At 43.1% G+C, this 144,179-nt stretch overlaps 6 protein-coding genes across 14 annotated transcripts in view; 3 read left to right on the top strand and 3 right to left on the bottom strand.

Annotated features, from left to right (window-relative positions):
- The window catches only part of LOC117209099 (5-oxoprolinase), a 6,185-nt gene extending 5,961 nt beyond the window's left edge, over positions 1–224 (top strand). The window contains exon 21 of the mRNA XM_033450712.1: positions 1–224. This exon is cut by the window's left edge and continues 42 nt beyond it. Coding sequence (XP_033306603.1) covers positions 1–99 — 99 coding nt within the window. The 3' untranslated portion in view covers positions 100–224.
- Positions 225–1,545: 1,321 nt separating this feature from the next.
- LOC117209106 lies at positions 1,546–2,885 on the top strand. The gene is made up of 2 exons (XM_033450751.1): positions 1,546–1,992; positions 2,133–2,885. Exons 1-2 carry the CDS (start codon positions 1,762–1,764, stop codon positions 2,712–2,714), a joined length of 813 nt encoding a protein of 270 aa, XP_033306642.1. The 5' UTR covers positions 1,546–1,761; the 3' UTR covers positions 2,715–2,885.
- A 4,651-nt stretch (positions 2,886–7,536) lies between these two features.
- LOC117209118 (cytochrome b-c1 complex subunit 7-like) lies at positions 7,537–8,178 on the top strand. Its single transcript, XM_033450791.1, has 2 exons — positions 7,537–7,817; positions 7,983–8,178. Exons 1-2 carry the CDS (start codon positions 7,582–7,584, stop codon positions 8,176–8,178), a joined length of 432 nt encoding a protein of 143 aa, XP_033306682.1. The 5' UTR covers positions 7,537–7,581.
- Positions 8,179–38,320: 30,142 nt separating this feature from the next.
- On the bottom strand, positions 38,321–116,869 carry LOC117209154. Of its 5 annotated transcripts, XM_033450849.1 has the most exons (11): positions 116,465–116,869; positions 115,760–115,933; positions 114,480–114,943; positions 66,892–67,364; positions 66,167–66,401; positions 54,366–54,626; positions 52,761–52,918; positions 52,066–52,315; positions 49,803–49,918; positions 43,673–43,810; positions 40,973–41,986 (listed from the first exon to the last, which is right to left on the bottom strand). In XM_033450849.1, exons 3-11 carry the CDS (start codon positions 114,622–114,624, stop codon positions 40,973–40,975), a joined length of 2,790 nt encoding a protein of 929 aa, XP_033306740.1. In that variant the 5' UTR covers positions 114,625–114,943; positions 115,760–115,933; positions 116,465–116,869. The 5 variants fall into 5 exon arrangements, with proteins under 5 accessions (XP_033306763.1, XP_033306740.1, XP_033306732.1 ...); XM_033450872.1 differs by having other exon boundaries at positions 38,321–41,986; positions 115,760–116,869; XM_033450841.1 differs by lacking the exon at positions 115,760–115,933.
- Positions 116,870–120,822: 3,953 nt separating this feature from the next.
- LOC117209124 (nidogen) lies at positions 120,823–135,846 on the bottom strand. 5 transcript variants are annotated; one of them, XM_033450801.1, is made up of 21 exons: positions 135,505–135,846; positions 129,072–129,350; positions 128,736–128,941; positions 128,568–128,659; positions 128,313–128,459; positions 127,686–127,919; positions 126,862–127,387; positions 126,484–126,650; positions 126,203–126,334; positions 126,032–126,130; positions 125,486–125,659; positions 124,891–125,028; positions 124,376–124,501; positions 124,133–124,255; positions 123,524–123,867; positions 122,662–122,998; positions 122,325–122,553; positions 121,990–122,165; positions 121,772–121,880; positions 121,407–121,525; positions 120,823–121,238 (listed from the first exon to the last, which is right to left on the bottom strand). In XM_033450801.1, exons 1-21 carry the CDS (start codon positions 135,829–135,831, stop codon positions 121,111–121,113), a joined length of 4,212 nt encoding a protein of 1,403 aa, XP_033306692.1. In that variant the 5' UTR covers positions 135,832–135,846; the 3' UTR covers positions 120,823–121,110. The 5 variants fall into 5 exon arrangements, with proteins under 5 accessions (XP_033306692.1, XP_033306700.1, XP_033306707.1 ...); XM_033450809.1 differs by lacking the exon at positions 124,133–124,255; XM_033450816.1 differs by lacking the exon at positions 124,891–125,028.
- Positions 135,847–137,603: 1,757 nt separating this feature from the next.
- LOC117209182 (kinesin-like protein CG14535) lies at positions 137,604–144,176 on the bottom strand (the record flags this gene model as incomplete). The annotated part of the gene is made up of 6 exons (XM_033450883.1): positions 137,604–140,681; positions 140,774–141,043; positions 141,550–141,825; positions 141,999–142,454; positions 142,768–143,010; positions 143,552–144,176. Coding segments are annotated over 6 exons (2,061 nt in total), but the record flags the coding sequence as incomplete, so codon positions are not given.
- Positions 144,177–144,179: the final 3 nt, after the last annotated feature.

Raw genomic sequence — 144,179 nt, 5'->3', positions numbered from 1 at the left:
TCTCCCGGCGAAAAAATGCCATCGATGCAGAAAACATCTCAAGGATTCGTCGAACGTGGTAGCGTGTTCGAATATAGAAAAGCACAAGAATCTGTATAATGTATATTCACAACTGCACATACTCGTTAATGACAATAATTATTTTAATAATCGCACAATATTTTTATCCTTGTAATTATATCGACGAAAGACAATAAATGCAAAGCGAATGAATATTCGACGTCGATTTAATCGTCCACTCAATCGATTTTCGATCACCACCAATATGATAACGATAGAGCCGGCTGTAAGAGGGTAATCGAAGCGTTCAATTTATCGCTAAACGATTTATTCAGAAGTTTCTTAATAAATCGAAGCGAGGATTGAATCAAATTTACTGGACCTAGCATCGATTTGCCCGTACGGTTCATTTGGGAATGGCACACGATGGCTACCATTCCATTTCCGGTCGCAGTAATTGCTGACCGAAATATCGCGGCCTCTGTACACGTGCGCAGCTCGACACTTCCGATTGCACTTCCATTTGCACGGAAGGTTTCTTAGACACCCACACGATCTTCATCCAATATTCATGCATTTCCACCTAAGCTCTATTTCACGCAAGAAAAAGAGAGAAAATAGTATTGCAAGCAAATAGAATAATCGATTCTTTTCTCGCAACTATGAATAGAGCTCTCATTGATGTTCACCGCATAGCTCCGTGCGAAAAAAAGAAAGTCGAGAGCTCTTATTTCGCAGACTTCTGCTAGCTGTGAAGCTCCTTTGTGCATCCTTCTTTTCATCGCGAGACACGGACCAAGAAACGTCCACGATGTCGCATTAAAATGTAATACGACGCGCCGCGTGTTAAGGTTCGTTCACAATTAGCTCGTCTGAACGAACCGCTGATCTTAGACTTCGTACGTGACGATCCGTAAAGAAGCGAAACCGAAACCCGAATTTTCCTCGGTTTTGAGAAAGAACGCCAGCCGTATAAGGAAACGCTGATTGAAAGGGGAATATATTTTTCCCCTTTGTTCCGAAGCAACTGTTCTCCGAAGCTTTAATATCGTTCGAAATCACCGCTTTCAGTGATCGTTTCAGTTCATTTGGAGGAAGGCAGACACGCCGCGTTATGATCACGGAACGATAAAGTTTTCGTGAAAATGTTACGAATGCTGGAGTGCTCGCGTAAGGGGGAGCGGAAAAGTTGCATGAAAAACGACGATAGTTCGACAAAGTTTCGACCTCCCTTTTGCCAAAGTTATATCCTTCTGGTCGATACGCGCGCGTGCCTCGGCCAACTAGTAAAACTGACGCCCGATTTTCCGGTAAATCTGCTGTCTTTTAAAGAAAATACTGTCAAGATTCGTTTCAAAAATATTTTCAAAGCGATTTTACACATTTTTTTTTTTTTTTTGTATAGCTATCGATCATCGACCTGAAATTTATTCCCTTTTGAACAAACGTCCTCGAGATGTCTATCAATTTGCCAGACAAGTCGATCTATGTTTAACTTGATCCAAAATTCCAGCTATTCGTCAACATCTTTCTTTATTGGATTTTATATTCTTTCGTCATAGTCTTCGATAATAAAAATGACAGACTGTGTAAACGGTAATTAGGCGGTGTTCGTTCAGTTGCAATAATCTCGAAAAACGCCTTATGGTTTACGCAATAAGTCTCTCAAACACCTGTCAAATACTCTTATAAAGCAAGCCTCTCGACTAAAAACCGATTAAACAGCCAGTGAAAACAGTCGAAATTAACGCTTCTCTTACGATGAGGATACCTTCAATATTTTTCTTCCTCTTCGCGCTTCATTGCATTTGTCTGTTCTCGAGTGCCAACTGCAAGGAACAATTGATTCGAGATGAAAATTCCGGGCATCTGAATCCAAACCCGCAGAACTCGCTAGTCCACGGCCGAGTAATTACCTCGAGAAAGGAACCTGTGGCGAACAACGGAGCGTTTGACAAACTTCCGACATCTCGTTGGAAAAACTTTGGTCAGGTGGGTTCGAATGACAATGCGGGCTAATTACTCTGGTCATTTCATCGTTGTGTCTATTTGGAAGGTATTTTCCTCCCGGGAAAATTGCCATAATGGACGAAATAGATTTTAGAGGGAACTTTGTTCGAACTTCTTTGCAGAAGTCCAGCGATGAAATCACGTGGAAAAATCAGCGAGTTCGCAGTTGCCTGAAGAATAAAAACGCGACATCTAGTGACAAACTTCGCTTGACCATCTTTCCACAAGCAGATATCGGTCGTCTCGAAGAAAACGGGCAACTTTTCCCTCGAAAATTGAATCGGAGATCGGCGCAATCGGCACAGACGAAAAAAGAAAAACGAGACACTCGCGAATCCGGATTTCCCAGGCAAGCTTTCGATCTGAACGGCAAACTTAACCCCGATCCGCCTGCCTTTAGTTTCTTTGTTTTGTTTTCCAGTTGGGATGGCGGCAAGGATCAACACTCCGGTAAGCGACAAGCGGATGCTGAAACTTTCCAAGAGAAAGAAGAGAGGCGAGCGAAAAATCATGAAGCTCGTGTTGGCAGTCAACGTGCGTTTAATCTATCGGATTTATTGCCATTCAAAAATGGACACTTGGAGATGGTTGGTCTGCCGGGTCAACCTATTAGGAAGATTTTTGACTTTTTCTTTAACGCGATTAAGCAGAAACCAAAGGACGGTGGTGAGAATGAGAATCAACAGTTGCATATCATAGGTTGATATGGAAATTGTTCGAATACGGAAGAGACACGTTGAAGAATATAATGGAAAACGCAGAAACTGCGAAGGTTGGTATTCACAAAGCGGTGAGAGTCGGATCATCGTCTATAAACTTTGACGCAGGCAAACCATAAACTGTTATTCGTTGCATATATACGTATTGTTAGCTTAAGCAGTGGCTCGTTTGATTAAGGAATAAATAGATCGATGATTATAATCCTGCTTGGTTCCTTTTATACGCGTAAACTATGGAAGTGTAACGTCAATTCACATCAGCTACTTATAAATTATACTTATCTATAATAAGTATTAACTTATTATAAATAATCAGCCATGTCACTGCACCACGCCAGAAAAATTACTGAAAATTCTCAACGCGAGAACTGATTGTAATTTTAATAAATAAAAAAAAAAAAAAATCAGAGACCAGGCCACACACCGCGGGCAGGATGGCGCCCAGATGTCTGCACATCCTTGGCGCGTACCCTCAATAGTCCTAAGTACCCACCGGGGGTCTTGGAATTTTCTTAGTTAAAGTCCTTCAGACCAAGCGAGTATCTCTTCTTTTAGGTTTCCTTTTACGTTTATGATTTACTACTGGTTAACACGGAAAGTTAGTTTTTCCTCACGTCTGATATGTTCCTTTAGCAACTTTCTCACGAGGGCGGCTAAAACCCTTCCTGGTTCACCAACCGTCTTGTCATCCAATCGGAGACGGTGTCTACTGCCCTCACTTCCTTAACCAAAATTATCGTCAACAAATCCGATAGTCCCGTGTCCTTAGACACACCCACCCCTAGCTTTCCTCAGACACTGTATCGTCAGTAAAATTTCACTTATTTCGTATCCTTAGAATAGTCAACATATCTTTACCGGTCTCTACCCTTATAACAGTCGCGTACTTAAGGTATCATTGTAACTAAGTTTTATATAACGTGGTTCGAGTGAATTGTGATTTATGTTAATTCAGTGTGTGTTACATTGTGATTGCTGAATTCATAATAAAGTTTAATTAAAACAAAATTAATAGTTGTGTTACGACTCAGCTATTTTATTTCATCAACAAACCCTTAAGTTTACGTGACGATGGCTTCGGGGTTTTCAGTTATAGGGTAACACTGCTAGTGCCACGTAAACTCGAGGGTTGGATGATAAAATAAAATAGCTGAGTCGTAACAGCGTGCGTTGCTATTCGACCTCAACACGTGAAAGCAGAGAAGCTAAAGGGATGTTTTAACCAAAGATAAATACTATTCGGTTATTACACGACTGATCCGTCTTAAGATTTTTCGACAGATGAAAGAACGTCTTGAACATCTTAGAACGAACGAGTGTATGAATATCTAGCTCGAAGATAACGAGAAGGAGGCGTAAATTTGTTGTCGTTTATCACGTGTACTACGATTAATGATCAGAGAGGTAATGATTCGCGCGCGAATGCATATCGAACAATTAGTAATATATCGGCGAAATTTAAGGTAACGATCGTCGATTGGCACGTGTACCTTAATTAATCACGTTCCGATGCATAATGCATATTTGATGAGCAAATCCGTTTAGTATTAATATCCTGATTATCGATTCATTCGTAACATTGAATAATCAAATTAACCGACACGATATATCCTCGGGCGGCATGAATCGAATTAGATGGAAACAATTAATAACAAGATTTTACTTATTTTATTCAATTCGTCATTGACCTGTCAGCAAATTAGGAAAATCGAGCTCACGTCTTTGCGGTATTCGTTGATTTGGCTTCCTGTTTCTATCTCGCGTGTATCGCAAAACTCGCGAATTTTTTCACCACCTGCGAAGAGAAAGTTTCCATCGTTTTCACGAAAGATAACGAGAGATATCGATTCGGTCAACGGAAGGGAAATTTTTATAGAAAATTCCACCAACGAATACTTTATTTTCCTTCCGTTCTCTGTTTGCCTTTCCGTGCGGATTATTTTCCATGCATTGCCGACGCTTCAAATTTTATTTTTCCAGAGGTTGGTCATAACTATAACGCATCAACCCTATGAAAGACGAGTTCTACGATCACGGTGTTTCGCATAACTCGAACTTTCACCGATCGAGCAAGCAAAGCTTCGACAGGCGACAAATTTTACAGCGTAGAAAGCGAATCGCCGATATCTTTAAAACGTATTCGGAAATTGAAATCATCGCAAGGAACGGGGTCGTCTAATTTTTCGGACGATCGTTGATACTTTTACGCATGCTCCCATCTTTCGCTAGATCTGGAATCTCCGGGGAAGTATTCTTCCGAGTGGAAGAACACTTACCTTGGAATCACGCGGAGGCTGTCTAAACGTGACCGACTCCGACTCGAGTCTGTGATTTACTGGGAACCACAGCTGGATCTTCGACGATTCGTCTCGCCAAGGAAATGTAGCTCGCACGAGGCCAGCATTCAATAGTCGAACGTTCCAAATCTTCTTCCCGCCTGTTGAAATATTAACGAGTATCTGCTAGATTTCGTCCCTTGTTTGTGGCTCATTTGGCAAACAGCTTTTACTCCGCGTGTACCGATATCGCCAACATCCTGCTATTATTAATCACCACTAAACTTTTCCAGGAATGCGAGGAAAATCCTAACAAATCTGTACGAGATTTGGAGTGGCCGCCTGGTAATTACCGCGACGATTTATGCGAACTAGATGCGATCCTCGGGCAGGACGACCGTCAAGGGTCTACGCTACCCTAGTGCGGCCCCATCATAAACAGTGGGCCTGTTGTACAATCTAGGTACTTTAGGACTCCACGGAGAGAACCCATAAGGCACGAAACTTCTTTAGTTTATGCTGCATCTCAGGAAGACCGGACACGCGGCTTTCCCCAAGTGTAAGGTCACCTTCGCGACCCTTCACGAAGGCAGCCAGCCCATCCTTAAACATACGTCTTTACCCAATGATCAGTTAGGAACAGATTTGAGACACACCCACCACGAACCTTCCTCTACGACAGCAACATCACCAAGAGACACTCTTGCGCCAGTATTCTAAGAGTCAACACATAAGAGTATTCAGTCAGTGACCATTATATTTAACAGGATAGCCAGTGAATTAAAGACAGTTGTTTTCAGAGTATTAAGTGGAACTCAGTGAACTTAAAGACAGTTGTATTCAGAGTATTGAGTGGAATAAATAAGGTGAACTAAATCTCTTTACATTTATTATAATCCTCCACCTTGGACGCTAATAACGTTCAAGGCTCGCGATACCAACCGATCAGTTGTGCCTGACTGGTCGTTAGTTAGTTGTGTGTCGCAACAAAATCTAATATTCCAAGAGAAATAGTTTGCGAATGCCGCTTCCAACCGAGATCCGACGGGATTCTCATTGAGAACGCGTGTCGGATCCTCTAAAAGACGAATGAATTCCTTTCCGTTTGAAGTCCTGGCTGACACACGGGTCTGGACAGTTCTGAACACAGGGTAAATTGCGCGCGTGTTTCGGCTGACGTGTATGAATTGCACGAGTAAAGGAAAAATGGAGGACAAGTTGAAAGGATAACGCACGTGTATCCGGAATCGCGCGAAAAGCGCGATTTTATGGAAAGAAGGCGATCGTCGAACGGTTAGAACCGCCCAAAACGAACAGAAACGGAAACTTGTGCTACAAAACGCACGATAAAGGGATGGTCAACCCGGTGCCAGTGGCACGTTACCAACCGAGCCACTGATATAAATCTTATTTCTCCGTTTTGTGTAATGTTGGACTGTAAGTGTATGCGCACGAATCGGTCTCCCAGACGAAACGTATATGTATGCACAATGCACGTCCTCCACGCTACTTGTCTCGGTCCGATCTCTCGCATAAATCGTCCAGCCAACGTTTCCTCCGAATCCCGTGGAAAACTGTGCGAGAATAATTTCCTGGCTGTACGGTTTTTGCTCGGTTCGCGAGCATTCCACCGTCGTACTTTAATGTTTAACACTTTGTACACGGCTTGAAGTCGACTACGCCGGAGTGAGATATTGGCGATGTTATCCGGAACCGAGTCTCGGATTCTGACAAACGAGGCGTCTCGCGTTTACATAGACGTTAACATTTGGTTTCTAAAATATACCGTGGCGAGGATTTGAAAGTTTTAAGCGTTTCGAAAGATTAGGTGTTTTTCTATTTACGCGTATGTAAGACGCGTGTAGAGTATTGCGATGGAAGTTGTATTCAAATTTACGACTATATTTACGCTTGACCCGTTAAACGCAGTCTCCTTGCTTGCAGAAGGATTCAATTTCCTCGAAAAATTGAAAGAAAGTACAGCGTAATAGATAGATTATACCGGAAGCTGAATTTTAAACAAAGTCAAACTCTCGCGAGGTAATCGCGTGAGAAGTTGGCAAAAGTGGATCGTCGAACGGTACACGCTGCTCGTCTACCTAACGTTTCTCTCTGACGGGAACACCGACCTTCTTTAGCGTAGTTTGCTGTTTGCACAATATTAGAACGATTTCTGAGTAACAACGCAGGGCAAGGAAACGACGTAGAGTTTACGAGGATGAAACGGCAGAGTAACGCGTTTTCACGGAGCATTGTCCCGTAATGGTATGCGAAACTCTCGACAAGTTCGCCGAATTTGGTTCGCAAGCGGAGATTGCTCGCTTTAAAAGTCAACCACTTCGTCAAATCTTTCTTCAATTATGAGAATCCTTTTATGCGCAAGCACGACGGAATAGTCCAACTATTAGCGAGACAAAGCTCGTCGAAGATCAATGGAGAACTTATAATCGCGAAACTTCGATAAACGAGACTATTTCGCTCCGTTCGGCTGATAATCGACGATCGTCTTTCGAACGTCATATTACGTTTGTGGTTAGATTCGTTCTCGTTGTTCGTCGCTCGAAAGAATATCGACGATGTCGAAGATGTTTAAGATATTTAAACCATCCAGTGGTTTGATCAAGCGTTATCAAAGTCAGATTCAAAACAATCGCGACGCTTGGAGAACGAAGATTAAGAAACACGCGTTCTATTTGTCCGGATATCACAAATATGGGCTATATACCCACGATATATTTTACGACCAGGACCCTGTGATAAGAGAGGCATTACGTCGACTGCCAATACAAGTGTTAGACGGCAGAAATTTTAGGTATTCGCTGAAATATGTTTGCGTTTTATGTTAATCGTGCGCAGCTAGTTGACGAATTTCTATAGCGGCCTTTCCACCAGCCGAATATTCGACTCGCATATTTGCGAGGCCAGCGTGCCACGAAACTATGCGTAAATCTTCTATCCAGGATTATGGAATTTCTAGGCTCATACGTAGCTCTCAATTGGACTTTCTGAAAATACATTTGCCCAAGGAAAAATGGATCACGTACGAACAAGATATGGAGTATCGATATTTGGACCCGTACATAGAAGAAATCAAGGCGGAGAGAGACGAGATTTACCAGTTTGGTTGCACTAATTATTCTGACAACGACTGGCCTAGTTGCGAAGTAAAATAAGAGTATTATCTCTCGTTTGCTGTTTCTCAAATATACGCAGGAGATAAACGAGAAAGAACAGGCGAGGCGAAAGAACATCGACGTCGAAAAATTCATTTTCTGCCTTCTGTGAACAATTTGTATAATAATTATCGTAAATATTAAAAGTCGTGAGATCTGATGGAACGGTATTAATTTCGATACACTGGAAATCCAATTTTTCAGCACATCTCGAGGTTCTATCGTATTCGAACTATAACATTAAAAAGGAAAAAACCAGTTTCTCGTTCATCTTCGAGTCGCGTATCTTAATTTGCAACGCACACGCGTCCTAGAGGAAAGAAAGTTGGTCGGAACGATAAAAGTGGATGGCGTAGGTTCTTCATGATAACTTCCGTGTCTCGCAGCTCTAATTATGGACCACGCATTCAAGTGGTTATCCCGGCAAGGATGTTGCTCTAGAGATTTGAAAGTTGCTTCTTCGAGTGTATCACGCGTTGCGGCCGCCGGCTTCAAGTAGCCTCTTCAAACTCTACCCTGACCTAGGCAGGATTCATCGTCGGTTCGCTCGTATTCAAAACGCGCCGCATCGGCAACGCTTTTTGTGATTGCACGTTCGTTTTTACGAGCAGGTATTCCGCGTGCCACGACTTCGTTACGACCGGAATATTTCCGGCAAGGCAAGACCACTTAATTAACGCCAGATACGGTTCGTGATTTTTATGTCCATATATTCGTTTCGTGATTTTTATGTCCATGTATCGAGCATACGCGCTAGTTTCGCGATATTTAGCTGACGAATCTATTGCGAAATATCGGTAATCCTCTCTTTAAATACGCTTCTTTGCATATAGATCTCCCTCTCTGCTCTTTTGCCAAGAGCAAAAGTGGTTTTCTTTGCTGCAGTATTGCACCGTCGTATTACCGGCTTTAAAGGCTAAAGCATTTCGCAAAATCTTGAAAGGATCGCGCTTTTTCATTGAAAAGTATATAAAAGGATTTTCGAAACTCAAAGAACTCGGCATCATCGACGGTTGCCCCTTTAATCACGGTGACTCTTAATTAGAAAATTATATCCGCGTGTCGACAAAAGTTTCTCGAGGACACAGATGAGATGGTACGACGTCCTATTTGACGAGGATCTAGATAATACGATCACGAACTATGTCAAAAATTTGGCCACGTCCATCGGTACTAAGTAAGGCGTTTAATGTCCTGGCTGGAACAATTGCACTTTACAGAGTATAGAGTGTTAGGCGAATGGTTTCGCTTATTCAGTTGGAAACAAAGAGGCATGACATTAATTCCACTTCTGCTGGATAGTTAATACAAGCCATTCTCAACAAGTAGAACTTCGCCAGCGATCCTAATTCGATAACTCGGCAGTTATCGGTGTCGCGAACGCTTCTTGCGAACGAACATTGTTTCGATTCCATTTACCTCGTGTGCGTCGTGCTTTTATTCAGTTTACGAGCGGTGAAATGAAATTTCAAGCGAAATCGACCGCGACAAAAATCAGCGCGGTTACCGAGTGAATTTCGATTTCTCAATTACGTAGCGACGGGCTAATTTATCCGAGAATGTGCAAGTTTGTTTCCACGCAGCTAACGATGGTATACTCTGTGTCCATTTAATTGTTCGAACCTCGAAACAATGAACCGCCCGCGTGGCGACAAAGTTACATTCAATTTACAAGCCCGGCAGGGAAGCTTCGTCTGGTACAAGCGTAATTATGTTGCACCTAAAGGCAAGTAGAACTTCGATTTGAACGATGCGATCTTGTCCGATCGTTCTAGGCTTGTTTGCAAAGGTCGGAGCTATCATCAAAGTTTCGCCAACAAACTCCATCTTCTCACTAGAAACGCGAGCGAAACTGTACGAAGATATTCGCAGATTACGCAATCGATTAACGCGAAACGAGGCTTTGTTCGAGATTGCATAGTGGGATTTGCTCGATATCGGCGGATGCGAGCTAACAAGATATATTCTGTATGATCGAGCTTGCCACATTCCCGCTGTTCGAGCTAATTAAACATCATTTTGCTCGGAATGATAAATTAAATTTTACCTTTCTAGCACGTCGTTTTGTTTCGCGTACGCGTTTCTTCGCCGGCGTTTATCTTTTTACGAAATTGAAAAAAGTAGACGAAGACGTCGTGCCGGAAGGAAAACATATTTTTCCCGAGGTAAGAACCAGGATCTGATTAGCCTCTTGTCTCGTAGTACTCGGAGGAAGAAATCGCTCTCGGAAACTACGGAAGTTGCGCAACATGCGCGAAACACGAGCGAAGCGACGAGCGAAGAGGCATCTTAATTTTTCGCCGAGTCCATTCAGTTAAAATTTATCAATGATTTTTTCATTTTCTGCTAATAACTGCACATTCCGACGGCATAAATTTTATTATTGCGTTACTCTCCAGACGAATTATTATACAGCAGACGGTTTATTAAGGCGAAGAAGTTCTGCGATACCGTTTCAACCTGTGGCAATTTGCATACATCACATCGTCGAGTCGCTTCTTATTCCTTCAAATTCATCCGAACTTACAGTAGGTTAATTAAGGAGGAATTAACGAATGAATGCCGGTTAAAATTGCCCGGCAGAGTGATTACTCGCGGCGAAGGATAGCCAGGGGAAAAGTTAGAAATATCCGGCAGCTTTACTTTTTAATCACAGTTTATCCGTGTCGAGACCTTTTACTTATCCTGTTCGTGCAATTACGGTGTATCCATTTCGTATTGTTTCCACCGAAGAGAAATAGAATCTTCGGTGACGACGTACCGGAGCTTTTTATCGAAAGATTTCGAAACGTAACAACAAGGAAGAAAAATGAATCCACGTGGATAAATTCCCGTTTCCCTCGGCAAGGGGTGAATCGCAACCGAGAAATCGTATTTACTTTCCATGAAAGATGGAAAGAAAACATCGGGCGCGGTGATGATAGGCGTCCTAGCCATACTGTATGTTCAGTATTATATTTTTAATACGCTGCGATTTTCCGCGTCATGTAAATTCTAGCGACGATGACGTGATAATTCGTTTGTTTCATAAAAAGAAAAGGGCTTATTCGATTTACGGGCAGGCGGAACGAGCCTTTGCTCCGGCGTTTATCTGCGCGTTAGGGTGAACCGATTCCCCGCCGTATTTTATTCCGATAAATAGTTCTCGACGAATAGAGAGTTGGTCCGGCGCGTGCGAGGAGCTTGAATTGCCCAACAGGCTCGACAGTAGTTTAGAACAATAAAGACAATGCCATTGATTCGGGATTATTGAGCGCGAACGCAGATGCAAGTTCGACTAAACTCGGATATTAATTTAAATTATACGTCACGTCGTCGCGGATTAAAATTCGGGAACGATAGCCGAGAAATGTTGATAAAAAGTAGAAATTCTTAGGATCTTTTGGCGAATTTGGCCAATTTTTAATAGCTTCGTTTTTGTATCTCTATCTCTAACAAAAACATAGTAACTTTTTTATTGAGCTAACAATTTTTATAATTTGTTCTTATTAAACGGACCGATCAATATCTAAATGTTCAAGATTAACGAACACGTATGTAACAAATGTGGAACTGGTTTGAAACTCCCCCTCGGGGGTGAACAGCATTTGTGAAAACTGCATCGTAGGTGGAATGAATATATTTGCTTCTTAAATAACCGTATATTCTACATTTTCTGAAAGTTAATTGTAACTTTTTGCGTCTACATGGTTGTATGGATGTACTTTTATACAACTACAATCCTCGCTTGTAGCATTCTCATTTTCGTTATATAAGAAGGTTGCGAATAAAAGATTTATCTCCATTTATCCCTACGTTTATTTATTTCTCTATTCCCGGACATCTTCTCGTCCGCATATAGCAAAATTAATCGATGCATCAGCGAGACACGACGTACTTTGCATCCCTTACATCGAGAATGTATCTCCTGTGCCGCGTGAAGCTCTCTGTTTCGTCAAATTTCTTCAGCTTTTATTCTGCAAGACTAATTTCTCATGAAAAGTACGGCAGATCGCAGGAACGAATCGATCATCATGCATAAATTCATGCTGTTACTCGGAAGGACGATTTCCGCAGCCCTGTATACGAAGGTGTAAAGAATTTACTTGGGAATCTCGTTCGAATTGAATTATTAAAAAAGTATAGAATTTATTGGGGAAGTTTGGGAAGTTGATTTCAGGAGGTGGGCGAAGCTATCACGGTACTCGCGGAGTCGGGCACGTCTTGCTTTTATTAGTTCGTTAATTTAATTATCCGCAGCGAGAAAGCATTAAGCCAACACGCCACGTGAGGGCGTATAGCTTGATATAATTGAATTGTAAGCCACCTTTGCAATGCCTACGGGAATTCTACGATGAACGTGAACCAATCGATACGTATTATGCAAAGAGCACGGATGGAATTTAACGCGCGTGTATGTATAATTATTGTAACGTTTCCAGCTTAATTCGTACAATTATCGGCGAGATCGTTTAAAAATGGAGCCTGGTGCTCGACCAGAATAACAATTTATTCGATTCCCTTTCTCTCCACCGCGGAGAACGGAGTTTCTTTTATCTGCTATAATTATATCGACGATTCTCGCGACGAATCAGTAAGAAAAGCGATACACTGCAATGAGATTGCAGATAACGCGAGAACTTTCGTACCTCCTTCGACGTGGCTGTCTCTTGGAACGCTTCAAAATCTCTGGCTTGGACACGAAGCCGATAATTGGAGGGTCGATGGATAACGGAACGAGATGGTGCTCGCGGAGCTAGAAAATCGACGGTCTTATCGAAGTGTCGCGAACGTTTCAACAGACGGTCGTCAAAACGAGCCAGGAAGGAGGACCCGCACGATCGTAGAATCTCGGGTTTTAAAACGTGACATTTTTTTTCTTCTAACCGTAAAGAGGATCACGGTTGTGTAAATACGCGAGCTCGTGTATTTCGGATAGAACAGTAAATATTCGGAATGAAACATGCAGTTCACCGCAAAGTGCATTAAAACATGACCAAAAGAAGGAGGAATTTTATTAAAATTCGCGGACCGCCATGCGACTACGTAAATTGCACTTCTGTGAATTCACGCGAATCACGGGAACGCTTTAATTAAACTTAACTCCAATAAGAAGTTTCGCCCTTCCACTCGCTTGTAATATGCAATAATATGCAGTAATAAATCTTGGCCGTCGATGTTTTTTCTGCCAGATGCTTCGCGAAGAGGACGGTCTCGACGAAAAAGGATAAGTTGTCTCTCTATGCTCTTCTCCGCTCTTTGACAGAAATTAACCGTGCACACGATATGAAATTTACTTTCCAACGGAACATATTTGGCTTTTCTCGCGCGATAGAACAATTCCAGTGGATCTACCGTTAATTTCCATCCACTTCTTCCATTTCCATCGATACCACATGAACCTATTTCAGACGCTCTCAGCCATGAAAGCCTGTCAACGTATTCTGCCTTGTTCTTCACTTGTTCTACGCTTAAAGGTACTGTTCGATCCGATATGCGTGAAATGTGCCATCCACGTGGAACACTTAATACGAGCACTTCGCGAAAATTGTGCCTCTTGTTATATCGCGAACGCTTTCTGCCTAGAAAAATTATTCATCCCAGTGTTTCGTTCCGATGACTATACTCTTTTTTGTTTTCCTCCTAATATCGTCGTTGCGATTTATTGCTGTTCCGATATCAGCTAAATAGCCCGATATTTCACTGATCGTGCATACGCTTGAAATTGCAAGGGACCCAAGGTCACGGTATGTGGCAGCATGCCATAAGCAAGGGGATGCTGTAGTCTTTCCGGTTTGCTGGCAACTTGCTCGACTGCTTCATTTATCGATTTGACATTAAGAAACTTCTCTTATTTCGTGGAGTCTAGGGACATTCTGTTTGTACGCTTCAGCGAACGAAATGATATCTAGATTAGCGTTCACATATTGTTCAGTTTTCCTCTGGCAGAAAGAGTCGCTCAGGCAGAATATCGAAGGTAATATGCGTTATCGCAGATAAACGGCGTATTCAAAAATATTTTATCAGTAAATGGATATTAAATTCATTTATAATGTTTTATTTTGAACAAAACGTTCGGGATTATTTCTGATAAACGTGAATCGCGCGTTTGAAAAGTTCGTGCTTAAAATGTTTGCACACGGGACAGAAATATTAGAAAGAAAAGGGACAAAGAACGAAGATTATCCGATTTTTTTTTGTGCAATAAATAGCAGGACATGGACGAAAAATATCCAGCTTGTGCTGTTGTTAGTCAATGTGAAACCGCGCACGACTAAATTGTTCGTTAAATTTGCAGAGAAGGAACGCTTCGGTTTTTGGACATTTTTGCTCGTTCGGCAACAATCGATTCGTTTGGTCGGTCATACACGCATCACCAAGCGTTTTCGCTTTAATGTCGCGGAAATTGAATCGAAGTCCCGCTACCGTTCTTCTTAGTATCTCGATCGACGATACATAACGCTTTCTCGTTAGGGTCTTTGAAATTCCGTACAGCAACTTGCATTTGCATTTTTATACATATAAAATTAAACTCACGAAGATGTATTTTTAAAGCCAATAATAATCGTTCGATCGCACAGCGAAACTGCACTTCCTCCTCGATTACACGGAGGCAAGTTATCTTAAAACATTTTTAAACTCGTTGTTTCTCGCCTCCAGTTTAATTATTTCGCGATTCTGAATCTTTATTTACAATCTCCACTTCATGACCTGAATCACAAATTCCTTTGTTCGTTAGGAAACCGATTATTTTTCTTGATTTTCGTCGAGAATTCTACGTTGACCCTCATCAGCTGCAAATGTCCTTTTACAAGATCGGTATTCATCGCGACGATCTGAATATACATACTGGTTTTTCTATTAAACCACATTCATTTGTATACCGAGTGAGTCTTTCTTTGCGGAAATTCACGGTAGAACCCGCGCTAGTATCAGCAAGTTTGAATGCTACATTATGCATGCCTGGTATTTGTACACGCGGCCACCATTAAATAGTTCTCAAACAGTGGTTTCTGCACATTTCTTCCCTGTTGCCGTTCGCGCAAGACTCCGTTAATTTCCACTGTGCTCCAGTACTGTTCGTTTATTCAACGCAATTATTTACCTGGATGATTGTCATTTTCCAATTCATGCTCCGGAATATCAACGACTCTATCTTTAGATTTTTAGCATCGCCGTATCATAATTTTCAAATGGAGATTAAGAGGAACAACTAGGGCGAGTTCAATCGTTTCGACAAAGGAAGAGATAGATAGATAGATAAATAGATAGAGGAAGAGATAGATAGATAGAGCTTTTTTTTTTTTACAAAGGAATTTATTGAGTCCAGAAAATACAGATTCTAAGTACATTATTCACAATAAACATGAAGTTTTGTAATGGTATGTTAGGCAAAGGTACCGATACGCGGCGGTACGACGTAGCCATGCTGTATTATGTGTCGGTGCTTTACATTTTTCGTTGTATGATGCAGTTTTTGGGTTTAAGCCTCTGGGAAGCGGAGCTTTATAGATAGATAGAGTCGTGTATCGTACGTGATATTTCGTGGTTGATATATAAGATGACAAGTGGAAAAAACAAGTCGAAGACAAGTTGAAGAAACCGTTGGAACTCGAAGATTCCTCTACTGGCGTGTCGTCGGAGTCTACGACTTTTACTTCATTGTCTTTCCATTTTAATTTTCAGTCTTACTGCATTTTGCCATTCATTCTTCCTCCCTCATTGGCCATCGGATTTTCCATCTCGGGCAGGATATTAATATTCAGAATTCTTAGAATCTCGACCGAGAAAAGCTGAAACTTCACCGGCCAGTTTCATTCCTTACATCAGACTTTCTCCGTCTTCCGAATGAATCCTCGTAAACGAGTTTCCGGGATAATAAAATAAAATGCCTAATACGATGGTAGGATAATGGAGCGTTATAATCGCGAGAATCTGGCAGTTAGTGAAAATACACGATATCCAAAGGAGAGATATTTCTGAAAAGTTGGCCGATGAAAACTATCAAAGTGATGCTCCACTTGTCATATCCTGGCCCGTTTTCAGGCTGATTAAACGCGGATAGTGGATGCGTCGTTTACATCGCGTTGCGCGAATGCGAGATTGAAAGAGGTTGGAGTCGAGCAGACAGAAAGCTGAATAGGGGTGCGAAATAAAAAGAAGACGACTCCGGCAAAGAATGATAGAAATATGCATTCGCGTTCGATGAGCGAATATAAAACGATCGATACGATCAGCCTGAGACTCACGCTTCTTAAAAATTCTTCGGCCATAATTTCCTCAACTCGATGAATCAGCATTTATTCCGCTAAGAAGAGAACTATTCGCGTTCTCTGTGTTACACCGTTTCTGCCTCAATTTTGCTTTCCCCGTTTCGATGCGGTACGCGGAATGCTAAATGATCAAAGGATTAAATTGTTTCGAAGGGGTTAGTCGAGCATTCGTACGATTAAACTCGTAGATACTGCTCGTTTTTACATCAGCGCGCACACTTTACGCATTCCATAAATTACGATGAAAATTTCCTGTTTCTACTATATCTGAAAACTGTAATATCGAGGATGAAATATGAAAAATCATTCGGAAGATATTTTGAATCTCGTTGATAGTATTTCAGTTCTGCAAAATCGCGCGAGAGTGGGGAGGCTGATTTAAAAAACTCGTGAATTCTAGCGAGGAAGACCTGAATATCAAAGCTGACAACCTATTTTACGCTTTTCTTCGAACAAATCTACGGAAGCCGGGATAGGTCGTGGTCTTTTTTTCAGGCAATCGACCGGACGAGAATCTTGGACCGGGTGTAAAAGCTATCGAGAGGAAATAACGGGAAGGAAAGTGCAAAATGTGCGGTCAGAGAAGGAATGAGCTTCGAAAAGAAAGCTTGGTAAGTGGCCTGGTAGGTACACGACTTGCAGGTTAACCTTGATTTTACCTTTTCTTCTTCTTCTTCCTCTTCCTTCTGGCTATCCCTAATCTCGAGGAGTTCCTCTCGAACGAGAGAATCTCGTCGTAGAAATGGATGCCATCTGAAAAATCGAGAGAACATCCCTCGCTACCCTTCACGCATCGATTTTTCATTTCTTACCCCTCACACCGTCTCATCCGTTTCATTTGTTCGAAATATTTTAAAAAAGCGAACAAATTCAAAGCTCGTCTCGCGCTATCGCTGAAATTGAACGAAATCGTTGTAATATTCTTTTGGCTCTTCCAATCTTCAGAGATGCATTATTGAATCGAGAGGGTTCAACAGAGAATCGTTTACCTTCCAAGCAGATCAAACTCAAATTTAGTTCCTTCTCCTCTTCCGTTCAAGTTAAATTCGTTTAAACGAGGAACGAGTCGATTTGCACGGTGTAGAAGCAACGATCGAGTTGCATGTGATTGTTCAATACATTCACATCGAACGCTGAGCGCGACCGCTTTAAATCACAACGACGAAAAACTTCATCTTGAAAAACCGTCTTCCGTATCGATCACCGTTCCATTATATAATTGATGGTCCTAAATGCGACAGCAGTCGACTATTAAGTGGACGGATGTCTCAAGTTCGATTAATTAATTTTCTCGGGAATTTCATTATCGAGGTATTACTCCATGCTGTCTAGCCTCCCTTCTTGCCTGAGAAATTCCATCACGAGATGACCCTTTTTGCCAATCCTCGATAATCCTGCTTGCCGATAAAAAATATTTTCGTTGCGTGAACTTACGTCCCCTTCGTTTATTCTTTGTCTCTGTTTCAATAGAGATAAAAAGCAGCTATCCTTCGCGTTGGCTAGTTTCAAATCCAATCACCGCGGAAAGTATTCAATCAACAAAGCCAGATGTTTTTCCACGGAGAAAATAGCTAACCATGGACAACAATCTGGGATCTGGTCGAGTTCTCGTTCACACGAATTGCCAACAATCGACCTGATCGAAGTTGTTCGTATTTTAAGGGCAACCCTCAGACACGAATCACGATGACGATAGGGTAATTTGAAGAAATGTCGACAATCAGGGCTGAGCGACGAAAGACCGGCTGGTAGAGGGAAAGTAAATGACAGTTTTCGTTCTTGTCGCCATTACCATACATATTGCATCGCCATTGAGAATCACGCTTCCTCTGATCTAGATTTTCACACCTTTCGACAATACACACCGCGTACATGTGGCGTTTCTAACGACGAGCAGATATACCGAAGGATCGAATTAAACTGCCGGCTACGGAATCGCAGAACAGTGGACAGAACAGGTAACAGAATCGCAGCGAGACAATTCGAGATGAATCGATTGTTTATTTAAATGTTTCGAATGGCCTCTACGCTGTATTTGGTGCTCGTGTCGTTTATTACGGAGATAATTCTAATACGCCTACCTAGTCACACGGCCATGTTCTACTGCAAACTGGTCCGACCATAAAATTATCGTCCCTCCTAGTGTCGCGTTGAAGTCGGTGCTCCGAATTCTGAGCAACGCACATCATGTAACAATGATCGTAATTCTGCTAGATGGAATTCTACCTCTGTAACCAACAGGATGTGCTTACCGATAAATCTAATCTCGCTAAAATTCAAAGAATATCACTTGTAATATGTGTTTTTCGAAGCGTTATATTTCTCCACAAAATAAAAATTCCTCTTGATTGATACAAATTGATCGCAATATGCTTCAGCGACGCTCGAAGGAAACGTATATTCGTAAATTGCGAACAATACGTGTATCGTTATATTTGGTTTAATAATTCCTCATTTGACAATACCGCGCGAAGTGATACGATTTATAATATTCGTCGCCAAATTGCGAAATGTGAATTCCAGCAATTTAGATGTACGAGTTGACCACTCGTACCCTCTCGTTCGCGTTTTCAGCCATCCTGTACTTCTCTATCTACCAGACAACTTGTATCGCTAAACCCACTATCAAACTTTCCATATCGAAATTCTCGATTAGTATTAGAAACAAACAATGTATCCATATATCACAATTCTGATTTTTCCCAAGCTTTTTTCGAGTGAAAGACTAACAATTTTTTTCTGAAAACTATTTGTGGCGCACGCTCGTAGCGAAACAGTCGACAATATCGTACCTGCCGTATTCGATAAAGAACGTACGATACGTTTGTCGACTTTTATTAAATCCGATTTACGGAGATTCGCGTGTCAGCGACGAAGCCTCGACGCGCACGTCAAGCTTACGATTCGCGTCGATCGTTAAAAAAGAAAATTCCTTAAGCGTTACGAAGGAAAAGAGACAAACCTTTTGAGCGATTTTAGTCAGAGGGTGGGTTGTCTCGCTTGATCTTCGAGCGTCGGTGTGTCAACGGTAATTGGCCGTGCCACGTTATCAGCTGTTCCAGGAGCAGACGGCTTGGACCACGAATCGAAATACCGGGGCAGCTACGTAAAATACAGCGCAATCTGTTCACTGTCGATACGAATCCGCCGTGCTTACTGGTTGCACATGTCCCGCAGTGTATCTGCACGTAACAGGCTGAACGACCAGATTTGTCGGTAGGTTACTCTGACGAGGAAAATAAGCTGCACACAAGCTGCGAATTCGCCAATAGCGTCGGATTAATGGATCATTCTGAAACGAAATCTTCCAAAAATTAGTCCCCATCGAACGTGTATGCGCGTTACATAGCCCCAAAGGCGTCTTTCTAACAAAATAAAAAAAAAAAAAAGAAAAAAGAAGGAAGAAAGAGAAGAAAGCTTCAAATAGCAATTACATCGAGTTCCTTCTACGTTCGTGATTCTAACATACGAGGCTAGTTAACATGTGGCAATCTTTCTGCCGAGTTTACTTGTAGAGTGAATTAAACGAAGTTTGTTCTCGATTAATGGAAACATCAATCGTTGATAAATAGAAAGAGAAAGAGTGGCTCGTGACAACAAAGGATTTTCCAAACACCAGGAAAACAGCGAAGTGAATTTAGACGATCGAGATTTTGCATGAAATTGAAAGCAAACAAATATGGGTGTAAAAATCCGGTCACGGTAGACATCTAGCTGGGAAAAATGATAGCCGGGAAACACGGCGAGTCTCAGTTTAGCCTTGGAAGTTCCCCTGTATAGCTTGGCGTTTTTCCTCTGTGGATATTCCAGATTTTTCGTTTACGTCTTTCTTCCGATTGTTTGCAAAGCCATTGCACGCGATGCCAGCTTTTTTGTTCCGCACTGTTTGAATAGGCAAAGCTGTGTAGCGCAACATCATGATAAATTTTCAGATAAATGCATCGAAGCCCGGTGAAACGTTCGATCGTTTCAGAATAAACATTTCTCGTTTTACAATGTATGGGAAAAAGAACAAGAAACTATGGCAGGGGCATGCGAAATTGTCGAAGCAACCTGTCGGGGCTGGTATCGTCGCGTCGCTGCGGATTCAGTTCCATTGGGTTCTCGTATGGCAATTTGCATAAGAAACCTGAATACATTTGCTCGGTGAAATCGGGTGCAACGTTTCATAGGATACAACGGGCGTAATTATTCTCTTTTCGCCGTCGGCTTCTCAAGGTTCTTGTTTTACAAAGAAAAAAAAAAAAAAAAACGGACGATAAAAAAGACCACAGACGTTCCATTTTTCTACGCGAAAGTCTTATAATAAATCCTGGAAGATGTAACGCGAGGAAAAATCTAGTTAAGCTTTTTACCGTCTTTCCTTTAGCGACGCCTGCCACACCCGAGTACAAATGGCAGCGATATCTTGATGAAATTAAAAAAGTAACCTCGGCAATCGTGATTTCATTTTCGTCAAGAGAAGTCAGCCGAATTGTTCCTAACTATTATCTTATACATGTATAAATCATCGTTTATAAAGGTAATTTCTTCGAAGAGAGAAGCTGGTAATATCCGGTTCCTTCTTTAAAAGTTTAGGGGAAGTCCAATATGCACTGCTAACGAGAGTTAAAAGCAGTGAGAAAATAAGAGCATTTCAGAAAACGAGACCAGACTTTATCAGGCATTTGGCCACCCTTTCGCGATCACGTGGTAAAGTATTTCACTTCTTTCGAGCGGAGAATAAGAGAGGTACGAAAGTTCTTTTCATGAATGATATTTTGCGCGTGATGCGTATCGATAATGTAGTATGAGGAAAATGAAGGATCGTTCAGTAGCTTAGATTACAATCGTTCCACGCAAAATTTTTTAAATGAACAAAACGTGTACGAAACGCCTCTCCAAGGGTAAATGATAAACGATTCGTGTACGATCGAATAGTAATATATTCAGGAACGTATCAATTAGAAATATATCCTCGAAAATTTGCATCCCGCTAGGGACAGCCGATTTGTCGAGCATTGTACTTGCAAACTTAGCGCGGCAATCTCCAACTTTACAAGTCTCTATCTTGCACGTGTAAACTTAGCACAGTAATCTCTGTGGAGTCAACCTAAATAGAAAACGTTTCCTGAGGTTATGCACCTGTAAAAGCTACCTAAATTGTTACCGTGTGAGTTATTACTTCACACAGTTATCGTTAAAACTATTACACAAGATTCCATTCCATCTGTAAAATTCTAAAATTTCTATTCGATCCAATGAAACAAAATTCCAGTTGAACACTCTATCCCCTTTAGGTATTTCGATTTTCGATCTGTACCGAGTATTAGATATCGTACGAACGATTCGGTAACGTAACAACAATTTCCATTTCCGTATTAATAGTTCGCGAATTTCATCGTCGCAAACCCGTTAATCCGGTGATAAATTAATCCGGACAGCCAATGAATAGTTCATTATGTTTTATAACATTAGCTTCCGCGTGCTCATCATGATACCTATTCGATATTCCAGCACGGAAAAGCGTTTGGAGCAACGGCCGCTCATTGATCTTTCGAAAAGTTGTCCGGCCATTGCAACAGACAGAGTTCTCTGTGTGTTCTAAGGAAGAGAAATTGGCTCTGTATCCGCGTAAAATATTATCCTATCCGGTTAGTCAAAAACAAAGAATTTCCTGAAACGAGATCATAAATCTGGAGTCGGAAATGTAGACAGAGCCACTGCCGGGAATCTTGTGTCCAGAACTTTCGATCACATTATTTGCGGATGGAAGATCAATCGTGTTGATCGTGTCCGTGTATAATCCTCCTCTTCTATATCGCTTGAACGTATGTAAGTGCGTACCATTGGTATCTAGCGATACCGAACAAGTTGTGTGGTTTGTCGGTGTGGATGATTGGCGATCGATCCAATCGATACGAATCGAAAAGCCGTAGTATCGGGATAGAGGGAAAAGATTTGATTCGATCGTAATTTGTTGCTATGCCCAGCGAATGCAATGATGGTAAATGGGCGACGTTTTTCGGCTTTTCAACGGAACCATCGTGAAACGAATATTCGCAAACGATTGATTGACATCGACAAAATGGATGTTTAATCCGGATTCGAGAGTGTCGATTTTGCCTCTACAAAATTAATCTTCTTACACAGTGATTTATATTTATACTGGTGTATATACAGAGTTGAACTTGACAAATTCAAAATGGCTATTGTTTTTTCACTGAAACGTTAAAGGTTCGAGCAAATGTTTATAGGCGTTCCACGGTACATCATTTGTATCCTTTGATAATCCGATATAATAAATCACACTCTACTGGCACTCCTGTGGTTTAATTAATTTGTAACGAGTTTCCACAAGTTGAACGCCGATGAAGCTCGGATATTAATCATCGTTGAACTATTACCAAAGGTTTCCTCTTTCCCTTCGTTTTCATTTTCTTTCGAGTTAATCACCGGCACTTTCTACCCTACTTATTTAACTCGCTAAGATATACCACTCGCCCTAAAGGTGAAGCAGCGTAGTTCTTTTTAAAAGTCTTACCTTTCTCTCCCTTGATTTTCCAAGGCGAAAGTTAGTTTCCGATGAAAGAAGCGGAACTTTTAACTATGCAACAAACGATAAATCACCGACTGTGGAATATTACTTTAAGTTGCTTCAACGCTTTCTTCGATTGCCTTGAAATGTACTTCCAAGAAACCTCATATATTTAATGAAGAAAATCCACGAATATTTCGCGATCTTCTCGCGAGCCACCTTGAAATGCTCTTCTGAGGAACCAGTTCACGAGAGCAATATATCTAATGAGCGCATAAAAGAAGGATCGGACGAACGGAAAGCGCATTAAGCTTCTGGATAGGCCAAAGAATGCTGATCGATTTCTTCGAAGCACGCAATAAGACGATCTTTCGCGATCAAGATGCAGGCTGCGGCGGGTTAAGCCGGGATCTGAATTGTGTCATGCACACAGTATTTCGGTCCATACAATACGAAGTGCAGTCAGTAGCACGTACCGTTCTATGTACCTTGGGTATAGAGACCGATACATTGGAGAAAGATCTGGGCCGGCGATTCGATCTTAAACTCGAAGCCAGAGGCGTGAAACTCCTTACGGTTTTGTTGACTTCCACGTCATAGTACTTTTTGGATATTAAACCCTTGAGAGTGTTCTCCCTTGTAACAGATATTTAAACCATTCTGACTCTGTGCCAGGAAATTTTCTTACAGTTGCCACCGACTGATAAATATTAACAGGACCAAGACGACTACATCCGCAAAGGAAAGTACGCTGTCTTCTATATTTTTAAACGTTTCTTTATTTCGAGACGGATTGTTCGGTAGCAGATTATCCGTTTTCCGTTCGGATGGTCGATTCTTCTTTATCCTTTTGGACGAAGTTTGACAAAGAAAAACGTACGTTTAGACTTTGCTTGTAGAACACGAATAAATTTTGTTTCAAATTGTAAGTAGACTATATCGTGTTACTGTCATACGAGATATAAGAAGCGATCCTTCGAAGCGATTATATTTGCTGCACTCGAACAAGTCGTCTCGTAGCTCCGTGAATAAGATTTCTTAAGACCGCAGCAAGTCGAGTGGCAGACTTCGCCTCGGTGAACTTTGTCTCCCCTCGATTCCAGAAGTTTCATCAAGCAGTTCGATACGCTGGCTTCCGTCTGGGTTCGCGCGGTTATCAGTTTGTTAACCGACATACTGAAGTGTTCGACCGAGTCTCTCGGTGGCATCGAATCCTGGAGTAACGTTCCAAGTTTCTCAAGGAAACGGATTCCCCCGAAGGAAATCGAAACGTTTTCGCGTCCTTAGATAACGGAGTACCGATAGCGCGATGTTTTCTGTTTTTCCGCTTGTTTCAGCGTACAATCGAGCGTGCAAAGCACTTGTTGAATGGAAACGCGGAAACGAAGTTTTCAAAGCAGGAACGAGAAGGGTTCTCGACGATTCGTCGCTCGAAAAGTTTAATTGTGACTGTGATTCTTTCAAGCAATAGAGCGTGAGTGGATACCGGCAAAACACGCGTCACACAATCAACGCAAGCTGGGATAACGAGAACGGTTTGTACCTCGTTTGCTGTAAACTCGATGAGCTTACATTTTTCACGTCGACGTAACACGGTTATTTTTTTGCGGAACGTTAGTCGAAAATCGCGTATCATTGGATTTCCTCGTAATTTCCGTAGTACGTAGAGGCCGCTCTGTTGTAATTTGCTTAGAACCCAGGACTCGCGTGACAACCAGAGAAGATAAGAGGCCCGCGCGTGAACGATAATTAGCTGGGCGAATGAAAGGCGAAGGAGAGACGCTGCTTTTGGACTAGACTACTAACAAAGCGTTTTGATAGTAGGTCGTCGTTATTGCAGACGTGCGAAAGTCTGGGGTGGAAGATGGTTCGAGGAAACCATCCGTCGAATTAATTACGGTTAGTCGACGAACGAGGCGATAAGGCAACTTTGTGCAGAATGAGATGCTAGACGCGTCAAGATAGCGCCTCGGGGAAATCCTCGAAATCGATCTTCGAATTTTAATCGTCGTCCCTTGTTAAGGAGATTGCTTTGAATTTCGTCATTGTTGAATCTTTCGAGTAACTTTCCTCTCTCGTTACCAAAGTCTAAATTATCTCGAGTGGCAATCCTTTGGCATTTCTTCCCGACACAAATCCTCGATTCGTTTATCAAACGAATTAATCCTTTTCCTTCCTCTATTATATTCTGTACAAGAGAAATACTCTTTGCTCGCCGTGAACGACAATTACGTGCCGACAAACTATAAATCCATCCATCGATTTGGCTGTTTGTTCCTTTAATGTATTCTTCGTTCATTAGCTTACTCGAAATATCGAGCAAGCTTTGCCGCGAACAAAGTTAGTCGTTCCGATAGTTGGCCGCCAGTATTCGCAAACTATCATCCTTCATAGAAACCGGTAAAGCTCGGCATGAAGGTAATTACGTCGGGGAGTATTCACGAGCAGAGTGCAGGCGCGACGGAACGGCGAAAACATGCGAATAAAATTTTCTTTTTTTCTTCTACGAACTTCATTATCGAAGAAAGTACGAGAATTTTTCTTCCGATTCGTGCTTCCTCTTTTTACGCGGGCCAAGTCGTAATTCTTCGCGATTGTGTTTCCATTTTCTTGGGTTTACCTCGGTCGTTATCCCTGCGGCTAACGATACAATCCTGACACTTTAATAACATCCCCGCTGAACTTCGTATCCCGATACAAATACTACGACGTCTCCGGTATTATTTTTCTAACAATTCGCTTCTTTCCACCACCGTTCTCAATACACAGTTGCGTCTTCCGTCTCGATTCACCTTTCTGGCCGCGACTCTGCCCTTTACGTTTGTTACGACCACTCTCTCTTGTATCCCCTATCCCCGTCCCAGATGCACGCGTAAACAAAATTTACGTAAACTCGGCGTTAAACTCGCGACCAACTTCTCGCCACCTTCGCATCGGTAGGTTCGCGCGAATGATCCCGAGAGACGACAAAGCGGAACTATAGCGAGGGGAGTTTCGAGGCTGGTTCATCAGCTTGAAATACCGTCTCAAGGAAACCGGCAAGTTCGTACGAACTGATGTATTAATGCTGATTCGAGGAGCCTGCGCGCATTCGTAAATGCCTTGGCGAACTTCTTCGCGAACTAGTCTGCGATAGCTTCCTTCTTTTGAGATTCATGAAGCACCAAAATCTGTATAGCTCTCTCCGCGAAATCTTTCGTACACGTGTTTCTACCTTCCAGACAAGAGCACGAAATACCTTTGCCAGATAGAGGAAAATAGCGGTCATCGTAAATGTAATCCACATACCCCGTGGAATATCTCCGATAACTCGTAACATCCATCGATATTCGAAATTCTAATCTGACGAAGCTGACGCGCGATATTCCGTGACTGAGATCAAAGCGAATAGGTCGCGACTACGTCGTTACGCTTTCCTGTCTTCCCCCCTCTGTTCGATACTTTGTCGCCCTTAAAAATATTCTCGCGTCGAAATGGCCCGGCCAATTCGCGTTCTAGTCGTTTCCAAGTATTGTCGATCGTTCGCGGATTTATCAGCTTTCAACAGCGGGGCGAAGGTAACTGTTAGCTCGGAGAGAATGAGACGTAGAAAAGGTCCGAGAAAAGGGAGCAAAAAATCGGAATGGTGAAAGTGCTGGCAGACAGTACGCGATGGTGGAATAGAGACGAAGAGGAGGGCGTAATCTTCGTACCCGAGGGTGCGCTCGATTCAATGTCTGGATTTTGCCAATCCTCGCGACTTCTTCCTTTATCTGTGGTAAGAACGAGAGTGACGGAGATATCTGAGTCTGTGTGAATGTTGCAATGTGGATGCGCGGGCGAATATAGAAGGGTAAGCGAAAGCGGAGAGCGTATGTTTCAATGTGCGCGGCTACCGCATCACCTTGCTTCCCTTTGGCTTACCGGCTTTCCCGAGGGATGAAAGAGGTGCCACGGAATGAACCAGAGGGTTGCGCTCCCAGGGGAGTCGTCGGTAACGAGCGGGCTGCGGACAACTCGAATTCCGCTTCAGGTCACGCTCACACCGGCAAACGTTCTTCCATTCAAAACAGTTTTTGGTCCAGAAAATTAAAAACGCTATCCATCGAGACAGAGTGGTGTTTCATTGCTAATTGTTCGTGACGTTAACGAATTATCCTGCCCAACGTTAAGCGACGCGTCTAATAGCGAGAGACTTGATCCTATCTGATTCTGGTGAGCTCGTTAATTAAACCACTCACTTGCTGTTTGTTTTCTCGACCTTAACAAGCAACGACGGGATGAAGATGCGAGATACGAATTTTAAGCGAACACTCGTATTATACAAATTTTCAGACAATCAGAATTTCGATCGAAAAATTTCGCTTGCATACGATAATAATAATAATTCTGTATAATAGAAATCGCAGTGGATCTTTTATTTTTTAACGAGATCGAATGGAACGAAGAGCCGGTAGAATCAGAATGATCAAGGAAAGAAGGATGACTAATTCATACGCTAATTACGGGCTGGAAAATGGGAGTGGAAAACGGCACGACGTAAAGATCCTTAATGGCGTCAGACCATCCTAGGAGAAGGAGGAGAGGCTGTTGTATCGCCGCAGTAGCAATTACGATAAAGCTTGATTTTCTGCAGGATGTCGAGCAATACAGTTTGCGATTCACCTTCAGTGCTAACGTTAGTTAGTTACTGATTAAAGATTCGCAAAAAGTATTATCGAATCGTGCTGGCCTATTTCGATAGAAAAATGGAGGAAACGAGATAGAAAAATAGATAGAAAATGGATAGAAAAGAGGAAACGAGAACTTGCAAACTAAATAAGGTATAGAAGGATTACAGAGAATTTTTCTTCGCGAGATATAACTTCGGTGAATTATCTCGTCCAAAGCTGAGAATAATCTTTTTTATCGTTTCGTTGGTGACAGAATTCCATTTTTCTCTTTTTCCTTCGGCTATAAATAGCTAGCAGAAAGAAACGAATAGGTCGAAGGAAGTGTGAATAAGTAGGGGGCACATTGTTGCACGAATAATGGATGAAATAATAGTTGGCGTTTAACATTGTTAACGGGTAATCAGGGTACGGCCTCGACCAGAATTAGCCTTGAGTAGAACCCTTCTGTAACCGGCGTAAAAGTGTGATTAATTATTGCGCCTTCCGGGCGAACAATGGATTTCCTTTCGGTCATTATTATTTCTACGAGGCCGCAGAGAGAAGAAGCAGTGTGTTTCCTTTCTTTTTACCGACCTAAATTCATCGTGTTTGACCACGGAGTCATTAAACACCCAGCTCGATGTTTCTTTTTAATCACGAAGTAGAAACATTCGAACGGCGATGTGTCGATGCAATTGCTATCCATTGGCTGAGCATTGTCACATAGAGTCGATGTAATTTTATTTCAAATTACGCAGTACTGTCAAGTCAGCGACGTTCGATGTTTGGTTATTTATTTTTTTAATTGAATAGCTGCGAAATGAGTGCGTCTGCCATTAAAGAGAAAAAGTGAGGGGAAAAGGGCAGCAGAAACGATTGAACGTTCGCAGTTTATTAGTTTCCCGTACTACCACGGATGTTTCGCTTTTCGAAACGAAAATTCGACCGTTGCTATCCATTATATTCGCAAGCAATTTTTGTTCGTTTCCCCTTCCCGCGTATCGACGGATACACAATCCGGACAGTTAATGCTTTAACGAACGATTCATGTATATCACAGCCATTGTTTAAGACTGAAAGTTTTGTAAATACAAGCATACGTGGATCCATTTAAAAGAAACGCAGGTGTGTTGTATCCAATTTTTCGATAAAACTACGCCGTAAATAAAACGTAAGATAAATTTTCAGAAGCTGGTAGCATACGAAGCAATAGATGATTAACAAGGTGCGATTAACAAGGTCGATTGCGTTATTTTTTTCAAAGTCGTCACACGATCGTTCCATCTGTCATGGTATTACAGAATTAACGCTCGTTTCTTCTGCCTGATAAATAGCCGCCTGATAAACATTTCTCTGCATGATGAATTAATACGTTTTCTGTGTAAATGATACTAGTAATATGTATTGTTTGTTTTTCATCAATTCCAGCACGCTGAAGTCGTTCCACCCCTCACTCGACTCCATTTGTTGTTTGATTTCAACGGTTGGCATCGAAATTTCCTTCGAGTCAAGCGGAGAAACTCAGAATTGACCGTAATACGGGATATTACAATTTGAACAAGTCTCTAGAACAGGCGAGCAAACGATGCAACTCGGCACGTGGCGTCGTTTGTCGTAGCTGCGTGCTAGACATCCCGACCGCTTGGTCGCATAATAAGCGAGTGCATACAATACGATGTATCCCTTTGGGCATTCGCTGGCGTCGTCTAGAGGGTCCTATCTCCGTGCACCGGCAATTGGATAAGCGGTAAATGATAATCCTCGACATACTGAGCGAATTTCAACTTTCCGATTGTCACGAGCCCCAGATAATATCCAGGATCGTAATACGCTTGATACATGACTCCGTATAAAAAATTTTCAGCTCAGTTTTACATATTTCGAGTCGTTTAAAGCGATGATAATTGAAAAATCAACGATTGGAGACCGATGTTTCTTTCGTCATATTGTTATCATGTAGCTTGTGTTAAAAATCGCAAAGCAAATCGTACAAAGTGCACAGATTTAAAGGTCGGTAGATATTATAGAGAATTATACGTTGTGTAAGAGAAAGATCCAAGATATATTTGTATTCAGCTTTCTGACAAATTGCAAAGCGACCGTTGAAATATTTTTCTGCTTTTCGAGTACTCCGTTTGTTGATCCTACACGTAGCATCGCTCGCGTTTCAATAGTATCCGTCGCTAAAACGCTACGCAGCGCTCTATTTCCGGCTATGATTCTCTTACTTCCTGCACTGGCACCACGTCCCAACGATTTGATGCGATGTGTAATTAATAATTCACGGAAAGAGTGCGAAGCTTTCCCAATTAAACGTTTCGCTGCTGTCCTATGGTAATAGGCAATTAATCCACGAAAAGATGACGAATAATCATCTCGCAGTGAAACCAAATTTATGTCATTAACAATCATCATCGATAATTATAATTGAAATACGCGTTGAAATACACATATCATACGTGTTTATACAGGGTGGTTGGTAACTGGTGGTACAAGCGAAAAGGGTGATTCTACGCGAAAAAAGAAGTCGAAAATATAGGATACAAATTTTTCGTTTGAGTATTTCCTATATTTTCTATATTTTCGACTTCTTTTTTCGCGTAGAATCACCCCCTTTCCGCTTGAACCACCAGTTACCAACCACCCTGTATATGCATCGCTTTCTAATATATTTAAGATAAGTGTTTCGTATTTCTGTATTACGTATCTACTTCTAAGCGGAGCAATATAACGCAACTAAATTGCACTCGCACGTCTTAATTCCGAATTTACAGATAGTCATTTGTTGGACAGAGATTAATTGCCAGCCTTTGGTCGCCTTCGAGAGAATAAACCAAGTACTACGAATGTTAGACGATATAATTCGCTATATGTAACAAAATTCGATGCACATAGTGTTAGTAGTTAGTAGTTAACAGTTTCTAGAACCAACATTATCCAGTTCATACTCCGGCTGACTCGATTATCCGAGTTACAAAGAAGGCTACCTTCGCATTAATTAGCGTGATTCATTCGAGAGTAACAGCAAGAGACAGCAATTTACACCGTTGCTGGGAATCGTCCTTTAAGTACTCAAATGCTACCTCTCTTACGGATAGAAAGGGAAATAGAAGAGGAAAAAAGGGGAGCTTAACGAAAAGGTGCATCCTCGAACGCACTTGGAGTTCTTTTCATTGGCAGCCAAGAGAGATCGATCGTCTGCCACTTAAATTTCAAATCCTCTTCAAAGTGAACGAAGAAGCATTAAATACACTATGCTTTACGATAGCATAACGACGACAGAGGAGCCGTGATAGTGGCGATAAAAGCGAAATTTTCGCACGGTCGCGCTCTAAATCGCGAAAAGAGTCGACGAAGTATCAGTTCTTTCGAAATTTCTCGTCCTGTCTATGATACTTTCCATTAAGGTGACAACTTCGACGTAAGATGTGATAATAAAGTTTATTACTCCTGAACGTAATGGCCGAGCAGAGCGGAATAAACAGTTCTTTGGCAAGGGCAAGTAAAGAGATATATTGCACAATTTCAGCCAAGTATCTCGTTATACCGTAATTTGAGTCCAATATAGGCAATGCGACGCGATTCGTCGGATCCATCGGCCATCCGGCAGGGATTAAACTTTCGCTGCTTGATCCTTCCCGTAAACCTTAATTGAATATAGCCACGGAGTACTTAAGGCAATAGTCGGCCATCGATTGCACGTGAAACCAAGAAAACTCGGCTACCGAATGCGGACAACTTCCTGCGTAGTTTATTATTCGCGTTGAATAGCTACTGGGGCTAACTTCGAAACTTAACGCGGAACGCTTATAAAACTTAACTCGCCTATAATCCCGACCGCGTCGAATGCTAATGTAATCAAATTCCGCCATAGCTGTGCCTGGCTTGATTTGGAATCGTTTCACGGATCGCGTGCAAGTTACGAACGAGAGAATTCCGAGACATTTTACGTTCGACCAATGAAAACCTGTCTCTATACGCAATGTTATTATACGCAACATATACGTGCAAAATTCTGTTACCAGGCAGTGAAATGCTTATTTACAGAATGCTCGATTACAGTCGGTCTATTAACTACAACGATTAATTTAATAATTGTCCGATGGATGTGCGTAATTTCATGGCGATCTGACTGTAGGGAACGAGATTGAATTTGTCTCTGTATCTCCCAACACCGCGAAGTGATCTATGAAATTAATTGGAAATATTGCCAGGTTCTATCATTCGCGTGACCATCGCGTTCAATAAGTAAATTACCTTCGATTGCATTTTTAACCATTCGTTTCTTATATACGTATATCATATATATAGTAGAAAATGGTCTATGATTTCCAACTTGCAGAATTAAAAAGTATTCCAAAATAGGCTAGGTCATAGAAACGAGAGTATGTTACTTCGTGGCGTTACGCGTTGAAACGTGATCCAAGTCATCTTCGTGCCTAGGAATATCTCGTTGCGTCGGTAGATTGTTCCGCGGATTTTATAGATTTCATGACCGAAGTTAATTCGGAACGACGTCTGATACAGTAGCCACGGGACAGCGGAATTTATTCGGAAAACGTTGGCGTACCTACGTTAACGTATAAATAGCAGTGGCCGACGCACGTTTCTCCAGCGAGCCACGCGCAAAATTAACTTACTCGACCGTTTCGATTCAATGGCAAAAATGTTTCTAAGAGATCGTGAAATACTCGCAGTACATACCAGTTTCTCGGTCGTGTTCTTCAGTACGTTCTTCCATTTCTATGAAAAGTGAACAAGCGGAGGCATGATCGATATCGAAAATCGAGCAGTTTAATCAAGAGTAGAGCAACGATTTTACTTCGGAAAGAGGGAAAGGAGAAAAGAGAAAGGCTGCATAAGAGAGAAGTATACAGCGATAGGTTTTACGCGAATGAACAGATCCTTACGAAGTCGATTCCTTTACGATAATCCGCAAGAGAGCAACTCGATGAAAGAGGCGAGCGGATTTGTAGAGGAGGAAAGGTATTAACCGCGGCAGAACGAATTAGCCAGACGTTCTCCTTTACTTTCCGCTTACCCTCGGGTTAATTAAATTTCCATTGATCTGATCTTTCGTCCAACAAATATCACGCTGGCCAACCCGAATTTCCAAAATGCTCTGTATGAATCGCGAACTCCGAATTCATTATACCACCCTCCATCCCATTAGAACTTTATTTAATTCTACCGACTTTTTGATATTCATAATTCAAATCAAAAAGCGTACAACTTCCACAAACCGAGCCCCTTCGTAAATGGATATTATCTGCAAACTCATGACGCTGCAACCGCGTATATGGTGACTCATTTTAATCCCGCAAATGGAGAGTGTGTTAAATGGCAGAAAACAGAGTGTACGCAGTTAAAATTCGCGAAGCAACGCGAAAAAAATATAATCTTTTTAATGTTTACAAAAATGTTTCTATAAATTGAAATACAAGTTCCGGATATTTTTGACGGTACTTTTGCGCATCGGCCGATTTCATTTTGCAAAATTCTCCAATATTATCGAGAGGACGTGATTATTCCACTTCAATGAGTCCAACTTCTATGCAAACGATCATTCTGTATATATATTCTGTGTACTCTGTATAATGAAACACCTTGTATAATATGCGAAAATATGCCCTAGGCATGTCGGAAATGAAAATGAACGTTATTAGCGTCGATTAGAGAAACAGGATGGGGGATGAAGAAAAGAATAGAAAAAAGAAACGGCGAAGGCATAATCTCCGTGTTATGAGGTATTCATAGTCAGAATAAAGTTATACGAATTGATGCTGTTTCAAGGATATCAGACCGCGTATTTACATTTTTATTAAAAGTGACAGCAACCGATGGGCGGTCATAAATCGCCATCCCACCGATATTACGAGTCCCGTATGTTGCGGCGGATGCAGATGCGGAACGATGCAGATGCGAGAGGCTGATCCGCGGCCATCTCGCAGTACACGCGCGAAAGCCACGCTGTAAAGCTGAGACCTTATTCTTCCATTTTCCTTCTTGCTGTTTTTCCATCCTCGGCGATGTTTGCGCCGTTTTTCTACCACGCCACTCGCTCTCTTTCTCTTTTCCTAACACAGGAATGACGCTGTTTACACGGGCCGAGCCTCTCGCGGATACATCGATCTACCTTATCCGCGACAGATCAGCTGGAAAATTGAGGCTCCGATGACTTTATTTCCACCCTGATATCGAGGCTACCGAGCTTTCGACGTGCAGCCAGGAAACGGAAAAAGGCTAACGAAAAGCAGCTAATACAAGAGCAGATGGCTGGTCGATTTTAATTATCATTATTCGATAAGAAGTATCGATACGCCAGAGTTACAAGAAAGTTTCCATTACCGTTAAACGTATATTAATTGGGAAAGTTATTCGTCCTTTGGGAGGACAATTTATGTACTCCTGTATTCAAAGTATATCCAAAGTTTCAGCAGATTTTAATACGGATAATAGCTAATTAAATTATCAGCTAGAATTATTTACAACCCGAAGATGGAAGAATTAAGATCATATAAATACATTTGACAATTTTTATTTTTAATATCTCTTCACATATTTAATGAAACAACAAATGGATAGAGAAGAGAATGGATAAATGGTTATACATAAAGGGTTTGCACAGAACATTAGCCTTAAATCCGTAATCAACAATTTCATTAATACCTCGGAAAGCTGTGAACAAAAAATCGTGGTGGATGAGGAACACGTTAGCGTAACAACGGTAGATTATCTAAAAATAATTAGTTAATTAATTGGTATTTAGTATGCTTGTAAGAAGCTCAAACCAAACTCTTCTTTCGTTTCGCGCGTACTTGTTTAATCACAGGATTAAAAGATAAACCAAGTAAAAGGAATATTTAGAAGGGACAGTAAAACGTATTGTCCAATTTTCGTTAGTCCGCCAGGTGAAATAAGTAGGTCGATCACGCCTCCGAGGACAATGCCATTAAGGTATATTTATACCCCTACGAGACGGTAGGAAATATACTACCCTTCAAGGAATAATGGTTCACGAACCGTCTGCGACGAGGAGTGTAATTTTCCAATAGGCATTCTTGCCACTAGGAAGTCAGGGACGCGCTCTAAAAGTCCTTTTAGTGGTCGTATATCAATCCGCGCGAGATGTCGCGACGTCATGAAATTGTGATCTTCCAATGGATGTAAAATTCTTTCTTTTTTTTTCGTCCCCGCGGTAAGTGTCCTTTCGTGGCAAATTCTTTCTCGATCAACTTCCACCGTGGAGCAAACCCTTTGTCTTCTTTTATTTCCTACCTTCGAATAAATTTACCACCAAGCTGTTACCACGACCATTATGTCGTGAAATCTTTCTTCGGTGAAAACATTAATCTTCGAAAGTCGATGATCGTCGTTTTTGTTCCGCCAATACCTCGAAGAAAAAGACGTTCGTCTCGTGGTAGAACAGGGCGCGATGTGATACATTTTAAGAAGACACGATGGCTAGGATTTGTATCCTATCACCAAAATACCAGAGACACGGTACATGTCTACCGGAGAACTGAAAAGAGGCGGTCCTTTTTCACTCTTGAACAGCATGGTAAAAAGGAAAGGAATATTTATCTTACAGTGGCTTGGTAAAAACACAGATCTTTCCACTGATACAGAGAGAGAAGCGAATGCGTTCGATGCCTGTGTGCATGAGCTACTAGTAGGAACATTCACGACCTACAAACGTATATTTACCGCGACGTCTGCTACTCGAACAGCCTCACCCTCCTATATAAACCGGATTCCATGACCCCTTTCTTGTACTCCTCGCTCGGTGCTACATAGAAAAAGATCCTTCTTCCGGATGCTTTCGAAATGCTTATTTTACGGCGCGGCGTCATAAAGACGCGATCTTCCAATGAGCATAAAACTCTCGACTTCGATTCGCCGTAACCCACGGATGTCTCAATAAATAAAGATGGGGTGGAAACTAGAGGCTTGCTTTCCCATTGTATCGTTCCTTTCCGCCTTTCCTATCTTCGTTCTGTTGCGCACCCGACTTCCGACTTTGGAAGTATAATATGAGAATTCAACCACCTTTCAAAACAGGAGAGCGTCTCTATCATAGGTCGTTTTACGGAAATGTCGTTTTACGAACGAGGACTACTTTGTCATGTGAATGACATTATTATTTTTTTTATTTACTTATATCGATTTGGTGGGACGTGCGGTTTCTCTGAGAAAACGATTTCATTAGATTGTACAGGGAACACCTTGGCGAATGGCCAACGTATAATAGTTCTCGATAAATACTTGTCGCATCAAGAAACGGAAATGACTGACAATAAAAAAGGAAGACGGCGGGAGGTACGAAAATGGAATAAATGTGTCTGTCGCACTCGCTAGAAAGCTCTTTATCTCGTATATTTTTATTCGAAAAGGAAATTCCGTCAACTGAACCCTACTAGATATGTATCGAGACCGTCTCACGCCGCCAGAGATCCCTTGAAAATCTTTCGTAGAGAACTCGTCATTGGCTAAAGATTACACATTCAGCCGGATGTTCTTGGCTCTAGTAACAGGTTGATCTTCGTAATATCTCTAATCGGATTACTCAGATTTAAGTGACAGTGATGTCACGGATAAATTAAAAAATTTACCGTTCCAGTTCAATACGTTGGCTTTACGCATGACTATTTCTGCTTGCTGGGCAACCACCTGAATATTCCATGCGATATATCATGAAAATCGTTGAAAATTTCCAATCGTTTATGAGTAATAAATAATTTGACCGCCATATGCGAGTTTAATTACGTTTATTTGGATTATTTGGGAAATATATGCGGTTCATATTCAAAATTTAGATTATACCTGGTAGGTATTACATTGAAATAGAGTTGGGATTTGAAGATTAATGTTTGAACGGTCATTTTTATAGAAACGTGTTATTCAGAATATTATCAACATTTCTGTTTATTTGAAATCCAAATATTTAAGCAAGTTTTAGTGTTACGATATCTCGTTAATACATTTCTGATTAATCAATATTTCAAATAAACAGTTTAATATGTACATTTTGCTATATGAATACTAAATTCTGTTATACAAATGTGATGTAAGCACGGTGTAAATTAGTTATCGTAGTCTGCAAAATAACAGAGTTGAAGAGACAGTACAAGAGCACATAATAAAAGAATTATCACATAACTGGTAAAGACGTAAATTAAATGAATCTGGAAATTGAGATCAGAGAATATATTATGAATTCGAACAATTCACAACTGCATCATGACAGTGGTGTGAGCTAGGTAACTCATATCGTACGTTTAAATTAAATATAAAACTATTCAAAAGAGAATATGATAATGCTATATCATGAATTTCTATTTGCTACTTCCCTCAGGTATTGACCTAACTAAAATTTAACTAAAAAAAGAACAGGGACACGTTTAAAACTTAAGTTTTCAACTTTACTTAAATTTCTACTTTCTATAATTTTCAATGTTAAGTTTGCATTTTAATTAAATTAAATTCGATTAATTATTTAAAGCTGGAAAATTCAAAATGCAGCAAACGATAGTCATACTATCGGTAGAAAATTGTTCGCTTTTATCATACCACTGAACGCGAAAATATAACTTAGATAAAAAGCAAGAAATCTCCACAACAAGGATTGATAAAAAATTATGATGTAAGGGAAATCAACGTTGCATCGTTTCGTGCATTAACCTTTTCACTAGAGTTCCGTGGCACGAATCTGTGCTGTAAATTTCTTTGAAATATCGTTTGGTAAAGTGACAGAAGAATCACTGTGAAATATAACGCATCATTGTCATCGCGTGATCGCGGAGATCGACGGAACTACGGCGACCCGAGAGCGTACATAAATTACAAATTATGCGGAAGAGATAAAGATGACTGAGTATAGTACTACGTATGACCATATAGATTATTATACATAGATGTAGTACATAGCACATCGCGCGTGTACACATATTATATGAATATGTATGCTAGGATGCAACGTACCAACAGCGGCGGAGTCACATTTTGCCGCGATTTAACTCATCTGTCTTCATTATTCGCATTTTTTTTTAACTACCCTCGTCAAACGGCTGGGTTTCCGCTAAATGAGCAAAAGTCAAGGTCCTCTGGCCGTTTAACACGATACTTTTTAGCAGTACGCGGAAAGTCCACGCGGATATTAACTCTTTCCCTGCCTATTATCTCCTTTATGCAAAGTAAATTCAATTGGTTATGATAATTCCGACCGAGGAATTTGTTTAATTTAACCACGGGATGTATTTCTAAGTATATCAAGACGATATAGGACACCACGTAATATGTAAAAGGAGAGCTAGCTAATTATCGCGGTACGTAAATCTTGAGATGCGATCTGCAAATCATTTGAAGCTAATTAAGAGCTATGTATATGGAAGGAAGTGTTTAAGGACCGAAATGCCTCGGGCTACGAGAAAGTTAATAACGCCAAACGAGCAAACCGGAGAGCGAACGCTTTTGTTAAACTTTACACTCCTTAAGAAAAACCCTATTAAAACGTTAAATTTGATGCGAATAGGCGAGTGCTGCAAGATTAATTAAAGAAGCAAGACAGTCAAGCAATGCTTAGAGAATTTATTATTAGATAGAATATTGACTTACCTTTGTGAAAAATTCCCAGAATTTATTAAACGAAAATTACATTGAGGGGAACAAATGGAAGGGAAAGCAGTTGGTTAAAAAAAGAATTTATAAGGAAACGTATACGATTAGATCGAAAGTCTGGGCCATTTTAAAAGTACTATATTTATTATCTGTCTGACGTATCATTTGAACAGACATTTCGTGTGTCATTTATATACAAATGTGTACACTCTGTACATTCTGTCCTAAATGATAACGGGCAATACGTAATCTGTACAGAAGCGAGAATTGTTTGATTACTAATAATAAGTTAGGTTAGGTTCCTGACAGCTTTACAACGTATCTGCTTACAATGCTTACGGTTAACACGCATGTTGTTCACACTTTTCCTTCCATTTTTAGTTTCACTACTACTCTTTCTTTTTCCTCGCACGATCGTTTAACATTTAATTGACTAATTTAATCATTTACCTGGTTGCTAGATGATTGACGCACGCTGGTCTTGAAATTTCAATTGTTCACGAAATCTTGTATGTATTCCTGTCTTATTCAAACGATCGAACGAATAGCATACAACGAAAAGAAACGAATCAATTGCCAATAAAATGCGTGCGTACACGATCGCATTTTCTGAAAATGTCAAATATGTTATCGTACAAAGCAAAATTCCCCATAACGCGATTCTAGGGAAGTTTACAGAAACTTTACAGAAAATTGGCAAACAAACGTTCTCACTCACTCATCGAGACGAATTTATATGTATGTACGTTACAAACGTGACGATCGATCATTCTGATCGATAACTATCGACGATTCGAATCGGATATATTCGAAATGGAACACGTTATCGACTCATAAATGCATTCTTTCGATTCTTTTTTTCCGATCGAGTGCGGGTATAACATGCTCGATGCTCGATTATTAGTGGAAACACCGTGGAAAAATAGTTTGCCTATCGTAGTATCATAACCGTACGCTTAGATATTCGAATCGCGAAATCTATACCGCGTGTAAAAAAGGGTTAGGCTACGTTCGACTTGAATATCGTCGTTCATTAGGCGCGAGTGACATATTTTAATTACAAATCTACTTACTCGTTGGCCGAGGTAACTTCCCGTAATCATCTCGTAATATGTTGCGTCTCCCTTTAACGGGTTTTCTAACCACTTCACTTTGATTTTTATTGAACTGTGTAAACACTATGTGATCACTTTGAAGTTGTTCGATTAAAACTATAGTAATATGCATGCCAGTATCGTAGATGTTATATCGCCATTACGAAATGTGTCTCGGTCTCGATATGTTTGCATTCTGTGTGGCACGATTTTCTTCGCGAAAAAAACATCGTACTTACTCGACAAATACGAGTTTCGAATCACAAATTATATGTAGTCCGCAACGTGTCCTTCGCTTGCTGCTTCCAATGGTGCAATGCAACGAAGGAGAATGCAGTGGAAAGGATCGGAAGTATAGTAAGTTTTTTGCCTCAATTAACATTAATATACCACAAATATACGATATGACGAGAGACGTATGCCCTCGAAAAACATAATGCATACATTTCGCTAATGTGTTTTGGTTTCAACGCGATATAGTATTATTTACGACGAAAGGAACGTATCAATATAGCAACAGTGAAGATCGTGTAACGTTAACGAGAATTTGCGATCAACACAACGCGATCACTAAACAGCGTTTTTTTTTATCGAACATCGATTGATTGATCCGATTTAAGCGATAACAGAAAACAATTTTAAACTCGTATCGTATTATTAACAATAATAGAGCGTGGACCGTTTTCTCGCTTACAAAAATCTTTGGTCCGTGATCCAATCGATACAACATACGGAAGATAACTCCTCCCGAATTAAAAGTAAACCCTAGAATGGTATTGTAGCTCCGATCTCCAGATCCATCGACCTTTCGGTCATATCGATCGATCTGACGACACAACGGAGAGCGCTAAGAGACGATCGCGAGCCATCCAATGAACTCTGGGTGCCCACGGTCCTCCTCGATGGTCGAACGAACCTTCTGCTAGTTCTGTTAGGCCAGGTTCGATAGAAGGGCTCCTGACTGTAGTGTTTCAAGGCACTCCAGATGACCGAGGATCTTCGTGGCGGTAAATGGGAATGCGATGGGCAACCGCAGTGTTGCCACGCTAGGGTCGGTGTTTTGCAACGGAAAATGGGAGCTCTGAAGGCCTCAGGGGGTCTCAGGATCGGGAGATCGTTCAGTTTTAAAGCCAGCCTGGCTGACGATACTTTCGAAACCGGAACACCATCCATTGACTGCATCTCGTCGCGTCCAGTCGACTGTAGGATCGCAACATCACCGCGCAATGTCCTCGTATTTGTCTCTATAGACTCCGAAACGGAGGCATCGTTTAGATCTATTCCGCCGATTTCACCGATATTGCCCAGACGAGTCTCTGGTTCTTTTATTTTGCCGATTTCCACCGATCTCGGAAACGGAACGTCGTTTTGCTTTCCCGTACTAAGAGATCTCGGTGTTTCGGCAGTTCGTAGGACATCCTGCGTAGTCTTGTCCAGGGATAAATTAGAGTCGTCCGAAATTGCACGGTCTAATTGACCAGGCCGATCGATCGCGCCGGTATGCGTGGATCAGGAGGACGAATTCGCCTCTATCGTTGAACTTGTCGAAGCATCGTCGTCCAAGGAGCTCTGCGTAGCTACAGTGACTTTGTTACCATCGTTCCGACTAGGCAACTGAAGATCAGCGACTGTTTGACGGGGATGGCGTCTCTTGTACGGCTCCCAATCCCCAGGACCCCGGCGTCAGTGCGTTGCGATCACGTCCGGTGCGCTCTTTGTGCTCTCTATACTGAAAGGTCGCCTCTGATCTACCTCTATCACCGCCTCTGCTCTGTACCTAGCGTCAGATGTCGTTTGTTGCGAACACTTGGGCGTGCCGGAGTGTTGGGTGCTCGATGTATTACTAGATCCGTGTCCAGACCCATAGACAGAACTGCCGTATCTCTCTCCGGAACCAGTCGTTCCTTGCCTCAATAATTTCGGCGATTGGCGATAGACACTGTTTTCTCTGCTTGGCTTCGGGCTTTGAAACCTTTGATACGACGGGTAATCCGGATGTTCCGGGTAAGAAGAGCCTTGATGCAGAGGTAACGGATAACTAGATTCGTGAGTTGACCAGCCGGGCGGAGCTGGGATTGGGTTGTGTTTTGGACAAATACCCATACTGCCGTCCCGACCTCTTGATGCTGGACTACAACCAGAGCATTGAGAGCCTGGCTGTTGAGAACTGTGCTCGGAAGACTGCTGCATACTGTGCTGAGAAGACTGACCACTTTGGCGCGACTGTGTCGGACTTTGATGATGGTGGAGGTGATGATGACGGTGATGATGAAGATGATTGGTCCCGTTTTGAGAGCCCGGTCCACGAACGCCGAATGTCGTGAAACCCACGGGTATTATACTGTCCGAGATTCGAGGCTCGAAAAGGCTTTCTCGTGTTTGACAAGAATTGTCGCGCATTTCTGGTTCCTCGTTGTTTTCCTGTAGACGTTCCTGTGTTGCATTACTAACATTGTTACTTTGATGGATGTCATTCATGTCCCTCGTATTGTAAGCCATCTCCAATACGAGATCTTTCGTATAGTCCTGTGGTATTAGCGTAGTGGGCTGTAAAAGTTCTTTGCTGGGAATCACTTCCAGGCTCGGCGAGTCGCTTCCTCGGTCCCTGATGTCTGTTCTGGAAGACGAGATTGGACAGGGTGTTGTCTTTCGTCCGAGTTCGTCTAATCGATTTTCTCTGGATTGTCTAATGTGTTCCTGGACAAGACAAACGAATTCTTCCAATTAGTCGGTTAAATATCGCAGCGTAAATAGCGTATGCTAGTCAAAAGTTTCTAGTGACCATTCCTTGTTAATGGTATTTGTACTATTGAAATAGAGCAATCTTATTCAAATATTTTTGTCTCCTTAGTTGCAAAATAACCATTATTTATTCGATCAATAACAGGGGATTAACATATGTATTTTATGATACGCTATATTTCAATTGACAATACGAAACATTATCCATTTGATACCTTTCAATATCACATTCTCACACAATGTTGTTAATATTATTCTAGGTTTCAATTTCAAGGAGCTTTGTAAATGACACATCAGTTGTTAGCTTTGAATGAATATTATAGCGTGATACCGTATGCCACTTTTGATTCGCGGGATTAATATTACAAGAGATGGCCATTGATTTTAATTATTCAATGGTTTTTCATCCATTTTTTTTTTGTTTTTTTTGAATAAAATGAAGAGTCACTGTCTCGGTAACTCATATGTTGGATTAATATTACAAATAACGTACTTTCCATGATAGTGAAACGACCGATCAATAGTATCGGTTTACCACGAATATAAGCAATGCAGGTATCTCCCGTATAACACGGTACTCTTACAACGCAGATTCGATCTAACGTAGTTCGAGAATTGGCGAATTCTCCCTACAATACCGTATTCGAACAACATCGTTTCGCTCTATCACGGTTCGAGAATTGGGGAAATCTCAAACTGAAACTTAAAATATTAAAAAGTTGGAATATTTGTAAATTTGAACGTTTAAAAATTTGAATATCTGGTGATTTTAATATTAAAAATTTTTAATATATGAAAATTGTAATATTTGAAAATTTGGATGCATGTATTTAGTTTACTCGGTGAAATAAATGAAAAGGTCGGCTGCAAAATATTCGATAATTATAATTATGCAGAGTTGTATCACTAATGACTATAGTTTTACGGAACCTTGACAATTATCCATAAACAATTACCGTATTTTCAAGTTGATCGTTCGTTCAGAATTAGTTTTCATTTTCTCATTAATGTGTTGTTCCCCTGCATTTATAATTCGGCCTTTCAAACTCCAGTTTTCCATTCTTCGTGAATGGATGAAACGAACCGTGGACTCATTTCGTATTGTGCCGCATCAATCTTTTCCGAGTTGCGTGAATGTTAGACACGTGTGATCGTACGTGACAAGTTCAGGTCGTGAACCGAATCGAAATCCTGCTGTGTTCGAAATGTAATTGAAATTCTAGGAACGTGTAACAAGGCGAATCGTGTATAATGCACAAAGAACCTCCAGTCTTTCGTGATTTGTCGATACGTACATCTTGTATTGTCCACGATATTGTATGCGGCCTTTAAAATATAATGCATCTTCGAAGATTGGCAAACGTGTCACGTGCTTTGGATAAAAATAACAATTTTAAGTATAATCGGTTGTCGAAGCTAACGCTGAGAGGATTTTGACATAGAACACGAACAGCCTGAATATGTATCATGATCGTGATCGAAATATAAATAGCGAGAAATTCAAACGTACAAGCGTTAAGATCGTGCTGGAAGAATTCCATGCCAAACTGCTTTACATCAGTGAAGATATTTATATCCTTAATTATTTTCTAACAGATTGGCATGGTTACAGAGATGTACGATAAAAGGAATGTCACTTACCCGAATGATTCGATGATCCCGGACCAGTTTCCTCACGCAGTTGAAAACGAAGGCGAAACTCATGCCAAACATAATCAGCGAGAAAACGATGAGGATTATAACGATGTGCTGGGAGTCGATCAATCGAGATTTCTTCTTCTGTAAAGCAAAGATAAGGTAGGGAAGTTCTTGATAGATCGTAAACAATTTGGAACCCACGACGCTTCAAGTAATGCGAATTAGTTTACATTGAATAATTTGAAACTTACTTACATTAGGAAGTTATGGTTGACATTAATGGTTATGATTTCCAACAAAGATATTGAATTTCACCCGAAGCATATCATGAACTATATTCTTGATATGATATAATAATAATTGATTTCGAGAAGATTTCATAAAAAATATTGTTAACAAGAAACTATGTATCGTATCTGATCAATTATCTGTTCGAGTATACAGATATTTCATAGATCATGCATGCGCATTTTGTCGGTTGATTACTAAATACATACACATTGAGAATAGTTACCGTAATGCAATGCGGGATATTACGTGTAACATGATAAACCGAGTTTTGTCCTTTTCTTACCGTTTCTATATCTTGTTTCTCGCGTTTGCCATCAGCAAAGTCACGCTATTAGGTAGTCAAAATGTCGAATGACGTGACACGTCTTCTCGTACGTGTACAAATGAAAATTCGAGAATAATATTCTTTCATCGCGGGCTCGTGAAAATAAAGGTCCTATATCGCTGTACAGCGCCAAACACTACGATTTTCATTTTCTTCTCGTTTTCGCCTTATCTCTATCGCTGTATCTGTGTGTCATGCGAAGTTATAAATGGTGGGAATTTAGCCGATACGGCGAACATATTTCGCCAGAGGCTTAATTTTGAAATCCTCTCGTTTGGCCAAGAACTTCTACGAACGCGTATAAAAATGACCACTACGGTTTTACGATTACTAGGGTAGAATCGGTGTTCAAGTGGTATAATAGAGGATGAAATGTGCCTGATACGTATAAAAATAGCTTAGATTAGAATTAACGCAGTTCTGTTATTTTCGAGTTGAAAGGATAATGTGATGATCTTGTTTTCGTTGGTAATGCGTCCTGATTTTTTTCACGTCCAAGTGGATCGCTAAAGCGCGAGCATACGTGGCCGAGATAAGAATAATAAGAACAACGCTCATAATGATCACATTTTGTGAAAAGCCGGCGCCATTAACAAAATAGACGGAGTTATCGTGTTCCTGTTTTTCACGGAGATGCCTGTGGAGCATTTCTGAATGTCTACCGAATGAGATTTCTGAGCATTAGATCCTCTAACATTCCTCGGAGAAAGCTGGAACCAATGTTAGTGCAACCAAGTGGAGGGGGAGAGAAGAAGAGATGGCCAAGGGAGAACGAGAAATTCTAGTTGAGGGGTTGAAAATGCCTCTTTCTGCTTCCGTAAGCCCGAGAGGTTTATTGTTATGCTTATATGGCCGAGTACACTCCAACGGACGGTTTACGTGTTTGCAAAAGTCTGTGCAAAAATACATTTCGAACGGCTACTGCATTCGCGACAAGAGATACTTTTGATGCTTTCCTCCTCTATCGAACAGGGATTTATCCCGGCCTGCAAGCGAAACTCCAATATTTTCGATCGTATTGATATTTATTCGGCTTTACGCTACTGGACGTCATATCGAGTATAATGAAGAGTTTTTTGTAGGCAACGTTTTTTGCCATTCACACTGTTTTCTTCTTCTACTCTTGTTTTCTTCAATAGTCAAAATAACGATATTAAGATCATTGATTTATTGAAACTTTTATTTTCTCCCCATCGTGATTATTTCGCTTTAACTTAGGCTCTTCGCTTGTCTCCAAACTTTTCTTCGCTTTAAGATGATTTTGCTGTTTACTCGGATCTTTTTCATTTCTAATTATTCAAGCGGTACTCGCTTTACCGAATTTCCAAGTAAACGTCATCTTTCTCTGCGTTCACATGGTGGAAAGTATTTGCCTTCTGCAAAAAAGATGTTGTTTGCAGACTTGATCAACGCTGGTGATCTTCTATATCATTATCGGATAATCTTATAAAATCTAAAAGTCTTCCGCTGTGACACGCGCGAGATTATTTCTATCAGTTACGTAATTAATACTCGGCGACGTACGAGCGCATCCTCGTTGACAAAGGATCTTGCCAATCGCAACTTTATCCTACTGAATTTTTCTTAATGACAACTGAGAATCCTCGCGGAGTTATGCACAGGTTCATTTATTCCTTGACCCGGATCACTGTGGAGTCAGATTCACACCTTGCCGCGTTGAAATTAATGATAGTCCGGTGAGGATCCGCTTTTTTCGCTCGAGGAAAGAAATAATTAGTCGCGAGGTAAAAAACACTGAAGAACTTCTCATTAGCGAGGAAGTAACGAATATATGTTAAGGATTCTGTTATGTTCTCGATTACCGTGTTATGTTATCGCAAGGCTAGGGTTGGCATCACGGGAAGGAATAATAATTAAAGAACATTCTTGCGGCGGTAATTATTATAGAATATCTTGACACCCGGTGTCGCTGTGAAATCGATATCTTTAGAAGAAGAGCGACGATGGATATAAATGAAAGCGCGATCTGGTCGATCGAGGAACAATCAAATACGACTTATTTCATTTGAATCGTACGATTGAATTACGAAGATTGATACTTGAATGGAAGTTAATCGAGATTCCAATATCTATCGTCGAGCTATTCTTCTTAGCTCGGGACGATGATACATAATTTCATTGTTGTTCGAAACTTTTAGGTTTATGTAATCGTATGCATAGTTTAATAACGTTCAAGGAAACATTGCATCGGACGTTTCGACAGTTTCCCTATGGTATCTCTTTTTTTTCATAGAGTCTGCTTCCCATTAGTATTTACCAGCAAGCGCTAAACGAAGTAAGTGGTGTAGGGATGCACTTTCCATTAGAGGGAAATAAAATTGGATAGGATGGTTACCATCGTGTATTCGCCACGATTTCGTTGTGCATTCTATTCGTGCCGTCAATTTCGTGGCTGTTTTCCCATGCGAACGGGTCTACTATCGCGTCGTACAATCTCGCTGTGCTTTATTGCAGTCATGAGACACGACTAGGTATAGTAAAAGGGACAGATAGTAGAAGGCCTCGGGACAGAAATAAGGGAAGTAGCGAACAACAATCTCAGTGGTTCAAACTAGTTCGCAAACGCTGGTAATAATAATTTTATCGATTCTGTACTTGAGTCGGACACTAGACTCTTTAAATAATTTGCCGGTAATTACGGAATTACGGACGTTCCCTTTCGTACCTTCCTAAAGGTCCGAGTTTAATTTTCTACATTTATCGTGCTCCTTCGTGTCATGTCCAAGCGCAATTTCGATATCCTTTTATACGGGTCTGAAAAATATTATAGCTGGCCATTTGTCTCCGAGTTTCTGCTGTTTGAGTAATCCCAGTAAAAAATACCTCGGTCGTTCGTGTAATTCTCTGTATACCGTCAGAAAACATTAAACAAACTGCTCGAAAGAGAAACGGAGTTGGGATCATTTTTTACATTGCTCCGTCACGGTCTGGCTTGCTGTCAGGTGGCCGGAATACGAAGCCGAAGGAACATTGGAAAGGACACAGCCGTAATGTCGATTTCATACGACAGCCCAGATGAATTCATGTAGAACGTACACGCTGGAAACTTGATAGAGTTATCGATACGGTATAGAGAGGTTCTTGCGCGATACGATACACCGCATTCAGTGATCCGAGAATTCAATGTGCTTTCTCCTATTGTGGCAATCTTGCCAGCACGGAATGAGAAATAGTAGAACAAGCGGTGTGGTTATTCGATAGCTGGTTGTTGCCAGTGTTTTGAAAATCGTTAAATGCGTTTGGGCGATGGTGGTAGTGAACGAGTAAGAGAAAAGGTACGTCAAAAACGGCCGTTGCATTAAAAACATTTGCATCGCGGATGCGAGCCACATACCATCTAAAAAATGGGTAGCAGAATGGAGGCAGTATGTTTCACAGGTCTGGGAGAGCGAGAGTTGTTTATATCGTGGCTTTTCACGCTCGTCAAGTTTCCGGGAAAATAGAAATGGATTCCCGGGACGTTGTTCGTGCGCCACAGTGAAACAGGAGGAAAAGCTTTGTGTGCACCGCGTTCCCAATAAATCGCACGAGTACAAAGGAATCCAAGAACGACCATCTTTCAATGGGATAACCTTTTTAGCGTGGCTCGCCGCCCAGGGACAAGAAGTTCACGACCTTACGGATGAATATTACGGAACAAGTGACCTCAAAAGGAGTCACGTTTTTGCGGTTTAAGTGGGAGCTTCCTTTTTGCCTTACCTGTCGGAGAACCTGTCGGATCGGGACTCTATTTGCGGCTACTCCTTTTAATCTTAACTTTTCACTTGGAGGAAAAGAAGGGTTTCGTTTAAGGGGATAGTCCAACTACTCTGTTTTTCCGATTTGATCTTAACGAGCTACTCGATCGACGATTGTGTTTCTTCTACTATCCAAAGAAGACATAAAATCCGAGGTTTATTGGATGAACGTTGTTCGTTGGAAGCGATCGTTCCCGTTTCTTATGGAAATACGAATTGGAACGTTAATCAGATTATCGGACAGCAACGATCGGGAGGCGTCATGATTCATGAGACGATGTGCTAGCACACTCGAAACAAGGACGAATCGATGTCTCTTACGTACCGATTAAGGGTGCACTCGTAGCACATCGATCCTAGTTTGCCGAATAACGTCAAACAGAGACGCTCACGTAGAAACAAGCATGCGATCGAATGATAGCATATCGCTGCTATTATTTGCTGTTAGATTAATATCCATCGATTCATCGATGGCATCGTGGCATCGTTTCAAAGGTAGCATGTTCGGGTAATTTGTCAAAAGTGCATACAATTTCCGCCCCGAAATCGCAAGCGTTCTCCCTTGGAAAAGACCAACGATACGCAGCATTGGAGCATAGTGAAATTACGGCCTCAGTAGTGGACGCGAGTCGAAGGTCAGGAAAACGAAACGACTGTCTCAGCTTGGCAAATGCAGCTTTGAATAAATTAATTAACCGGCGAGAACCCGGACAGAGAGGCGGGAAATGGAAAGACGAAAGGATATTAAGTCTTTGTCGGAGTCGTATATACCGGATTCCCGGAGTTTATTACACTGCTCCGGCTAGCTTAATCGATAGTTCCCGAAATACTAGTCAACACGTGGAAATTTCCATAACTCTGTTCGGTTTAATTGCCTACGATTCCTTGTTGTTCTTTTTATGTTAATCAGGAAATGGCCAACGTTTCGCTGCACTTTATAGGCTTTTAACGGGGATACGATGGCCTTACTTCCTAGCGTGTGTGAGGTATTGACGTACGTACTCGATATGTGTGAGGCAGGGTCTTTAAACAGAAGTACTGAACTTTCGTCGAATAATGTAATCAACCTCCTGGAACAAACGGAAGCAGAGCAAAAGAGAGAAAAGCGATTATGTCTAGACAACGTGCCATTCTTGCGGCACAGTATATCATACATCTACAGTGAACCGGATAATGTGGCTATCCTTACAACGATCATCTCCAAATCTCTTTAAACCGTATTACATTGCTTATAGATTACGATAATTATCCGTTTGTTTTAATAGCGCTTTATATTGTACGTAAGGCCGAAGAATTTTCCTCGTGACAGCGCTCGAGTACTGCGAGCTCTCGCTGAAGTAGTCTGGCTTACAGTGACACAATAGAAATGCTTCCGAATGGGTCTACTAGTCACAACAGTTATAATGACGAAGAGATCTTATTAAAGTCCCATTTTACCGTCCTTTCGCTATGGTTCCCTAAAGTTGCTCGAGATCTTTGAAGTTCCCTATTTTACGTTGACATACATAAAACAAAACTGCAGTCAACTTTTCCACGATACTTGTTCGCTAGCTGATAACGCGGAAAGCGTTCACTGTGCTTGCATAAACGACGCCGTTTTGAGAAGACAAAGAGTACCAGGAGGTGAGACAGAAAGGATAACTCAGAACAAGGAATACAAAGTAGAAATGATCCAGATTTGGCTATCAGGAAATATTTAAGGGCTTCAGAAGGATTAGCATAGAAATTGTCCTCCCGAATATAAATTTCGCTCACTCACGTTGCAAGATTGATCTTCTTCGTCCCATCGGAAACGACAATTGATTCTCCCGTTGCACTGCAATTCAGCGGCGATGCATGTTGCATCCTCGCAATAAAACTCATTATCGAGGCAAGCTGCAACAAATTAACGAGAACATAACGTTGTTATATATTCTGATTAGATTTAAACTTCTCATAGAACAGTCGCGTTAAATGTAAAATTAGAAAGGTAATTGCTTGATTTTACTACTAACTCTTCCGCGATATTAAAGCAGCACGAACACGAGAGTGACTTTGTTAAATAGGGAAAAGAAAAATGCGAAGGAAAATAGAATCAAATTTTTAAGTATCAACGTCGGCGACTTGTTAATCTATTGTTCTTATAATCTCGCGTTTGTACTGCGAACGAAGAGCCGTACAAGAAAATTTTCATTTGAAATCTTATCGTACGAGAGATAGGGGAATAAGTGAATTTTGCTCGAGTCCGCGGGCAAGTCGCTCGTAAGATATTAGTTCTGCAAGTGTGGCAGGTGTAGAGAGGCTGAGATTCTTCTCGTGCCGAGATAGAACGGGAAATTTCGTACGTGTATCTCCACCGCAGCGGCTTACTCCATTTGCCATTCAGCCAAGTCTACCACCATTAATTTAGAAGTGGGATCCGTTCGCGAGCGATTATTCTCTGTGATATGAACTGGTTAAGACGATTATATATTTTTATCGATATCGCTGTAATCGTCAGTTCTGGGTGTTCGATTGGGCCCGAAATCGAACCAGTTCATCGCTTAAAAAAAAGGAGGCTTCCGGCACGCGATCGTTTTCTTTTGACTGTGAAATATCGTATGAGTAATAGAAGCAAAGGCATTGTCTCCATGATTCCACTTTTTCCGTGATGCGAACGAGGATATCCATCGTTCTATGGAATTTTAGCGATATTTTAGCGAAAATTTAATATTTTGTTCTCCGTAGCAAAATAATTATTCGAAGCATGCAGCAAGAGGAACAGGTCTGATCAATTGGAAGGAGTAGGTCGAACGTAAGACACGCGTAGGATGGTCATCCTGGAGTTTTAGTTGGTAGGAGTCCGACACTACTCTGCTGTTACGCGATTACTGCAGCAGCGGAGTGTCCATGAGGTTTTCTCCACGTACAAAAAAAAAAAAAAGTCGAACGTAAGAAACGTTTCATCGTTCTTATCGACTTCGTCAGAATCAAATCGCGACTTCGGTCGAGTAAGATCGATATTCGCGTCTCCCAATTTGCTACTTTCTACTGTGTATTATCGATATTTCGTCTACTATTAACGATTCCTCTTCCGTAATCAGCGTGTTACGTAAACTATCGGTAACAAGTCACTTCGGTTAATGGAATGTCCGCATTGTTAATATCTACCAATTTATGATCGTTGACAAACAGAGAAATTATAACCTTTCATTTTATAGATGATTAGTCGAGCAATCATCTAATTGCTCTTTCGTTTCTTCCCAGTATTTTTCATTGTTCGTATGTTCGTCATAAAACGCAGGCGAGGCGACGTTAATTCATAGATTTCCATTAGGCCAGTATCTGTCCATTTCCGAGTACGAATGCATTCCCGGCGTTAAATTTAATGAAACTTAACACCGAATTGCTTGCGTGCCGTGAACAAAGATCTTCGCGATATTCGCACGGCATTCGTTATAATAGAAATTAAACTTCCTAGTTCTTGACGGTCCGCGAGACACCAGTTACTAACGTGTGTTCTATTATCATACAACAAGTCGTTATAAAATGTAATTGGGTTATCTCCTTTCGTCTCTTAACAGATCGTTCGCGACATTTGATAAGTTTCTGTAATTTCCTGGTATTCGTGACACGCTATTTAATTAATAATCTTATCAAGCGAATAAATATTTATACACCTTATCGAAATAAACAGTTTTCATATGCTGTGCATAAAGCTTGAAAGCTTTACTCGTTGTCGTTCATTATATTTTAACGCAATGATAACTACGTTATCGTAAACACATATAAACATGCCCAGCTACATGTTAATTAACATTATTGGCTAATATCCTGCCCCGTAATGTCATGATTTGTTTGTAAAGTAAAATTTTCATTAGCTATTCGATACGAACATTTAATAAGAGCGCGATGGTATTTTGTCAGGTAGAATACGCAATTCCTCTAACGAATCTCAAACGGCAATTGTATTCGGTGAAGTAATATCGTGAATGATATTACGCGGAGATAAAAGCTGTCGCAGACAACGGTGAACAATTAATCGAGGATGTTTGTGAACTCACGTTTGTCTCCCGGATCTCTGTCTCTGAGCGCTGTCATGACGGCCTCGAAGCTGCTGTTCAGTGCTTTAGGCTCCGCGTAAAACCTGACAAAGGCGGTATTGGCCCCGATGAGGACGGTGTCGGCGATGCTGCCGCAGAAATTCTTCTCTCTGGAGGACATGTCAGTGCGTTCTTTGAATATGTCCACGAAGTTGGCGTCGCACTCGTTTGGTCGTTGCAGTTTGAAGGGATCCGAGAATACCAGCTGAATCTGAAAGTTGTACGTGTTCCTGTGATAAAGCTCAGTGAAGGGTCCTTTCCTTTTCCCTCTATCTCTGTTCTGATGACGATCGAGAAAACCCAAAAAATTTTCACCAATTACTCAGTATATTTTATGAGGCAAAGCGGCCATCGCAATTACCGGAATTTTTTTGCCAGACGTGATTTCGTTTGACCAAAAAAGAATGGGCGTCCAAATAGCGGTGAGACAGGGATCAAAGGTAGATTGATAGCAAAGGGACAAGTCACCAAGTATTTTGGAAGATTCAATTCAAAATATACGGTGCATCGCACGTTTGCCTTTTTGTTGTTGCGTACTTTTTTTCTCTTTTTAATGAACTAGTTTAAAGGATTATCGAGGCATTATCGACAGAGGGAAATTCGTGAAATATTAGCGAAATGGTGTTGACGTAAATTGACGAAATTGATGAAATTACCTTCCATCCTTCATTGACGGTGATGTTCCACATGCAATCCAAGGGGATGCCTTCCTTCTCAGCGACAATCTTCTTGTCCTGCACGTCATCGCTGCTAATAATTGCCTGCACGCCGTTCACGTATTTGACACACGGCTCCGGTTCTGGTGGCACTCCCGCTGTGAATCACACCTATTACAGTATTACGTTTTCCCCAGGCTCGTCGTCAGGTGTTTATTTGCCTCGACTAATTCGCCTGTACGTTTCATTTCTCGCGTATAATGCAACTCGCTCATTTACGAGCGCGAGCTTCGATGCCAATGTCGAGAGCCAATAGAAAACGTATTCACCACGAGCCAAACAGCGTTCGTGGGTCAGAAAGGGACAGAAAAGAAAAAAGAGCGGGAAACGTGGACCGTGGGAAACAACAAAAAATCTCCAGCCATTGTTCGAGAAATAATTGATTTCCCGTGCCGAATTGGCATTATAAAATTCGCGGCCGGAGGAACACAATGAACAAGAGGAAATGAATCAAACGCGCGAAAAGATTCATCCCCCCCCTCGGCTTCTGATTAATTTCCTTTCCCGTCGATGTTTGAATTTGACGTTATCATCGTAGCAGAGTTTTAATGTTTGTCCCTCATTAAGACTGATTCGCGGCGGCTTCGAAAGTCATGCGTTCTGGAGCGTATTAAGAGCAACCAAATACTCAAACGGCATTCATCGCTCCGGATCAGGGCAAATGCGCGGAAATAATGAGCTGTATGAGACGCGAATGAATATCGGAGCCGTATTTCTGGTAATCTGGCCTACTCGAGCAGAGCAAAACGGGAAGCTTTTGCGAGGGAGACTGCAACGCGTATAAGTACTTACGAAGTATTGAATTAACATTGCCGTAAAACTGATTTGTAAAACTACGTGAAAATGCAAAATTGCAGCACATGTATCGCTTTGTATGAACAATTTATTCTGAAATTTTCAACATGAAACTCGGCTCCAACTGTAACATTTTATGGATTACTGGAGCAGTACTCAAATATTGACAGTGTTTCGGTACAGTAACAGAAATTACGTTGAAATTATTTTCAGTCAGCTTCGAGCACTAGTTTTTCGGACGTAGAATTTATTACTAGTCAAGATAAAAAAAATTCTGCACAGAGGTCGTAGTTGGAGCGGGAAATCCGGTGGATTGGAAGCTTCCCAACGTTCGCCGATGTCGTCGAGGCTAATGTCCGACCGAGTATTCTAATCTGAGAACCGCCGGTCATCACTCGCGTTTGTTTTCAATGAATGGGCAACAATTTTTATCCTGACATACAGATATTTCGCTAGTTTCTCTCTTTCTGTATACGCGCGCGCTCCAACTTTAATAAAATTTATCAACGGGAAGCAACTAATCGATATTTTCCTGATGCAAAATATTACTATACACAGACCATGACTTATCGGCACGTGATGTACGCGTACCATGTTTGCAGAAGCTACGAAATAATTTGCAACCTGGAATTCCGTATCTCGCGAATAATCTCAACGGATTCTTGATTGGAATAGGTTCGTTTCTAATAAGAAAATCTTACTGTGACAACGTGACAGACTGGTAGATGGATCGAAATACTGTGGACTTACGATAGGTTGGTCTTGGTATCATACTCCAAACGGCCTTGAAGCCCTTGTCCTCGATGCTATCGTCACTGTGGAATCGCAGCCAGAGATATCTCGTCTTCGACGTGATCTCTGGGGGGAAATTCTTGCCACAGAAGTTACCGAGGAGATTGGAGTAGCCGTGCTGGCCGTCACGTACCTCGAGAAAATCGTAACGACAGTCTGCACTCCCCTCGAGTTTGAATTCGTCTCGAAAGTCGAGCTTCAACAGCATGCCTTCCTTAGCTGAAACGAGAGAAGGGTAACGTTCTCGTTAGAAACCGTGAAAACAGCGAATATAGAGACGTTTCTCCGAATTCAGTGATTTTTGTAATCATGAAAGAAACTGTTTATCGAAGAATGCGAAAGTAAGCTGTTTTATTTTTCTTGCACGGATTTAATTAACGTTACAAACCGGGTAAAGAGAAGAAGAGAATTAATCTAACAAGATACAGATATAAAAGTACAGGCAGAAAAGTGAGTACAGTGTATTCTGAGAGTAGTTTGATCTCATAGTCACTCGTCTGTATTTATCGATTGATCCAGAGAAAAGATCAATTAATATTCGCATAGCTGCATATTCTGATGATTTATTTATTCGGTATATTATTCCGATAAAACCAATAAATGTAAAATCGTTGTTAAATAATTCAACAGGGGAAGCAGGAGTGTTGTGTGAAGGACGTGTTCGTGTATTAAAATTAATTAATCGAACGAGCGACAGACAGTCTATTAACAATAAGTTATTTATAATTTTGGAAAGAAATAAAACGTCAACTAATCTTCTTTCTCACTCAAGTGTTGGAATGTTGAGTCTGTGGAGTGAATGGGACAGTTTAGCGAACGCGATACAAAACCTACGAATTTATGTTGTGATCTTTCAATAAATCGAACATATTTAGTGTGACATGGCGACCATATAACGCTCGCGTACTCAAGGTGGGGTCTAACCAGAAAGTCGCAGAGTTTTCAGTTTTAAAGGGTTTCTGAAGTGCTCGCAGAATCTGAAGATAAAACCATGTCATCTGTTCGCAGAATTATGTATGATAACCGATTTTGTTAATAATATTTCGGGATAATATTTTTAATTTGCTATTTACGGAAAACCGTCACCTAAATACAAAGCGATGTCACACACGCATTGTTTGGATTGTTATGCATGAGTTTGGCCGTTTGGTCGGCTTACACGAAGGAATGTTCTAACGTCGTTAACGTCGAAAGTCGACCTGGCAACCGGCCAGGTTATTCTTCGTATTCGTCGCGCAACTTTTTTGACTCGTCTTATACCGTAAAGTACCCGGTTTAACTTACAACGCGGTACTTTCTACGTGCTTTTTATCTACTGGCAAAAAGCAACTCATTTATCGCGACATAAATTCTTGGAAAGAATTGATCGTTAAAAGAAGCGGCCCATAAGATTCCGCCGACGAAGCTTTTCGTTTTCAAGAAGAAGGTTAGGAACTTCTGCTTCGTCGGATATGTTCTTTAATACCTGACAAGTTATCTGGCGAGCGTTAGAGTCGCGAACCTATCGTTCTCACGTTTTCCACGCAATAAATCGAAATCGATGTTCTTTTATGCGCGACAGAATCTCGGGCGTATGGTGACATCGTGAACGTGCGATTTGCAAAATCAGCCTGTCCGATCGCTTTCTTAGCATCGAACTGTGCTATTCGTATATAAATCCCAGTCGATCGCTGATGCGATCTGTAATGAAGTCGTTGGCATGCAAACGCGACTTTACTTTCCTCGCACGTACCAAGATTATCCAAGAATTATTTACCGCGAATCGATCGTTAGAATTCACTTGATCTTTCTAGCAACGCAACGAGGGGAATTCCGCGGTATTTGGCTGTAGGTTGTGTGCGTATAGTTCTCACGTTTCGTTTCACTTGCTGAATCGTAGAGAGATTGCTGCCGCTCTGTCGAACAATTAACGCGTTTCCAACTCTCTGGTTCCTCTTAGGTATAATTATTTCAAGCTAGCAAAGATTCCTTTGTCAAAATGAGATACGCACGAACGCACCTGGATATATGAAATCATCTCTAAATTCCAAATGGTTCGATGAACGCTTTGTACCATATAACACAGCGGAGATCGGACAAGCGGTGAACCAAAAGTCCATCGTGTGTAGGGAAAGGATAGTACTTGCGCGTTGTTTACGGTTCGCTCATAAATACTTGGTATTTGTGAATAAAATATCTCGTCCGTATCGCCATTTGTGCGCTGCGTAAAAATTTATACCCGTCCGATCGCGATATGAAGGAAATTATTGACTGAAAATCGTGGTATAAAAGCCGCGTATTTGTTTCTGAGCGATCGCTAAACGCCACTCGAAGAAATGGATCGTCTATTTTCGTGGCAATTAAAAGTACGTAAACGGTTTCCGTGAATAACGTACTCTGGGGATGTACGCGATAAATCGTATTGATGATCCGGATAAGGTACGATTTCGAAACGAGTATTATTAGTGGCTTTCTCGCTATACAACCGCATAGGAATGTCATGCTCACGACGAAGCTGTTATTTTCATTCGTGTATTTATGTTACGCTGTGAATGAAATTCTGGCTATCATCTGCGGCCAGCCCACGCGAACAGCGAACTCGTTTTCGTCCGAAGGACGAACGAATATTTTCTATATGAGACTTACCAACAGCAGGAAATCCATCGCGACACGACACATCTACCGTAAAAATCGCAGTTGACGATTGATTCCGAACCTACGACTGAGTGGAGAACGGTATCGTACGTGGCACTAAAATGTCACGACTTCGCCATCGAACAACGACCGTTCTTGGCTCTTTTTTGAATGGCGCTTCGAGCCCTCCATTGACGGAGCCGCGTTTCTTCGATGCGAAGAAAGAAGGAAACGATAAAAAGCGGGACAGAAAAGAAGGAAGGAATAAAGGTCTGCGTGGCGACTATTTTCTCGGAGGGGGAGGAAACTCTAAAGCGGTGGCAATCTCGCCCCAACTACTGTCCGCTTTCGCACGGAAATACCAGTATTCCAGTCGCGGTGCGATCGATCGAGTTTTTCAACAGATTCAAAGAGTCTTCTTCTCCTATTTTCACGCTTCATTATCTTTTGATTGTGTCACCTTCCGTCTGCTGCTTGTAATCATTGTGGAAATTAAGGGCCATTCTCAAAGGGTTTCGCAATTCTCCGCTATTGTACGACGTTCACGACTTATTTATCAACCCGCCTCTCGCGTTTCCTCTCCTCCAATTTCTTAGTCTTTTCAGAAGTAAGCATCACGGCGTTATGTACATAGTTACACCTGTAACGGTGTCACTGCGCATCGCAGTTCTGGATGCCACGAATTTCTATCGACCCAGTCTACCTAATCGCTGAGCGGCAAACGTACTGCGAAACCACGAATCTAGTAATTTCGAGCGAGAGGGTGCGATATCTGTCCCAAGTTTAAGCTTTCGCCGTCGTCGATATCTAACACCAACTTTCACGACGTCTCAGCCACCGTGAACATCGTTTACGTATGGAGTAAATGGCTTCCGTCATCGCAGAACTTACCTGAGCCGTGAAATCCAAGGTACACGCAAATATTCGACCATTCGCGATATTAGTGTATATCGTGGTTCTAGCCTGACATTCTACGAACTCGTCTGTCTTGGAATCCACTGCCATTTTCCTCTGACTATCAGGTTCCATACCTCCCGTCTTCCGTAACTACTAGCGTTCCCTTCCCAATAAACCAGTCGAATTTTCACCGGCGTTTCGTATTTTTCGTAGCTAGCGTACGAAGAAACCCCGCGAGTCACGAAGTCTGTACAAATTTTCGCACATTTTCCACCAGTATTCCCGGGAACTTAGAACGAAAGCTCGAGGATGATTTCTACGAGAACGTGATTAGAGTTTCATTCTGCGGCACGATCGTAGAAATATATCCGTAACTAATGGGCGTGGATTTTATCCATGATGTCAGATATCGAGAGGTATCGAGAAGGGTAAGAAGAAAGCCTTTCTTAGGTGTCTACCGCGAAAAAATATTGCAATCGTACGTGCTTAGCTTTCGTATACCTAAAATTTATTATTGATCTTTCGAGTAATTTCGGACGAATAATTTTAAAAGATATCGCTCTATTTAATGTGAATTATAACGTAGAATATATTAAGAGCCGAAAACGTATAATTACCTCCATTTGGAAATGTAAAAGTTCTCACAGAAAGATTAAAAAATTACTCGTCAAACAGATTTTTCTAGGGTAGAGTATAAATTTTATTCTGGTAATTTTAGTGAAAATTGTTCAAAAGTTTCTATAAAAAGAAGTGTAATGGACTTTTGAAGGTCTCAAGCCAATAGCCTGAATTCGTGGTCGCAATAATGATCAGCATCTCCACGGGTAGTTCATCGAATTTTCCATAGAGATTGGCAAGATAAGGAAGAGCGTTGCACGGTTCCTGAGAGTTGAATGACCTAGTCGGTCTGTTCCCGAAGCCCCGGTAAAATGGTGTAGTTTCCCTCCTTGTTCAAATCGGATATTTATTTCTTGCAACTGCACCGCCGATTAATATTTGCAAACTTTTCCCATGGTAAAACCATAGACAGAAATATATTCTGGCGCATGCAGGTATTTATGAAACGAAAGCAAACAAGACATTTTTAATTCGAAACATTGATATAAAGTATAACTGTTTTTTTTTCTTTTGCGAAAACAAAAGTAAAATGTGGAAATCCGATTTTATATACGCGTTGGATTTTGAACGTTACGTTTTCCGTTTTAGATTTCATGATTTCGTGAAAATTTTTTGTTCAAATTTCCGACTTTATGCTAAATCGAATAAGTACCGTGCGTACTGTAGCATCGTTTCCAAAGTAAATAAATAAATATGAAAAATATATACACAATATATACATATATAAATAAAATAACATAAAATTAATCTATATCTAAAAACAGAGTTCTCTTTATGCTTGAAGCCGGGACGATGTAAAAGCTTCTTTATTCGAGAGAAATGATGAATTTATAACGCGAAAGTAACGTCAATTCAATTCTTTGCTGGATAATTTTTTTTCAATTTTCAACTTGATTATTTCTTTGACGACCTATCGCACCTATTTCCACGCGAATAGAAATAGTTTGTATTCTTGAAGCGATGGAATTATATCGCCGGCCAGTGCAAACGACGTTTCACCGAATATTGAGCTAACAACCTAATGACAGATGTAAATAAATTTGCACTCGGTATTTCGCTTTCATTGCGCGGCAAACGAGCAAACTTTATTGCGATTTTATTTCACTTTTCCTTCGAATGGAATGGAATAAGAAGGGGAGAACGAGGTCTCCATGGAATCCAGTCCCGAGTTTACTTTCTGTTACGTTTAAATCTCTCGAAAATGTTTCGCGACCTCTACTGTAACCTGTCTGGAACTCATTTTTTCATGGTCGATGATTTATGATATCCTATTCAGATCCACCCACGGATTCGTGTAATATATCCATTTACTTTGAGGACGACCATTAAATCGGCAAAGGGTCGACGATAATAGATCGGTCTGCTGCGAAGGATTATTTCTATGGTATAACGACGAATATCGAGCGAAAAACAGTCGCGAAAAAGTGATCACCCGTCTTGTTTAACTGAGCGTAAAATGTCGACCGTTCGTTAAATTATATTTAGCTGAGAGTCGGTGGAAAGGCATCGTAAAAATTGGATCGTGATCATCCGATGTAAAAAGAAGGAAACATTTTTATGGTTTTCATTAACGCAGGAGAAACCAATGAATTGGATTCCGCGAAAAACCGCCGTTAGAGGGAAATGTAAAGGGGAGAGACACGACTATATTTTAGTCGGAGCCGCGGGAAGGCTAGCTATATTTTACACGGTATTAGGCGGCTTAAGGACGCTACGAGTTTGGGAAATAGAGCGAGCCGATTCTTTTACATTCGCATCAAGTCGTATCCCGTTGAGTGAGAACATTTAACGAGCACTCCCGACAAGGATGACCGAGAAGGGGCATGATCCATCCTGAAAAGCGAGCCATTTTCGGAGATACGTTGTTAAGAGCCGATGAAGGGGAGAGTTTGCCGAGACAGATCCTCAGGGATTTTATATACCAGCGCTCTTCTTTATCTACACTTTGGGACGCGCGTATTCCTCAACGTTCGATCGTGAATTAAATACAGTTTCTTCGACGATATAATTTGATGAAATTTTCCAGTGGCGCTTTTCTTTGGATTTTGTCCAATGTCTCTCCAAAGATATCGTCACGATCGTTTGGAGAAAGGTTGATTTGTAGCAAGGAATATCGGGAGAAAAATTAACGTATCGTAAAGCACAGATGAAACGACATTACGTTCGATTCGCTCGATGCGCGCAGGTTGAATTAAAACGATTTGTTTAGCGCTTCGAAGGCGATTTTCTTGCGCTTATTCGACATTACGATTGAAACGAACCGAGAACACGTCGTTTTGTCACAGGCTGATGTATAGACATCAGGATAGAATAGATGGGAATGCATCGATGCACTTCGTTGTACGCGCTTAAACGGTCGCTCGGCCGAGATTTCCGCTTTCGTAGTGATTCATTGCAGTTAGAGGTGCGTTCGACGATGCCACTCGTCATGGAACGCGGCTGTAGAGGACAATGGAGAACGAGCCAGCCGCAAGAAGGAATTAACCAGCACCAACTTTATCACAGCTAACTGCGCTGTCCTTGCTCCCCAATGAATTTACCGATTCGAACACGGACCGAAGTAATTTCAACGATCGAAATCGTTAAATCGCACGTAATCTCTGGCCGTTCCGTTGATTAAAAATGTCCGTGGAAAAATGTCTTGGTTCTTTATCATTTTATCGCCCATGGAAGTTGTGACTTGTTCGTTAGCGTGGAAACATATTATGTGTTATCTCTTCTTTCCTTTTCCACTGATAAATCACCTAACTTTCCTACAATCTGGTTTACTCTCGATTGATCTTTCTCAACATAAGTTAGGCCGTTCCTTCGACGGTGCAATTGGGGTGTAATCGGTAGCAGTTTCTTTGGTAAAGTTGATCGATGGGAACGCACATTGTGGGTGGTCTTTAGCGCCATTTTAGTTCAAGGACAAGCGCAGTGTCTTACCGCAATTAATGGCTTCCCTTGCACAGACTCTCGGCCTTAGAGTATTTCGATGTTCCACGAAACACGGAGACGGCAGAAGGGCGGTCGCCCTTGATTTACGTGGGGTCGCATTAAACGGTTCTTTGATGGCCCCTTACCTCCTGAGTGGTTGATAACTAGATTTGCTCGTCCACTTTGGAACTTAGCCACGACTTCCTCCTATCTCCGACGATTCTAGAAAGCCTTTTTCTCTCGGGCTCTAGGTTGCTACCTTTTTCCTTTCTTTTCGTTTTTTACCAGTTTCTACCCTTCGATGTCTCCCGCGGGTCATGTCCAAACATCGAAAGTATTAACCTTGCCGTCGAATAGCACGATCGCGTCTCTGACTCACACCATTTAGCACAATTCCGATCGCGTCCAACGTAAAAACTGGCAATAATGGTGAGATATAAGTGGTAAAGGAGACAAACGAACGTGCCTCGATGTTACACACGTGGTAGAGGGAAACTTTTTATCGCTAGTCTGTGTTCCGTAGCGTGAAACGCGAAACTTGGCAGAGGTAAGAAAGCCGTGGTACGCTCGTCGACGCGCTTTAAATTGCGCTTGCCTACACTGCTGCTAAATTGGTTGGTGGTTACAGGTAACGAGACAGGGAGAACGAACTGGTAACGAAGTATCAAGTAGCGGTGATGTCTGCGAAAAATGGAGTATGATCGAGTCTCGTGTCGTGATCGTGGTCGCGTTCGTTCAAGTGTCATTCGCAACTTTTCGCGTTTCGCCAGATTTCCGCTTTCTTTGGTTATCGTTCGCGAAACATGGTGTCCTCGTTATCCACTTTCGAAGGTCGATCTTCTTTACTCGACATTGGAAGTCGACCGACGCCCGTAAATGGGATCGATAAGCGGCGTCACATGTTCCTCGAGCTTAGAACCGGTTGTCCTTCGCATGGACGACTATGTCACGGATTACGCTAATAATTTATAAGCCGTATTATCGGTGAATTCCACCGATTTGGCGATGGCGACGATCGCCAAAGAGAGAGAGTTTGATTATTCGTTCGTAATTAGAAAAGAAGTTGTGTCGTTTGGTCAGGTTACCGCACGGTTCTTCAAGGGAGATCAAGCGTACCCGTTTAACGAACTGCTGTTCTTCGAGCCCCATTTCTTCGTTATTCCACAAAACGGAAGAGGTTCGATCGCGTTTCATCCGGCGAATGCTTATTCAGTCTCCAACCAACTGTGATCTCATTAACGTGCCTGAGTGGCTCCAACTGCTTAAAGGTGTCCCACATTTCATAATGATACCGATGTAACCGCGTTATCGTGTTCACGAGCGAGCAATTAAAAAGGTTTCATCCGTGCAATTAGGACCTTCTCCCGATGCCGGTTTCTCCGCAAGGGTTACTTGGCCCGTTTGCGTGAGCTCTTCGATCAGGAGCGTCAGCCAGAATAGAAAGAATTAAAAAGGAAGGCGAACGAGAGCCGTGTCCGCGTTATATAGCGGCGTCGATTCATTGACTCGATTATTGTTCTAATTTCCAGTGTTTCTTGGAACTTGCCGATGAACCAGCAAAATCCGTAGTTTACGACCGAGCGATTTTCTAGAACGAGAAAATGTTATCGTGGCAAATGCAATATCGCACAAGCACGACATACGAGCAATGTTCCACCGCGAATGTTTCGTTCTCGATCAGTTATTTTATTCGAACGAGATTCTCCAGATCTATTTTTTCCCCTTCTTTTTTGAATTCTTTTGAAAAATTGCAGAAATCCATTAAACTTATCGATACAGCGTCGCGGAAAAGAAGCAAATGGGAACGAACTGATCACGTTGACGGATTTATCGTGTCCTTTCAGTAATCGCACCATACATTTAGGTTGCATTAGCCTTTGCGGTCCGCGTGTTTTTCCAACATAGGATTCGTACGAATCTGAAGCTGCATCGCGAATGCATACGGAATACCAATTCCGATCTAAACTACCCGTTATCTGTGCTACATCGAGCACACAATCAAGTAGTCTTTGCGCTCGATCGTCCATCAATTCGCAATTGCAGTTGGACTCGAACGCGCGCGCACATAGATCTGCCCTCGCTTCGAGCGGTTCGTCTTTGAGCGTCGCGACAGTAGAGAGAAGTTCGAATTGTTCCAATTAAACTTTGATCGTGTCTGGCCTGTCGCCGGGACATACCGGCCGAAACGTGATTGAAACATTGACCTTTGTTTCGCTCGATGATCCTCCAAAAGTTTCGACGATTCGTCGTCGTGCGTCGAGAACTAGGCTTTCGTCGAGTTTAACGAGTTCACCTAGACACGTAAGAAATCATAGGAAGGAAACGAAGGCGGCAAACTAAGAACAGCACTTGAAATAACAACGATTGCGCTGTTGAGTTTTGAAACGATGGTAACTAAATGCGCCACGGTGCAACTTAATAGCACTGTTGTTGCGCAATTTATACAATTTCAAACGATTTAACGGAGAGTGAATTGCGTCAATTTACGCCGAAACTTCCTTAATCCCTGCCAGTTCCGTATTGATGTTTAGGATAATTGGATGTCGTAATTTACATAGGGTGCTTAATATGTCGTAATCACTTCGATCAATGTAATAGAGGTTGCGATGCATCAACATATTGGTCCCTTTAATGATGCTAGTTATAGTATGTTGTTCGTCACTAATCGGTTCGTGAGTGTAAATAACCAGAAAAATTGAATTCCACATTTACGAAAACGATCTTTGATGTTATTTTAGAAATAATTTCCTTCGCACATATCTATTCAAAAATCTTTCGATTAAATGATTTCAATCGTAAATAGCTCCTAACCATAGGATAATCGGTGTTTCCAAATCATCTAATCACATCGTGCTGCAAGGATCGTTTAAGCTAACGTTCTCGTATTGATTCTCGTTTCCTTCCAACATCAACGATATAATTTCGTTCGTACGAAGCTTTAAACAGGCTATTTTAAACGAAGATTATACTTTCTTATCAGCCGACAAGCAATTGCAGCAGCTCTCTCTTATCAGCCGGTCAGGATAAACCGTGGAAAGAATATTATCAGAGAAAATACATTCTTAAACGTATTCAGCGCACGTTGTAACGGTTTAAACTCGCTACGTACCGCAGCTATTCGTAATCCATGACGATCCGCCCTCACATGTAAATCCGAGCCAATAGCGTAGCGCACGTTAGACGCCCAGAAAGGAAATAAGGCACATCGGTTCGTATCGACATCCGGTTGTGTGTGATTTACAAGCGGTTCAATCTGAATTTATTCACCGGTCTGCAAGCTACGCTCATAAATGATTTACAACGTTGCCTTCTGATATTTATTTTTATTTGGAAAACCGGCTTCCAACCGGGAATTTTACGGTTTTTACACAAAGAAAACAGATGCGACTGCTGTCGAACCTATCGTTTCCAAAACTCGGCCGAGGACCAGCGATCGCGGCGGATACTATTTTGGTACGTCAGAAGAAGATTCGGCGCGTCCACAGTCTGAGGCTCGTCGACCCTGACTCAATTTCCAACACGACCCAGCTGCCCTCGTTTGCTCAATCCGACGCGTTTCGAGGCGTTTGGATCATCTAAAAGGAACGAGCGTTCCTCGAATGGCTCGTGCCTTTTACTACCTCTTTCTCTTCGTTTACTCACCCTAACCCTGGAACGAAAGGACGAAAGAGTTACGGGTATCTCGCGTCACGGTTCGTATATTTGACGCAAATGGAACCATAAATGCACGTAATTACGTTCGTTGCCCAGACAGTATTCTTCAGGAACTTCCAGAAACCGTGAAAAGGGATACCGATAAAAGGTAATGAATATCTTCATCATTTTTATGGAATCAAGTTTTTACACGATTGTTCGGGAAATGTTTCTCGCGTTCCTCGCGAGAATGGATTTCCAGTCGCCTCGTCCATGATTTATCGATTCGTTATCAAAACTTGGACCCAGGCATGATTTATTATTTCGACTCGCATTCGCCAGACCGTTTTACGCAATTACTCTTCCCGGGTCGGTTGATACGTCAAGGATGCAAGAAGGATGTAGTTTCGCGTTGAATTCACGGTGGTAAAAGTAGCGTGGAATCAGTTGTTTGCTCGTCGCGAATCGTAATGCGTTTCCTTTACGAGCGATCGGTCGCGACGAAACACCGCAGTTTGCCGACGCTATTAATTCTCCGTGCTAGTTTTCCCTGTGGCCCGTTTATTATAAATTCGATGCTTGCCACTGTTTATTCGACATCCGAGCGGACAGCGAGAAGGGAAAAATTGATGCGCTTCTTTCGACTCGCCGACGTGCACGAATGCATTGTATCGACGAGCGGCAGAGAAATTTACTGTCGGCATCGGACAGTATCTCCTCGTCGGACCAACGAAACCACCAGAGTGTATCAATCACGGCGTCGCGCGTGTTAGTCGTTCGCCCCTTTTCGAAGTTTGGTCGGTGCCGTAGCCAGCAGGCTACGACGAACTTATACATATGAAACGAGTGGAATATCAAACTCGAACTCCGACGTGCACAGTTAGCGTCTAGTTAATTCCACGAGTTATCGAGATAAGTGGAAACTCGCTGCTATAATAAATTTACTCTGTTTGATGTAATATACCATGCTCGTGGCATTACGTGTTTCGAATATGGAACAATATCAAAACGATTTTGCAAAGAGTAGTCTTTTATCTTTCGAAACGACCTAAACGAGGAAGAGAAAAACGTTTACTCACCTTCCAGGACTTTCACGCACTCCGTGAGGTTTGGATAGTTTTCTGGATACCTCGGACTGTAAAATTCTTGTTTAGTGTCGTCACCGATAGTGAATTTCTCGCACGCGTTCTTTTCTGTAACGTGCCTCATTTGACGACGTATAACGTCGTTTACAACGAACGGAGTCGGCGTTGTGCTGACATTCCTCCGATTTTTCCAGGAGTCGAATAACTTGGCTTTCTGCGTCGCCACTATCTACACATATTTGAAAGTTACGTGATAGTTTACACGAGGTGTATGGAACTTTTTCTTGGCTATTACACCTGGTACGGTTCAATTTTAAAGCTAACGTTAGTTTAAGTCTGGCAGGATTGAAAATTTACACGATCGATAAGCAATAATCCTCTAATCCTCAGGTGTCAGGTCGTTAATTATATAACGACGTAACGATGCTTTGGGTAACTGGTATCGTGATAACGTTAAATTATAGTTATCGACCTGCTGTAAAATCATTGGCCACGCGGAAAATATATATCTACCGTTATTACGTTAAAATAATGTATATTATTTCGCGTTTAATTCTTTTATCGCTCGAGATTTCATTAGTCCCTTCGTTTTCAATTGCCTTATAGCGGCAACGAACAGTGAAACCAGATCGTTTCGTTCTTCCTCTAGTCGTGCAAGTTACATAGCAGCGATAATCGAGGAGACGTAAGGTTAACAGCAGAAACATGATACGACTTACGTTGTCAAAACTTGCCGGGGAAATGATGTTCGCGTTAAAGCTCCATCGTTCTGGCGTTGATTGGATAAACGTCCGTGAAGTAGATAGATTTATTTTCTGCCTTGTGTCATTCATACTCCTCGAAAACACGGTCGCGTTTTCGTTCGAGATTTTCACTTTTCCCGTGTCATTCTTTCCCGTCCTATACGTCGCTTCGATATTCCTGTTCATTTCGATCTTCTCTTCCTCCTCTTCGTCCTCGTCCAGGCTCTCGCTGGTCGGTTTTAACAAGTCCAGCGTGACTCGTTCCCGGGAACTCGAGCTGTCCGCGTGCCAGGAAGTTGTCTGGTGAAACTTTCCGATAGATTTGGTTTCTCCGGTGGTACGTTCCGTACTGGAGGACGAGGCAAAGGTTCGGCCGCTCCTTCTCGCGTCGTACGTATTCCACAGTGACTCCTCCGTCTCGCGTGTGGCTTCCGCGGCCGTCCCAGTGACTGAAACATTAATGGTCAAGAGAAGCTTGTTAATAGTTGCCATTTTCTAATGATATTTTAGTTATTATAAGCCTTGTATAGTACTAGAATATTCTCTTCTCGGCGAAATGTTTCAGCCAACGGAAATCTCGAAATATATGTTTCGCTCGACGAACCGCTGCAGCAACTGAACGTCGAGAAATTCAACGATCTTATAATCGGCTAAGGATGTTTGGTATTCGTTAAATGTACGTTCTCTTTCTTTACGTTAATGCGTTTTTCCGTAATATGTTGAAAATTGTATTCGCGAAATTTTATTCACCACGGACTTACCATGTGGAATATAAAGGAACGAAGAGGCAAAAAAACGGAGAAAAAAAACAAAATAATCGGCCAGAAACTAGTTTAGGCCGATCTAGTCGAGAGACTACGCTCTCGACAAAGACGAAACTTGTAAATTCGGTTCGCGGAAAAAAAACGCGGTGCAATCGATTTCGCTGTTTCGACTATGTTTATTTTTTTCCCTCGTTTTCCTAGTTGCTATCAACGCAGTGCGCGATCTGGGTTTGACATCGACGGACGCACAAACGCAGCCGAATTCCGTTCCATACGTAACTGAATTTGTCATGGTGTTGCGCGACTTTCTCGAAAGGCCACTATCGCAACGAACGCCGTAATTTTCGAATTTATTCTCCACTGGTAAAATCGCGAAATCGTTGAATAACCTACGACGAAACGATTCGAGTCTCTGGCGCGAAAAGAGAACAAAATCAACGTAAACACGTTCTTTAGTCCCGATGTTTTATAGCGGGGTATGAAAGATTTTCATAAAAGTTTTTGAAATATCTTTCCCTTACCGGAAGCTATTGTGTAAACGTTCCAAGCATATGAATTTCAAATGGTACGAGTTTTCCCATTTTCTCGTTAAGCAGCGAGTGCATACGACAAGCACAATAATTCACAAAAGGATCCGTTTCACAGGAATATTGTTTCGAGATTTATGACATTACAAGTTCTTAATTTAAGGAATTTCGTGCTGTAGATTTGTAATTTGTTTATTCTTAGTTTTAACGTATTTACTTCTCCATTGTCTACTCTTATAAACTCCGTATATTCTTTTATAAATAATTTTAGTACGATAATGGAGTGTAAAATGATAAAAATCCTCCGCAGCAAAGAATAAGAATTACTTTCCTACGTCCGTGTCTAGTACAATTTAATCAACCACACCCATGTCATTCTCTTTCGCGGACAGTCCGTTAATTTGCATCATTTATGGACGTACTCCTTTCACGCAAAATGTCGTAGAATCGTCGCCACGTCTATTACGTAATCTTGCTGCCTGTTCTATGGAACTCGCAAATTTCATTAACAAATATTAGCGCACGAGATACCAGCGAAACCAGACGTTTCTTTGTTTATTTTTGTACTTCAAGGAAAAATGTATAGCTCGGGCCCGTTGGAATTTGCTCAGTGTACGTTTGTCCATTATGGAACGTAACATTGGATGTATGTTGTTCTTTGACAGCATCGATATGCAGAAATGTGAAAACAGAACTTTCGTATGTCGCGTCGCTCGAAAAGATCGCCGCTGTTTCAGAAGTCTTTGTCTCTGTCACTGTCACGGAATATTCAACGTTGAACATTCCATGCTCTTGAAAGATTCTTCTCTCTCGATTCGAAGTCCTGCAATATATATCAACAAAGAGTTCTAAATTTAGCGGCAACTAACTACAACTATTTTATATTGGACAGATTCGACGGATTTGCAGCTTCGATTAAAAGGTGTTTAATTTCTTTAAACTATGTAGTTAAGAATTTTGGAGCGTGCTCGAGGCAAAGAGACCAAGGAAAATGTTAGAGTGTCTGCAGCGGTTTCAACGGTGAAGTACCCCTCGACTGATTCACGTTTTCCTCTTTAACCGACGACGCCACTTATCAGCTCGCGCTTCGACCGGTTTATCTTGAAATTTGAAACGCGGCACCGTCATAGGGCTTTTTAGAGAATCTCGAGAAATTCTTCGGGCAAAGCGTTTCTGTGACTGATTTCTTGCTGCAAAAGTCGCGCCAAAAGTGTATATCTTCTCCTGTTGGCCACGTAAATCTGATCCTTGCGCGTGTAGAACGTGTCCCGTTTTCCCTTTTCACACCCTTTTCGTACCGATGTTCCTTTTCTTTTTGCCCTGTTCAGTGCCTCAGTTTAAAAGCACGTTTCGTCTTCCATCGCTGTACCAGGAGAAAGAACGGCTGAGCGCTATCCTCCTTCTTTCATGTACCGCAAGATTTTACCACGTTGTTTACGGTTTTATTCCTTTTTCCTTTAAGAATCTCATCTTTCTTTCGTCGAGATAGGATCCGCCTCGATTTCGTACTCGTTCCTACATAGTCTACACCTTTTCCATAGCCAGCCAGTAATTGTTTTCTTCGCAGTACGTTCCGCTCCTCGTTTCGCCAAAGGCGTTTTCGCGTTTTAATAGTTGATCTCTCCTTATCGTAACACGAGAAACCTAATAGTTGGAGAAGTCGTTGGTTTTCTATCGAACTTCATGTAACTTTCGAAATTTAGATATCGAGAGCCAGGTCCGATAACGACAGACAATTATAGATACGGTGTAGCGGTTCGTAAAAGCTGCATGATAATTCAAATAAATTGGTCGGCTGGTTTAACTATTTGTATTAGGTACCGCAATGTCAGACTGCGCGCTGGTCTCAGTATTATACCTTCTATTTATAATTTCCCACGGGATACCGCTTTGCGCAACTGTCTAGCTCGCCTGTGCCTGCTTCTTTTCCCTTTTGTATCATTTAATTTGCCACCAATTCATTTTCTCGCAGCTGGGCATGCACGTGGTCCCGCTTCGTTTCATTCTATTAATTGACGACGCCCCGGGACGCAATTAACGGAACAAGCGGAGAACGTTTTAATGTAATGTCGAACGGACCGTGGTCCGAGGTCGAAGTTCAATTTCTACCGTTCGCTTCTGTACTCTCTGTGAAATAAATCCTGTTACCAAAAAGAAAGGAAAAGTTAGCAGTTAATCAGCTAAACTCTACAACGTGCGAATCCCTGCAGGATTAACACGAGTATGAATACTTCTTATATGTAGCTGCCAAAGAGTGTTTGTTGGATCGAAACAGGACAACGTCCCGCGAGCTGTTGAATAATTTTCAAGAGAAAGAGCGAGTCCTTTGGAAGATTACTGAAAGCCATTTTTGTACATTAATGGGTTTGCTATGATTTGTCTTTTTGCGTTTATACCCCTCTTGTTGTTTAATATTCAAAGTTTCGTCGAGCCGAGTTTAAAGCGCGAATGCTTTAAAAGACAAAAAGATCGATAGGACTGTCTGACGAACAATAGAGTCTAATTTAAATCATACCTGGTCGTAATTACATTGATAAATAGTATTTACTTGCGCATAAATTAACCTAGTTATATAACTGAAGCTTTGTTCTTCGATAGTTGGATTCGTATAAAAAAAAACAACTTATAACACAATGACGTAAATTCGCCATTGAATGAATTACAAATAATTAAATGAATAGGTGCCGGATATTGCGTTGCTTCATGTAACAATTGGGCCATTAATATTTCGAACCGCGTGGAGCTAATTAAAACAGTACGAAAACGCGAAATGTATCAGGCAAATATTTGCAAAATGGAAATTATTATAATACACGGACGCATAATTACCGATTTTCGTATATTTATGACAGATCTGATCAATGAACCAACGAAAAGGGCAGACTTTGAAACTCCAACCTACAAATATATTACGTTGCAACAGTTATGGTAGATTTTATCAACCCGGTCTAAGTGTTAGAAGATTTTGCATTCGCGAAGTGTTGACAAACTTTCGCTCGCGGAATTTGCGCCAACATCATCAGGTATTTTTCACTGCTAGAAAATTATTTGTCGAGCGTGTGTTCTTGGATGTTTCGGTAAAAGCCTAGCAATCGTCATCGAACAGAAGGGCAACGTTATTCGTCGAACTTTTAATCCTTCCACGTCGAGGAATCTATTTGCTTGCCGAAGTTACCGTGTACCCGAGACGTTTCCCTGGCAATACGAGCGGCACGGCAAGCACTCGATGATAAATCGAAAAAGTTTCTCGAATATAGAATCTCTCGTCTTGGCCCCCGACTGCGAAGAATCCTTCTACGTGATTCTCCAAAGGAATGGGATATATCACTTTCAGAAATTCATATCCAACTAGCCTTCGCCGAGGAGTGTTTCACGATTCTTCGCTTTCCACGTTCTTCGTTTCGCGATCCACGTCCGTGAAATTTCGATGTTACGAAGCTCGCGTTCGCGCGAGGACGTGTTAGATGGCGATTAAAACTTGTTGCTCCGCTACGCAGGAACGTTATACAATACAAATTGGAAACTTCGCTAACTTGCACGGGAAACTAGCATAGATTTATGCCGCGTGGCAAGATAGAATTATCGACTAACTTCCGAGGAATTGTCTACACGCCGCATCATTCGCGAGCAGCGAAAATTGCCTTTCCGTTGAAAAATCAGCGCGCAAGCTTTACATATAGTTTCCCACGTTCGTTATTTTCCTAATTTTTTACGTATCAATTTCTATATATGTTGAGAATTGTGGATCTTAATTGCCGAAATAAAAGTAAAGGAACACTAAGGTTACACTTAGAATTCATATTAAAATAGTTTTAGATTTATTTAATAAACGATTTCCAGGATCTTCGTCGATATGCATTTGCACGCATCTCAGCGCTTTCTTTGTCTCACCATCTTCCATACCAGACAGAACAGTTGCATTCGTCTGTTTTTCCAAATGCCGCGCACACGCTTACTTCCGCACACTCATATTCACATACGTGTGTCAGTACTACGCGGCCAATCTAGTCTAGCAAAATTATACGTATCTCAATAATACATTCTATTTTCGTCGAAACATAGATTAATACACACATAATAAACATAAACGTACATAGTAACATTCTTTTTACTCTATTTGTTCCTCTTCGTACTTCCCTACTTGATAGAGCAAATCCAAACATAGTAAATCATTAAGGAGTACCATTAAATATATTCGCTACAACAGATCTTAAAAACAATTAGAATTTTTATTATCAAAGGTTTTTCATCCGATCGAAATTTTTCATGCATTCTGCATTCAGATACTATTGCGATCACATGTACATCTACTACATACGTATATTCATAGATAACTTCGACGTGTAGAATGAGGAATTCCATTTTCTTCGCTCCCATGCAACGTGCAGCCACGGAATTGTTCCTATAAAAAGGGTGGGCGCTGCACGGAGCACTTGTCTCACTCGACCGAATCGCAGACACAAAATCGTGTTTGGTGCGCGATCAATGCAACTATTCGTATTTCTATAAGAACACAACTTTCTGTATGTAGAATAATATTTATAGAATGCGATAAAGCATCGTGAAAAATTTAGCGTACTCTGTAATATGAAATTATCCTAAATTAATTGTGAGATTCTCCAAAAAAATTACGAGACACCTATTCTTCTCGTTATTTTCATGTAAATCATTGTTTTTGTTTGGAAAATCGTATTCGTTGTAAGCGGATTATATCGCCGTGAAATTTACAGTATCGTATCTGTTTCTATCGATTGAATTTTACGCCGAAACTTATTTATTTATTTAGAGTCTGGCCGATTTGTCGTTAAACTGATCGGTTCGCCCCAGCAGGATAGTTCCCGGGACGATAAATCGAAGTCGCACGAACAATATTCGCGATTCCGGACGTGTCAGCCGTAAAGTCCATCGTGCAGTAACCGTAAACAAAAACTTTCCTGTTTACCAATGAATTATAGAGTTTTATCTATGGTCAGTTGTAAAATACGAGAAACGATCGGGGCGCGAAGCCAACGGCAAAGACGAGAGAACGGGATCTACGGCTTGACCCTTCGTTAAACCCGGCCAACGCCGTCTGATTTATGTTTCTCGCTGTCTGAAATTTTATTCCACGCAAGCTACGCGGAAAAGGCAAAATTAATTTTCTTTCGGACAATCCCTTTCTTCGTGATTATTAATTATTCGTCTCGATTATCGCCCTCAGATATTTCACTGAATTTAAATTCCAGCTGGACATCTCGATCAGGATGAATACCCACGAACGGGAATTTTCAATTTTCAAACAGATGGTTCTGGTTGAAGAGACGATAAGGCCGTGTGAACCGAAGAAATTGATTCATCGATAGGATCTGAAATCTGAGGAATGATGGATTTCGTTGTACGATACTCGTATGCGCCAAATCGATTCAATTTTTGTTCGAGCTTTCAGAGGCACATAGGTGCATCAAGCTCTACTTCCAGATTGTTTATCCTCTTAAAATGACGGTGAACAAGACACAATAGCTGGTGCGTAACGATTGATTCTTCTCGTGGGATGTCGGAAAGTCGCGCGTAGAAAGTTTCGCGCTTCTGTTTCGAAGATTTCTTGCTTGTCTCTTTATGCTGATTCACTCGAAGAAACTTACAGTGAACCGAAGCTTCCGCAACTTTTGCATTACGAAGCAATAGCATGATGGAAATTAGTTCACGCGTCGATTCATGGAATTCTAGAACTTGCTGATACGATGTTTCGCTGTTTAAAGAAACGTTCGAAGACAACTAAAGACTTGGCGAAGAATGTCGATCAAAACTTAACGACGAAAATCCCACTAGCCACAAGCGACACTATGAGACTCGGTCAAAAATTCCGATTCGCCTGGAAGCCAGCGTGTCGAGAACAACGAGCACATCCTTCGTACTAAAATAAACCACGACATTCCCTTCGAGGAATGCCTGTTCACCAATCTACGACTACCTTCTGGCTTCTCAAAAGAGTACGAAGGAATTCGATATACGCATGACCGGACGCTCCTTCTTCCACCTTAATCGGCCGTCAATTCGACCGACAGTTTTAGTACGTTCTCGCCACGAAACTTTCGATCTTCATTATCGGACAGCATTGCATCGAATGGTTGAAAAATTTCGCACGATTGATCGGATACTTGATGGTTAGTTTAACGAAGACCACGTACGGAGATCGCTTAATCGATTCGAATATTTAGACTTTTACCGTGGCACCGATATAGACAGGATGCTATAGGATTACCGGATTTCCAAATGGTTTTTCCTTGTCCCGAGTTTCCCAACCGTTACATCCAATCGAAGTTTTTTACGTCGATTTTTTTTTTTTTATCATAAATGTGACAACTATCAGAGCGACTGATGGGTGGAATAAGTCTTGGAAATCCGGCATCTGTGGTCGAACCCCCGATACAAGGAAAACAGACGAGAAACGGCGACCAGGCAGATTTATCGTCGACCTGCTCCCCTTCTGATATTTCAACTTTAAGTAAAGCGTTGGGCCTGACGCGTACGAAATGTTTCTCGCTTGAATACGCAGATTTTCCTTCCTAGCGATTCGGAGATATTTTGTACCTTTGCCGACGGATCCCAAGAGACTCTACGTCACAAGTAGCCGCGAGGAATTTCAAACAACCGGCTAATATACCGGGTTTGTTCGATGTACACGGAAGTTGTAACGTAATATTACTTAAGCAGTAATCGAACGAATGTTTAACGAAGTTCTAACTCTCCGCACTGGAAAATCACAGAGGCACAATACCGCGTGTCTAAAATTTCCCCTTGACGGCGAACGTATTCATTTCCATTCGGTTTAATAATTTAACGCTTTTCAGGAGATTGGCTTCTTTCCTGATCCTGCGAGGCACCGGCTTGCCCGGGAAATTTATGCCGCATTTACGGTCCCGATGTTTCCCGGCTGGTGCACTGCCACGAAAGGTGCGGCTTCTATTCTCGGAAATTTCCTAAAATTAAGATCCCTTTCTCTATTCTTCGATTAAAATTCAGCAGCCAGAAGCATATCGCTGTGCACCGTCGTTCATCGCCCACTACCAGCCTCCCGAATACTTCTTATTTTATTAGAAACTCTGAAATCTCTTTGGATATTGGCATATTAAATTGTTGCCGTGGAAAAGCGGATTACGCAAGACGCGTTATTATGGTCTTTAACGCTGGTTAACGGTGCCGCATCGTTTAATTCTGTAACTCGTAAGGAAACGAAAGCCCGTAACTGTTGATTTGAAAACGGTGTTGATCTCTAAAGATGAAAGAGGCTCCAAGCTGGGAGAACGTTCCCCGGAAGAAAAACTGGGCGCGAAGCCAGTAACCATCGAGCGTACGAGGATCGTAACATTAGATCTGTTCCGGTCGAATCTCGGTGGAAACTCCACCTACCATCTTTCGTGGCGCGTACCATCCATCTTTTTCGCTGACTTTGCCCGGCCCACGCCACCACAGCCGACGATTTATAATGGAAATTCTCCGGGATTTCGTGCAACCCAGTGAGTTCTCCACGTCCATAAAACCATTAGCGACGAGACATTAATTGTGTGGTCCACAAGTGCCAGCACTTCGGACAGTAGCTGTAATGAGCATTCTACGCTCTTGTTGCTTTCCAATTAGTCTAACGATTCATTGACTCTTGCGTGGCGAAAGAAGAATGCGTGCTTTTTACGACAACGAGAATACGATTGTAAACGCTTCGTACTTCAGACTTTTTCCATCAGAGTTCAGAGCACCGTGAAGTTTCGTTCGTATTTCGTTGCATAAATTTCGATGAATTTCAAATGGAAGATCCCGAGCGTTTTGAAATAAAATTAAGCCCGCAAACAGAGTCCATTCTCGTCTCCATTCGTGTTTCGAAGAAACAGGAGCATCGCGTATTTATCTACGTAACTACGTAACGACTGAGCGTTGTTCCGCCCAATCGGGCATGCTTTTGCTGTAATGAATTCGTCTTCCAGGAAGCGAAAGACGAAAAGGGTGGTAGATTGGAGGGTATGTTTGAAGAGATAAATGTATTCTGGAAAGGGGTAAGAAGGATGGTTGGGAGCGCCAAGGAAGCACAATACCTTCGACGTAAATTTAATGGACTCTATAGTTGTTTGCGAGTACTTAGGCGAGCGTGTTTACGTATTTAGCAGCCGTACCTCGAATCATCGGAGCTCTCGGAGAGATCACTTGGGTAACGTTAGCATCCTACGAATTCTATGCTGCGTGCGATGTTATTTAATACGTAATCGGTTTTGTAACTGGCGCCGAGGCGACGATAAATTGCTCGAGCCACGATTTCGCCAGCGAAATTGACAGTCGCCCGCGAAATACCCGAAGCGCGAACAAACTTCCAAACGAAATTTCCGCGCGACAATGCGCCATGTCCTATCGAGGGCAGTGCATCGTCGTTAGCCTTCCGGGAAACACCGGCGATTAAATTCGGTAATGTCGGTCAACGTCGCGCCGTGCTGTTACGGGAATCGCGTTTACGCGCGCCGAACGCTCGCAAGCTCTTCTCGGACCACGACACGCTCGACTTCATGCCTGAAATCGTTGACAATGCCTGGTATGCGCGAGTTCTAAATATAGAGGGACCGTGCGTTCTATCCTTTTCTCGCGGTTGCACCGCTTTTCCTGTCCTCGACCATCTCTCTACCGTTTCCTCTTCCCATCGACCCGCGTTCACGTTAATTTTGGACTCTCCTTCGCGCGAGGCGCGCCGACTCTCGCAACTTATTACCAATCATCGGGTTTTTCTCTTTTCTCTTCGCTCCCTTTACGTAAGTTTACGAACACGGTTTTGTCCCAGGCATCCACGGAATTTGCCAGCGAAATTTCCAGCGACGAACTCGCTCGCTGGAGACGCGGTTGCCAGCTATCGAATGAGATACGCTCGCTCGTCGATGGATCTCGTTTAATCAGTGAAATTGCTCGGTTCGTTAATCGGTATTACTTTTACGATTGCTATTTTTGATAAGAGGAGGAACGCGTTGTCCTTTAAATCGAGCGTAAGTAGAAAAGAGCTTCGTTTCTGCATACATCTGTATGCTTCTAAAAAGGATCGCCCACGTTTCATCTTTCGAAATAGCAGCCGCCACTTTCGCAACGGGCTCATTGTCGAACGATCGAAGTTCTATTATGTAGCTCTCCGAGTTGTTCAGGAATGTTCTGCAAGGACACGAAAAGCCAACTACATTCTCGTGCCATCTAAAAAAAGAAGAGGGCTGCGTATCGCAGAGGAAAATGAGAGAAAGAGCAGGAAGAAAAAGACAGAAAGGGTAACGCGTATAAAGCGAGTATGTGAACAAACTCTCCGTTTCACCGAGAAAACGCTTGAAACTTAAACTGCTTTTAAAAGGGAAAAGTTCTCGTGCAGCTCGACTCTGAGTGTGCCTGCAGCAGTCGACTTTCTTGTCCCGAGACATAGCTCGCAGCGACGTTGGAAGTGTTTCCCAGTTAACACGGAGTTTATTCCACCCTTTCTTCTGCGAAACAACTCTTCTGTACTGAGAAAGAGAGAGTGAGAGAGAGAGAGAGAGAGAAAGGGAGAGAAGGAAGAGTGGGGATAGAAAAATTCCCAAGTGCCACTTTTGCCCCATCAACGTGAAATTCGGGATCAAAAGTAAAGTCGTTCATGGCACGTGTCTTTACCGCGTTACGGCCGTTTAATAATTCTGAATATACCGACGAGTGGGTTGCGTTCCCGACGCGAACAGTAAAAATAAAATAAAGAAGGCAAGAGGCCTTAGCTGCGGTTTCGTGTCGTTTACCCCTTTGTTTTTGCTTTACTGCTTCAATTTCTCGTTGAATAAGCTGTCGCCTATTCGCCAAATCTCTCTGCTGTTTCCCTCCTTCCTTCGTCCCCTTCCCTCATACGAAAGGAAGAAATTTTATTCAAGCGAGTAAGTAGTAAACATCGCGTTAGAATTTGTCTGTCGTACAGTCAATCGTATTTAAAAAGCATATTTTCTGGAAATTCTGCGACATAACACGGCAGGTTATATACGCCTTTTCCGTGGTACGATATCACGCTGTAGATATGTTAACTATAGTCGTAACAATGAATACGGGCGTTGAATGCAAGTAGTCGAGAATTATTCATTGCAGTCACAACACGGAGAGACAGACGTACGTACACATTGGAGTAGACAGTGCGAAGAGGAAAGGCATTAATTTTCATGCGAATCACTGTACGCGTCAGATGCATTAAAAATACGCAACGTGGCTTTATTAAGCGATCAATTACAAACGCATCGTTGAAAATTCGCTAACGCGACGCTTTGATCGTAGATAAGTCGAAACTATTCGAGAAATAAAACCGCTGATTTTTATATTACGAACCAACGGTTGAAACGGTGCGTATAGTCGAGCACGAGTTCTCTGCTTTACGACTGCCGCGAAACGGTACGAATAGGGAAAAATAGAAGGGAAAGAAGAATAAAAAAAAAAAGAGCAGGAAGCAGGACAGAGAAAGAGATTTGCGTTTTACGGTTCTGTTACCGCTTCCTCTCTTCATGGGCCGGGATGCGATGCATTAAAATTCCATAACGCATACGTCTGCTTTTTTAGGTATTACGTAAATCCTTACCGATCTAGCGCAAGATTAGTTCATCGTTGCGAAATTAGAAGCGAGCACCGTGAAGCGTATCGAACGATATCGTTCGAAAGAAATTAATAATCGTCCACGTACGTATACGTGAATTATACGCGAACTTAAAATGTAATATATAAAATGTAATATATATTTTGGCTGCTTCTAATTCAAGCTAATCGCGAGTTAGCTCGATGAAAATAATATCAGGCATAAAGGAAAGTTTCGACGGTGGAAAATTTTGCAGAGTCCGAACGAGTGGGTAATACGGGCTTCTCGTTTCATGCACGCGGTCGCGAACTATTTTGCGGGGAGCACGCGAGCGTAACGTCTATCGTTTCCTCGTAAAGTTATACAGCCGAGAAATTTATACGAGAGAAAGTCAAGTTTGGCGAACAGTTACAATAAAACGGGGCCGAACGACCTGTGGAGCGAGTTGCGCGCGGCCGCGATTTCGTTCCCATTTACTTGAAACGAATTCCACGTCGGCAATTCCGATAAATAAACATCAACGATCGATACATGCTTTTATTCGGATGTAAATTTTCCGGCGACGAGCGTGTCACGTTGCTCGCGAAATCGCTCTCGTGATATATTTCATATCATTTTATTTTCTGCCTATTGGAGAGGTGTCACGCTTTCGACTCTTGTCTTCGTGAAAACGAAGTAACCAGAAAATAGTAAAATTTCATTACCGGAGACAATGTAGGAAGAATTTTCCACCGTTTCGAAGTCTCAGTCGTGAATTTCTTTTCGATGGGCGCTGATGATTTTTTGTTGCCAATAATAATGGGAAAACAATCGCATGAATCGCAGGTGTCACCGTCCGCTTATCAGAATTATGGTAATGTCGTGCGGTTATTATGGTCGTGTTTTGGGTAGTAGCCGGGCTTATTTATAGCGAAACGGGTTTTGCGATCGTGCCAAGCGTACTAATGCACGACTAATGCGTTGCACGCAAATACGATCATTAGACGCGTTCGGTCGACTGCTTGCAGGGTAAGTATCAGGCATATTCGATAAAGAAGAGGATCCATGACACTAGTTCGATATTTTTGTGTTTCGAATCAAGCTATTTCCAAATAACCATGCAAGAAGGTGACACTGACCCTTCGTACCACGAATCGATATTCACAGCAGTAATAAATCGCGATGGCTTCGCAAATTCGAGGGAACAAATAAAATAGTCGTAAAGTTTCCGAGTTTCTTGATCCGCGGAGAAGATATTTTTGAAGATGCATTCACTTTCCATGGAAACGGTCTACGTACGCAGCAAAATATCGAAGTTACCGAGATGTTGTGGGAATCGTCCCTCGGGGCAGGGCAACATCTATGGTAGGGGGAGCATAAAAATGGAAGACGAATGTCCCTCTTTAGCGCTCGATAAAGAGCCGTGGATCGAACGAAGAACCGGCGTCTATGCAGGAGGGTCGTGGAATAATGGAATCGAGCATTATCGAAATATACGTGCGTCTCAATAAAGTTTCGCCCGTAAAGACGAAAAAAAGTTGGTACACCAGTCGGTAATCCGGATAATCCGTCCGAAGATGTACGAGCAAGTTTGCTCGTGCTTGCAAGATGCTCGGAATGTGTTGACCAAACCTGCGGAAGCGTGCCAGTAACAGCATTCGATCGATTTTTATCGACTTTTCGTTGTTTTACTTCGTTTCTGGAAACTGCATTTCATTACGCCGAATGAATTACGTTTCCTTTAACAACGTTACGTTTGAAAAATGATTTACGATTCGAGGAAGTCGAGCATCTCCAAGCCCCGCGTCGCGGAATTCATTTTCGAAAAAATAAATTGTGTTCAGCTTATAAACGTAGGCGCGAACTTAAACGAGTTACAGTTATCCAGATGGAAAAGTTAGTTCCCTTTTAACTGCGTTAGACGCGGCAATTTGTGCAAATGGAAATTGTATGGGGCTAGTGGTTTACTCGCATTAAGTGGTAACTCGCGTTAAGTAATCCATACTTGTTTTCTTTCGTTTCTTTTGACGAGAAGGTCCATTTTGTGCATTCGGACGTCCGTTGTAATGAAAACGCGGGATTTGCAACGCAAATCGAGGATCGAATGCAAATGATAAATCATTCGTTTGAACCTAACAAAGCACCAAGCATGCATACTCGCTGTCGAGTAACAAGAGCTGCCGGGGCATTAATTTCCAGTCAGCTGCCTTGAAGCTCGATCTAACTAGGTATATTCATTGGCGCATTGGTGAATGACACGCGCAGTTAGGTGGCTTGATGGTATTTCATTACGAAATTATGAATCTGTATCGCGAAACTGGTTTCTTGGATTCCTTTTCGCAGTTTCATAGGATGCTCCGCTGCAAACCAGATTCGCCGGAGCATTTCCATTATTCTCTCTGTAGCCCGGTGTGCCGTGAATCTGCACCGAGCACAGAAAGAGGAGCGCATATTTGAAATTTTGTGAAGCGAATTGAATTTATAGAAACGAAGGCTTTTGGCTTTGATGCTGCCGCGGCTCACTCGACAAATCATACTGCGTCAGTATAGCGGATATTACTAAAAAATTGATATTCGGTCGATGGATCGAATCGCGTTGAATTAAGCGAACGTTTAAAATAATTCAATCACCCGACGATATGTATCGTCGATGGATTGCTTGACAAATATTCCAGGAAAATTGTCAACCTAATAAATTGGAGGATCTAAACTCGAAACAGTTTGATTTTTAATTTTGAATTCTGCCCTTCGCGAACTTCAATTCCCATGTCGGTGTGCCACTCATCTCTTGAGTATCGATGCAGAAACTCGAACGTAGTTAATAGAAATTAAAAAGTGAGCAAGCGCCGGTGCTCGATTGTTACGGTGCCGAAAATCAGCCGAATTAGCAGAAGAGCGGGACTTCTACCGAGTGTGTAAAAGTCGCCAAACACGTAATTTCGTACCAACGCCGTGTTAATTGACGCACGAACAGCACGTACGCAATTTCGTGGTATAATTTCCAGGAATGTAAGAGCACGATCATATAGATTGCGTTTGTAGGCCATTCGTTATTTCTAACAAAATCAATGGCGATATTACCATTGTGTGGTAAATAAATAATGGCGACTCTCGCATATCGTGATTACTTCAGAACACATTGCTATTTAACTAATTTTCGGAAAGATTGAGCGAATTTATCGAGTAATTCGCGATTCTCCTTCCTTTCTAATCGCGCACGCGTAACACCGTTGAACGCATTCCAAATACCAACCTCGTAATATCGTTGAAGTAGATACAGATCGTTACGCGTCAGACGCGACAATAAAAGAGACCGTGTGAACGAAATTCTAAAGGAAAGAATCGAAAGGTGAGATAGAGTTATTGAAATTGAAAATTTTACGGGAAAATTGATCCACTATAGTTGCTGGTCCTTCGATTTCATTTTATCCGTCGATTGATTATGAACCGCATCGCAGTCGAACCAAGTAGATTGCAGGTGGAATAGAAAGAGGATTACCAGAGCGCTATACTTCTTGAAATACGAGGCACAAAGGAGAAGGATTTCGAATTGCTGTAGGAAATCGAAAGGTCGATGATGGTAGCAAGACCAATGGTTGACCCAGAGTTCAAGTATAACGCGCTTTCCAATGTTCTACATTATGTGAGATTCCCTTTTTCTCGCCAGTTTCTTTTTTCTTCCAGACATGAAATATTACAACGCCAGCAGCGACAACTCTGTTTTATGACCAAGACGTCCAACGTGGACTTCCGGTTCAGGGCCTTAAAGCTATTCTATCGTGGACGCGTTCGTTTCTCGCTCTTCACGCCCGATTGAAATTTCTACGATTTGTCCCGAACGCTCTTATCGCTTCTCCCTTTAAACGACCGCCACGGAAATTCGCCAAATACGATTATCGTATCAATATACGCGTTCAAATCGCTCGACTGACCCAAATATCGACGAAGCTTCCCCCTTTTCAATATTTTTAACCCGAATCGCTGAAACTGACAATCGTGTCATCCATCGGGTTCTGTCGATTTTCGTTCTCAATAATTACGAACATTCGTTATATTCGACGACAGGATCGTTCGACATTTTTTTTCGACGATTTCGAGACATTTCGAGACTTTTCGTTCTCTTTATTTAGCAAATTTGTTTAACATATCACCGGCACAAATTCTATGACAGAGAGAAGAAAAGGACTTACAATACTGAACAATAAATATACGACAAAGGAAACAAAAAAGATATAAATATTTATTCCTATTTACAAGATATAACTAATTATTTATGTAGGAATGTTATATTATAAGTTAACAGAAAACAGTATGATAAATACAATATCGTAGCACTCACACAAAATCGAATATAATGCCGCGTTTCGCGTATTCGTTTCTCACTAATTCTACGACACAACAACACGACGAACTTTACTCGACCATGATAAATTCAACTCTGACAGCACTTTCCACGCTCATTTTTCCCTTAACAAACCTTAGTAACGCTCACAACACTCCTTGACAACATTAACATATCTTGACAACGTTTATAAACAATCATCCCTCACGCCACGTCCTTCCCTGACGTCACACCATCCCACATTTATTACAATATAACATTGTAAACTGCAACGAAGCTCCTCGCAAAATCTCGGCTTCACGATTTCCTGTTCTCCAGAATCAAACCAGCAATCTTTTCCTTTTTTCCCTTTGCCTCGTGTGGTCCGCTAAATTCTGAGTTACGCGGTTTGCTGGCAGCTAGCTCAAACTTCCACGAGCCGAAAACTCGTACGTACTACGTCGTTCTCATTAGAAAATCACACGTGTGAACTGTCTCGTTTATCCGAATTACCTTCCAGCTGTTCCGATATATTCTCTCCTCCACACTGTGTGTATCCAGACGCACGATTGCGAATATTACGAAAGGCGACAGCACAACAATCGTGAATTACATGTTCCGTAATAATTACACGTCATTGAGTTTGAGTTATTTTCCTGTTGTATAATCGATGACAAGAGTGTTATGCGTGCAAACAAATTTTCTCGTGGTCGCACTCGCACGGGAGACAAAGTGTTCGTTCGTTTCTCAAGCGAAAGTTTATCGATCGATCTGAATTCGACACGGTGAAAACGAAAACTCGTTTCTTTGATAAGATTCAATGGTTTTAATCCGTTCCCATTTGGAATATTATTTAAAAAAATTGGAATATTATCGAAATTCTATTTAACTTTATTAAAATGGATGTAAAATTTTGATCGGGTTTTATTAAATTTCGAAGTTACAGAGCGGTTTAATTGAATCTTTACACTGGACCAGTGTTTCGTGTTATTTTCGCAGCTCGCGTCATGGCTCATGTAAATCGCGTCCATCGATCACAAGCCGCTATCTGGAATTGTCAACTGGCTAGGCGGGGAAAAAAATAAAACGATGAATGAGTTACACGATCCTGTCCGCGCAACTTTAATTAATCTGTATACTCGTTCGATCAGCGTAACGCGTAGCTCATGTAGTTTTTCTGTAAAATTGGTTCAATACGTTGTTATTTCGGTAACCTCCAATTTTATTTTGCATTACCTCTGTTTATTCGGTTGATCAATCGATTAGATCGGCCATGTATCAAGCTAACTCGGCCGAAATTAGTCCTGAAGGAACTAATCTGTCATAATTCCGGCTTATCCTCGTTTCGTTACATGATCCATGCCCCATCGCGTCGAATCTCTACTCATTTTTAAATGAAACAGTTCCCATCGCGAAGATGAACTTACATATATTTCCTGATAAATGCCTCATACACCAAATTTCTTCATCCACTTTTCTCTCCTTCTTTCTCCTGTTGGAAAGAGGGCGGTTCCGTTGCCAAAGATAAGTTAACGAATTTTTCACCACGGATTTCAAGAAGGATCCTTCTTGTTTTTACGATCTCAGCCGCAAGAGCAATGGTGGATCGTCGCGATCGTTTCATCTCCGCGTTTTTCAGCGGCATCCAACCGATTAATTCTCGCCAACCAGGGGCAGCTAAATCACACGAAATTGCTACGAATTACCAACTGTTTCTAACGTTTACCGTGTCGTCGCGTTCATTCGTACGCCCTCCGGCCAGTTCGTCCCTTTATCAAGCTTAAAAGCAACATTCACCCTAGTTATTATTCCGCAGCTTCGCGCCCTTCGTGGATTTTAATTGTTCGCGGTGGTACAATGGCGAGAAACAGAGGGAAGAAAGAACAAAAGGGTGGCCCTGGGACTTTTATCGGGCCGCATTAGGTTTAAATAGTCAACGATATTCCGCGTTAATGCTCACCGATTTACCCATCCTCCCCACGTTCTACACTCGTTTGTTGCTCGTTCCCTGCTACCATATCTCACTCTCGTTTCCGCGATTTATTCAGGTAATTGCATAAAGGCTAATTCGCTCGCTATTATTTATAGCGATATTCACCTATACATTGGGAGAATTGAAATTTACGGCCAACTATCGTACACGAACTTACTTTTTTCCTCTCTTTCCTTCGCATTTTTTCGTATATATGTTGCGCTGTACCTCGTTTAGGTACGATTGATGAAACAAAATGATATTGAAGATACATCGGGCAGCATTGAAGAATGGCGCTGGTCTCGGATATATGCAAATTAATGCAAAGTTTGCAGTAACACGTGTAACGTGACTTGTTTTTAATTCGTTCGCGACACGACAGTAGTTTTTGCATTCGCTGGAGCAGAGTTACCGAGAGCAGTGTTACACCGTGAATTCGAATAACAATAGAAAGTAGCGGGCAAGCTGTTGCCAGAGAAAATATCGCCAATAAATGTCGCGATAACTGCGTGGAGAATCGGTACGTGCCTACGCGAGTTCGCAGATTTCGCGAACTTAATGGTCGATTCGTTTGAATCTCGACAGAGGAAATTTCAACCAGCGACCTGCTATCCGCCTGCTTCCGCCGTGAACAAAATTTTCCACGCATTTGGATGGACGACTAATTTTCCCTCTGGTCAGAAGCCACAGGAATAAGAAAAAAACGTTACGAAACACGCGAGGTCGATTGTTGTTTATGATGAACTTTTTAATGAATTCGCTAGATTGATTTTGCTATCCGATATTTCGTTATTTGCTGAGTCGTCTTTTTTCACCGACCACGTTCTACCAAGATGAAATTTCCACGCGTGGTATCTATACGCATTTTTCAAGTCGCAGGATCGTTTTGTAATCCTGATCGGTAATTATCGCCGCTAACCGCAAACGAATGGAATCCGCCAAGGAATGTCGAATCTCGTGTGTCAGCTATCAATCGATATAAGCAGTTCAATCACTTGTATCGTGACGTTCGTAGCGGTACTCGGCAACAATGTATATCGTCGAAACGAAGTGCCTAATGAGCCACCAATATCCCAACAGTCCTTTCGCCAAATTTTCGAGAAGGCGTGCGTGGGGATATTGAGGGGCGACAAAAAGAAAAGAATCGAATCCGATCGACAGTTAAGTTCGAACAAGGAAGCGATAAAGTCGAGTTGTAACCGGGCAGCGAGATCGACTAGCGAAACGAGCAAAAGAAGACTGTTACGTCGAGCGACACTCTACCTAGACCAGGTCACACACCGCGGGCAAGATGGGAACCAGATGTCTGCTCATCCTTACTGCGTATCCTCAATAGTCTCAAGGACCCATCATAAATCTCAGGAATTTGCTAGCTAAGGTCCTTCAGATCGAACAAACCTTTCTTTACTGAATCGTTTCTAAAGCTTATTGTTACTACGGGAAAGTTAGTTTTCTCACATATGATGCTTCTCACTAGCAACTCTCTCTCGGGGGCGGTTAGCACCCGTCCTCACCAACCAACCTAAAGAAGTAACCAATTGACAGCGAAGTCCTTCCCTCACTCTCCCAATGAAACCTTGTCCTTGACAAATCAGCTCTTTCTTGTAGATTAGACCCACCTACGACTAGCTTTCCTCCGATACAGCATGGTCACTTTACCTCACTTATTCTTCATCGTTAGAACAGTCAACATGTCATTATCGGGCTTTTATACTTAAATCAATCACCTACTTAACTTGCACATACGCATCAATGTAATTATCTTCTTTACAACGTTGTTGGAACAAACATTAAGTTATACCTGTTAATTCAGTGTAACCTCATTCGAACCAGCCCTATTACCCTAACCGAAATAGGGGATCGATCATTTCGTGGCGTCGATTATCTAATCGTAACGGGAATTTACGACTCCCGTTGACGTGATTTCTCGCGATCGCGTCTCCCCGCGAGTGGTCGAAACAAAGACACTTGTTAATAAATATATTGTCGACCTAAATACTGTGATTATTTAACGCACCCAATATCACCTCACGTTTATTATATTCGCTGTCAGCATCAGTTTGCTCTCCGCGGAACGAAAATGTTAGAAACTCATCAGCGAAGCTTCCTAAAAGCCACTTCTTCTGTGACGTCTGTGCTGTTAACGAAATTGTTTGATATCAGTTTCACACGTACAGCAAGGATCCTCCGTTGAAGGAGAATTTCAGTCGAAAGAAGCTTACGGTAAATTCTATACAGACTACCAAAAGTCTGTTCTCCTTCGACAGGAACGAAAGCATTCACCTGTGACGCGAGTGATTCACGGTGTTTAGCGTGTGATGCACGGCGTCAACGTTAAGAAGCGATCCTGAGATCTTCAATTAGAAACATCATTCTGCCGCGGTTCGTCCCACAAATTGAGATGCAATCTACGCGTGAAGGAGCGTCCATTGCCTTGGAGGGCATCGCGTGTCGCATTGATGCGGTGGCCAGTTAACGTTGGACGGCAGCTCGCGTTAATCGGATGCAAGTCCCGACTAATGCGCATCCGTCTCGGTGACGTTATCGCGATCATCGTCTGTCCGATGACTATCGTTGCGATTCTAGTCCGATGAGCTTGTCCGCGGACGTTTCCATTCGACGAATCAACGTAACGAACGGAATCACGTTCAAAGCTGCCGGTGTGTATCGGATCGACCAGTGTGAATTCACGCAGTACGTGACATTTACACGAGCCGCGTGAAACGGAAGAAGGAACACGCAGATATCTCTTCGGTTCGTGTTAGGTCCTCTATGACGACCGATCACGGGCTTATTTGCGCAAGGGCCATTCATATCAGCGCGCAAAGAAAAAATCGCTTGTAATTTCCCTCTGTTCCAACCCTGATTGGAACCGCCACCCAGGGATAATGAGTACCGTCCATCAGGTTGATTGAGGCAGAAAGCGGTCACGTGTAAATACTAACGCCATGATCCGGTGGAATATCTGATATGCGCGGTGAATTAGAGTATGGTCGAGAACGTAGTGAGTAGAAGGTAACAATATTCGTTCCTGGCGAATTCGTGATCGTGACTATACTCGACGAGATTTATTTTGCAGGATTTTAGTACGTTTTTCGTATGGTATGAAGTTATTATATGCGTCGCTCAGGCATAGAAATCGTTAATTTCAGCGAAGCTGGCTAGCTATCTCATAGTCCGAGCAGCGTTCACCAGAGTTTACGGTACGTTAACCACTATTGAATGTGGTACGTCGAAGCAGAGTAGTCTCCGTTTCCGCGGTTAATATACACTGCATGATTGGAACTGAAATTTTATCGAAAATTTTGCCGATAGGCACGCTTTTCTTGGATGTTCGCGTGTGAGTCGAGATTTTACAGCAACAACGAACCAGATCCATTTAATAGGAACTGTGCGAAGTCTCCTTTAATTGTCTCTTCAATATTAGAGAGATCAGTTGATGCAGCATTTAGAATAATTAGGAGATTTCGTACGCGCGGAATTGGGCTTGAAAGCAGCGAGAATACGCTCTTATGAACGTCGTTAGAGAATAGTCGACTCGAGTATGGATGTTCCCCAAAGCATTAGTAGGTAAATAGGTGCCATTCCAGGTTATTACTCGCTCCCAAATTGAAGAAGGATGGATAACGTGCATTTATTATAAGGAATTTTATCTAATTCTCCTAATTTGGACTCCACAAGTGTCAAATGTGCACAGATATATTTCAAGTTATCTTCAAAATCAAAATCAAGCTTTCTCCAAAATCGTTCCTGGTTACCACCTGATTACCGTGGCCATTTCTGAAAGTTTCCTTTTAGTTTCAACTATTTTAGCGAACAGAGTAGATGGCTGATCAATGATAAGGATTAATTTGCCTCCGCAAGTTTCTCAACTGCTATATTCTTCAGGAATATCGTATCGTGATAAAAGTAAGATTTACAATTAGAAATATTATCATGATAAGAATGCAGTTGCGTTCGAGGATATGCGGAGAGAGCTGATTTTGGAAAAAATTTCAGCAACGAGAAAATCTTATCTTTCCGAGAAATGTGGAATTCCAGCAATAAAAGCAGCGTGCAGGCAAAGAGCCGGGAAGGAATTTCAGGAAACTACGAAAAGCGCAATATTAAAAATAATGTCAGCGTTAGAAAAGAGAAAATAGAAATAGAAAATGTAACAAGAGATGAAAATACGACAGGTTACATTCTGCGAACAAATGGAAAAAGTTGAAGGCAAAGTTGAGTTGCAAAGTTTCCGATAAGACGCGATATATGCAAATCGTATTTGCGAACGATAGTATGATACATTCTGAGCGTGTAATTAGCACAGTTCTGTAACCATTTACAAGGCCTTGCTGCTATAATATATCATTGCAGGAATGGCAAATACGAGATTGTTCCGGAATCTGGCTTGTGCCACGGAGAGAGAGAGAGAGAGAGAGAGAGAGAGAGAGAGAGAGACAGCATTTGCACCGCTGTATTTACGAGTCTCATTTATGCGAACAATGAGAAATCTGTAATGGACGGCTGAATACGTAATAGGTGGATTTCGATAGTTGCAAAGACGACCTTCGTCCTTGTTGACCCTAGAAACAAGAAAGCTTTTCCTAGGTCTTTCATTTCCTCGCATCTTATCCGCTGAAAAATCGAAGAGCCTCGGAGATGAGAGGAAATTAAAAGACAATTCGCTGGGACGACCAGAATACAGAAGACAAAAGATCCGACATCAGCGGGTACCAATGGGAGTAATTCGATTTTCCATTTTCTATTTGAGGATGTCCGTGATTGTGCTTCCGACAACCTCGATCATTTCAGTATTAAATTTAACAACTGATGGTGCAGAATTTTATGCAATTTCCGTTATTTACGTAATATTTATTCGTATAATTGGTAAACACAAGTAACGCATAGTGATTATTAAATAATGCAACGAGGACTTTGTGATACAGCGAAGCATCGTATATATTTTAGTTCGCTATTCAATAAATTTTCTTAGCAGGTCGACTTACAACCCATATGCTGCACTTGGTAAAAATTCGTCTTGTTAAAAGTCGATCATTGTATGAAAAGTATTACATAGTCATGTTTCAAAGGATCTTCTGGCATCCAAGTGCTTGGTACCGGACCTAATGATATTTTGATATTTTGTAATGCCGAGTTTTGACCTGGCGGGATCCCCGTCCACCCTGAGACTAACTTCTTTGCCCCGGCTCAAGGGATACGTCCCGTTACAGACTCATTGGAAGAGGGTGACTGCAAAATTGGTCCTCTCAGAAATAAGTAGTTAGTTGTCAATCGCCATTCTTAGTTGCTGCTTGTCCTTCTTAGTCGTCACTCGTCGCACAGTCGATATTCGTAGTCGTCACATGTCCTAGCTAATAGTTGCTTGTTGTCTCTAGTTAGATCTCGTCATCGCTGGTTTATTTGATACTCTTTCGACTTTAGCAAGCTAGTTTTTACTTAGTTGGCACACCGTGTGCAGAATCCAAGAAACCTCGAACGATCGCAATATTCAATCAATCACAGGGATTAACAGTGGTATATAAAATAATGCAAAATAAGTGTAAACCGAATATAGTGTGGATTTACCGTTGAGTTAATATTTACAAAATGTATTTTTCTCGATTTTTTAATGAAATCGGTCAGTGAGCGAAGGAGTTAGCCTGTTACAGATACGGCCAAGGTAATTTGCAGCAAAGTTCGTTAAATTCCAAGATGAGTGGAATAACAGATTGGACTGGAAAGCTCTAGGTGTAACGTTAAGCTTTATGAGACTAAGGGTGTCAAGGCAATATATGTAATCGTTCGATTGATTTCGTAAATGAACATTCCGCCATAAGTTTAGGCTGTTCCAGCTTGAGCAATTTTAATGAGCTTATTGATATACGACATTTGTTTTTCAATATTGTGACGGAATGATAAAATAAAAATCATTGGATAAAGTAGCGATAATGAAATAAGCAGCAGCTGCATGTTAAATGTTTAAAAATCGAAAACAGCAGTGCCGAAATTGAATGAAAATATCGCACCCAGGAAATTTAACGCTTCCTCTGTGTGTGTTCCAGTGAGAAATAAGGAGTAAACCGAGACGATGATAAAACGCTGCTCGTGGCAACGAGACGAGTTATTAAATAAAGCACACACGCTGCGCCGTTTTCATTTTGTTTTGCGCTCAACTTTACGAACCACCATGCAACGGTTACAACCATTTTTTGGTTTTCACCAGCGTCGGAATCTTTTAAAATTAAAAGATGTTCCGGGTAAAATTAATCCGACAGACGACTCGACAAAGTTGCGAATAGCATAAAACTTGGAGAAAATTAGCACTTACTTTAAAACACGAATTTCGAAGGTTTGTTTGCTTTGACTCTCTTCTAACTTTGTCTCCTTCCGAGGCATAAAGTTTGCATGTGAAACTTCTACGTTGTTTTCTCGGAAGTTGTCGTTAATTTTCGACGAGGAATTCCGATTGATTTTCGGACACGGTCGCTCGATGCCAACGTTCCATCACGCGGTACATCTTTCCCGGCCTACTGTGCATGACCCACTGTTCGACAGCAAAAATGCTGCATCCAACGATTAATTACCCTCGCGGCTCCGTTGCACGTGCATTAAACCTAACCCCTAGCTTCGATACGTCACAATGGCAGGCCAGCAGGTAACACGTGCATGTTCTCATCCATCAATCACGTGGCATTCTCGCCAACCCATTATCGTCGCGTTGGCTTCTGATTATCGTGTTCGATGAGAGTTTCAACAATCGAGGGAGATACGCTTGCAGTCCGTGTAGCCGGTTGCGGCCTGTCGTCTATCCTGACGAACCTTCCTCGAGGTTCCGTTATTCTTTTCAAACGGAAGATTTTCTATCGGAATCATCACACAGAAATTAAGATGGTCTCATAATCCTTTTACTCATCGCGTGCCTTCATATTTATGAATCAAGTTCGTCGAAGGATAGTTACGAAGGGTAGGGATGGAAGGCAAACACCGTGACGAAGCTAGAGTTACAGTCGAACTCGAATAAATATACTATCTGATTCTGAATGTGCTATGAAGGTGACGAAGGCTGAACTACCCCGAGAATAGCTCTCTGAGAATCTGGATTATTCGCGAATGTTCCCAGAGGTACTCGAGTATCGTGTTTCGCAATTGCCTGATTTGACAAACATGGCTTATGCTCATTTCAACATGGACGATTTATCGCGCTACGTTACCTCCACTTTTGCTTATCGACCGAAATTCCATCAAATATCCTATCAGAATTGCTCTATACGTTCAAACACGGGTCTCGCCAATCCAACTATTGGAACTTTTATTCGGCACGTAGCGTATTTCACATTGTAAATCGTATTACGGTCTACCGGGGAAGCGTGAACGCTGCTGTTGCGTATTAAAATACAATTTGTTGCGTACGTGAGACAATAAACGTTCCCGCGAGACGTATGGCAGCCGTTCGATCGGCAGCCGTTTTGCATTCCACTCGTCGATTCTCATCAGAATTTTTCCTGGATATCTGGTGAATTCGAGCGAGAACGAGGCAACGTTGTGACAACTGCTCGCGGATCGAAACTCCACGTTATCAGATGTACGGCTCCGGTGAGATGCAGGATGTCGTGTCTTGCGAGAACCTGCGAAGTTTCGTTCCGAAGTCCGTGCCGAAGTAACGTAACCTCGCACCGCTAATTAACGAACAAGCACAGCACGCGTCATCCTCAACGTTCGCGGCAATTTCGGTAGTTATGAGGAAACATACGTGCACTGTCCCCTGGAGGCTGTGTTTCAATCTTTCGCGTTGTTTCGTTATTGCGCGCGCCGCGGCTAGGGACTCGCTCCAGTCCAGGGATCATCGATCCAGGAGGTTATTGTCCGCATTTGAAATTAAAATTCGAGATAGAGTTCTGTGTATTCTAGAGCACGTGTATACTGATATTCTATAATATTTGTATATAATACAAAATAAGGTAACAGGAAAATGTTAAAATTGCGATAAGGTTTCCTCGTGACGGTGTTGCTTCAAGTTATTTCTCTTACTTAAGTCAGTCAGTTGCAAAGTATATTTAGAAGCTTTTGATAGTTTAGGTGCCTATGTATATGGGAGTCCTAACTTGACAATCCGTTGTAGACAAGCTAATGCTAAAAGCATTAGCTATACACGTCGCCCTAGATTTATGGGATTAGGATTGAATCTGGTAGAAAGTTCGTAATCTCTTTGTCACACGGTGTCATAAATCCAGTCCGGCATTTCGAGGCTGAAAGTATAGCGTGCGAACTTTTATCGCTTTCATTAAATTTTCAACGCTCGTTCAGGTTATTCCTTAAGTCTTGACGATTCTGTTCCCTTTGTTAAAACAGCAGCAACAGCTAGTTGTTTAGTCGTGTAATAACACGTTGCTCGTCGAGTCAGAAGTTTCCGCATGGTAATAAGGACAGTAACGTTTCAGCCTGATGCGATAAAACTGCTTTGTTATTTCTACCATAAAGAGTATTTAAGCGTCATTAATAAAGTACGTCTCCCTATCTATTTTTTTTTTTTTTGTTTTTTGTAGCGCATTCCATTTTTCGTGTCATTTCTGAAGAATTTTCGGGGGAAGAACCGCGTTTCTATCGTTACAGCCGTTCGTTATTTCTACTCGTTATGGACACCTTCGTTTTCATTTCAATTATAACACCCGTTCGCAACAGCTCATGCTCGTTGCCTGCTAAAATTTCATCGAAGCGGCAACCGCCACGACCCATTCAAATATATACGCAAGGTACTGTGTAATTTGCTTTCCGGTGTCGGTCATAATTCGTTTCGAATCTCGAGAAATTAACACGGAACTACTTATTCCAGACTTGGTTTCCGTCTTCTCGCAAAGTACGCGTAAGAGGAAGTTTCCGACTCGGTTCGATAGGTCGCTGTGAATTTTTCCCTTTGCTTGAATACAGATGACCTTCGTTAATTCAAGAGGCGTAATCGGAAAGTTAATTACGACGAGCGTCGCGCGAACCCGACCGGTTCGCGATATTTCACAGCCAGCACACGGAATTGCCAGCGTTGAGTCTTCGCAGCGATATTCTCGGCACGTTGACTTTATTTCGCAGCAGGAAACCGAGTCTTCGTTCTTTCCCACCCTATCTGACGATCTACCTGACAACTAAAAAAGCTCGTAAATGCGCGACTCGCCCGTATTTTTAATTCGCGTATATCGAATTTCATCGACTTCGTTCAATTACGCAGCCGGTGCAGAAGTTTGTTGTTCATTGAGCCTGGCTCACCCGGCAACTACGTAAATCTAATACTTTGTAGGTTCTGGTGCGAAGCACAAAGTGCTTCCGCATAACTTCCCCTTTATCAGCGTCATCTGGATAGCACGTATTGTTCCCGCGAAGTTGGTCGAGTCTGCATCACCTTGATCGTACATTCTCGACCAGTCTGCTCTCAGCGTGTTCCTCCTTGCACTTGTGTTTCTTTAAGAGTGTAACTTTCTAACACCGATAAGAAAAGGCTTCTGCTTACATATAGGCATAGAACGTACACTCTATTTAACAGCTCGTGATAGGAAATATTTACATCGTCATTTACGAAGTATACTTTATACCGAGGCTCATCGATTCAATAGATCTAATTTTGATAAAAAGAGGTTGAAGGAGCGTTGCATAAAACTGCTTGTTAATAATGGCCTTGCTCTATTTTGATAATTAACACTTCGATCCGGCATAGGTTCGACAGGGTCTCGTCACAATCTCTGCCTGTAAGGCAACCGACAAGAAAAATGGAGAAAGATATAGAAAGATATAGGATATAAATATAATATAGGATAGGATATAACGGAATAGAATTCCGTTGCGGCAAACAAGTAAAAGGCGAGAAGGCGCGAAGTGGATTTAATGGAATGGTATAGCATCGGACAGGCTGTGAAGAGGGATCCCGATAATTCGATGGTCATCCGTGGGAACAAGAGACGCTCGCTAGTGGTGTGCGATTTTTTGCGCGTCACGAAAGCAGAATCAGCCACGAGACGTTTACGCCGGCGGGAAACGAAGCAGCATTGCGTCGCGTCGACAATCGAGTTGCACGCTGTTGCGCCGTTCCGCTTCGATTTTAATCGGTCGCGAACGTGACCCGCGTTTAGCGCCGCTATGAGATACCTTCAACAGCAGGCACATATTAAAATCGTCGATGTCTGGCAAAAAAATTGTACTAACACCCACTCATCGACGTGACCTCTCAAATTGCCGCTGGGAAAAGGGAGTTCGATAATAAAATATAACGATTTCACAAGAAGAATTCGTTTAACCAGTAATTTCGTATTCTACCAATTGGCAGAAATAATCATGGGAGAGAAGTTATTTTATTGGAATTATTTTATTTTATGGGTTAAATATGTTTCTACTGTGTGCTGCGAAGAGTGTCTGACCAATACGTTATCATTCTGCTGATGAATAACGATCGCTTCTACAGCTCATGCAATCGTTATCCTTAATAGCACTTAACCTGTATATCCTTGATTATTGGTTCATATCGAAATATTATTTAGTTTTAGATAAGCTAAAAGTTATCTTAATGGTAGTTCGCCGCAGATACGGCTATTGTACGTACTTAGGTGCTGAATGCGTTGCATGCACTTGGATCTAGGTCACGTAGCTAGGGGCCCTAGATGTTGCACTGGCGTGTTGATTGAGTGTAATAGGTGTAAATTTTACACCCTATACGGTATAAAGTGGTGTTGAGTTAAACGATAACTGAACGCGTCGCCAAATGTCGGACGCAGATTAAAGCGACGTAAAATTGTACGAAGAAAAAAGGAACAATTTTCAAACGTCACACGGCGTATAGCACGAAAAGAACAAAACGGTAGTTCACTTCCGCGTGTGCCGCGAAACAAAAATCCTATTGTTCGTGTTCACAACCTTAGCTAGATAGCGGGGAATTTTCTTGACGTCACACAATTTCGTTTCACTGCGTAACTTCTACGTAATATCTTCCAGTAGAAATTTTTGGAACCAAAAATACACGGTTCTCCGTAAGCGGTTGATCCTGTCGCAGAAAATTATTTTACGCGTCTCAGCAGCTTTCGCGCGAGAGCATTCGACGTTCTCTTATCGGCCATCGTGGACCTCGGTTTCGCTTTTCATTCGCACCGTGTAAGCTAGGCGAATCGCCTAAAGCTCGACGGTAGCACGAGGAACACGGAAGAGAATAAACGCGGCACGTTTAAGGCGACCGACATTTGCGGACTGGCATTTATGGCGTTGCACGTCGACTAATCCGGCCAAATGGCGCTAACATTTCGCAAATTTTCGTTCTCTTCCGTGTCATAATGATAGCGAACGACGCGGGTTCCTTCGCTGAGAATACCACGTCCGTGTTTACAGCAGATTAGAACGGTATTCACCGTTGAAAGGTTATATCCGAGATAGAGCAAGCAAGATGCCTCTGTTTTAACGTCCACATCGTGCCCCATCGCACCACGTAGGCGTCTGGACTTATCTGACTAACCTACTTGCCGGAACCGACGCGAATGGAAAGGACTTAAGGTCGAGAACGAAAAGGATGTTTGCGGATAACGTCTGACGCGCTCTTGTACTTGTCAGCGAGATAACTTCGCGTTACGAGTGCAAGCGAGACCAGGATTCCTCGTCTATCTCAATTTTTTTTTATCGGATTATTTGCTAACTGAAACATCGGTTGAAAACTGATTAGCCTGTCGAGCCTATCGGTCGGAAGTTTGAGCAGTTTTGCCTCTGTCCGTGGCAACTTCATTATTTTCTACTCGAGAAACTTAAACGAGATTCCGCGTCAAAAATTTGTTAGTAACTACTTGGATCGAACGCCTACTGGACCCAGTGCCGCTTCTCAACTTCTCTATTATCAGTCCTACGGATAATGGAGTACAGCGTGGTCGTTGCCTCGTTCGTGTGTAAACAAATTAAAGTTGTTGTACCATACTGGTGCGCAACCACTCGAAACTCTTACATAGACTCGTATCCGATGCTGCGGTTATCTTGCGGCTTTCTTTCAGATCCGCCCCGAGTTCCCACGTGCAAATAAAGACTCCGCCTGGTTACTGTTTCGCTGCTATTCTTTCGGGCACCGTTCCAGCAAGATGCTACATTGAATTTGTTTGCCTCCTTTTCCGCTGCTGTTTACTCACAATATGTGATCGGCCTGGCAAATCTTAGCATCTCACATCCGACAATTTTCATGGGCTTTGTTTAAAATTTCGTTTAAAATCCTGTAATCTTACGTACTGTATTATTTCAAGGACGACTCTCTAATTTTTCAAAAAACTCTGAGACGAAAGTTACCGAATTTAAATGTATTCGATAAATACTGCACCATAGGGAAGAACTTTTCGATCAATCGGATGAGAAACGTTTCATTTCACAGAAAATTTCTCCATGTCATTCGTACGTCCGACCCATGTTGCAACCCGCTTCAATCTTCTCCCGCTCTTTTGGAATACACATAAGATTTCTCCGGCCAGGCGAAAGTGACACGTGCGATCAACGACAACGCCCCGAGACAGCGTTACGACGTCTGTCCATAATCTAGATTCAGCCGACTTCCGAGCGGCTGGCTAGTGGATATGCGCTCAGCGATATTCCTGCGGACCAATATTGTGACAGCCGGTGTTTATTCGTGACTCGTTGGATGAACATGGATGTCGCGCGTCTAGTCGCTTTCTGTTCGGCTGAATGCGTCATCAGTTACGCTAAACGCGAACAACGTTTGGCTGACAGTGTCCATTGGGCGGTGGCAATTTATGGCTAAATCGAATTATTTTTAACCCGTGCAATCTGCGTGCTATCGATGTATCGCGATTTCAATTAATTCTGCTGCATGAAGGTTAAATCGTGTCTGAATATCGCGTATAAAATTTTCTGGAAATTTCCAATGACTTCGTTAAGAGGATTATAGACTTTCTTAAACGCCTTTGACAAATAACAGAGGCCGAAATTCCGGAGTCCGTAGTACCAGCATAAAATGTTACAAGTCAACAGTGCACAGATTCGTGGAGTCTATTAAGAACTTCCCATCTCGTGGCAATCTGCTTTGCCAATTAAGCCACTTGCTTCCGCCTCTGAATTTCGTTTCGGCGATGTTCTCTTTGTGAAAGCGTCCAGCGGAGAGAATATTCCAAAAAAGAAGGACGAAGGAAAACAGAATAAAAAAGAGAGGTAGGGAAATACTGCTCTAGAAAATGAAGCAAAGCGATGGTTGTTCGAATGAAATAAGCTAGCGGAAGAGGAGCAACGTCTCCGGCCAACATTCAGCAGATTTTCGGTTGCGCAGCCTCCGGTGAACATCTCGTAACTTCGTCGAGTGTTCGTTGGAATTAGCACGCTGCGACTTGAAAACCGTGTACCTAGCAGCATCGTATCTAGCATCGTATGCCGTAATTGTTCTCGCTCATCCCGATCGTCGAGTTCAACCGCTTTAAAAAGGGATGAATTTCTAGAGGGCAGGAGACAGCATCGACTATCGCGCATCTCCGCGAGCGTAGCCTTCGCGTTTTACCTTGGATAGCGCTCAATCGCGCTTTATCTCGGATCTTTCCATCCGAGCCGCGTTTTTCGACTAATAAGATTTCACGGGCGGCGTGTCACGACTCGCGTGTCCTAAACGAGGCTAATCCTTTATCCCGCTCACGTACGCCAGGTTGCTCAAGGGGATTTCAAGAGGCGTGCATCGCCGCGTCGTTGCTTCCCGAAAGCTTCGTCCTGTCGAGTGGAAGTACCCAACTGGGGGAATCGATCGATGCTTGATTCTTGATTATGAGGGTAATCCGATTACGCGTTCGTCTGTAACGCCCTTTGTGACGTCGCTCGACACACGTTTTCTTTCTCTTATGTCTTCTCTTTTTTACGACCATCTGCGTCACCCTTGTTATCTGTTTGCTTTAGACTGTCCTGTAAATATGGATAAACTGACTGTTCGATATCGAGGAAAACTGGGTTAAGATGTTTCGTGCAGAACGTAAGTTAAGCGTAGATTATTTCGATCGTCGGAGAAGAGCGGAACAATGACTCGTAAAGGGAGCGATAAAATATTTAATCGCACGACCGTTAATCGAGTATGTGACTGTAAAAATAGTCGTGTAGAGATTGGCAGCCGAGACGTCGTGTAGCGAAGGTAATGGTAAAGCACCTGATCGCGAAGGAAGCAGTAAAGCGTTTAATTGCGAGAGAAGACGAGAAACCGGCAAAGAGGGTCTCGCCAGAAGAAAACGGTAGAACTGTCTGAAAACGAGACAGCAACGAGATGTTTGATAGAGTGTTTGATTGTAGCGAATGAAATCCAACGATGTGACCGCGATCGAGATGCTCCAGCGTCGCTTGAAACATTGATAGGTCGAACGACTATCGCCTCTGACCGGGCGACAAGTGAAATAAGACCGTTTCTGGTCGGACATCTCAATCTACGGCAAGTTTACAGTGGATCATTGACTGATGCGCTCGTTATCGAACAATGTTATTGAATTTTTATACGGATAACGCTTCAGGCGTGTGTATGTGTAGCGTTTGTTAGCCATGTTTTACATACGAAACTGTCAACCACCAACTGCAAGCAGTAGAATTCAAGGAATAAATGAATCAAACGAACCAAACGAAACCAAAGGACGCGGTATCAACGCACCTGTTTCACCATGTTTCAATTTCACCGTGTATCGCTCGATATATGATCGAAACATCGTATAACGCAATTCGCCACGCGTATCGACGACAGAGCTGCGTCGATTCCGTGTTTAAATCAATAGCGAAACCGCGTCATAGAGGACAGCGAGGGAAAGAACGTCGTAACAGAGAGGCCTTTGACGTGTTATCTTTTGATAGACGACAATACCTGTCGGTAAAATGGCTCAACGAAGCGAAGGACGGCACGCGTTAAGAACGCAACGAGGCACGAGTAATTTGTTTGAATGTCGTGAGCAGAATTCCTTAAAATTTTACTGAGGCGGGTATAATCGTAAGTTTACGTTGAACGCTGACATGGATATTATGCTCGTGTACACTGTACGCTGTCCGCAGGAAAAGGAATGCGGAACGGGTCTGTGTCGTCAAGATTTTCTACTTGAAACGAACGAATAGCTTGGTCAGGAAAATATTATCGTTCTAAATGTAATAAAATCGGACGAATCTCAGTTACAGTATCCGTCCAACCCCATTATCCTTCTGACAAGTTACACGTGTTTCAATTTTATCTCATCTTTTTTCGTACGATTCCTTAAAATTTCTCTGTTTTTTTCCTTTTTTTTTTCTTTTTTCCTTTGACGGACGATATCGCTGAAAAATTTGCTATTCCTAAGGTGGAAGAATGAAAATTTCCTATGTTCCTTCTTCGTCTACAAATTTCCATCATCCTTGGTAGAAAATCACATGCATGAATTACGTGGAAGCGTAAGAAATAGAGTTGAACGAGGAAGGCATGGCGCCAAACGAACGACCGGCGAACGTTTCACGGTACGCCGCATGCGGACTATGAAAATTTAATTACGTGCTGCGCGTAATAACGATTCGTCGTTCGTGGACCAGTAAACGTTGGCTAGGACGTTTTTGTTCGACCCTTTTATCGGCGGATCATAAATTCCCGCGAACGGAGTACGGAGCGTTCGACTGAAAGCGCAGAGAAAGTGTCGACCCGATCAATAAGTACGTACAGCCGCGAATTTGCCTGACGTATGACTATAGATCGTTATGTTAATGGCCACTGTTTCCCGGCCATGGTCCAGAGATCATTATGTATTAAAATACCAGCAAAAGTTCAATAACCAATTGACCACATCCGAGGTGTAACAACGTTGTATAATTCACATAGAAGCTGTCGATTGAGAACAGTAGCGCGCTGTTATTTATTTATAACTTACGAAGAGAATGATTTTCAACCCGGCTTAATTACAATTTCGAAGCCACCTTTTATTCCAAGCCAAGGTAACGCGTATAAATACGAAACGATGGTCGAATTCTGGTCACATCTGGTAGTTGGACTATAAAATCACGAAGTAGCTTTCTGTCTGAAACGTAGGAAGCCATTTAAAGACCGTAGTTGTTCGTCTTGTATCTTCTTGCCCATATTTACAAAACTCGCTGGAATTGGCCGTAAGGCGAGAAACTTGCTACTTCTTCGTGGATCAGATTAGTATGGGCGCGTAATTTCTTGAACATTTGGGCGAAACCAAGCAAACTTTGGATCCGCTTCGGCTACACGGATTCAGCTATTCGAGTCCACAGACTTTCTCGAACTTCGTCAACATCGATGTTGTTATCCGTTGGAATAGTCATTGTTTAATAAACCATGTTCTCAGCAGCGGGCTTAATTAGCCTCAAAGCCACAGGAATTCGCTAGAGCTCGGTGCATCGACAAAGAGAGATCTGCCTAACATTATTTTGAGTGGCACCTACACCGATGCCAGGATTCTCGTGCAATCGACTCGAATGTTTGCAACGGTTTTTCAACGCGATATTTGCGATTACTGATATTAGCTGTTTGCGGCTATCGGAAAATAACGAGCATTCTTTCATCAATCTGTTTAATCACCGACGAAATTGGATCGATCTGTATGTCCACGAACATCATTAATTTGCGCCAAAAGGAAAGAAAATAGTCTATTAACATATCTCGTACCCGTTCGCGTAAAGTTTTTACAATTTATTCAGAGCTGTGACTTTTTCCTAACCGCGGCGGTATACCTATTCGGATTATCTTTTCGTTCTCGTTTTTCCCCATTTCGTTCTCCCAATATTTTCGTTCACCGTAGTCAGTTTTTCTTCTGTAGTTCGAGTTCTTTTTTCCCTTCGGTTCCTCGTTCTCTACCTTGGATAAATTCAGCTCGTATACATACAACGTGAATGGCCAGAACCGTCAAAACTTTGCATTGACAAACGAGCCGGGACGAAACGACACACCGCGAAATGTTTCCCAATGGTAATGGACCAAGTTTTCGCCGAACCCGATTTTCGCCTTCCGCTCGTTATACCTGCGCTGTCCGTCCGCGAAGATGAATTTCGCTTTTGACAATATGGATAAACGCCGGAACGTATGCCCAATCGAAACTCGATTCGTGTTGTTAACTGCGGCGTTTTTCAAACGTTTTACGCGACAGAGTTGTAGTTTTCGATGGCTTATATACGTGTCGCGCAACGCGGAAGCCCTTAAAGTATAAAAGAAACGAAAAGCTATTCGAGAAGAGCTAAACATACTTCTCTTCCCAACTTTCGTCTCGGGAGATAAAGAAGTAAATAAGAAATGTAGCAGTAAACGACATTCTACGTCAAAGAATTCCAGCTTCGTCTGGCAAGAAAGCGCAGCAGTCCGTCAAAAGCACTCGACTTCCGTAGACTAGAGACTAGCTCGCTCCGTTAGCTCTAATGCCGTCACATCAATCGCCAAATTATTACTTTTGCAACGACTTAATTAGAAAATTCCTTTGGCTGTTAACGGGGCTCATAACTCGAAACTATAGATTAGCCGAATCGTTGAAATTGTCAAGAAATTTTTTGTAAGATATCTGGCAACTGTATCTTGTTAGGGATACGGTGGATTCGGTCTGCTAACCACACGGTCTGGTTCGAATATTTTTCTCTTTGTTCGTCGCGGTTTCCTTCTCGCGCTTCCGTACTGCTCTTCCGCTATTTCCCTCGGCCGTTTCTCTTATTATCCTGCAGCCCATGCTCCAGTTCCTCGCTTAACTTCAACATTCGCCTTTTCTTCCCGAGAATTATGTTGGCGCAAATGTTTGCCCTGGCCGTGGCTCGAGACGTACGAGATATCGTCTCGTAGCCGGGATTCGAAATTTGTCAGCGAATCGTCTTTCTCTTGCCGGCGTTGCCGAGCCCGCTAGCTAAGAAACCGGAAATAGAACGGAGTTTCACGGCAGCGTGATTTAACGAATTCACCGTAGTCCGTCGATTTTTTCACGGGAAATCTAGCGTCGGATAAACAAGTTCAGATTTAGAGCTCACTGCCAGAGACCGATTACGTTGTCTCCTTGTTACGTTTGCTCTCTGCGTTTCCCTCTCCCCTTATTTTTCTTTTTCACTTTTCTCGCAATGTTTGCGTGCGCGTGTACGTACGTAGGTACAAGCGAGTTTTCCTACCGAAATACAGACGATGTTTTAGCTTCACTCTGAGACAATATGATAGTCGTAAAAGAAGAATCCATGGCTTGTATATAGATACACGGCATAGCCTTGTTTCGAATAGGCATTTAGTTAGCGGCAGCGAAGTCCTCTCTTCGTCGAACTTCGCGTTAACTTTCCGTTCGCAACGAAGGGCCGCAGCGTAAAATGAGGGCACGACGCGACGGTTTATTCGCTCGAACGGAAAACGAGATACCAGGCGTAGACGAATGAAAGAGAGAAAAGGGATTGTGCGCAGCCAGCAAATCGGACGACGCTCAGTGTAATTTACATGGCTCACGATCGACCGACGTTCGCTTTTGTACCTTTAGAAAACTTCACGACCTTTGCCTCGTTTCGCCGAGACCCATAGATTATCGAAGATAAAGCGACTTTATTTACTTTCCAATTTCCATTTGGTATTTATCCCCTTTTTTTCCAATTACAATCAGAGAAAGAGAGCAATTGAAATCTTTTCCACGTTATTTCCCCGCGGCGCCATACTAATTTTCGTTCGAGCTGCCGGACAATCGAGGAGCGACGAAGATTGAATTCGAGTCTCCGGATTTCCACGAAGACGCAGCTGGACGTGCCAGCTATTTCTATGCAAATACGATCGATTTGGCGCGAGTGATAGACGGTCTCTAGCCGCCGTCCCTTTCTCAGTCCCCTTAGACTTTGGAAGAAAAAAAAAAAGAGAAGAATAAGATATTCAATGTAAACGTCCGTTCCAATCGCTGGAACATCATCGCGATATTTGGTTATTTTTCTTTACGTGGAGACACACGAGTCGAAATCGTTTGGAATCGGCTGCCAAAAATTTCACGAAATTGGGTCAATTCGAGGGGAGCTCGAGCAGCATCGAGCTCACATGTATTAACAAAACTCACATCCTGTAACCTTCGTCTCTCGTTGTACCGCGTGAGCACAGTGCCTGTGAATGTAGGTTGATGTATTAATATCATTAATTCGCGTACGAGCTGTTTCGGCGTGTGTATGCCCGCCACTGCTCGTGGCCAAATCACGAGCCCTTCGGCCGCGCTCGTCTCGAGAGCACACGGGACGCGTGGTGTATTTTAAGACGGTTCAATTTTGCCGAGGGCGCTTCGCGATCCGTTGAACGTGGAGATCGAGCAACAAGAGATGCCGGTTACTCGGTAATTATGCTCTGTCGACTCTGTCCGTGTATTTGCCGTAACTTTGAAAAGCTCGTGAAGAATGGTGGAAATAGGGTCGAATTCCATTAAAGCTTTCTATCAAGCGTGTACCTTTTGTTCATCAAGACAGAGGTAATATTCTGACTGTACGTACGTCCGATTGGTTCATCGAAATGTAATTAAGGGACAGGTTTAATCCCTTGTGACAATTACCCTAGGGTTTCTGGCAGCACGAGGCAAGCAAGAGATTAGAGGTGCTCGTCTGAATCCCACGGTATGTGCCGTCGAGTTGTCCGAGAATTCCAGTTTATGGCGTTGCATTCTGTTCTCCCAGATATTCAGGTTAATTTCGGGATGGCGGGATTAAGATTTTTTCCCTGTCTTATTGTTACTAAGCTACCTGGAAGGGAACGTCCATGCGAATCTCGTTGAGTAGGAAATGGTCGATACAATGGGGAATTGCTTTTTATATCCTATGCACGTGTACATACATTATCTTATGTACATACATTCGGTGTCTAAGGGTACCGTATCGCTTTTATCGGACGTTCATTTTTATCGCGTTGAGTCAAGTAGTAGGCAACAAAAATGAACGGCTCGTATCGGTACCTTCGAAATGTTTTATGGCTTTTAGAGGGTATTATCTGGCATTTTCGCGAATCCAGCATACACCGGCGCGTTGATAGAAACAATTCAGACAGTAACGTTGTATCAAAAGAATCTCGATTCATTTACGATCGGGCCATTTGCGCCGTCCGGCGTCCACAGGAATGTAATAATGCAGTTATTCCCGATAATCGATGAAACCCTTACGTTGCTTTCAATCCACCGAACAAATAATCGCTACCGTCGAATCGAGAAACGGAAGTACTCGATAGTAGTATGCACGGGAATTTCAATGGCCGTCGAATAATATAGGTACTCGATATAGAAATGGAATTTTTATCAACCTATGATACCGCACCGATTTCACAGAGCGCGAAACCCGAAATTTTTCCATTCATAAATACCTTTTGCTATCTTAAGTTGCATTCGGAATAGCGCAACGAACTCCATTAACCCTGGAAAGAATTGCATTTCCCGAGACCCCGAGTGATTGCCAAACGTTCGGAAATAACGAGTAATCCATAACGAGCGAGGGCACAAAATAATTCGATAACGTTTAGCCAACGAAGCAATGAACATTTCACGAAGCAATGGAAGGCAATTCCACGCGGCAATATCAGATCCATGGAAACGGTGTTTCGTTAGTGACGCTAACCGACAGGAACGAAAATCGCTCGATCCCACGATCAGTTGGCTCGCTGAAAGACAATCGTTACTGGCGAGAGCCAGAAAAAGGCCAATAATACGTTGCCTCTAAACGTTGTTTCGAGAGAAACGAATCGCTTTGTTTAAACGCAGAGGAAAACGGTTCGGTGATTTTTTCCGCGTGCTGTGCTTTATACGCGAGTTATGCGTTTCCTTGCTATCTCGGTGCCTCGATCGAATACCGAGAAAACATTCAACGACTGTAAATGTCTGAAAGCGAGAGAAAACATTTGGAAAAGTTGAACGAAATTTCATCGAGTTCGCTGAATTGCTAAATAACACGACGCTCGATTCCATTGGTTTCGAGGATCGTGGGAGGTGTCTCAAACCACTCGAACTTTTAAACCGTTCTCGAGTTTCACGAAAATATTTTCCATGGAGAAGCAACGTCCATAGCTACGCCCGATGGTACGCTACGTTGGAAGCTCGTTCGTGCGTAGCAACAATAAAACGCGAACAGAAGTTCTCACCGAGTGATTTCGAGTCCGCCGCTGTAACCGGAAGCTTCCGGCCGGAAGTGGACTGCTGCGTCGCCGGAAACGTCCTCGTTGCCCGATATTTTCCACCGATTTCACCGATATCCTCTGTGTATCTTGATAAATTCTATCGTTCTTTCATAGTTTCGATAACTCCGGCGGTAACGTTGCTTTTTCTTTTCAATTTACAGGCCGCACTTTTTTCGAGCTGGACGAAACAACGAACAGCGATGTTTTATATCTTATTGTTAGTTTTATGATTATACTATTGTAATATCGTAAAGTAATTTGAATTAGAGACGGGTTGAAATTAGAAAACACCGTGTACGTCGTCTTTCTGTGGTTCGTTTACATTTAAGAGCGCATATGTGACTAATATAAAAGGGTGGGTTGACCGACAGGTCAGAGTATGCGAGTCGAAAAGTGTGTGTGTTGCGTGAGTCAGAGTTGATCGAGACATCGAAGAGTAGAGTTGAAAGAGTTGATCCAGACATCGAAGAGTAGAGTTGAAAGAGTTGATCGAGACGTCGAAGAGTAGAGTTGAGAGAATTGATCGAGTTGTCAGTGTTGTAGAGTTGTTAGAGTTGCTAGTGAGAGAGAGAGAGAGAGAGAGAGAGAGTGTGTGTGTTAGATTCGTTGTGACGAGAGTTGCCAAATAACTGTAAAGTTATTTGAGATAGATACGAGTATCGCATTTAGTTTTAGTTAAACAAACATCGTTTTCTGTCCAATTAATAAATTGTAAGTAATCGGGAAAAAATTCATATCTTAATTTCCACGATACTACACTATACTATTCGAATTTTTATGATCGTAAATTAATAAGAAGTATCCAACCGACTCGAACGAAGCTTGATCCATTGACAATTTTTCATGATTGCAAAACGATGTAGACTCAAACCTGGAAGGTGTTTTCGAGCGATCCATTTTTCATGATGCCTGCTCGCGAGAAAATCCATTTTCGGTACTCTGATAGAGCCGTCTCGAGAGCCGCAAAGGCCGCGACTGGGTTCGTGTCCCCTATTTCTTTGAAATAACCCGACAGCCAACGCATTTAAACACTCCTCGAGGTCCGTTTATACGCTTCAAATAGTCTCTAGACCTGTAAGTACCGTCGTTCACTTGTTTCAGACTTTCTTGCCCTCGGATCAGTCTTTCCTCGCCCGCATCGCCTTTCGCTCGATCATCGTTCTTCCACGAGCTTATCGTGCGTAATCGTTCGGTCGTTCTCCAACTTGGCAAACACATTACCGCGAGATTTGTATCGAGCTACTTACGAAAAAGTTATAAGTTATCCCTCGCATTTCATCGTTTTTATGGCAAGATCATTATGCCCTCCGTCTTGAGACTTCTGCAACCTCGAAGTGAAAAAGTTCTTTTTTGTCGTATTTTTATCTAACGGAGATAATGAACAAAACACGTCGCGAACAGCAAGAAAAACCTAATTTTATTTATTTATTTATGTGTCTATATTTACGGGACAAATCCACCGATAGAACGTAAAGAAATGATAGACGTAGAGGACAGAAAATAGAGTAATAAATACATATATACGAAAAAACGGGGGAAAGTACATATATATAAGGAATAATGATAGAAAAACAAAGTATAAAAGGAAAGAGAATGTAATATAATATTGCCATATGAAATGCTGGACCGAATGTCTTAAGGATACTATAGATTAACCAAAGGTATCGATATTCAGATGGCAAGATTGACCATTCGATTTATGAAATTATATTAGGTTGTCCGAAAAATGTCTTTCTTTCGCAAACATGTTTCCTACAACAGTGCACTTTCATACAAATGTGAAACCAAGTCTGTGAAATGTTACGGTGTTTATCTCAACAGAACAAAATGGATATAATAAAACAAAAAACGTCGTGCATCTATTATTTCCTCACAAAACGAAAGAAACTTTTCGGACAACCTAATAGTATCGATGCAATGTGCGACGCTGCTCAGTGCGTAACGACAGATAACATCTTCAACCTCTTAACCGCAGTTGACTGCACATTGAGAGAGAGAGCAGATGGATGATATCCGCAATAGTCAGCAATATCTTTAGCTACTTTACTGACAAAGATATTAAATATTATCCTATCACTGTCAGGAGATTTAAATTATTGAAGATAAGTACCGTCATAGTTGTAAAAATCAAACGATATCCGCTATATCCTGCGGCAAGTATTTTCCCGGATAAGCATCGCTATCTCCCCCCTCTGTATTAAATTGCATTGTTGTTTCAAGAGACAAACGACTAATACTCTGGTCTCGTCGTTCCTCGTCGTTCGGTGATCCGTTCGACCGCTCGTAAGACACCCTCGAGCTTAAGTCTCGGGGAGATAGTCGCGCGCTTTGAACCCTTGGACCCTTTTCGGGCATTGTAAATGCATAATTGCGATCGGCAATGGGAGAAAGCAGCAGCTCCGCAGGGTTCAACGGTGCCGTGCTTATTGCCCATGTCGGGAAGAGAAAATCGAGTGGAAACGACGCGTTCCTACGGGCTTGCGCGAAATCCAATTTCACTGATGAACGCTTCCGCGTGCAATTAATCGAAGTCTTCATTGATACTGGCGAGACTGCAAATTTAATTAAGCGAATTTCTACGGTTACGTTCCGATTGCGTGCTTCTTTCGAAAGATTCGTTCCATGCGTTCTGTTGCCGCGTTATACGCTGCATTGCCGATTTATTCGCACTAGCACTAAAATCTATCATTATCGAATTTTACCCGAACGGACGAACGTGATTCGCGCGTGATCAATTGGCGCTAATCGACTTGCCCCTTCCATATCGTCGTTTGCGTTATAAACTAAACAGTCTCGAGTTTCTGCGATCCTTTTGCGATGCGATTACGAGTTCAAATCTGTCGTCCTCTAGATCCTGTACATCCTGCGTCGTGCTTCAACTCGATGTGGCAATAACATCGTTTATCGATTCTTAAAATCGCTACTGGGTTTTTTACGATCGATTCTAGATATATAACCTACCTTACTCTCGAGCCAAGCGATAGAAGCTTTTTTCGTGGGTTGAAACGATAACTCGTGGAACAAACAGACGGGATACCTATTAATTATTAGAATTTTATCTATCGTCGACGCTGCAGTTCCGCTGCACCCGGATCCCCATTCGGAAATATAGATGCTCGATAATATTTTCAGGCGAAAATTGGTCCGCCTCTTTGCCTCTGAATTTCGGATATTCGTTCCTTTGTTCCATTGTCGAGGACTGCTCGCGCAACCAAAGAATGGATTAACGGATCTCATATACTTGAGAACTATAACTGGGTCCTCTGTTGCGTTTGAGCACGATCTTGGTCACTCTTCGTCACGTTCTCTGCACCACGGTCCACTGTTTGCGCACCATCTCCACCATGCTCGATGGTAAACAGTTTTACACGTCGGTTTGCGAATGGTTACGCTACGCGTGAGCGTGGCGCTCCGAATTTCGTTGCAGTATCGACAAAACATCGACTACATTGCCGTATATCGTTGGTTCGTGTAACCGACCCTCGAATTCTCCATCTCGTATGAACCGCTGTCACAATTTATATGTTGCTTTCTAAAATATTATTCCGCAGCGGAACCTGCCAGTAAACACGTTTATTCCTGGCCAACGTGGAACCTATTGATCCATCGAATCATCCATATACGAATTTCAATTTGATATTCTAAATTCCAGTCGCGGAAACTCGCGATCCAGTATCTTGCCCGCAACGTCATGGTTCGCGGCGCCACGCCGTAATATTTATTACCAATTAGAGCTGCAAATTGTCCGTGCGATATATTGACTTTAATAAACCTCGGCGTCGGCCAAGGGAGCAACTCCTACGCCGAGCCTGGCTCTCAGGGTTTTAACCCGGTCGACGCTGATAGCAGAGTTTATCAAGCTTTTCCTCCGGCTGATATTAAATTTGCGAACTCGATGATCGCCGCGCATACACCGCAGCCCCCGTGCCCACGTAATTCCCGCGAACGCGTTCGCGGGATTGCAATGATCCCGAGAAATATCGTTCACGAATCACGACTCTTTCCTCCGTCATCTTCTTTCATAAATCCTGAAAACCGAGAACTGACCTGATGCCTCGTAACGCGAAAATCTCTCGTACAAAGTTTTTATATTATTTTTTCCGCAGGCGAAAGTTCGTCAGGCCGTAACAACGCTTTATTCCATCGTGTTACACGGTCTCGTCATAAATGCGTTATTGCGATGACGAGGGATAAGTTGGCGCTGCACAGCCCCTTTGTACGCCGAGATTCGCCTTTCTTCCTTTATTGAAATGCTTAATGTCGCTAGCAGCGTTCAACCGCGATGACAACGTCGACGTCGACGTCAGGTGTCACGGGGAAAAATGCGACCGCGCCGGGACGCCCGAGGAGCTGAATAATTGCGAGCGCGCGAAATCGACGCCGCGAGGGACGTCGACGGTGAATGGGCGCTGGTATCTTTAGCTTCGGTGAATGTGGAAATTTCACGTGCTCAAGTTGCCGAGGTATATTTAATACAACCGGTGAACTCGCTGAAATCACGTTGCATACAGTTCATTTAGAGGTGAAACTGGTTAAATGTAGCCGCTTAATCTCGAGCAAGGCTTTTCCATAATATTCGGTTTCGGCCTGTGAGGTGTTCGATCTAGTTCAGCTATCCTTCGCAGCGAATCGAGTACTTGAACGTAGTCATTTGCTCGTAGAATAGCCTTTCAAGAGCCGGCCGATAGAAAACAAAGCACTCCCCTTTCAATATCTATCCCTTTGAACCTTCAATTCGGTTATCAACTGTATTCGCTCGAATCCTAGCTTCAATTTTGCATCGAGTTTACGAGCTCGTTCAGCATCGAATAACGAATGAAAGAAACCCCTGAAACGTCCGGGTAATCCTCGATAGAAAGATCGACGAGCAGCGAAATGGAGCAGCGAAGTAGCAGGGGATAAAATGTCGTCTTTTGAAAGATGAAACGTTGAAGATAAAGCGCGCATGCAGCCGCGTGTTGTCTTCAAACAGGATCGAACGTTTGCCTGGCTTCCTAGGAGCTAGGGAAACAAAGAGGAACGTGGTCCGTCTCCGAGATGGAAATGTCGAGCAGTAACGAAGCTGCAAGCCGATAATGTGCTTACTCGGAACCAGCGAAAAGAGGATTTTAAAAGTGTTTGTGTGAAAAGCGCCTCGAAAGATAGGCAGACATGCAAGAAGACAGATGACAAATGGAAATCGTAAAACTCCATCGTCCAGTGCAAATAGCGAAGATCGAAACGAAAACTCGACCGTCGCTGGAAAATTATCAGAGGATTCGCCGAGCGCAAATTGATTTGCCGCTACAACGGAGGACGTTGTAGCATCGATAATTCGATTAATTCTTGAAATTCCGAAGTGTCCTGCAAAGACAATAGTCGCTGTCTACCAGAGAACGATAATTACTCTGAGATCACATCTCGATGAAATCGGTCGTCCGCTTTTATCCCTTTCGAGTATTCTCCGGCTGATAGAACGTACGTTTTCGATGACGTACAATTCGTCAAAAGATCGGTGGATGGTTTCGATATTGAAATCATGATTGGCTGCTCCGTATGCCGTGACTCACGCTTTTCTATGGAAATTTATGAGTCGGCACGAACATCGGATCGACAGAGCGTAATAATCAATCAAACATAATTCGTAATGAAAAATGTGCCGAGCATCTCGTTCTCGTTATTCGACAGGCGATTCGCCGTTCTCACACCTTCGTTCGTGAACCTACGAGAAGCACGTAATCCGCGAATGAATGAAATCCGATTACCGTGCCTGTCGGCAGCTACGTTTGTCGTTCCTTTGTGAATCGCTGATTCGATTAGCCACGTGCCAGCCGATATTCAAGCGTATCGACGTGTAACGCGTATGTGGTTATAAATCTATCGGCATTGTTTAGACTACGTTTAGACGAACGCGGTCAAAGATTAACCGTTTGACCGGTTTCGATCGGGTCACGGCGCAAGAAGAGCCAAGTACAATGCTAAAGCAAACTTGGTGAAACGGACGCAAATTAGAGCGTACGCAAATAAGAGGAGCTGATTTATCGTAACGACGGACAAGTTTGGCCGCCACCAAGGGTGTTTTCGACGATCCCTTTGAGCGATGCGTTCTCTGTCGTGCATTGTTCGAGACGGACTCGGGCAAAACTGCTACCGCAGCACGACAAAACTTGTCCTCGTTCGTCGACATCGTTCATCCTTCCGGACGAGGAAAGCGCCTCGTCGTTTTCCGAACGATGTCACGCGTCGTGGACGCGAATTCCCTACTGTAAAGTGACAACGAATGATGTCGCGATGCCGAACAAAAGAGAAACGGATCCGATATAACGTCGCTCAAGTGATAAAAAGGCAATCGAGTCGGTTGGCTCGCGAGAAGCGATGCAGCTGCGCTCTTTGAACCAACTACCTCCCTCTGCAATAGGAACAGTTTTGTTTCACGGATCGATGTGCCTTTCCTTTGACGCAGCTTAGACGGAACTTATCTAAACGGCGCAGACTTCTTGGCAACGAGACTGATATTCCTACGTTGGAACATTGCTCTCGCTATGTCTCTCTCGTTTGACGCGTAAATGACTACGAATAAGTCGACGTTACGCGCGATATTCATTGTACCATTCTGTGATCACTGAAGAGCGTAACGACCAAAGCGACGATCGCGCGTTCCGCAGGATGTGGTTATTTCGATTTAAATTGTAATTTATTTAAGAGAGAAACCCATTAGATTATACACTGGTATATCACACATTGTAAGTTATAATTCAATCGTGAATCGAGATGAGACGCGGTAAAAGGTTTCAATTGCTCCGGAAATTTAAGGAAATACATCGATGGAGGTGGATATGTATTGTTGATATTTAACGTGTTGTAATTAAAATCAGTAACGTACTTAAACGACATATCGTGCATTGCGAGGATGCACCCAAAGGAAATCGTAGTGTCGTAAATTTCTAATAGGAACATTGACAAATTCTCGATGATTCGAGGACGTTCTATAAGGCTATTAAACACTTTATAAGCAAACAAGATGTCGTGAGTTATTCTTCTAGGATACAACGATGCAAGGCCACGAGTAGACATTATGGATCGATAATCATGACACGTAAAAGGGTCGAGTTCGTCATAGTTGTTCCACGATTCGTCGTATAATTTTGCAATTACCACAGCGCGTTAAAATGTCTGTGCCTGAATCTCCAAGCTCGGCGACAGACAGCCTCTGATCTCGTGTTTATAGTCGGGGCAAGTTTATACGGTGTATCTTGAGGCGCGGTCTTCTTCGAGGAAACTTTATTCATTTTACTTCTATCCGAATAATCCTGTTTAATTAAACGTCGCTTCTCGTTCTAGTGGGTCGGCTTCTACTGGATTAGCCATCCGACCATATCGTCCCTTCCTAGTCAAGTCGATCGAGCTCCAAATTTTCTGCCTGTCCGACAACGCGGTTCAACGCAACCGAATTAAGGTTGGAAGTGAACAAGCAACCAAATCGATATCGAACTCGGGACGAAGACGTTGAAATTCCACGCGATAATGGGCGAAAGCGAAATTTTGCCCGTGATTTTGCTTCTGCTTTAAAAATACAAGGAATCTCTTTGTCTCGGCGCGAGACAGAATCCGCGTTTCTGAAAGCTAGCGACAGTTTACACTTTGCTTCACCAAGAACAATGCAAACTGTTCTAGTTACCGTCTGGCTGAAAGCGCAATTCAACCTCCTGACACGGAACAATGTAATTGATCGTGCGAAATGTCTAGATTATGCGCGCGGCTTGACGAGCTTCCCTATTGACGGAGGAATTGATTGGCAGAGATTTTTGTTAGCGCGGTCACCGACCAGCCAATCGATAGACGCCCGAATTGACAGAAATCAGAAGCGACACAAACCCCATTGACGGACATCGCGTCGATAGGGCGGACAATTAACACGATTTGACAAACTTTCCGATAGAAGTTCTCCGAGTACCGAATCGATAAATTAGTCTGTTAAAATTTTGTGACTGTCGACTGATCGACTAGCTAAACCTAGTTACGCGAAACTCTTGATTCCTCTAGGTCGCCGAAACGAATCGATATACGTGTAATTGTATTTTGTTTCGGACGAATTCGTGAAACGAAATTATCGCGAATACAGCCATGGCAACTTCTATCATTCGATTAAAGGCTTCGCTCGGGAATAGGGAGGAAATCTTTCAGGGAAACAAATAGCTGCGTAACAGGTAGCAGCGCGATATTCATCGTGCCCAGTCTCGAGACTCGAGCGAGCCGAGACGAATGAGAACGATCGGGCATAACGATCGGCTGGTCGATGCTATATTTTAGAGGAACGCGGGACGGAAGACTATTCGGCCAACTTGACCGCCGCCTAAATATATAATAGAATATAGACAGCGAGCATGTGCCACTCACCGAGTACGAGCAGCAGTAGAACTTGTTGCGGGAGCTGAGCCACCATTGTGGGCTCCTCCTCTCGCGCATTTATGACTTGAAATCGGCCGATTCCGCCGTGCACCGTTTCTACTCTCACGATCACAGCCACCCCTTGCAACAACATTCATTTAACGTTCCTCCCAGCTTCCACGGATCCGTTGTTGCTACACGATCTCGCTCGATGATCTTCGTCGATGCACGCGCGATCCACGATCACACACACTGACAAACAACCCTTGGTTTTTCACATGGATAGCCCGTGTTTCTCTTATATTTAGTGCGAGCACACACGCGAATTTTGACGCGTTCTGCGCGTTCACGATCGCGTTCCTTGTTCGTCGCGTTTCACTCGCTCTCACTCGCGGATCACATACGTTTCTGCAATCTTGTTGCCACTCGGCTCTGGATTTCATCCGGCGCGTGACCGAATGTGGCGGCAGCGGCTGCAATATCAGTGGCCGATTCAGCGTGCAAATTGGCGACGAGCTGTGCTTGATCGCGTGGATTTGCCGGAGTTAGAACTCCGCGAATCCCCCTGGGACTATCGCGTTGAATCGACGCGGTTACATTTGCGTGCGAATCCACCACTACCTCGTTATTCGTACGTGACAAATATTTTCGAGTCTCGAACGATATATATATATACGACGGCAGAAGGAGAAAAACAAAGAAGAGAGAGGTAGAATGATTTATCGACGAGAGTAAAAGTTGATAGACCGACGGCCTAGCTTCGATAAAAGCGCATAAACAAAACGGCCAGGGTTATGCCGATAGGGGTTGTGTGGTGTGGTATTTTATGGGACGATAGGAAGGATCGAAGTATATCAGCAGCGTGACTGGCGATCGAATATTCCTCATAGAGAACAGCAAAGTATCGAAGCATCCGTGTAAATTGAAAACCGATAAGCCTGTTCTTCGATAAGCCGTGAATGGATTATCTCTTTGATTCGAGTGACTTTTGAGCGTGCGTCTCTTGCTTTCGAGACGATTACTTTGAATGATTTTTATCTCGTTAACGCTTACGCTCCGTCGCCAAGTAAAATGACAAAACGTTTTCACGCGTTTTCCTTTCCATTGACAATTTTTAACATCAATGGATGGATTTTTCTATGGAATACACGAGAACATGCGCGTGAAATGAAGCGCGAGCTTGTTTTCCGCGTGACACGTTGATGGAAGAGCTCGCGGCCTGTTGGATTTTTTGGTGAAATCGCGAGTTCCTATGGCTTCTGCACTTTGTCCTACGGTAAACTGTTTACCTCGGTTGTTAATCTCCTTCCCGGCGACGAAATAAAAACGCTCGTTTGGTTGCCGACGCGGGCATGGAAGAAACGAGAGAAAGAGAAAGCACGCGCCCCGCTGAAAATCGCCGTGCCGGTTTTCCCGTGGATACCGGTATAAACTTCTCATTCGTTTGTTTTTCCCTTGGCAGACTGAATATGCATAGCCACGTGAACAGCCACTTCGTAAAACCGAGCAATCTCATGCCTGATTTTTTTGGCCTACTTTGAATCGTCGATCTTCGTGCAGCCAGTGGTTAAGGCATGGCGAAAAAATTCCGACGCTCGAGTTAACTAGAATTTTTTACTTGATTCCAATGAAAAATGAAAATTAATTATTTAAAATTCGTCAACTATTCCTTTCATTACCACGCGTGTCTATGAGATGTCGTTTCAAAGCTTTCGTACGCCAAGGAAAAACTACTCGTCCTCTCTGAAGAAAAATTCGCGAAGTCCAGCGAGATCAAACGTTCGACGACTCGAGACCCTCTTTAAATTATCTTATCAAACCCGTCCCTCGAACCGTAGCGATCTTTCGAGGCCGCTTGGCCGCCTGCCGAGATTTTTCGTGGATATTTTTGTCGCGGCCGTGCATCGGTCTCTGCTCCGACCGAATCGTCGAACAATATGTAACAGGGAGACCCAACGTTACTTCATGAAACACCCATAAAAGTCGGACCCTACCCTACGACCACTCGTCCTCCTACCCAATACTTTCAACCGATCCTAGTAACGATCAAGCGCAGACTCGTCCCCATAAAAAGCCGCACTTTTAATCGAACTTTACACGATTGCGTTTCACTCGAGGAGCCGCCACCCTCTGTCTCCTCGTCGTGATCGAAGTTAAGCACATAAACACACGTGACAAACAAGCGGAAAATCGCGAGGACCGCACCGCAGAGGGTAGGAAAGAGCCACGGCAACGAGATGTCGCACGCGGAGTCTCACCGCCGACTGACTGTAGCACGGCTCCTCTTCGTTCACCCCTCCTGGCCTACTCTTCGCGCGAGCACGCGGACTAGACGCGCCGGTATGGTTCGGCGGCCTGGTCGCGAGTTCCGCGCGAACTCTCGCGATCCGCCACGCAAGAACTTCTGCGTTCGACTGTCTCGACGCATCCAATTCGCGACCCGTCGTACCCTCCTGGCTCGATCCTCCACTTGCCTCTCGAACGCGGTTCTTTGCTTTTCCTCCCTCGTCCCGTGACTGCAAAGAACCTTCACGCCTTCGTATATGCACGTGTGTAAGCGCATGTGGTTTCGAATGACGTAGCGTAGGGTTTCAGCGAGGGGTTCCGTGGAAATTTGCGGTAGCCAGTATGCGTGGTAATTGCGTTGCCCGTTAATTGTCGCATAATTGTTGCCGTCACGTCGCCAGGAACCGCTTCTTATTTTCCTCTGTCGCCGACACTCGGCCAGATAGCGGCGTAATCTCGTTTGCGTTTCCGCTGTGGCCAGCAACCGCGGTCCCTCCGCAGCTGCTGACCGTGAACACTTTTCTAATGTTTGCAGAAATACTGGTAACGTTAGGGGGAAACACCGAGGGATATCGCGGAATGGAAGCTACGTGAGCTACAGGGTATAAAGGATCCTTGGTAACAATATGAAGTAACAGCTGGAACCGGTACTCGTTTCGTTGCTGACACCATGGAAAATTACTGGAAAAAAAGAATCTGTCTCGTGGCTCTGCAGATAGTACCTAATACTCCTACAAACTCTGCGAGATAGGAGTCTAGTGATAGTTAAAAAAATTCACGGAGATCGATGTCGATAACACAAATAGATTTTAGATGTCCAAAACTCGTAAGCAAGACAGAACAAAACGTGGAAAATGTTCATTCCTAGTAGATCGAAGATGTCGTGTATACGATGTCTACGGGACTGACAGAAGTTGCTCTTGGCTAAATAAACAGCGTGTGTAAAGCGTAATCGAGATCTTGCAAATATTCGTGCATCGGAAACGGCGATATCAGAGATGTAAATGTTAACGAGAGGCGGCACGGCTATTTGCTGACAACGCCGACGCCTCCTTTGGGACGTTTCCTACTCCACATACCGAAAAACACCCACGCTGCTGTCTTTCTTACGTGGCGCCCCATGTGTCCGGTGTGCGCTCACAATCGCGCTATCAAAGGAAAGCTTGATGCGGTAAAATGTTTCACGAAGTAATCAAACTTGCTGTTTCGTCGCATTCGTTTAAACCACACGGGCACACCCGTATAACTGCTGCTGGTGTTCGTTTCGACGACGTGGTGGGCGGAAACTCGTTCGCGAACCAATGCGTTTCTGATGCCGGAAAATAATCAAACGAACACCTCTGTATTACGAAGATTAACAAAATTTACCGACATATTTCGACGACGGTATGGACAAACGAACAGTTGTCCTGAGTCGGCTGATTATTTGTGGCATCGCTTTGCAAGGTTGAGAGTCTCATAAAAGTGGAGAGCGTAGGGTGTGCAGCTTTATATTCTCTCGATATCAGACACAAATTTGTGTATTAAAACTTGACGCAACTTTATCTCGGAATTACTTCTATAATACAAAAGCGAACGCCAGTGTACTTACTTCTCGCAGCTAATGAGAAAAGAAAGACCCATGAGGTTTAAACTGCCGCAGTTTATACACAGGCGACCGATTCCACGAGTCATCATTATCGATAATCCAGCGATTTAAAAACACAGGGGAACACAGTTGATGCAGTAACTCTCGATTTCACTGGAACTCGGTCAGCCATTTATTCGACGGCGAACGAAGGAAGCCGGCTGGTAGGTGGGGAACAGGCCACTAATTCACTCGGTGCGATGAAATTAAAAAGAAAGGGAGGGAAACGCGGTAGTGTGAAGCGAAAGCAGCCGAGGCAGAGGAAAGTCGGCGGCTGCGGCAAAAGGGCACGGCGCAACCGGCTGATCGAGCACCCGTCACTAGCAGACGTCTAACCGACGTTTTCCAATTCGCGTGGCCATTCACCGGCCTCCGATCGACAAAAGCGCTGCCTCTTTTGCAAATTGCAAATTGCGGGTCTGAGCGAGCGCTCGCCGCTTGTTCCTCCCTGGAAAAACGCATCGTTCGACTCGTTACTGACCGCCGCGATACTTCTCCTTCAATTTTCTCGAGACCTTCGTTGCAAACGTACTTTGATCTTCCAACCGCACAACATTAACCCCCATGTGAATTAACGTTGATCTGTTCGCTAGTCTGCTTCTGTCTAGATTTTCTTTGGCCTCTGCGAAGAATCACGGTGTATCAGGCGAAAGGTAACTGCGTTCGGACTGCGAAGCAAGCATGCGAAACGTTTGCGAACCTTCAGACACGTGGAAAACTCTTTCTGTTCGCTCTCGGACTAGGTTTTCTTAACTTTCTAACTGGTTATCCGATCGCTTTCTTGCATATCCTCCGTAAATATTGAAAACTCGGCGAAGAAAATTCTCGTATGTAAATTTATCTTCGTCTCTGGATTATCCGTGCTTGGTTTGGATATTACCGTTTGCCTGCCACCCAGTAGTTCTTAACGTTCATATTCAGGCAATCGTTCGAGACAACGCGTTTAGTTTCCGAGGTAACGACCAAAAAGGGAGCATTGCCAACGTGTTATGAACGATGCTCTGTTCGATGCTTCTGTAAATGCAGCCGTAAACGTTGTACAAGTTCGCTTTATGGTAAATTAAGCGATCGCTCAATCGCCGGTCACTGATTCGTAGTGAAACCTTTGATCATGGTTTCGGTAATTGAAACCAACCGATGCTGGAGGTTTGGGTGGAGAAATCGCCTGTGTAAATAACAGACTTTTGCTATTCCCAATGGGAAGCAGGGGGAAGCTCGCATGGATATTCATAAGAAAACAATATCCACCATGTTTCTCGATATTGGCTTCCGTTACGTGTTTGCGTTACAAATAACTTCTCCCATGAACTTGTTTACCTCGCAGTTAAATATTTGTGTTGTTTTACAACAAACAACGGCGACGTCAATGTCAGGAAATGTTCACAATGGCAAGCAAGATACGCGCGCTTTATCTCGACCAGAAGAGTTGGAGTCGATCGATGAAAAAGCCGTGTAATTTCTCGGTGAGACAGAAGGCGGAGGACTCTTCCGTCATACATTTCTTTCCCGGCTGAACAGTGGAAATACGAGAAAACTCCTTGGAGACGCATTACTAGGAGATTCTTGTCTCTCTACGGTTGTGGTGGTGAGCTAAGTTTGATGCCCTTTGTCGCTTTCTCTTGCTTGCCGTCGCTCCTCTTCGCTTCAGCACCCATTGCATCGTCGTTGGACCGCAACGACTCTTTGTCGATTTTGCGGTCAGCCAATTAAACGCATTCAAAGAGATTGCGGTAAGGAAAATTTAATTGTCTTATCCGGATTATTCGTCGATAAATCCTCTTTGCGATACAGATGCCGATGCCACTTTTCAATCAACCTCTCCTTTTGCTACTTTATCTTCTTTCTCGTGGTGCTTCTACTTTTAGACTTGAGCCTCACGAAGAAAGGTAATTGATCGTAGGTAAGCGGAGATTCGTTTTTATACCGCGACTTCCAGCCGTGTTATTCTTATTAGGCCTGTAAGTAGTTGCTTATTAACGTTATATAGCGACGGGAAAATGAAATGGCCGGCTGTTACGTCGGTAATGAACACAGTAATTGGCTTCCTGTTCACGGGCTTGCCTTCGTAGTGGATTACTACGCGGAGGTTTCGGTTCGGTATAGAATGGCGTTCAAAAGCCGAATCAAAGCTTCGGTAGCTTCAGCTAGCGAGAGCAATTTTACTTTTTTCTCTGTTACTAGTACGTCGACAGAGCGTCGCCTTGGTACTCTTAATCGTTTAGGAAATTAATCTCTTCTGCCTCTTCTTCTTCTTTTGCTTTAACGTAGTTGCCTGTCTGTTCGAACGAAGTTCCCACTTCGTGCATGGATGAAGACACTTTACATGCAAGAACTTGTACAACTTTCCACTGATTACGATATAAAAGGATAACAGAGGTATATAAAATATATACTCGCCGTAGTAACAAGGTATCGCATAAAAATATGGTAGACAGGGTGTATCCCTTATTTTATTATTTTACTTTTATTAAATAACGTGTCACCGAGTCGCAGCACCATACAGCCAGCTTCACGCTGCGGACTCCGTATTTTAGATACAAAAGATTGTGTTACTCGAATACGTGGACGATAAAAACTAATCATACAAAGTAGAATATTATAATTTACACGTAATCTAAGGAGTGGTCCGACGCCACCCCGGCGGTCAAATAACAAACATTCTTTCGTTTTGATCGGCTGACCGAGCCTTGTGATGTCTTCCGAATCTTCCACGACCAATTACAAACATTACTGTGTGTCAGTGCATGGTCCTGTCGCGTCGTCCGCACACGCACACGTTCTACCGCTTTGACCATTCGGCAGACATAGCTGATCCTTGTTACACCTTCCGTTTTCGAATTGACAGGCGTTGGTCACTGTCGTGAACAGACAAACGATAATTTACGACGATGATTAATCCAATTATCGTTACGGTACGAACGATAATACGGAATTATGGTATTCGATCCGTTTAATATATTTTTAAGAGGGTGATCAGTTTGACGGAGAACAGGAGAGGAACGATGACATAAAACTTGATTTACCTCTCGGGCACGACTCAGGAACGACGACTATTCCGTATAATTTACCGCTTCCCCCTGGTGGTACCGATATGGGCGGCTTCCTGTCCCCGGTGCTCTTCATGGCAACTTCGATTTTGTGACTACGACGGTAAATAATGGATGATTGAAATATCTCCGAACTTGCATGGTACTCTACTCGATTTTCCTAGCTCGTTATGATTCACGCTTAAGCTTTACTATCTCGAAAGATATTTTACTGGCTGTTCGACAACGCTGAAAGCGTTTTAACTACGATATCGCTCGAATATTCAATTTATGTCGAGTATCTTTTTGTTTAGGCCGAGTACAATACGAGATAACGAAGTGCTGTTTTATCGACAACTTACGTCTTCCAATCGGTCCAATAATATTTCTGCTGGGAAATCGCGAGACCGAACGGATAGGTGAGCTCGTTGGCGATCACGTTGATATTCCTGCTATCGATTTCCATGCAGCCTGCGAACGATTATAAAAAAAATGCACGGAGTGAAATTATCGAGTTACGAGACGACGATCGTGGCGTGTCTGTTAGCAGAGAAAATTTCATGGGAACATCTGTCCTTACTTATCGTAAACGTTCCGGCGTCCGCCCAGCACAGCTCATCCATCGCCCAATCGATACTTAATGAATTCGGTAACTTCACATAATCCCCTTGAAGGAAGATTGCACGACCGGTTCCATCCTCGTTGGCCCACTCCAATTTCGGCGACGCACGGTTCCAATCCGACCAAAATATCTTCCTGCAAACGATCAAATTTCCTCATTTCGTGTTACAAGCTTTTACATTTTCTCCTTAACCCAATACCGTTAAATTATAATTAATTTCCAGGCAACAGACGCTTTGCGTTCAATTTACTGGCTAGCGAATGGATGATCGAATTCGAAAAAACAATACTCACCCGCGATACGGGTGTACAGCTATTCCTCTAGGATTGACCAGTCCGTCTGAAACGAGCACCTTCCGCTTCTTCGTCTCGAGATTGGCTACCTCGACGGTCGTTTTGCCCGAGTCGGTCCAGAAAATATTTCTCGAGATCCAATCGACCGCCAGTCCCTCGGGGCTGCTAACTTTCGGCAAGAACGTCTCAGCCATCGATCCGTTGTACGTTAACTCGATTATTCGATTACCTGGAAAATAAATCTCGTCTAGACAGAGCTTCTTCGCTGGTGATATTTTCGTCAGAAATTTCCTCCGTAATCCCGGCGACGTAAAGTTTCAAGAATATTGACATTTACCGGTGATGTCGCTCGAGTAGGCTTTCCCGTTCATGCAATCGATGTCGATCGCGATAGCCATCTGTGTGTACGCTATGTAAATCGGGCTACCGAGATCTTCGTGCGTCGGCGCGAACGGAATCCTCAACGTAGCCATTCCTTGATTCACCAGCAGGAAGTTTGCTTCGTGTTTTGGTCTTTGCTCGCAGTTGGTCCCATCTCCGGCGAAACCTTCGTTGCATACGCAAGCAAACTGATTTTCTCCAGCGGCCACACACGTAGCGTCTGGCGAACAGATCGTTGGTTCGTGTCTGCAGGATGACTGGGGCAAACACGTGAAACCGTCGCCATAATAGCCCTGCAAGTAGTCACAATTCGTTAGACAATGACATTTCTATCGAATGAATTAGTTGTAGCTTTATGTAGTGCGTTAGAGAACAAAGGATAGTCGTGTCTGACTGTCCTGACTATCCACGTTTTGTTTCTACTGTCACGACTCGTATAATCGCGCGTTTACATTTCGCCAATAACTTTCTTACACATTTGGAAATATCCTATAAAGTTATCAACAGCACCATGTCTGACTACCGACCGTTCGTTTCTACTATTTCGTTCTGGAGCACTTTCAAAGTTGTCCGATCAGTTACATTCTTTCTCTACTTTGTAAATCTTACGAGACTGCCACTGGTGCTATGTCTGGCTACGCTTAGTCCACTACTACTGTTCCCGCTCGAACCGAGTCCAAAGTTAACTGATCGGCAGCGTTCTTATACCACTTTCAAATGCTCTATCGAATTACCAGCAACTCCATCAATATCTCATCTCACCAATTTCACCTAGAAACCCATAATTCAGGACGAATTTGCGGATTCAATAAACATACCGGCTGGCAAACGCAGGCGAAATTCGCGGAGGTTTGATTGTAGCCACAGACCGCGTTCCTGCCGCAATTATTCAGCACGTTGCAGCCAATGTGGTTCTCGACGCATTGACGGACTCCGTCACCGTTGTATCCCTCGATGCAGACGCACTTGTAGCCACCTTCGCCGGTGGATACGCACTGCGCGTTTACGTGGCACTGAGACGGATTCGTTGAGCAGTCGGATACCACGCAGCGACCATCAACCATACTGAATCCTGGATTACACGTGCACTCGTACCGCGAGTTTGCCGGATTGTACGAGCATCGTTCGTTCTCCAGACAATCAGTGGTGCTGCTGCATTCGTCTGCATCAGAAACGATCGTTCAAGCAAACGAATTTTGACAATCGATCGTGATTCGTTTCAGGAATGTTTTTACAATTGATTTTATCGTGTGTGATCATGCAACTGTGGAAGTGTCAAAGCGTGACGTTTCTCGGCTTTCGCGAACACAGACTGAATAGAAGCAAGTACAAGAGAATTCGTAATTTTAAGATAGACATTTTACGAGTAAAATGTACGATAGAGGAATTGAAAAAAATAGAAAAAAAAATATGGAAGGTGATATGACCGATAGCACTGCACGTAGTTCCGTCCCCTTCGAATCCTGGATTGCACACACACTTGGCTAAGGACTCCTCCTGCTGGCAAGACGCGTTCGGGTCGCAAATGTCCACCTCCAAACAGGACACCTCTGTGCCAGAACAACACTTTTCATTCACTCGACAAATAACAACGCCATGGTATTTTCCCTCGAATGTGAACGGTGATATTTCGTGGGAACGAAGGAAGAACAAGATGCAAGTTAACGTACCTGTTTTTGCACACTCCATACCATCGCCCTCGTAACCGGGATTGCAGCGACACTCGTAGTCCCCGGTGGTAGCCATGTAGATACATTGAGCGTAGGGGTGACACCTGTTCACCACGTTGCACGACACTGGACACAAGCGTGTGCAATTACGATAATGCTCTACCCGATGATCCGTAATTGCTTCGACTATCCACGTCCGAGCGTTTCGTGACGGGTTTTTGTGAGTCGATCGCATCGATCGTGTTTGAAAGCGTTTACGCCTTCGTGGAGACGTGCCAAATGTTTTGTAACAGGTTGACCGTCATATTGCTCGCGTGATATTAATCGTCGAGCTAAACCATATCGTTTTATACACTAGTATTTCAAAATTGTCAATAGGACAGTAAATCTGTTGGTAAATAGATTAGATAGTGAACGAAAGGAATTTAATCGACGTGTGCAGAAAGCGTGTAGCTCGTGCGAAAGATTTTGTTAATAGGCAAAATTAGCTGAAGCCAAGCTGAGTATCATCGTACAGTGAAATCCAGATGGACCCATCGTTTCGTGGTTGAATCCGGGCCGAGGCACGCAAATTTCCCTTGAATGGTCGTAACTGTGACTCCAAGGACATACGCAGTGGTCTTCGTAGCATTCCGGGATTGGGTGTGCCGATACTAGAAAGCACGATGCAAACCGTTCGTCGCTGCTGGTTAGTAATCATCGCAAATCACACGGGATAATTATAATCATTTCGTATTTTGTGCTATCACGGCTCCGCATCGAATCATGTTCTACGTGCGATTAGTTGTCATGCATCGATACGTGTCAATCCGCTTGAGGATTAAATTTGTAATTAAATTTAATACTTCTATAATCTTCTTCCTCGAAAGATTAAAATTTCTATCTATTTTAAATTTATAATTAAATTTAGTATTTCCGTGTATTCCCTTCAGCATAAGACTGAAACTCTCATTACGATTTACTTAAATCCTCAAATTCGTAATATAAATACTTTGTCGTGCAATTTCACTGTTTCAAATTCTCAAAGCCCAAGATTAATAAACCAAACGAATTCGAGCGACACTGCGGTCGAAGAATGCATTTGTACGAACGTCCCTTTGTTGTACTTACAGTCCCGATCGGGAGAGACGTCAGTAGACCTTCCAGACCCTTCCTGCGGCATACATTCGTTATTCCGATATTCCCAGCCTCTTGGACACCAGCACATCTCCTCCACACACTGCGGTTTCGGCGGTTCGTCCACTGCGGTTGGCTCTGCTTCCGGGTAACACGTGTAGCCATCGCCTGGAAACGATAGCGATCGTTGACACGGAAGGTTATCGCGAGATTCGTTTGCAAATCATCGCATAGTGGAACAAGAGGAAATTGCACGATTTCGTACGAATCGCCCGAAACCATTGCGATTCCGTAGTAATTCAATTTTGTCATCGTCTCTCAAGTTTCTGACTAGCTACAATGGAATTAGCTGCTTGGTAGTTGCGTTTGAAGATATTGAAATTTGTATTAGCAGGTGGATTCAATTACTTTTGCAAAGTACCACGATATTTCGGACTAATTCGATATCCTCTGTAATACGCGAAATATTTCAAATTTAAATCGCACGATTAAATCGATTTACAGAATGTTTCTTTGCGTTATCGTGTAGTAAATCCTTACCAACGAAGCCTGGTAAGCAGATGCACACGTGCTTCTGCCTCTCGGTGTCGAAATTGCAGATACCATTGGACGAGCAGTTATCCTCGACATCGCAGGAAGCTGCAACAACTCGTCGTATAGTAGCAACCCAATTATTTCTCATGTAGAAAATCAGACGATGAGCGTTCTTACCACGTTGCGACGTAGGATAGCAACCCTGTTCGGTATCCTCGAATCCAGGCAAACAGATGCAGTTAGGCGCACCTTCGATCATCACGCATTGCTCGTAATTCTCGCATCTTGTTTCCTCGCAAGAAGGAAGACCTGTATTTTCGACAAAAGGTACGCTACTTACTGACAATTCGTAAAACAGAGTCTCACCGCGGAGAGCCTCGAAAATATCGATTTTCCAGTTGAACTAGTAGCTAGGCGAGTTATCAGACTACGGTAATATCCGTTCGTTGGTAACTCACTTTCGCAGATTCGACCATCACCGGAGAATCCGGGCCTGCACTGACACGTGTGGCTGCCTTCTTGATTAATGCACTGCGCGTCGGGAGAGCACATGTGATTTCCGGCGGTACATTCGTTCACATCCACGCAAACTGCGCTCCCGTCCTCTTCGTACAAATACTGGTAGCTGATAAAGAAAAAGAGAAAATTGCACGTTTCCGCGAGAAGAGTATCACCGTGGTGATTTATCTACAAACGAAATAAAATCCTTCCCGATTTTTCAACATATCTAACCGTACTACCGTAAGAACGAGAAGAAGACATCCCTTTGACGTTCTCCTAAATCTTATACGCGATCTTCGGAGAATACACGCGTAAATCAAAGTGAAACTTCTTACCCAGGACTGCAGACACACTTAAAGCTATCGCCGTCGACGACGCAGAAGCTGTGGTCGCTGCAGGTCTCTCTTCCCTGGATACAGGGATCTTCTTCTTCGAGGGGCGCCACTTTTGTATTCACCGCGAAACGTATAATTCCCTCGGTTGCCTCGTAAGTAGTGACACCTCTGTAGAACTTCAATCTGGTCGTGTCGTCCTCGGGTTCGACGTTCAGATACGGACACTCGTTATAAACGATAGTTTCGTCTTGGATAAAAGCGAGTTCCCGCTCTTCCCCACCTTCGTTCAGTTTGCAAGTTCTCTCGCTCTGCGCGCGGATCACGCCGGCCTGCGCTCTCGTATAAAGTTCTTCGTAGTCACCGTAATCGACCTTGGTGTCTCTCGCCAACTGCGGCAACGTACCTTCGATCATTGCCTCCACTTTCAGCTGACCGAACACGTCCAACCCGAGGTAATTGCTTCGTATCGTTAGTTTGTCGCCCGTTGACGGATACGTCAGCACCGTCGTATGATTGAACATGCCCCCTGAATCGATCGTTTCTCTACGTTAACCGTTGTTAACAATGGTTTCGTCTTGAGTCTTTGGTTTTGTTAGGAAATAAGAGGGAAAGGGAATAATAAAACGGAATAAAGCTAGGAGAAGCGACGTAGAATAATTGTATAGTGCTCTGCTGACAAGAAGTCATTTGTCAGGCCATACAATTTGTAGAAACAATCTACCAACCAGTGTGACGAGACGATGCTTCTTTCATTCTGTGAAGTTAGACTGGTATTTTGTTCGTGAAGCTTGTCAGCAGTACACTGTAACATCGTCGGAAAGTACCTGTAAGCTCGTATCCATTTTTCGTCTCGCCGATCGGTTTAGCGAACAGCCAACCGATCACACTGCCCAGATTACCCAACAATTGAAAACTGGCGCCAATTTCCTCGGGTACTCTCGATAGAGCCGTGTACGTTCTTCCATCTTTCGGTTGCACGTAGCACTGAAGATCTCTAGCAGGGAACTCCACGTCGTTGATCGTGCCGGCAACTCGGCCGTTTACACGCAGTGGAATATCTACAAATTTGTACAATCCTTTAAATTTTCTTAGCTATTAACTGAAATTAGCTCGTACTCGTCGTAAACCACGGTGGTCGGTTACGGAATCTTGCTATTCAAAGGGCCTAGTTCCGAGAATCCGCTGTTTTACGAGGTCATCGAAAGAGCCGCGTAGTCAGTCGCCGTGATCTATGAATAGATCAGAGAGAACGCGACCGGAATCGTCTGTTGTCGGCGTTCGTTTCGCGACACTTGTCGTTGTCGAAAAGGGAAGAGTCGGTTAAAAGTACGGGCACCTCTTGAAAGCGAATTTTTATGTAGCGTGGCTACATCAAAGGAACGTGACTCGCGTATAATTGAGGGGGTTGCTGGCTTTACGACGAAGTGGAACCGTGAAACGACGATTCTCACCGTTTGGCAGGCAGGATTTCCCATTGCCGAAGAATCCTTGCTTGCAGTGGCAGCAGAAGCCCACCTCGTAGTCGACACACGTCGCCCTGCTGTGGCAAGTCGTTGCTCCTATTCTACAATTTGGTACCTGATTCGATGCGCTGCTATCTGATCGATAAAGCAATAAGGAAACACATGGTACAGTCCGAAGAAAAACGATCGAACGAAAAGTTGCAACAATCTAAGCAAAGGATCGATAGTCGATAGAAAATTTACCTTCGATATTGTCGGGAACTTTCACGTCGCTGTCGTCGGAGATCGGTCCTACTTGGAACAGCCATTGTCCAGGTCTGTTCACGTTCGACCATCTGAAGGACGACGAGGATTACTTTCTCGGTCAAAGACAAGATAAATCGTACTTTAAACAGGCATCCAGTGACTCACTTGTCGACATTCTGAATCTGATCCGTCCCGGAACCCTTCAACGTGTACATTCTTCCTTCGCTCATTAATCCTGCTTGTGCCTTCGCGTCAGGCAAACCATTCGGGTGCGACTCACCTTGAATCCACTGTACACCATTCTCCGGATACAATAGTTCCACGTAAGAATGCGTACCATTCGACGAGATAGCTACCTGGTACGTGTTCACCTAAGAGGAATCGAATTAAATCAGAAAAAACGAAAGATAGCGATCGGTTTCGCCTCGTTTATTCAGCGGTGTATCTTGCACGTGAGAAAATTTGCCTTTATTCTTAGCAAGTCGACTCACTTCCACTCACCTTGTCGCTCTTTCCGTTATAGTATCCAACGGCCAGCCATGTGGCGAGGAAAACATGAGTCGGTACGAAATCTGCGGCATCCGCGAAAGCGCTACGAACCATTCCTCCGGCTCTGGCAAGGACTGTCGGTGCGTCCGTTTCGCCATAATACACTCTTCCAGAACCGCTAGTGTCAACGTGTGTATAGAGCGGCGCGATAACCGGATCGTCGAGCGGGAATGCGATATTGAAAAACCTTTGCATGGCCCTTGCGAAAGAGAGGACGCCATTTCCGTTTACCTGCAACCAGGTAAGGTAATCTCTTTAGCCCTTACTTCTGTATTCAGCTCTTCGTAATTAAAAGTCTCATTACGCGAATGAGAATCGAAACGGAAGATCTCACAGGCTGCGTCGGCGAACTTTCGTTATCCGTTCGATGCAATCCAGAGATAAAATTTCCCCAACGGTCTTTATCCAACTTTTGCTCCACACCCCCTACAGGGAGGTTTCTAAATTTCTCCACCTTCTACGATGCGATCCTGCCTCCAGGTAGGAATCTGCATATCTAGATTCTCTTTAATCCGAGAGAAACCATGAAATAAGAACTAAGAGAATTCAAGAAATTTTCGATAGCTTCTGAACGCATTTTACGTTCTCGTTTGGTAGTCCAATCGCCCTCTTCTCTATAATTAAAATTTTAAATCTTACAACTTCCTTATCGTAACATCGATTCAACGAACGGTTATTAAAACTAAAGAGTGGAGAAAGACGACGTTCTGCAGAGTTGCCTAGACGCATGTGTAGTGGTTGTTATTAGACAGGTAAATAGTATGAGCACGTGTCGGGAATCCGTGGATGATGTAACGAGACGTCTCGTATGCACACCAAAAGTCATTCACCCGGTGTACGCGTCGTTTAACGAAGCTGAGAGACTAGAAAGGGCTCGAGTTTGAAGCTGCTCAGCTTGATGCCACGCGTCTGCGAGAGTAGACGTCGTTCCGTCAATTGGCTAAACTGAAAGGCGCGCGCGTTGCTCCACATTCGTGGCGGGAGCAGCTGTGCCGTCGGCGCCACGGAGAAACGATTCCCAACGTTTCACGAGGACCAAATTAAAACTTCACCGAAACTCTATTTTTACTTCCCCGCGAATGTTTTCGTCGGCTGGACCTCTGTCTACGCGCGGCCTACTTTGTCGCGTATTTTTGGGTCACCGAGATTCAAATCTGGAAGAAGAGGTTTGAACGCTTCAGAGTTGTTGACAACTTTGGTTTTCACTTGAGAAATATTTTTCAGAACGACGCTTCGATCTTGGTAACGATAATCGCGAAATAATGCGAGGATAGTAGACGAAGTTCGATAGAGATTCAAGTTCAAACGTTGAATCTCTTAGTTTGCAGATCGTATCTTTGAATATTCGATTGTTACGCTGTATCAAATGCCTACCAAGCGGACAATTTCACAGCTCGATACGATTATGAAACAGTGTCATAACACGCATGAACAATGCGCTTCCAGGTCGAGTACCAAACAAATGGAAAGACGGAAGTGAAGCTTCGTAGTTAACGACCCTGGCTAATTGACGAAGTTTAACACGTCAACGAAATTCCGGCCTGGTTTCGACCGCTCTCACGTCCCGATTTCTCGGCCCGAACTTCTGATTGTTCAACGCTCGTATTGTTTTCACGTGCTACGGATATTACTATCGTGTCGAATTTAACACCCAAGCCTGCGCGTATTATTCAACGAGCGATCTGGTCGTAAGAATTGACACAAATTAAATTGACCAGACAAAGATCCTCTTTATCAGGCGCCGACTCGCTGTCACGTTGCTCTTTAAATGCGTGGCATTATATGCATACAGTTTTATTAAATTATTTGGTCATTTTATTCGTTTTATTTTGTAACTATCCGGATTTTTTCGGATGTTAAAAGAATTCTCACGATCTCTCAAAGGCTGTTTTACTTTTTCAATCGCACAATTTCATCCCGATTCAACGTTTGTCCCTTCAGTTTCGCACAATTTCATCCAGTGACTTCAACGCGAAGAAACAGTTCTAATTCTGCTTTGAAACCGCGTCGCGGTCAATCGAGCCTTTTCTTCGCGATCGATGCGACCAATTTCACGCCATCGGAATCTAATTGAAAAAAAAGTTCAAGGAAAAGAAAAAACGAGTGGAAAAAGAAAAGAGTCCACATCCAAGTCGCCGTAATTATTCCGTTCAACCGTCCAGCTTTTCTCTCCTTTTATTCCCGGCCACGATCAATGACAATCGGCTCGAGTTTGCCATTTCCGATTAGATGATTTTTCGTGTGATAATTACGAGGGCACCGGCAAGCCGGGATCACCGATAATCGATGGGACATGGCAACCAGCTTGAGAGTGGACATCGATCGCGTCTTCTCCGACTGTCCTTCTCTCTCTCTCTCTCTCTCTCGTTCGTCTTTCTCTCGATCCGTACTCGAACGTTTTGACAGTGGCGAGTTTCGAGAGGAGAGTCGGGACTAACGCTATCTCCGTCGGGGCTATCGCTTGGGTCGTAGGTCACAGCTGAGCCGATGACACACACGCACACACGTAATCCCCGGTAATCGTGAACGAGAGAGAATACGGTGAAAATAGATAGAGGCTGCCTGGAAGTAATACGACGAATCCATCTTACTCGCCGATTCTCTTCCTGATGTCACTGATTATGCCAGCTGCTCGCTCGTTAAATAAAAACCCGAGGGGACTCGCATCGAATGGAATAATTCAAATGAACCGACTGTAATTCCACCTCCTCGTAATTTTAAATATACACGACGACACGATCGGACAGTTGGTTAGATTTATTGTCTGTTACTGGGATAATTTTTCGCTCGTTCGAATAATCAGTTTCCGCGGGCTGTTATTCGAATTTAGCTCAGGGGAAAGAGGACTTTCACGAGCAGAGAGATGTTATCTCGATAACTCTCGAAACTTCAACAAAATTAAACTCGAAAGAAGAAATCACTGGGACGCGGTCACTGGAAAACCGCGATCCACGAGAGCTTCAATTAGCCGGGCAAACAACAACCGCGACTCCGTTAAATGGCAACTTCGTGCACGTTTAAACTTGAAAATTCGATCGTTTCACGGGACACTTTACAGGAATAACGAGCAGAGATTCGCGGTCTGGGGATGATCGCGCAATCGCGGCTGGAACCTACGCGTTTCCAACGTTAGCTAACGATCACACTCTCGACGAAGATCGTTCCGAGAGCGAACGATCCACTTTTCTTTCTTTCTACGAGGATAGATCATGTTTTCGAGACACGGGGTGGACAAGGCGAGTCGCACGCGCTAACGCAATCGTGTAATCGGCCGCAATCATTCTGATGACTGCGAATCGTCGACGATAAGCGACGAAATAGAGATGATTGTCGTGTAGGCAGAGCTTCTAAGTAGACCGTCGCGGATATATCGCAGCTCGTATCTGTGTCAATCAATTCGTCGGACCTAACGCAGGTTTGCATGCCAAACATCTATTCAAGTTTCAATCCCTTCGATTCTCCTAAGAAATTGCATTTAGATTCAGACATTTTCGTCGCGTGCGATAAATTATCAGACATTTACCGCCTGATTCTTTGTTCCTGATTGCCATCTAACGCGACGATTGCCCGTTAATCGACTGCACTTTGATTGCTCGATTTAGAGTCGTTAAATCAATGGGACATATCTGACAGTGGCGGCGTAACGTTTTACAGTAAGCGACACGCGGCTTCCTCTCGAATTTGTCATTTGCCAAGAGACTGCTTACATTAGAAATAATTTCACACGACTACGTTATTGGCGGTAATTTAATTAACCAGGAACTTTTCAAACAAGCCTAATTGGGCTTCGCGACGCGGGATGACGTCGCCGGGAAGATCTGGAAGAATCGTTCGCGGAATTTCACAACGTCCACGGTGCGCTCCTCCTACAAATCGTCCGCTAACTAATGTGGGAAAGCGTCAAGGCTAATTGGCTGCGTTTACGCCGTAAATCGTCGGTCGCATTAACGTCCATCTGGATGCAAATCCACCGGCCGGCTTCCGATACCATTCGTTTAGCGAGATCGTATCGTTCGCGGACGAACACGCGGATAACCAACAGGTATCTCTCTTCGCTCTCGGTTCAATTTCCGCGGAACGGCGCGCAATATGCGCCGGCTAATTGCCGCTTCGCGCCGTTTCTCCCTTTTCCACTCGATGAATCAAACGCGCGTCGAATCCCGCTTACGTATTTATCTATTTAATTAGCGACGTTCGTCGATTGTTGTTCGGAAATTTCAGCGCTACTTTTGCCTGCGTGTCTCGTCGGTTTATCGTGCCTCCTCTACGTCCTTGCGTAATGGGGAAGAAGGCTAATTAAATATTTATCTGATGCTCGACGGAGCTTAATTACGTGCGGCTGCGCGAAAAACGAGCCTAGCTTTCGAGCCAAGGCGAAATGGATCGAGGAAGTCGCAGTTAACAGCGCGCCTGATCCCACCTATCGGGACCACATCTTGATGAACGAGGATGCTCGAATACGCGTATGCTCGTCTCTTCGCGTATCTTAGCGATCGAGACTCCGTTCTCCACTCGTTAACCGAGTATCCTGCGATTATTTGCCGATAATTCGTCTCCCTTCCGGTCGTCGAAAACATTTAGCAGGTTCATTCGATAAATGCACGGTGCCGAAACGCGAATGTCGCGTTGATAACGTGTCCACTATTCGGCACGGCACGACGATCGCGTTATCGAGCGTGTCGATGAATGGAACGCTATACTACGAGATTCATCGTCATCGTGCACGTGGTCGATGTAGCAAAGTAGGGGGTACGGTGAAGTAAGCTATAAAATTGTTATTTCCAAGCTATTTTTCTACCAGGTAATTATAATTACGCAACGTTTAACGTATCAATGAAGGACATCTTATTAAGAAGGTAGCAGCCGGTCAGCCGTAAATGGGTTCTATCGGCGTCACGAGTCACGGGTTGCAGTTACCTCGAGCCGATCGCGTGTTTTCCTACGTGCGGCTTTTTACGCGGCGATGAAAACATGACGCCGCTCGACACGCATGAGATCACGCACCTTGACTCGCTTGGATCAATTAGAACGAAGATTCATCCGAATACCTACGTCGCATCCGTACGCGTGGGGGAGGCGTACCGTGCAATCAATGTCCATTCACGCTCCGTACGACGCTTGCGAATCGGTTCGTGGAAAAGTGAGATCACCGGAGAACTAACTACAGTCCTCCTCTAATCTCGCAGTGTTTGCTTTCCATGACTCAATAGCGTTCGCGACTAATCTAATGGCATTGCGTCAAAAATTCGAATGTCGATAATTTAAGGACATCTTATCGGTCTCTTCCCTTGTCTCGGAGGAAGAGTTTCATTCTCGAATCGATCCTCGCGTATCTGACAATTGTCTTCGGTGTTCGAGAAGTTTCCGTGAAACTGTGAATCTTATCGCAAAGCTCTCGTTCAGCCGATCGCCGAAGGGACGAGTTCCACGTTCGGGGGAACATGATCCGCGTGACAAGTGACGCGTACCGAGACAGAGAATATGAGAAGCTGCTCGTGCGACGACCCAAGCGCAATTAAGCGATTGCGCGCCGGCTGCGGCCGTTTGACCGTCATCGCGGACAATGAATTCGTGTCACGCCAGAAAATGACGCCAGATTAGACCACGAGCCGAATTAAGAGGATGACCGAATGTTCCTGGCTTTCCCTCGTTCCGCGCGAATTAATACCAACGAAACGAATTACACCATCGTCGAAAATGTGGTTGCTTCTGCCTCGCCTTCTTCGATCTCTACGTTTTTCAAATTTTCTTTCTCCTCTCCTTGTTACATCTATCGAGGCAAAACGAAACGATGCGTTTCCCGAGGGAACGGCTTGTTATATTTAAACAAGAGAGAAGAGACGTTTCATCGTGCAACGCGCACGAGTGCCGGTCCTAATTTAAAACATTAAATAAACGATTTTCCTGTTGCGCTCTCCCTTTCCTCACAAAGCGTAAACAGTGGCACGCGCGCTTCGTGTTTACACAATTTCGCGCGCTGCAAGGGTTATTCGACGTTCGAGCGGCTGCAGCCCGTGGCCCTCTATCGAAGTTTTACCGTGTATTTTTGTGAGCACCGAAATTAAACGGGGCCGGATGCGAGTGGCCACCGTCGCCCGATGGAAAACCACAGAGATCCACGCTGCTGGATAAAAATAACGATTTATCTGTCGAATCGTGTGGCTTCCTGTCTAGCTTTAAAATAAATCCGCGTGCTTTGCCAATTTAACGCGTAATATAGAACATTTTATCGCGAAAACTCTCAACCAATCTCACTTTTTCCAATCGATCCGTTGAAACGCAAGGAAAAGAAATCAGGGTGGAATAAATTAAAATCAATAATCTAGAGAAACAAATCACCGATAAATAAAAAAAAAAAAAAAAAAATATAAACTGGTGTACTCACGAATATGGAATTGAAGATCTTATCGTAGAATGCGATCGGTGTCTTGAGAATCGTCTCCGCGGATAGAAGCAACCCGTTTGCGTCCGATTGAAGGATCGAGGAACCAGGTGTCGTGTAAGGGTACAAGTCGTTCTTGTTGAGGGCTGCGGCGAAAGGCGCGAGTAGAGCCCCAACCAGGGCCAGCACCACAGCCAGCCGCGAGACGCTGAGAGGACGCGCGCGACGAGTCATTCTCTCTCGGACTGCCTTCACGCTACTGTCGATCGACACCGCCACGACGACGATGAGTTCTCGCTTGCCGCCCCTTAATCGCCTTTGCCCGCTCATCCTCTCGGCCGCTCTTCTTTCGAACGCACGAAACATCGTCTCTCTGCTCTCTCCCGGTGCCGCCGATAATTTCGTGCTACTACCCCCTCCATCGACACAGTCTGTCTCGGATCGCTCGCCTCTATTCCCGCGAGGGCACACGCGAGTATTGTCGCGGTTTCGCGCGATATTGTGGGTGTCTTTATATCTTTTTTAAATTTTTTATTCCTTCGTATTTCCGATTTTCGTAACCTCCTTGGAATGAAACTCCTTGCGATAAATATAGAAGTGGCGCAGATTGACTTTGTATTTTCTAGAAGTGCAACAGGTAAACGATAACAGATCAGGACGTGGGAAACGACGAAATTGATCGCGATACGATCAATCTATTATGTCAGTTACGTTATAAATCTAATTTCTAGTTTAATTACGCTATGAATCTGGCTAATTACGCTATAAATCCAAAGACCTACATGTTTAGAATTATCGATGTTCGTTATACTACTGTCTAAACGTCATAGTCTTACGTGTTATTATGTCTGCTCAAAATTCCACGAATCCATGCACACAGAGTGTCCATAAATAATACTTATCCTGTTTACTACAACTGATTATCATTGACTCGACTTAATTATCAGGCTTCCGATAATATCTATAGCTCCGAATTCATTCATTCTCCCGTTAATTTAGTGTTCTACGTCTCTTTAAATAATTCACGATAGCATCATGGTTGTATAATGCATCGGAAGGGAAATACTGTAGCAAAGATACGCGCTTATTTTTATTCGGCAAAGCGTTATCTATTATCTGTTGCGCGCAACGCAAACGAGTTTCATTTCGCGGTTCATTCAATTGCAGTTTCGATCGCCAAGGTCTGCCGGATTACGCGGCGTGATCTTTGCACGAGCTTTTAATGATTTAATTATAGCAATAATCGTCATTCACATCGGGAGCTTTGCAATTGTATTTCAAGGTTGCTCTATTCCACGTGTACATCGAACGATCGTAAAAATTCTGCGATTTCTGTCCAATCTGAATCTTCTAATCTAACGTCTCTTTTAATGAGAATTTATTTCCTACTTCTTCTTAAGATTCAATCTCATTCTTCCGCGAAACGAAACGAAGCAAGGTCGAAAATGTAGAAGAAGTAAATATAATTAGTTTCTCAGGCCTGTAAATAACGAATCGACCGACGAAAACATACAACATAGAGAACATCCATTCGAATAATTCGATCCCATTTCGTTTAAATTCCCCTTTGAAACACCCTTCGTTTCAAATTTGTACGGGAAGTACGGGACCCCTCCCAGGATGAACACACTAAAGCATATCAGACTTGCAGGTTGAAATCCACGAAGTTCATTGTTCCTCTTCCGCGTCATTAGTTCGCTTCCGCGACTCGGTTCCGCCTCTAATTACATCCTTACCTGTACCGTGTTCTATTCAATCTCGTGCGTTTCGTCATAGATGGTTGTACATGGATCGCGGATGCAACCTCCTTGAGCATTGTTCTTCGCTCGTTGCGAGCTCGCACGAGGATCGTTCGATAGTTGGCCAGTCGCGGTCGAACGAAGCAAATTCTGCGTTCGCCGCGCACTTCGTCGGGCACCGCGGCTCACAACGCAACCCAATAATTTGTCCGAGGAATTCTTCCGTGGAATCTGGCTTCCCCTTGCCTCTCTTCCGTCCTCTTTGGTCGCTGACCAAATTGCCTGGAATTCGAGGGGGAAAAACTCGTCGGCGCGGGCGAGAAAAAAAGGTTACAACCGCGATCCGAAAATCGTGCTCGTCCGTATACGTTGTAAATTGATCTTTATTACAAGAAATTACATGACTAATTTGTACATATAAAATATAAATATGATACAAGTACTATGATACAGTAGGCGCGTGTTTACGGTAGATTCTCGTGTATTTCTGTTAGGTATGTGTGCGCGTATGTGGTATACTCTGGGTTGGCCGCTTCCTCGAGCGGGATCATGCGGAGGTCGGTTAAATCCTTAATCGTAAATTGCTATTACTTGTTAAATCGCTTACTAGTCGTATTTCACGGTAGACGGAGTGACGCGCTTCCCTAGCTCGAACGTAAAACGGGTAAGGTAGACGGAGAAAAGAAAAGGAAACGAGTAACGTAGGAGACGATTGGAATATCGAATCTCGAGATGGGTTATTTTATTCTGAAACGACATCTTTCTTGGTAAAAAAGAAAGAAGCGATTCCTGGAAGGTACAATCGGGAAGAGAAGATCGTCGTGCGTATTGAACGTCCTTGTACGCGTCTGGAATCGGTCGCAGGACAAGTTCGGATTGAACTGAACCAGAAAGGAAGAAGTCACGAACATCGCGCGGAGGACGACGATCGAAGATGATCGATCATGGGACGCGTGTATTCGGCAGTGGCGGGTTAAGAACAATTGGACGAATAGCGTACGGGTTCGTTTAACAACGGACAATGACACAGGAATTTCGGCTTACGATCGATCGATCCGGTAGCTTCGAGAACGATTCTCTGCAACTAGCGGGGATCGGCGATCCTGCGTTGCTCGGTAAGCAGGCTCGTTACTCATTGTGTGCAGCCTTGTCCCGCTTTAATGATTAGTCTTAATCGTCAGAATATACGTCTGACTCGTGATTACGGTCTACAGATACCATCAAATCTGGACAGATGAGACTAAACTAGACGCACTATCGCTTCGTTGTTGTTACTGATATTGAGTTGTGAGAAAAATTTCAAGAAGCGAAGCAGCTTTTTCTGGAAATATTTACGAATCGATTTGACGATATTTATAGACCTACGTAGAATCTGGTATGCTTAAATCGTATATGTATAAAAGGGAATTAAGCTCTTAGATTGGCAGTGCGATATGGGCGGGCTAAGATTGCACATCGCGTAAGGAGCGAAGAACGCGGATATGATATTATACATAGCCATATACAAGCGATTGAGCGGCAGAGACCCGGGCGATTTTCATCGATATCAGCTGCGGACACGGCACAGTTTGCATCAGAAAGCTGGAATCTCTCTGTTTCTGCCGCGCATTACCGGCATTCCCGATTTATTTTCATCCCGTCTATTTTCATTCTCCGTGGCTCGTTCTCCCTTCCACGATCTATACGCCCACGTCTTGGCTCTACGCGTGATTCTCGCGTTTAAACTTCGCGTACTCCATCCTGTTCTCTCTCTCTCTCTCTCTCTCTCTCTCTCAAACGTTCGCTATGCATCTTTTATCTCACACGAAAAAACAGAGAGCGCTGGCGTACCGAGCAACTTTTACGATTACGAATATGTTTACCGTGGAAAAGTAACACTCTGTCGCGCAGCATCTTTTTCTCGGTTACTTTCGCGCTCGTTATTTCATCCCTCCCGTTGTGTTTTTCTCTCGTGCTCGTTCTCTCGTTCGTTCGCTCGCTCTCACATTCTCATCGGTTCTCATCTTCGCTTCTAAAGTGAATTACAGAGCCCTACGAAGTGCGGTAACTGTTGATAACGATTAAAGCTACGATAATATTCTTGAATTAACGTGCGTGCGTTAAATACAATGACTACGACGCGTTTCATCGCCGTTATTTTCCCTTGCCTTTTATTCCGTCAATCGTTTACCATACGAAAGGATTCTCTTGCTTTCTCCTTTGGCGGCACTATCACCCGATGACTACCACCACTTTATGGTATTACATATATTCTTTATATCTTCATCTTGCACTGTTTGTCTTTTCTTTATTTCCTCAAATTCGACGTATCATTTTACCATACGAATTCGGTGCGATCCAAAAGAATCTATTCAATTTAAATTTCGATCCCGGATCGTCGATCGAAGATCAGCACCGTAGCGAGAGATCAATGGAATTAATCTGTCTTTTTCTCTGTCGTCACCTTCTTATCTTCCGTTTCTTAACGTAGAGAGATTCGATGCTCGATCTTCGATCGATCAAGGACGCACGACACACTATAATGACTTTCCTCGATACTGGTTAACTGGTTCCAAACGCACAAAATCACTCGCTGTAATTGTCTCAGCGTTGTTCTCGAAGCTTAGCACTCTGAATTGTCAAGTGCAGCTTGTATCATCGAAAGATCATATTTCTCGACGGCTTGGAATTCATTTGGAATTCGAATCAGGAGCGACGACTCGGTGAATTTACCTAACAGTTGAATCCTCGACGGTCGATCGGTATAAAAAATGCAGCACCAACTCGTACGCTAAATTATTTTAAGTCAACAAGTATGCGTCTCGCGTTCTACGCGTTATCTCCGTTAACAATCGTTTCAACATCGCTAGAACATCTTGGAAATCATCGTAAAAATTCCCTTCTGTATGGAACGTCGGTATCCAGGAGATAGCCCGAGATTCAAACGCAACAAGTTTCTCGGCTCGTTAACGCGAACGACGCTTTATCCTCGCACAAAAATGGGATGAAAGCTTCCTTACGATCGATTATTACACGTGCGTAACAATGGCGACGACGATCACGATACGACTAAATTTGTCATTTAACAACTATTGGACGGAGTCGAGCGACATCGTGACAACGATTCTCTTTTCTTCTCTTTATTCCTATCTTCCCATCAGCGACCTCGCTCGTCTCGTTTCTAATCGTTCATATAGCGATCCGTTTAGCGATCCGTTTAGCGAACGTTTAGCGATCAGCACGCGGTCGAGCGCGCTGACCCAAGTCTAGGTTAGGTGATCCGAATCCCTGTAGGCGATTCCGCCTGCCGCGTGCATGGTTGCCGTGGGCAGGAGTCGAAGCAGGTGATCAAAAGAACGTGGCTCTTACAGGCTTGCACTCGCTTCTGCAGGATACACGTCTCCGCCTCGAGCGCTTCCAGGAACGACGGATCTCGCCAGTCCATACTCTCCTCTACGTGAACTACAATAGTAAACCAACTTTATCATAGTAGAACAGCTTCCTCTCTCCCTTTCCGACGCAGGAGATCTTTTTGAAAGTAGAAACAAACTTACGATCGTAGCTCCAGCGAGCATCGGGCACCATCAGGCGCCTCTTAGCGTCACGCAGCTCTAGCCTAAGAAGGCGCTGCCGTAGTCGCAGGTTGTGTATCCTGGACATCGTGCCACGTGGATCCGAGCGCAACCGTGCGCGCCTGTCCAGGATGTCCACGTCCTCGCTTGTGTACGCGAGTATCCCCGGCAGCGCGGATGGCGCCCGTGGCAGATGGGCCCGGCACTGGGCCCGTGACCGGAGCCCGCACTCTGCCACCCGCTGTTCCACCGCTGAAACACCCGCACAACGTCGAGGTTAGAACCCCCAGCGCGCCACCTGAGGAGAACCACCGTACGGAGGGACCATTTTAGAGGGTTTTTACATCGTTTCACGGAGCTTTAGCTGGCAAGCTAAGCTATCTACGTGACTTTATGCAATCGTTAGATGTTACAAACATGCACAGATTTCATCTTCCCGTTATCGATAAATTCTTTTTCTTTTTCGTCTTTTATTAGTTGCGTTTGCTTTACGCTTGACAGATCGTTACGATTTTACAAACTTGTGCAAGATTCCTCGAGTGATAGGGAATACGTAATTAATGGCATGCAGTTACTAATGAAATGTGAAGAAGGACATGCGGTATCGGTCAATCTCTCGAGAAGTTAACTACGAACTAACTACTCCAAGTAATTGCAACGTTTCTATCGATCTTCCTCTAGATGATATTTATTTTCCGTTGCAAGCGTTTCTCGTTCGAGATCGCGGAGAAGTATCAGGAAATCGGCGATAAATATACCTTGGTGCTCTTGAAGAGCTCCGGTATGCCTGGACGAGTCGCTGGCGATGCTGCTGGTTTCGCTGTCTCTGACGATGCTGTCGTAGCCAGAACTTTCCGCACGATGCCTAGACAAAGTAGCTGGCGAGAGTTTCGCTGCCCGTGGCGTGGAATCGGCGCCAGAATCGTAGCCCTCCTTGTTCAGACCCATCGAAGAGCCCAGACTTGTAATTTTACGCTGCATTCGTCCCGAGGATGGCGCCGGTGATGGAATGGACAGCTGCAACGGTGCTGTTGCTGCAAGAAAGTTGGAGATACAATACTCTCAGTGGTATTATACCTAAACCAAACCTCAGCTACAGCAAAACAAAGATGATGATTGTAGAATCCTATCGATGCTGTATGGTTCCAAATAATCCAGAGCTAATCGACAGTTTCCAATTTTTAATCGAGTAAATCGAAATTCTCACCTTGAACCTTGAGATCCTCCTCGATATCGGACTTGCCAGTGACAGTTCTCTCAGGCCTCTCAGCCGCCGTGAACAGTTTCTTCGCCTCGACGTATTCCTCCTCTGGATCTGAACCTGAAGCTCCGTTCCCTGGTAGCCTCTCCACCTCTTCCTTGAGATTAGGATTCGAGGCGCCATCGGGATGCCTCAGGCTGGAGATGTTGCAGTCACCCAGTTTGCCACAGTATCTCCGGGGACTGGCTATGTGCGCCACACTGTTCGGATACCAGTAGGAAGCAGTGGCCGGTCTCGACATGCTCTGACGACAATTGTCGCAGATCTTCTCCTGATCGGACTTGCCGGCGATGTACGCCGGTTCGCTGTAGATGCTGCCGTGATTGCTCGCGTTGTCGTTGAACATCACGTCCGAGAGGGACAAGGACTGACAGCGCGACGGCGGACGGAAGACGGGGGCGGCTGGAATTTGTCCTGCGTTAATGTGATAGTTGTTGTAGACCTACGCCGGTTGGCTGACAGGGTGATTTTGTTTTAGAGGACTCTTCTCGATGAGACTCGACCCTCTCGTTGCCGGTTTCGTTTCGTTCAGATTCTTGCTAGACGTAGCCGATCGAAGGCGACAGCCTTTTTTGCGGTTATGAGGTTCGGAAAAGGAAGAAAGTCGGAGTCTAGAAACGCAACGAAAGGGTCGATAACGCACACAGAAAACACACACAGTTGGTGAAAGATCGAGTAGCGTCCTCTTGTTCGGAACAAACTTTCGGAAACTTACATGGAGCTTCTCTGACGTTCGAAGAGTTCTCCCTTTGATAGGTGACCGAGTTGGAGACGTTAGCGAGCGCTAGCTTGCTTTGGTAGAGCTCGTGGAGTCGAGCCAATTGGTCGAACTTGTGCCTGGTCTCTTGCTCTAGGAAGTCCTCGTGGTCGAAGTATGGCCTGGGCAGGACACCGGCGCCAACTGGAGGCGGATACTGAGGCCTGTATCGTTCCGTGTCCGACATCACCGACATCGAATCTGCAAATTAATACATATTCGTTTTTCCTGTCTATCTAGCGAGACGCTGCTCGGTCGTCGATAAAAACGAAAGAAATGGCAAGATAAGTAGCGATGAAAAGGAACAGCGCATTTAGTTGGAAGCAGTCTTTTTCGAGCACGGCTTCGAAGACGGAGAGTATTGACGAGTAATTATATCGAGCCGCTTCCAATCTCCCTTTCTCTCTTCTCGATCGTTACAATCCTCGAGCTGTCTTCTCCTTTTTTCCTCGCAATATGATTGTTTTCCATCGAGCGCGCTATTACCAAGCCAGAAAGATCTAAGAATCGACTCTCTCCAGAAACAATCTTCGAAGCATTTCGTTCGAGTACCCTCCGGACGAGAAAAAGAGTCGGAAGATAGAACGGCGGAGAGGACACGTTGCGACATGAACGTCGCGAGAAACCATCGTGGAAAGCTCTAAATATTTCCACGCGTAATACCCCGCGATACAAGCGGATGGTAATACCGAACAGTGATGGAATACTGCGTAGACGATAAAAAACGCACATATTTACTTACCAGTGAACGTCGATACGACGGTGAGATTCTCTTGACTGAGAATTCTTAAAGGATGCTCCTCTTGATCGCTCTCGGGCAAAGGATTTTCTCCCATACACATCGCGATGTCCTCTTCCGTCACTTGAAGACACGAGTCCTGCATGGGGACGGGTTCCAAATCCTCGACCTCGACGATCTCTAAGATCTCGTCCTCGGAAGACAACGAATGCCTGGATGGCAGGACTATGTCCTTGTGCGACAGATTCAGGCTCTCCATCGAGACTTCTCTGCTCACTCCGTTGCTCAACGGCTCTATGAGGGGCAACGGTGGAGGTACAACGATCTCCTCGTCGTCGTCTTCGTCCTCCTGAAGATCCAGTTTCCCTTTGTCCACGCTGTCGTCCATGACAGGACTGGCTGTCAGATCCAGTCCGGAATCCGTGTTGGACTTGACGTTCAGAAGATTCAGCTTGGCGCCCAATTTCTCGGTGATATCCTCGATCTCGTTCGCCTTCAGGCTGTCGCTCTCGACCGTAGACAACGAAGTATCGTCGTCGTCCATAGCTCCGCACGTCTTGAACGTGGTCAGTTCCTTAAATTGCGACGACTGTCCGGACATCTTCGAAGACTCGATTCTGGCTGCTGCGTG

Source organism: Bombus bifarius, unplaced genomic scaffold (genome assembly GCF_011952205.1).
Source record: "Bombus bifarius isolate JDL3187 unplaced genomic scaffold, Bbif_JDL3187 scf7180000007967, whole genome shotgun sequence".
NCBI classification, from domain to species: Eukaryota; Metazoa; Arthropoda; class Insecta; order Hymenoptera; family Apidae; genus Bombus; species Bombus bifarius.
This window is presented reverse-complemented; position numbering and strand designations above follow the sequence as displayed.

Bases quoted from the DNA above. Each gene is read 5' to 3' on its own strand.
- LOC117209106 (XM_033450751.1), top strand. From the start codon at position 1,762: ATGAGGATACCTTCAATATTTTTCTTCCTCTTCGCGCTTCATTGCATT. The intron at 1,993-2,132 runs GTGGGTTCGAAT...ACTTCTTTGCAG, and splicing joins GTTGGAAAAACTTTGGTCAG to AAGTCCAGCGATGAAATCAC.
- LOC117209124 (XM_033450801.1), bottom strand. From the start codon at position 135,831: ATGAGCGGGCAAAGGCGATTAAGGGGCGGCAAGCGAGAACTCATCGTC. The intron at 125,029-125,485 runs GTAAGTACAACA...CGTGCTTTCTAG, and splicing joins CGTCTCTCCCGATCGGGACT to TATCGGCACACCCAATCCCG. The intron at 121,526-121,771 runs GTAAGTTGTCGA...TTACCGTCGTAG, and splicing joins TATTGGACCGATTGGAAGAC to TCACAAAATCGAAGTTGCCA.
- LOC117209118 (XM_033450791.1), top strand. From the start codon at position 7,582: ATGTCGAAGATGTTTAAGATATTTAAACCATCCAGTGGTTTGATCAAG. The intron at 7,818-7,982 runs GTATTCGCTGAA...TGGAATTTCTAG, and splicing joins TTAGACGGCAGAAATTTTAG to GCTCATACGTAGCTCTCAAT.
- LOC117209154 (XM_033450872.1), bottom strand. From the start codon at position 114,624: ATGTTGTTGCAAGGGGTGGCTGTGATCGTGAGAGTAGAAACGGTGCAC. The intron at 67,365-114,479 runs GTGAGTGGCACA...TTAATGTTTCAG, and splicing joins TCTACTGCTGCTCGTACTCG to TCACTGGGACGGCCGCGGAA. The intron at 52,919-54,365 runs GTAAGTCCACAG...TGTGATTCACAG, and splicing joins GATACCAAGACCAACCTATC to CGGGAGTGCCACCAGAACCG.